General features: G+C 38.7%; 1 protein-coding gene across 2 annotated transcripts; it reads right to left on the reverse strand.

Annotated features, from left to right (window-relative positions):
• Positions 1-3,004: 3,004 nt before the first annotated feature.
• On the reverse strand, positions 3,005-64,362 carry SEC22A (SEC22 homolog A, vesicle trafficking protein). 2 transcript variants are annotated; one of them, XM_070583752.1, is made up of 7 exons: positions 64,246-64,362; positions 55,871-56,071; positions 46,123-46,286; positions 44,774-44,968; positions 27,931-28,046; positions 14,939-15,004; positions 3,005-7,277 (listed from the first exon to the last, which is right to left on the reverse strand). In XM_070583752.1, the coding sequence occupies exons 2-7, from the start codon at positions 56,050-56,052 to the stop codon at positions 7,077-7,079; spliced, it is 924 nt and encodes a 307-aa protein (XP_070439853.1). In that variant the 5' UTR covers positions 56,053-56,071; positions 64,246-64,362; the 3' UTR covers positions 3,005-7,076. The 2 variants fall into 2 exon arrangements, with proteins under 2 accessions (XP_070439853.1, XP_070439854.1); XM_070583753.1 differs by lacking the exon at positions 64,246-64,362 and adding an exon at positions 63,961-64,226.
• Between the last annotated feature and the right edge of the window lie 40,927 nt (positions 64,363-105,289).

Consider the following 105,289-nt stretch of genomic DNA (forward strand, 5'->3'; position numbering starts at 1 on the left):
TGACTTCATCACTTAGCAAAAGTGGTACTTCCTGGCTCACATGAGTTTTGAAGTTTTCTTTTTTTTAGAGGAGTGTGTTTTGCTTCAGACTAGTCTTTTAAAAGCCATGTTGCATTTGTACTTTTTATGAGTCCCTTGAGCTCTCATATCCCCGGCATCTATATGATATTCCCATATTGCAGGTTGAAGGCTGCTGGCTGCCTTCCCCTACCCCTCACTTGCCATCAATGCACAGACCACACACACATAGACACTCATGGGGGCCCTCAGAGAGTGGTGTGCACTACGGTGGCCGCCATCCAAGAGTATCCACTAGATCAGATTAGAATGTTCAAAGTGAAGGATGATGGGGCCAAAGTGCTAGTGCCACGCTGGACAAGGCGAGGTCCCCAGAGGCACCTTCCCCATTTGACAGCACTCCAGTGCCTGGGAGACTGTGGGGTCCTGGAGAGCAGTCCACCGCCTCCAGGCTGTGTGACACTGGACAATTGGATCCTGTTTTCTTAGCTTGGGTGGGTTTTCTGAAGCTCACGTAACCTTCTGCATCTGATACAGAGCAGGCACTCGGAAAGCAAGAGTCTCTCAACTCCCCTCTCCTCTTTGACAGCATCCCCACCGCCCTGCCCAGAAGCCTGCACGCAAGAGCTTGCTGGAGACATTGCAACAGGACCCTCACTTAACTGGCGATTTCTGAAAAGCTTTGTGCAATAATTTATCATATTTGGGACATTTGCAATTTAAAAGACTCTTATTTCCTTGAAGGTAAAAGTAATGCCGAGACAGACCGCAATGCCGTGGACAGTGCTGTCCTAGCACTCCCTGTGCCAGGTTCTGCTCTAAGAGCTTTATATTTACTGACTCATTTAATACAATGCTTTGTCCAAGGTACTATTATAGTCCTCACTTTACAGATGGGGAAACTGAGGTAGCGGTCCCGTGACTTGCTGAGGTCACCATGCTAGTGGAAGAGAGCCAGGAAGTCTGACTTCAAACTCAATAGCTATTGAATATTGCATAGTTACCTTCTATTTTTTTGTTTAAATGTCTTCATTAAACAATTCTCTTCAGAGATAGGGACCACTTACAGCAGAATTTTCACGAGATTACTTCAGAGCAAAGAACCAGTCTTTCCTGGCCTTCCGCCAGAAAAAGCAAACGTAACACACGAATTGCCAGTGAGGCTGTAACATTCTAGATCCAGAATCCTGAATCCGCGAGTTAGCTTTATTACAAAGACGAAGCTGGATGCCTCCCTGCTCTAAAGTCTGAGGCACACTCAAGGGTCACCATACCTCTTTCAGCCATCTGTCCTATGTCGCTGTTAGAGATGCAGGAATTTCAGGAAACTATTTTACTCAGTCTAGGACATCTCCTTTACAGGAGTTAGCACTGACCAGGTCTCTTTTATTAAAAAAAGCAATGCAGAGGGGCCGGCCCTGTGGCCGAGTGGTTAAGTTCGCGCGCTCCGCTGCAGGCGGCCCAGTGATTCGTTGGTTCGAATCCTGGGCGCAGACATGACACTGCTCATCAAACCACGCTGAGTCAGCGTCCCACATGCCACAACTAGAAGGACCCACAACGAGGAATATACAACTATGTACCGGGGGGCTTTGGGGAGAAAAAGGAAAAAAATAAAATCTTTAAAAAAAAAAAAAAGCAATGCAGATTTCTTGTATATACATTTTCCAACATATATTCCTTAAATATTTGAACATAATTCCATGTTGTCTACCTTAATATTACACGATGGTTCAGAGATGAGTTCTCAGTAAGACTGATCTGGATTGAAATCCTGGTGCCACCAAGAGTTAGATTGTGACTGAGGTCAAGTCGCTTAACTTCTTCAGCCCTCAGGTGCTTGTCTGTGGAACAGAAAGCCTACGTAAAGGCTTTCTGTGAGGGTGACATGCTTATCACACACAGTGCCACCCCCACCCACGTCGGCTTTGTCTGTTCTCACTGCTGCTGTAACAGTATGAGCCCAGTGGCTGTCAGTAACACACACACACTCAGAATTTTCTTTCTGAGCCTCTGTGGCATAGAAAAACCTGCACCAACTTTGAGTCATTTAAACCGAATTGCAGATTTGAACGTGAGTCTGTCTCCTGACATGAAGGTGACACAGTGCCTCCCCCTGCCCCGGGGCTGCCATAGGATTAACTATGTGGGAGGGCCTAGCAGTGGCCCACAAAGGGGCTAACAAGCATTCTTATCATTAGTCCTGGGCACAGGAAGAATTCAAAGTGCAAGGGCAAAACATTGTTTGTTCACTTTTAGGCAAGGTTTTGACAACCCAGCTTCAAAGAAAGCATTGGCACAAAGCAGGCACCAAGGCAGAGCTGGGGTGGGGCTGCCAGGACCCAGTGCAAGACGGAATGTATTAGTTCTGCTTCCCACTGTGAGATGGAGACTGAATGTGCTTCTGCTGGGTGACGCTGCACTGCTGTGCTGCGGGACGCAGGAGTAAAGGGCAAATGTGAACCGTGGGCGAGGTTCGGCTGAAAATACGGTTTGTTGCCAAGGAAACAGCAAGGAACAATTCGCAAGGCTTGGGTACTGACTTCAGGAACTCTGAGAACTAAGCCTGTTCTCTCCTTGAGTTTCCTACAGCCTACAATTGTGCTGAGACTATTTATTATACACCGGCACTGCCACTGCAGAAGAAAACATGTGCACACGTGTCAACACCACTCACCGTTCACAAGCAAGGAGGATACAAGCCACACGGCTTCCCACACGCAGTGCTTTGACGCTGTGATCTCATTTGCTAAATAAAGTAACCCAGAAAGCCTGGCCACTGCAGGAAGCGATGTTACAGGAGTGGCAGCCGCAGACACTGCTTCTTTGAAAAGCCCAATTCTCAAACAGGAGGCTGCGAAATGCCAGCATTCAGCATAGTCCCAGAACACTGATCAACATGGCCAGACACCGCTAACCTAACCCCAATCAATCAGACCAAAAGAGTCAAATTCTCAGCTTTTATACACAAACTCATTCATAACCCTTGGGGTTGGAGGTGCTTCTTTTATTAACTTTCAGCTAGGATACACTAAAGCCAATTTAAATCAAAAATCAGGTTTGATTTTACCACAGCATTTTTAGGCAGAAAGACTCCATTTCCTTAGAGATGATGAAGCAGAAAAATACAAAGAAGGCTTGACCATAGAAAAAAGAACGCAGCCCTGAAGAGTGCCCTATAATTCGCGGTAAGGCCAAGAGTCCAATTTGGTCTGAGTGGTGACTGCTTTAGAAATAACTTATTTGTTGTTTTACCACATACTCTATGATAGTTCTAACTTGTAAACTGAACAGAGAGTCTCTTAAAATAATAACAAGAAAGGTAAAGAACACACACACACACACACACACACACACACAATATGCTGTACACTTTGTTGTGTCTCTTGGAAATCCAACAGCTCAGGGTGGGTTCTTCGGTTACTTTGTAAACCTTTTGGAATAAAGGCCCAGCAACTGCCTTTTTGGTGGGCAGCTAGCCTCAGGAGGAGGCACTTCTGTGACCAGGTAAGGTCATCTGACAAATCTGGTCTCTGTAGAGCCTTGATAAATTGGTTCTCTAATGAGTGTCCAGACATGGCCTAACAGAAATGGAGCCATGCGTTTCTCCAGACTGGATTCCACTGTGAAAAAGATCACATTTAATACAAAATAAATGTGCTAATCCAGGGACAGCACATTCACTTCATATAAGTTATAAAATTACAAAATTAGGTAAAAGTTCTCCACGTCTCTAGGCATTTGTCTCAAATGGATTTTCAAGCTTTAACACAGTACTTGTTTTTAGCTTAGGATAAGAATTCTTACTTATGGGAACAAATCCTCTATTAGCCACACCAAAAAACACCCTGAAAAGAAAGCCTTTGAAAGCTGGTTAAAGTTGAGGATCCAAGGCACAATCATCTCATGCAAATATGCATAAAACTGCTGAGGATTTGTTCATTGCAGCATTTCACAGGACCCCCAGTGCCAGCACTGCCACCAGAACCGTCTGGAAGAGGTCTGCCCTGAGGACCTGTTTGCTTTGACTTACAGACAGAGCTAGGGCGATGTGAAACTTGATTCCCTTCTTCAAGCCTTGACTTCCAGGAAGTTCAAGAGTCCAATTTTACAGCTAATAAAAGCACAGTGTTTACCCTTCCTTCCATTTCCATTGGTCTTTTCTCCCCTTTCTGTTCATATTTCATTAATGTTATTGTATACACCTTTTCTTCGTATGCTGCTTCAAATTCTTTTGTGAAAGAGGCCAGGTATAAATACATTTCAAATACAGACCAAAAAAGCAAGCAAATATGGCAATTACTTTTAGGATATAAAAGAGAGTATCTTTGCTCTCATCGCACACCTTACAAAAACCAGTATTTCAAAATTACCTTAAGTAAGACAATATACACCTAAATTTGACAATAGCAGGCCTGAGCTCATTATTTTAAGAAGTCCCCAATTCCTTGATCTTACCAAGGGCAGACAGACTCCCTGAATATAATCTTAGTTATCTTTAGGTTTCCACTCTAGTGGAGGAGCCCAGGACTGAGAGATTGGAAGACGCGTGTGCTTCGCTCCGTGGCCCCTGGGGTGAGTCATTGTGATCTGATTGCCTGAGTCCCCTCCTTCACAGCAGGAGGAGAGGCACCACTCCCACACTACAAGTCATGATTAGCTGAAGGCAGACTTGCTCCTGGAGGTAAAAGTGCGGTATAAACGCCACACACATTAGAGGCCTGAGGGATTCTCTCTCAAGAGCTGAAGGACTTCTTTACACTCAGGGCAAAAATTTTTCGTTCCAAATTCATAGTTTCTTTGGCAACAACATGATAGAGGCAGGGAAGTTATATAAATACTCAGAAATTGCAGGCACCAAATAATGAAAGAAAGCATTTCTATACATAAAACATTATTTATACCTGTTTTCATTTTTTACATTAAGATGTAAACATCCCCTTCTCCAAAACAGCTGGTGAAAAAACAAAACAAAAACAAAAAATAAGCTTTTAAAGACAGCTGGTGAGTTTTCAAGTGTCCTGCTGAATAGAACCAACTACCAAACATTTTAACTCAATAATTCAACGATAAGGAGAGCCAACTGGTAAAAGAGCTATAAAATATCAATATATAGCAAAGTCACAATTAACCAGAATGCTCCAACCTCCTGGTTAATTGACTACTTACAAGAAAACTCTTACTGTTTTAACTACTAGTTTAGCAAAACCTTTCTAAATTGAACCACTTCACTTTCCCGGCTCGGAAACAAAATGCCAAACATAAATCAATTTTATTTTGATGATTTAGGGTCCTGTGATACCTTAGGGTATCTCTCAGATAATACATAATTTCTGTGCAGTTTTGTTAGAGGCAGAAAATTGAACTGGAGTTTCTCGTTTTAAACAAATCCCTGATATCATAAGCTTATTGTCTTCCTTTTGCCTCATTCTCCTGAAAGGAGACTGGAGCACAAGGCTCCTGGTTAAGCACCGTTGTACGGCTGTAGACACACCTACGTATACTGGCTCCGGCAAACAAGGTAGTTCAGTGACTTCACCCCCTGGACTATTCCTTCTACTTACTAAAAAGGTCCAGCAACATGAATTATAAGTAATGCGCCCACTGTTTTTCCAGATATCATGCTTTAATACCTTATGAATTCCTTGTTTGGAATTTTTTTTGTTAAAAAACAAAAGAAAATCACTCATGAAGATAATTTCAAAAACCAGGAGAGTTTTAGATTTTGCTAATGGACTCAAACTGTGCTTCCTATATTATTAATTCATAACTGCTTGAACAATCTTTATAATGTTATCAAAAACCAAGTAAGTTCTCTAAGATACTAGGTGCTTAACTCCTCAAAGCCATAAAATAGTAACAGCCGCTGGCAGGAAAGTCACCTTGGATTTTCTGAGCCCAGTTCCGTGTTCCCACAGGGCAGGACCCAGACCCCTGGTGGCATATAAGATGCTTTTAGGTGGTACACAGGTGGAATTAAATACTGCTGAACCAGAGTGAGTGTCATTCCCTTCACGAGTTTCTCTTATCCTTCTGCTTTAATTCTACAGAGTGAGCCCCATTTTGGTGCTGTCTGTCTCACTGCGACAGAGAAAACAGCAGGCCTCCTGGATTCGGAGCCCTGGCAGGCATTAGCATCCAGCTAGAACTTAATAACATTTTGCTGTAATTTTATTTATTTTGTAGTTACCTTTTATTTATGGCAAACTGATGCTGGTTTTCCATTTGGAGTAGAGATTAGTTTCTTTTAAAAATATTTTAAAATTTAAAAGATAAATAAGTGAATAATAGTATATTTACTATTCAAGTGATTGAAGTTTGGGAAATGATGGATACAATCTAACGAATGGTATTTTTAAGAAGTGATTTCAAAAGAAACTACAAGCATGGTCTAAATAGGAAACACATGTCAACATATTTTCAACACTTGTGATGTTCCAGAGATGAGCTTACCACAGCCTTCTCCTATGTCAGATGATTTCCAGAGTTAAGATTCAAGTAAAAGGAAAAAAGGAAAAAGAACCAATCCTACACCAACCCGGACTTCATAAACTCAAGGTACCATAAATATGCAAATAATCTGATATTTAGCAAGTCACTTGTTTTAAACATAAACTTTCCAATTTACTGCAGCATCTTTTTATTTGGTCTATACTAATGCCTCACAAAGGCAAATCCAGGTTGTAAAGCTCCTGCTTGGTCCTCAGAACAAGTACCACACCTATTTTTGATTCAACTCTTCAGAAGGATTCAGGCCTGGGGGCTGAGTCTTCCAATGGCGTCTGACTTCCTCCATTGTCAGGGTCCCGCAGAGAGAAGTAGTCTTCTCCGACTCTGAATAACAATCTAATGGCCAACACTCTTCTGAGAGGAGTTTGCCAAGCAGGTATTGCATGCTTCCAAGCATGCCATGCTGACTTAAAACAAAAAGGACAGTTGGAGAGAAAGAAAGCAGAGCTTCTCATTTGTGGTGAACAGTTTCTTTATCACAGTGGCAGTTAAGATACGCTCCCTCCTTTTTCCCCTGGAAGCCAAGGCAATACGTCTGAAGGATGGTGTCAAACATCATAATCAGGAGCCTTGCCCTGGGCTTGCCTTAGCCAGATCTGTAGAGTAACAAATGCTCCCACAGTCACGTGAAAGAAAAGCTGCCAGAGGTTGCGCAGTTCATAGAGATACATGTTGCATAGACAGATTAAGCCAAAAGTCAAAAAAGATTTGACGTTCCGCCAGCCGGTGTAGTAGACAAGTAGATAACACTGTTCAAAATATAAAATGAAAGATGATTAGGGATACAAGAAAAGAAACAGGCTTCTACTATAAAATTGTAACAGGCCATAGACTAAAATATGAGAGTGGAATAAGGGGATTTTTAATCTACAGATAACATAACATCTTCAAGATATTCAGCTATGAAAACTCTACAGTTTGAAAGGGAAATAGATTTTTCCTTTAATGTTTTTCATTTTTTAAAAGAAAAAGCATTTTGTATCATATTTAAAATGGACGTACAATTGGATGACTCTCTTACAAATAGGCTGGACAAATTCCTCAAGATGACCAACAACTAAGAAGCATTCTCAAGGTATGAGGGGGTTCCATCTCTCATTCCCATCCCAGAAAAGTACAAAAAGCTCAAGCAAGCCATTTAGTAAAACAGACTCTTACATAACCTGAATCCGAATACTAATGAAGTCAACAAATATTTACTGATCCCCCATGAAGTGCAAGGAACTAAGCTAGGCAGAGGATCTGAGGGAACATTTGAGGGAGAATTCATTAAACAGATATTTATTGAGGGCCTGCTACAAATCAGGCAATGTTCTTTAGTTTTAAATAAAAAAAGAAAGCCCTTGTTCACATTACATTCTAGTGGAGGGAGAACGATTATAAAAATTTTATATATATAATACCCAAATAGTTATATCTTGAAAAAGATAAAAGATGAAACAGAGAAAGAAAACAGAAGGCAGTGAGTACTATTTTAGAAGAGATAGTAAAGAAAGTACTCCCCCCAAAAAGTCCGGCATTCACCTCTTCCTGCTTCATTTTTCTCCACAACGTTCTATAAACATACTTCAAAAATGTTTGTTTGTCATCTGTATTCTTCCAATAGAATCTAAGCTTCATGAAAGGGAAGATTTTTCACTATCTTGTTCATTCATTTATCTCATGTGCCCAGAAGAGTGCCTGGCACCTAAGTGCTCAATACAAATTTGCTGAATAAATGGTTTTCTAGAAGGTATCTAAAATTCACAATCTGGTAAATATAGAAATTACACGTGATTACAATGTCTTAAGAAAGAAGCACAGGTCTCTGTGTGCTCTCTGCAAATCCAGACTTCAGAATAGGAAGGACATTAGGGTGTTTGTGACAAGGAAGAAAGAATGTGGAAATGTCCTGTTAAATGTAGTTAGTTCTTATACAAATTAGGACTTTGCTTACTTAAAAGGAAGACTGCCATCCAAGCAAAAGGAATTGGAGGCACTTATTTTATCTGATTTGCATTGTGCCAAAAAAGTCGAAGAAAACTTTTTCCTTTGAAACAATTTTAGATTTAGAGAAAAGCTGCAAAAATAGCAGAGTTCCTGTATACCCTTCACCCTGCTCCCCATAATGTCATCCTCATGCCAACCATAGTATAGTCATCAAACCAGAAAATTAACATTGAAACAATACTGTTAACTAATCTACAGACTTTATTCAAATTTTGCCTGTTGTCCCACTAGGGCCCTTTTTCCGGTCCAGAATCCAATCTAGGATTCCATATTGCATTTAGTTGTCACGTCTCCTCAAATCTGTAACAGCTCCTCAAGTCTGTCTTTGTTTTTCACGACCTTGACAGTCTTAAAGAGTACTGCTCAGTTATTTTGTAGAATGTCCCTTAAATTTGTTTGTCTGATGTTTTCTCAAGATTGAAGTGAGAATATGCAATTTTGGCAAGACTACCACAGAAGGTGATGTGTAATATGTCTTATTACTGGTGATGTTAACTTTGATCTCTTGGTAAAGTGGTGTCTGACAGGTTTCTCCACTGTGAAGTTACTATTTTTCCCTTTGTAACTAGTAGGAGGGGAAATAGAGACATTATCAGGTGAAAGAAGACTAACAGAATTTGTTGCCTACAGATATACCCTAAAAGAATGGCTAAAGGGAATTCTCTAAACAGAAAGGAAACAATAAAGAAGGAACCTTGGTGCATTGAGAAAGCAAAAAGAACACAGCCAGCAAAAATACAGGTAAATATAATAGGTTCTCCTTCTCCTGAGTTTTCTAAATTATGTTTGATGGCTGAAGTAAAAATTGTAACATTGTCTAATGTGGTTTTAAGTATATGTAGAGGAAATACTTAAGACAATTATATTATAAACAGAGGAAATCAAAGGCACATAAAGGAAGGTGCAGTTTCTATGCTTCATTTGAACTGGCAAAATGACAATACCAGAAAACTGCGATAAGTATGTATAATGTAATATCTAGAGCAACCATTTAAAAAGCTATACAAAGAGATACAAAAACATTACAGATAAATCAAAATGGAGTTCTAAAAAATGTTTAAGTAAACCACAGGAAGAAAAAGAAAACATAAAAATGCAAAACAAAAAATAAGATGGCAGACTTAAGCCCTAACATATCAATAACTACATTAAATGTAAATGGTTTAAATACAACAATTAAAAGACAGAGATTGGCAGAGTGTATTAAAAAACAAATCAACTCTATGTTGTCTACCACAAACTCACTTCAAATGATATAGGCAAATTGAAAGTAAAAGTAAGGAAAAGGATATATCATACAAACATTAACCAAAAGAAAGCAGGAGAGGCTATATCAATGTCACATAAATATAAAAATATTTAAGAGGGGCTGGCCCGATGGAGTACTGATTAAGTTTACACACTCTGCTTTGATGGCCCACGGTTCATGAGTTTGGATCCCTGGTGTGGACCTACACATTTCTCATCAAGCCATGCTGTCCCACATACAAAACAGAGGAAGACTGGCAACAGATGTTAGCTCAGAGCCAATCTTCCTCACTTAAAAAAAAAATCAAAGAAAATAATCAGGGATAGACAGGGATATTATAGACTGATAAACAGATCAATCCATCCAGAAGACACAGCAATTCTAAATGTGTACGAACCAAATAACAGAGTTGCAAAATATGTGAAGCAAAAACTGACAGAACTGAAACGATAAATATACAAACCCACAATTATAGCTTAAAACTTCAATATTCCTCTCTCAACAACTGATAGAACAACTAGACAGAAAATCACCAAGAACACAGAAAAACTCAACACCACCATCAACTGATAGGACCTGATCAACATTTACAGAACACTGACTCAGTAACAGTAGAATACACATTCCGTTCAAGTACCCTCGGAACATACACCCAAGATAGACTGTATTCTGGGCCACAGAACAAACATCAACAAATTTAAAAGAATTAAATCACACAGAGTGTGTTTTCCAACCACAATGGACTCAAACTAGAAATCAATAATGGAAGAAAACTGGAAAATCTCCAAACACTTGGAAACTAAGAAACACAATTCTAAATAATCCATAGGTCAAAGAGGAAGTCACAAGGAAAAAAACTTTTAAATACACTGAATTAAATGAAAATGAAAATACAACATATCAAAATCTATAGGTCACAGTTAACAAAGTGCTAAGAGGAAAACTTATAACAACAAATGTATACATTACAAAAGAGAAAATTTTGAAACGAGTCATCTAAGCTCCCATCTCAAGAACCTAGGGAAAGAAGAGCCAAATAAACCCAAAGCAAAGTAAGCATGAGGAAGAAAATAAGAAAAGGGCAGAAATCAATAAAGTAGAAAACAGGGGGAAAACCCACAAAGAGCAGTTTCTTTGAAAAGATCAATGAAATTAAGTAAGACTGACAAAGAAAAAGAGAGAAGATACAAATTACCAATATGAGGAATAAAACAGAGACTATCGCTACAGATCCTACAGACATCAATAGGACAGTAAGTTAATACTACAACCAATTCCACACACGTAAATTTGGTAACAGCTGAAATGGACCACTTTCTTATAAAACACAAACTACCATAATTCACCCATTATAAAACAGATAATTTGAATAACCCTATAACTATTAAGAAAATTCAGCTTCAGACATATTATATAGACACAGTAATCAAAACTATGTGGGACTGGCAGAGGGATGGACACACAGATCAATGGAACAGAATATAAAACCCAAAAATCTACTCACACAAATATGCCCAATTGATTTTTGACAAAAGATGCAAAAGCGATTCAGTGGAGAAAAAAATAGCCTTTTCAACAAAAGGTGCTGAAGCAACTGGCCATCCATTCATTGGCGCGCACACACACACACTCAAAACCCCTCAATCTAATCTAAGTCTCACATCTTATACAATCTTACACAAAAAACTTACCTCAAAATGGATCATGAACTTAAATGTAAAACACAAAACTATAAAACTTCTAGAAAAAGACATAAGAGAAAATCTTCAGGATCTGGGGGTAGGCAAAGAGTTCTTAGACTTGATACCACAAACATGATCCATAAAAGGAAAAACTGCTAAAATGAACTTTATCAAAATTAAAAACTATTTTGCAAGAGACCCAGTTAAAAGAATGAAAAGACAAGCTACAGACTTGGAGACTATTTGCAAACTACTTATCTGACAAAGGACTAATGTCTAGAACGTACAAAGAACTCTCAAACTTGACAGTAAAAAAACAATCCAGTTAGAAGATAGGCAAAAGACATGAACAGACATTTCACCCAAGAGGATATATAGATGACAAGCACACAAAACGATGTTTGACATCATTAGCCACTAGGGAAACAAAAATTAAAACCACAGTGAGGTATCAGGAAACACCTATCTGAATGGCTAAAATGAAAAATAGTGATAACACCAAATGCTGGAGAAGGTGCAGAGAAACTGGATCATTCACACAATGCTAGTGGGAGTGTAAAATGGTATGCTACTCTACAACAAAACTACTATGCTACTCTCAACAAAACTAAGCATGCAACTACCATATGACCTAGCAACTGCAGTCCTGGGCATTTATCTCAGAGAAATAAGGACTTGTGTTCACACAAAAACCTGTTCATGAATGTTTAAACAGCTTTATTTCTAACAGCCAAACACTGAAAAAAACTCAGATGTTCTTCAAAAGGTGAATGATTAAACAAACTGCGGTACATCCATACCATGGAATACTATTCAGCAATAAAAAGGAACAAATCCATTGATGTATGCAACAACTTGGATGTATCTCCAGATAATCATGCTGAGTAAAAAAGTGCTGATCACAAAAGGTTACATACTATATGGTTACATTTATATAACATACATAAAATGAGAAAATTATAGAAAGGCAGAACACATTAGTGGTTGCCAGAGAGTAAGGGACAGGAGGGAAGTGGATGTGGCTATAAAAGGGCAACACAAGGGGTCTCTGTGGTGATAGGAATGTTCTATATCTTGACTGCATCAACATCAATATTCTGGTTGTGATACTGTATTACAGTTTTGCAAGATGGTACCTTTGGGGGGGGACCAGGTGAGGGTTATATAGGGTCTTTTTTACAACTCCATGTGAATCTATAATCATCTAAAAATTATAAATTTAATAAGAAAAACAACTTTACACATACATATTTGTCTGCAACTTACTTTATAGGCTAACATACACACTATATGCACACACAGGGAGTAAGATAAAGCACGTGTTGGTGACTCTAGGTATACTAGTCTTTCAACTTTTCTGTAAGTTTTCAAAATAAAATGTTGAAGGAAAAGGAACAGTCTTGAGTTTCTTCACAGATCCTTTGATTTCCTATTTGAAATGTTCCATATCAAGATTACCCTTCTCTGGCTGAGCTCTGTGCTTCCATTAGCACTCACAGCCTGGAGAAACAGGCAACAAACCATGTAGTAGTGGCCTTTGAGGTCTGATGTAAAAGGGATTAGAAAATATCCTGACAACTGGAGACAGAGCATGCTATATGGTAAAATGTAATCATCTAAGTTTTACTGCAGAAACAAGCAGCATTGTTATCACTCTGCTCAGCATATTTGGAAAGTATGCAGTTTCATGCCTGTCAATATGAAGGAAACTGGTTTCTTGCTTTCCTTTTTTAAAGCATGAATTTGTTTACTTCTCTCAAGTAAAAGAACACCTGAGTGACGCTCCACCGTAAGGCAACTCTTAGAACTCTTTTCAGCTGTTGAATGTAACAGAAGTGTGTATCTGTAGGCAAGAGCACTGGTTCTGGAGTCACACAGACCTGCGTTCAAGTCAGACTGGCTATAAGAACTGTCTAGGCCTCAGTGAAAAACAGCGTATCAGGATAACAGGATTCGTGTGGGGCTTTCTGTGAGGATGTAACAGTACAAGGAATGTAAAGGGCTTCACACATAGTAAGCTCAATACATTTTGCTATTGTTATTAGCATTTAAAATTATTTCATTAAGACAAAACAACCAAAAGCATATTTTATAAGCATAATTGTTCATGAAATTATTTTAAAGTTAATGTTTACCTCACATTGTTAAAATGCACAGAAAAGTTATAAAATTATAATTTTATAGCGTTATAAAAATTATACAAATATAGAGACAGCATGATATAGTGGAAAGAACATGATATTTAAAATCAGAAGACTCAGGGTTAAGTCCTGACACCACCCCTTACTGGCTGTGTGATCCCCTGCTAGTGCTGAAACTGGATTTCTCATTTTCAAAAAGGAGATTATATCCTCTGTATGACAGGACTGTAGAAATTAAAGTAGAAAATCTACACAAGAATACCTCATAAAGCAAATCACTTGTGACATTAAAAAATACAAGTTTTCAAATTTCCTGCATAAAATATTATAATTAAATCTATCAAATCTGACAAAAAATTTCTGGAAATAACATAAATGATTAAGAAAAATTAGGGGATTCTAAAAAATGGGGCCAGTGAAACTAAAATTTCTTATATGTCTTTACATAAGAGTCAAATGCACATATTCAAACTATTTCCCTAAAGTCTTCTACTGAGTTTTAGGTAGCCTTTTATTTGCAGGCGTGAATCTTTCGAACGTTTTTTCTATGCAAACCAGAGAAATGTGTGACTTATAAAAGTTAGGTCAAAAGAGCTTGCTTGCTCTAATGTGTTTTAGCCAAGACATTCATGAGTTTGGCTAACTGGCATGGTTACCTTTCCCTTCCCTAGGAATCTGTGCCTCCTCTGGTCCTGGAAATGCAAGTACCCATCTCCCTATCACCCAGGTGCAAAACCTCCTCCTTCGAGTCTGGAGTCTCGTATCTATTCTGTCTCCAAGTCCTAGAGTCTTCCTTCTCAGCAGACTCTCTGAGAGTCTCTCCTTTTGTTCTCTATTCCTATCATTGCCATGGTTTATGCTTTCATTACCCTCTGCCTGAAGTAATGTAATCACCTCCCAACTAATTTCCTTGCTTCTGATCTCTCTGCTCTGACAATGCATCCTAGGCATCACTGCTACACTAAATATCCTAAAATCCTGCTTTTTCTGTTTCCTATTCAAAGACTTTCCCCAAAGTACAAAATCCTCAGCCTGGAGTATAAGCAGAGCCTGGAAGCTGAATAATCAGTCACCAGGAAATCTAGGAGTAGCCTTTACTGCCACAGGCAGATGACATACTGCCACTGACGCCCAGCACAGGATGGGGCGAACGCTGAGTTCGCTAGGATCTATACCCACTCAAAATACAGATCTACGTCACGAAGCTAAGAGAGGCTCCAATGAAAAGGGAGGCAAAGAACCCAGACACTATTTTTATTTATTTAAAGTACCCAAGCAATTATTGGAATTGATAACCTGAAACAAACAATAATGGAAAAGTGTTTCTTAAAAGATGGAAGAGAACCTACCTGATAAAGGCAGGCTGCAGTTCCGAGGAAAAATGCAACAATGTAATTAAAATCCTCACCATCACTCTGCAAAAACAAAACAAAAATTACTTTTTTTTCTGGTGGAAGCCCACCTCAAGAAACAATCCATAGTGATAGGACACAACAACGTTTATGCACAAACGGTCAAATTTTTCACAAAGTAGAATACTAAAATTCTCAAAAGTCCTAAAATGGAAACATAAAATATATCATAAGAACCAAGGAGTGTAAGGTAGAGAAAGACTACCAGAGCTCCTCCACGTCTTGGCCTCCCAATCAATTTCATTTTACCCAAGAGAAGACGAAAGCCAATGGGAAAAAGTTTCTATATAATGTAAAAAGCCTCTCTTCTCTATACTAAAGAAACCATACAAAAATGCACAACACCCCAGTGGCCTATAAAGGTAGTCCTGCTCACTAGGTCACTATTTGACTCAAATAAATATTGACAAACTTTACTATCTAGTAAGCACATCACGGAATTGTCCAATAAAGTAATTTGACATGATTTTTAAAAAAAACTGAAAAGCTACTGTCCACTAGAGTGTGCTAAATCCCAATGAGAAAAGTTAGTCATACACGCTATGCTAGAAAAATAGCCACCCAGAGGAAAAACAGACAGATAATGCATAGAGTATTTCTTTTAAAAGAAAACTAATGGAGACATGTAACAATCCATATTTTCCTATTCCTTTTTGATTCCCCTTAAATATCCACATTTATCGCTTCCTTCAATGTTTTTATGAAGTAGAACATAAAGACCAGACAGGAGCATTAAATTTCTTTCTTCCAAGCAGGAGCATTAAATTCATCCCTTATTTCAGAGAAAATATCTTTATACAATGAAAACTTCCATAAGACATGGAAGTGTCTCTCATGACCATGTCTTCATGAAACAATATAAAGAGAAAATTCCTTTTCCACTTGTTATTGGGCAACAGAACTGACTGCAAGGCAGAGGAAGAGTGGCTTATCCTAGTGAGATGATCTTGAAATAGGAAACATTAATCTGTCTGAGATGCTTAGGTCAGTTCCACCCGAGAGGCAGAGAAGGTCAACACGAAACCTTTCCTCTTTTAACAATTTTAAGACTTTAAATAAGTTCTGATTGATTATTTTCTTCTTTAGTCCTTTATTTTTTGAATGATCTTCTTTCTGATTATAAAAGTTCATGTTCATTGCAGAGAATATGGAAACGGGATTTTTACAAAGGAGAAATTCATACAGTCTATAACGCCACAACTATGGGAGAATTACTGCTAACCATGTCATGCATTTCCTTCAAACCTTTTATGTACAAAAATATATGTATGTTTAAAAAGTGGAATCATACTTTTATATACTGTCTTTCAGTACTTCATATTATAAACACTTTCTCAAGATACTAAATACTCCTTAACCACATGATTTGTAACGAATATGTAACCTTTCATTGTGGGAATATACCATAATTTAATTATTGTCCTACAATTGGATATTATTTTTCCTCTACACTATCACTTTATAACTCTCTTAATGGCCTTTGGAACACTTAAGAGCGTGTTTTTGGAGTCAAATCTGGGTTCAAACTTTTACTACTAGCTGTACGATCTTAGATTATTTATTTAACTTCAATTTCCTTTTTGAAAAATCAAAGTTGTAGAGGTTAAATAACATTTGCAAACACATAGAACAATAACTGGCACACAGTAAGAACTAAAAACATTCATTAACTTCCCTCTCCCTGAGGTTACTGTCTACATCATTCATCAGATGATTAGATTAGCTTTCAGGATTGCTTAAACCTCTAGGCTACTGGCCTTATCTTCTCAATTAGACCCTAACCTTTCTTCAAGACAGAAAATAAATCTTACTACTTGCAAGAAACTGTACACATAGTAGGAATTCAACAAGTGCATGCTAAATTGAGTTGAGCTTGAAAAATTTTTATTTCTCCTTGCTAAAGAGAAGATTATTGATAAACACACGCTTCCATTCAATAAATATTTATTAAGCACTTATGGGACAGGTACAGTGTTACTAGATCCAGGACAGAACCAATTAAGTCCACACTAACTCAGGGAACACAGGCTCTACTCAAGAAAGCAGATGCATAAACCAACAGTTCCCACCCAAAGTGACAGCTGACAAGAGAGGTGTGTGTACAGGGTACTAAGGGAGCCTACTGGAGACATATCTAACACTGCCTGGATTAAAAAGGGTCAGGCAAGGTTTGCCAGAGGAAGTAAAGCTTACTCTGGGTATTGATGGATGAACTGACAAGGCAGACAGGGTGGGAAGAGAATTCCAGGCAAAGCACGTGCAGTCTCAACAAGGGAAGAGACTAAGATGACTCGAAGGTTTGTTGTTTAGGTGACATTTGAATGACACCATTCATTAAACTGGGAGTATTGAAGGAAAAGTAGATTTGAGAGCAGGAAAAATTGAGTTCATTTTGGACATGTTATTTTGGAGCTGCTAGTGGGACATCCAAATAATTATATTTAGTAGATATTTAAGTCAGCTTCAGGAAAGAGTTTGACCTAGAGATCTAGCTTAGTAGTTATCTATTTCAATAGCAGTTAAATGAAAGAAACCAACTGCAAGTCTTAATTCTTGACTGGCTCCTAGAATGGAGAGAGAAAAAAGCACTATAAAGGATATTTGGGGTCAATTATGGAAATCCAAATATAGATTTTATGTTAGATAATACTGCACTGATCTTAAATTTCTTTGGTGTAATAAAGGTATTGTGATTATGTAGGAGAATGTCTCAGTCCTTAAGACATACATATCTAATATTTTTGGAACAAACTGTCAGGATACCCATAATGTTACTTTCAAATGATTCAGCAAAAAAAGGAAATAGAGAAAGGAAGAAAGAGAGGTAGCTAGGTAGGTATACAGGTCAATGTTAATTGTTCTGTTTTCTAAACCTTTTTATAAGTTTGAATTCTTTCAAAATAAAATGTTGTGCAGTGGGGGGAAAAGATACAAATGAAAAAATGCTATGCATCCACTAAAAAGAATGTAATAGATGTCTATATCCTGATATGAAATGATCTCCTACATACTGTTAGGTAGAAAAAGATGCAAATCGGTATGAAGAATAAATAGAAATAATTTTAAAATAATAATTACATAAGTAAATATATAAAATACATGTACCAGGATATGCACATAATCTCTCTAGAAGCATACACCAGGGGTTGATTCTGCAGAGGAAAAATGGCAAGAAATTACTTATTGTGAAAATTACAGGCTTTGAAATTTAACATGTACCCTTTTTACTGTGTGTATGCAAATATGTGGATGTATGTATATGCACATGTATTAACTTTACTTTAAAAAGGCCATTATAAAAATAGCAAAGAAGAAGGTATAGTTAGAAGAATATAAAGCCAAGGACAGAACACTGGAGAACACCACTATTTAAAGGACAGGTGGAGGAAGAAAGTTTACCAAATAAACTGAGGAACAGCAAGAGAAAGGAAAAAAAATATAACAGGAGAAAATTGTTTCATGGAAATGAAGGGATGAGAGCATGCCAAGAAGAATAATCTAACACATCAAACTATTAATAGTGATTTATTTACTTTTAAATTTTCTAAAATAAACATTATTTTTGAAACTAAACAGTGAATTATTTTTAAAAGGAAGACTGAACAGTATGTGAGAGGAGGCAGAGAGAGCACATAGGACAAGGTCTCAAGAGTGGCTGCAATATTTGGCAATCAGGATACTGGTGAGCTTACTGGTCAGTGTTTGAAAGAATTATGAGGGCAAAAAAGAGATCGCAGTAGACTGAGAGGAGAGGTAAGAGAGTGGGGACAACAAATATAGTCTACTCTTTCAAAAAATTAGAGGAGAACATACACCAAGAGGTATTTTGGGTTTTCTGTTTGTTTTTTTTAAAGATTGGCAGCCTACAGCACGTTTATGGGCTGAGAAAAAAGAGCCAGTGGAGAGAAAGCAGATGAAATGTAGGTGAAGAAATAGCTAGAGGTTGGGGGCAGGTGAGGCAGAGGTTCACAGAGGGGAAAGAAGTAGGAGCAGGAGGAAAGACAGAGGCAAAGATGGAGGCATGTGCAGGCAGAGGTAAGGAGTACAAATAAAAATTTTAAAAACCTCACATTCACCTCTGGGGGATGCTAAGATACCAACATACTGCTTTGAAAACTAACAAATAAAGGGAAAGAAAAAAATATATATATTTTGGTGAGAAAGAATGTCCCTGAGCTAACATCTATCGCCAATCTTCCTCTTTTTGCATGAGGAAGATCATCCCCGAGCTAATATCTGTGACAATCTTCCTGCATTATTGTATGTGGGACGCTGCCACAGCATGGCTTGATGAGCGGTGTGCAGGTCTGCACCCAGGATCTGAACCTGCAAGCTGGGGCAGCCAAAGTGGAGTGCATGAACTTAACCACTATGCCACCAGGCCAGCCCAAGAATATGTTTTTTAAAAGGCAAAGATGAAGAGGTAAACAGAGGCTCCATATAATAGCCACACAATATAATAAGATGATACTATTAAAAATGGTCGTAATAATTGGGAAATACTCACTTTTTAATCTTAAGTGGAAAAAGGACACAAAATTATATAATGGATATGTATAGAAGATATATGTGCATGTATATATATACATATATAAAACAAAGAAAATTTGGGGATGATTTTTTTTTCCTTATAGATTTTCCCCCAATTCGTTAACAATGAGCACAGAATCAGGAAAAACACTTTTCTTTTGAAAGAAAGCAAGCCTTGCATCTTAGCAAAGATATCATGCCATTAAACAAATACTTCCACTGAGTTTAACAGGTATCTAATTTCTTTAAAAGGTATTAACAAATCGATGGAAAACAAAGAATTCAAGGAATAAAAGCAAGTTGATGACTTCTGCTTTGTAGTGGCCACCATAAACAGTTTTAGAATCAGAGAGGCTTAGAACATTACTACTGAAGTGGTCTTTGAACTATGTAGTCTAAAACCTTCACCTTGCATAATAGGAAAATGAGATTCAAGAAGGTAAAGTAACCCATCCAAGGTCACAAAGTTAGTTACTGGCAGATGGGAACCAGGTATCTTGACTTCTAGGCCAGCATATCTACTGCTATCTCAGAATACTCAATTTTTTTCTATTGCACCACATGCAAATTATTTCTAGGTTGGCATCAGCCTAATTAATACCATTGTTTCAAGGCTGATCCTTAAAGGAACACAGGCAATGTAAACCCAATGTGATAAAAGCTTATGCATTCATGAGGTGCCAACTGACAATAAACTTACTAACATCTCTAAACTCAGAACAAAGTTAGGAAATGAGTGAAAATCATCTAATTTACACATTACTGTGAACACCAAATCAAATTTATCAACTTAAAAAAAACTATACTCATCCTAAACCTCCCCATTCTGAACTTAGACACCAAAGAAAAACTTCGGTGCTATATATTTTAATGAATCCCTCATTATCACTCTAAGAGGCAGCTTTTTAATCTAGGAGAAACAAACTTGTGCTGAATCTTCAAACAACATTAATAGTATACAGGAATGTTGATTCATGTGGGTTTTCAAATTTAAAAGTGCCTCAGGCATCAAATTACATACTAGAAGATAAATGTGGGAATCATTTTTAGCATTCAAAAAGAGTATTTAGAATTCACAGCCTTAAAAAAGTAAACTTTAATATCGATATATTGCTCACACTCAGGAAATACACTACATATTTTCAGCTAGATCTAAAAATACGATCCCCAAATAAATCCTTTGCTCTTAAATCAAGTTTTAGAGAAAGGTGGAGGCCACTTAATCTGGGTACGGCCTTTCCACCTCCTCTATCACCACCATGATCTGAATAACACCACTGCAAATAACTTCAAAATAGATAAAGGTTTAAGTCCCATGTCCTGGAATTTGCACTCAAATCTACATAACAGACCACTTCAAAAAGATCTACTTTTACTGACCAAATATTGTCTACAGCAACTCTAGAGATTATTCCTAACACAAAATACAACGATGAACCAGAGAGAAGGCTAAGAGTATATCTTAAATTCAATGGCTTTAGTGAGAATAAAAAGGACTTTTACCCAATACAAGTCAAAGACAATGACAAAATAGACCCTAATGAGGGGAAATTAAAAGTGAAAGACCTCAGGTCACCAATTTTGTATATATTTTCTTTCAGGTTAATCCGGGCTATAAAGAATGCACTTGTTGAAATTAACCTAGTGTGCACCCCTAAACCTACCCGGCTTAAAACTCTAGTTTATCACAGTGCCCCTCTGCATTCTGACATTTAATTTTCTCCTTTGTTTGCCTATCGTCCATTCCATCTTCTAGGACATGGAGTCCTTAGAAGGCAGATACGTCCAACACTGCACAGTGCTCTGCATTTCTCCTCATAACAAAACAAAGAAAAATATTTCCAAGCACTGGTCACTTACCAGAACATTTTTCTCTACAAAGATGTAAAATCCCCAATGACTGGAGCAACATGAATCTCTATTTTTGGTCCAGTAAATTTCCCAAAACAGTGATTCTCATTTACGTGAGGGAATCAGAATCTGCTGGAAAATCTTTTAAAGGTACCAATGGGTGACAAACTACCTATGGACTACATTGCCCCCAACTCTGTACTCTGTTGTCCCCTTGCTCCTCTCTCTGAGCATCAATGTTTTAGGAACCTCAACTACTGATGAGTATATGCGGAATACGTCAGGTGGTTATCGCAGAACAAAGATTTAGAACAATGGTAAGGGAACAACATAACCAGGTTCCCCTAGTTTCCAGATAGCTAGGAATCCCACATGGACCAATTTAGTTTTCTGGATCAAGTGACAAAGAAATATTGTTGGAATAAATTTACTCTAGGACAACTGTGAAAAAGAAAGGACTCCATATCAACATAAAGACACATCTTTAAAGATACAACTATCCAGAGAGTCCCCAAATTATAAATGCTCTACTAATAAAAAAGACCACTCTAACTTTTTCCCTATTCATAATTTACCCCATGCCTCTTCCACACCCTACCACCGCAGTTTAAAGGAACTGCTTAAAACAAACAAAAAACTTTGAAGCTTCTAGGGAAACCGTGGACTCTAAGATAGAGGCAGGAAGAAGCTAGAAAAACCTGGGGAACATGTTCAGGTTCCGCTTACGCCCCCACAGAAATATTTACTTTGCTCTGCCTAAAACTTTTGTTACTTGAAAATCTATCTATTAAGTTGGGTTAACAAAAGCTGTCTTTTTTTTTTCTGCTTACATAACAGGTGCTAATAACTATTCACTTTTATTATTTAAAATCTGAATAACTAATATATTCAAATGGTTCAAAGAGTAAAAATAATATGCAAAGAGATATACATTGTGAAGAGTCTCAATCCCACTCTGCTTCCCATCTGTCCAGTTTCTACCACGTTTATTTCCTTCTTATCTTTCCAGAGTTTCTTTAAGCAAATTTATGTAACTAAAATATATTGTTATTTTTCCAAGCCATCTTTGGCGGGGGTAGTTGGGGCTGAGCTGAGAGGGAATGGTGGGAGCAAGGTCAGAAGACCTGGTCTGTCCGTCTCTCACTGGCTTTCTCAAAAAGGCCACTGTTCTCAGAGGGCACAAAATTGTACATCCGACCTTGAAACATGAATCGAATTCCCAAACCCATGCTCTATACTGGCTGGGGCTCTAAGGTCCGCGCCAACCTGTGTGAAGGGGAAGACTAAGCCCCCGCACGAGAAGAGAAGGCCTGATCCACCGTTTCCTAAGGGCAGGCTGGGTGCGACAGGCTGTACTTTAACTGCTAAGTGGAGCCACACCTATCAAAAGAACATCCAAGCCCAGAGAACATGCCTCCCTTTCCCGTCTTTGTCTTAATGCTGGTGTGTGGTGGTTTTTTTTTTTTTTAATTAACAGACTTTTATCTTTAGAGCAGTTTCAGGTTTACGGAAAATTAAACAGATAGTACAGAGAGTTCCCGTATAACTGCTCTTTCCTCGGTCCACAGTTTCCTCTATTACTAACATCTTGCATTAATGTGGTACATTTTTTACACTGATGAACCCAGAGTGACACATGATTATTAACTAAAGTCCATAGTTTATGTTAGGGTTCACTCTTTGTGTTGTACATTCTACGGGTTTCGACAAATGTATAATGACATGTATCCACCATTACAGTTACGGAGCAGTTACACTGTCCTAAAAATCTCATGCTCCAACTATTTATCCCTTCCTCCCCCTAACCCCCCGCAAGCACTAATCCTTTTACTTACTGTCTCCATAGTTTTGCCTTTTCCAGAATGTCATATAGTTGGAAACACAGACTATGTAGTTTTTTCAGGCTGGCTTCTTTCATTAAGCAATATGCATTTAAGGTTTAGTCACGTCGTTTTGTGGTTTGATGGCTTCTTTCTTTTTATTACTGAATAATAATCCATTGCATGGATTGTCAGTTTGTTTATCCATTCACCTTTTGAAAGACATCTTTGTTGCTTCCAATTTTCCAAAATTATGAATAAAGCTGATACAGACATTCACATGCAGGTTTCTGTGTGGACCTAAGTTTTCTACTCATTTGGATAAATATTCCTAGGAACATGATTGCTAGATCACATGGTAAGGCTATGTTTAACTTTGTGAGAAACAGCTAAACTGTCTTCCAAAGTGACTGTTATCATTTTGCATACCCATAAACAATGAATGAGAGTTCCTATTGCTCCACATCCTCATCAGCATTTGGTATTGTCAGTTTTTTGGATTTTGTCATTTTATAGATGTTTAGCGGTATCTTGTTGTTTTAATTTGCAATTTCTTAATGACATATGATGCTTAGCATCTTTTCGTATGCTTATTTGCCACCTGCATATTTACTTCAGTGAGGTGTTTGTTCAGTTCTTTTGCCCATTTTTTAACTGGGTTGTTTGCTTTCTTGAGTTTTAAGAGTTCTTTGTATGTTTTAGATACAAGCCCTTTGTCAGAACTGTTTTTGCAAATATTTTTCCCCTAGTCTCTGGCTTACCTTTTCATTCTCTTAACAATGTCCTTCAAAGAACAGAATTTTTAAAATTAAGTCCAATTTACCAATTTTTTCTTTCACAGATCACGATTTTGGTGTTGCACCAAAAATTCATCGTCAAACCCAAGGTCACCTAGGTTTTCTCTGGTTACCTTTTATAAGTTTTATAGTTTTGTGTTTTACATTTAGGCCTGTGACCCTTTGAGTTAACTTTTTTGTGAAAGGTGTAAGATCTGTGTCTAAATTCATTCTTTTGCATGTGGATGTCCAGCTGTTCCAGCACCATTTGTTAGAAAGAAATCCTTTCTCCACTGAATTGTTTTTGCTCCTTTTTCAAAGATCAATTGATTATATTTGCGTGGGTATATTTCTGGGCTCTCTATTCTGTTCTACTGATCTCTCTATTCTTTTTCCAATACCACACTGTCTTAATTATTGTAGCTTAACAGTAAGTGGAAGTTGGGTACTTTCAGTCCTCTGATTTTCTTCTTTTTTCTTCTGAATTGTGCTGGCTATTCTGGGGCTTTTGCCTTTCCATATAAACTTTAGAATCACTTTGTCAGTATCCACAAAATAACTTGCTGAGATTTTGATTAGGATTGTGTTGAATCCACAGATCAAGTAGGGAAGAACCAACATCTTTACAATAATTGAGTCTTCCTATCCATGAACATGGAATATCTATTTATTTAGATCTTCTTTGATTTCTTTTATCAGAGTTTTATAGTTTTTCTCATAGAGATCTTATATATATATTGTTAGATTTATTCTTAAGTGCTTCATTTTTAGGGGTACCAATATAAATAGCATTGTGATTTTAATTTCAAATTTCAATTGTTCCTTGCTGATATATAGGAAAGCAATTGACTTTTGTGTATTAACTTTGGATCCTGTGACCTTGTTATAATCACTTATTACTTCCAGGAGTTTGTTCATTCTTTGAGATTTTCTACATAGAAAATCATGTCATCTGTGAATAAAGACAGTTGTATTTCTTCCTTCCCAATCTGTATACTCTTTTTTTTCTTTTCTTGTTTTAGTGCATTAAAACTAAGTCTTCAGGTATGATGTTGAATAGGAGTGGTGAGAGGAGAGACATCCTTACCTTGTTCCCACTCTTAAGGAGAAAGCATAGTTTCTCATCTGGTATGATGTCAGCTGTAGGGTTTCTGTTCTTTATCAAGCGGAGGAAGTTCCCCTTTATTCCTAGTTTGCTGTGAGTTTTATCATGAATGGGTATTGGATTTTGTCAAATGCTTTTTCTGCATCTGCTGATATGATATGATTTTTCTTCTTTAGACTCTTGTGTAATGGATTACACTAACTGATTTTCAAATGTTGAACCAGCTTTGCATACCTGGAATAAATCCCATTTGGTTGTGGTGTATAATTCTTTTTATACAATGTTGGATTCAATTTGCTAATATTTTGTTGAGGATTTCTGCATCTATGTTCATGAGAGAGATTCTTCTGTAATGTTGTCTTTTTAAGATGTAAATAGGCTGAGAATCAGAGCTATCAGTTAGTTACACATAGCGGTAATTAGTTTAGTAAGATTATTGTTTTTCTGAAACCTAAAAGACCTCAAATGCAACGAGGCAGAGGGAGAACATGAAACACTTAGGAATCAAGGCAGGCATTAGCGAGGTGTAGCAGCTCAAAAGCATGAAAAGCTGTAGTTTATACTACTTTCTTTAGTTTTGAAGTTGTGAATCAGAGGAGGGAAAAGGGAAGCAGTGCAGGAAGAGGACAGGATAGGATAGCATATGATAGGATATCTGAGTGCCTGAAAGAAATTATTTCCTTTAACAGGTTTTGTGAGGTACGACAGTCTTGTCTGAATTTTATCTTAAAAGCAATGTGGTCTAAGCCCCAGGTTTCACAATTTATGCGCTGTCTTCTGAGTCAGGGATGCTAAGACTCTGTGGTATAAAAGCTTTTCTCTATCCAGTCCATCTCTCCCACCTTGTTTATTAATTTGCTAATTTGAAACAACCAGAGAATTTAACCATAGAATTTTAACCTTAGAGTACCACCTTCACAATTTTTGCCAACTCTAAATACTAATTATACCATTACTAATGTAACAAATTTCATAAAGTTGAGTTTTTATTAAAGTTTATTTTAAAAGGGAAATTTTATATCTCTACCATTAATAGAAACTAGTATCCTTTACCAAACATAGATTCTACACATTAATATACATTAAATACATAATTCTTAAAATTAAAAATGTGTACCTGTCTACCACCTAAAGTCATCTATTGTGTAACCGGTGGTAAATGCGTCCTATACTTTCAGAAATACTCATCAAACGCACCCTTCTCCTTCATTTTATAAGGAATGAAACTGAGGACCAGAAACTAAGGTGAGCTATTCAAGGTCATAGAGTTAATCAGCAGCTGAGCTACAGCCAATCCTCTCTCTCTCTTACACAAACAAAAATCAACTCTTCACACACCTACACTACTGTTCTTTCCACTACATCAAGTTAAAAAAAAAATAAAGTATCTTATTTATTAGCTTTTTTCAGGCAGCAGTCTCCAAATTGCCTTTGTTTCTTTTTGGCCGGGTTGTCTAACTGGCTCAAAATTGAACTCATGATGGAATAAAGCTAACCCGGCTAGGGAACAGGGGCAAGAATACCAAGGGACAATAGCCAGCTGTCCTGTGTCTGAAAGGGAAGAGGGGCTTTACTTGAGGGCCCAGGATGTTTGGAGGAAGAACTGGGGAGTCACGAGAAACCCCCCACTCCCTCGAGGGACAGCTCAGCTGCCTGGAACCTGTGATGTCTTCTGCTCTGGGCTTCAAACAGCTGAGGACATTCAGAGGATATTCAGAATGGTGCTCTCTGCATGTTCCCCAAACTACAGTAATTTTAAAACAGAATAGAGGGGCTGGCCCTGTGGTGCAGCAGTTTAGTGCACACGTTCCCCTTTGGCGGTCCGGGGTTCGCCGGTTCAGATCCTGGGTGCGGACATGGCACGGATTGGCAAGCCATGCTGTGGTAGGCATTCCTGCGTATAAAGTAGAGGAGGATGGGCACAGATGTGAGCTCAGGGCCAGTCCTCCTCAGCAAAAAGAGGAGGATTGGCAGCAGATGTTAGCTCAGGGCTAATCTTGCCAAAAAAAAACAGAATAGAAGGTGTGTTGAGTAGATTTTTGCAAATGGTATTCTGAGCTTAATGCTGAACGGCAACAAAAATAACTAATTTACAATGTGGAAGTGTCAAAAAATCTTCCGAGAAAGTAAGCAGAAACAAGGGAAAGGAAAGCTGTGCAGTTTGAAATATGCTAAACTTGAAGAAAGGAAGTTTCAAAAAGTTTACAAAAAGAATAAGAGGAGAAGTTAGTATATTCTGGTAAGCCACAGTCTCTGGAAGATCTCCACTGGAAAACAAAACAGTCGGCAATCCATGAAATAATCAGTGGTTTCACAGGTAGCCACCACCAAAAAAGGAAAAGAGCAGGTAAGTTGGAATACCCAGAGGTGGCACAAACACCTGCCCATGAATGCTCCCTTCTTTCTTCCACTCTCTGTGTCCACTCAGATCCTTCCGGGCCCAGCTTACCCTCCTCCACTAAGCCTCATCTCCTATCCGGACTCATGCCGACTGCTCCTCTTCCAAACTCTGTGCACTTGGCTATTATTCGAGGACTTCTTTGCTTCCCCAATTCAACTCTAGGCCCTGAGACTGCAGTGCCCATGTCACACATATCTTGGCGTCCCAAGAGTACCTATAAACAGTGCCTCCTGCAGAACAGATAATAAATATGAGCTAATTGGGTCAAAGAAGCCCACTAGAAACCAGTGTTTTTAGTGGAAGGGGAGACTAGGGCAGGTATAAAGAACACAGAATCTCAGCATGCACTGTAAGTTGTACTGATACCCAAATCAATTCAAATCAACTGTGTAACAAGTAGAATCAATAGGCACAGTCACCTGAAATTGCAAAAACAGCACAGTTACCTGCAGGAGACTTTCTATGGCATGAAAGCCTCGAATTAAATTCAGAGCTCCACATAAAAGACTAAGGATAAATGCCACAATCCCTGACAGAGTTGCTGGCTCCAGTCGCTGGTGAGCTAGAAAATAAAAGAAATGGTTAGAAATAAGCATCAATATCTCATGTCAATACCTAATGTAAAATGGAATTCACTGCTTAGTTTAAACAGGTCAAATATAATCTTCATAAAATTATTTAATATATCTTAGTAATTAAATATTTTTTAAAAAGCAAAAAGTCTGACAACATGACAGCTTCATCCCCCTGAATTCAAGTTACATTAATTTATTTTTCTCTACATTTTTAACAAAGACATCTAACTTGCATGTGGGGTATATAGCGCTAAGACATACTCACATCTGGCAGTCAATCATGTAGAAAAAACCCTTACTGACTAAATAGGTCTACTATTTGCAAGTAGTTGCAAATATTTGCAAAGGTGACTTTGCTGACAATTCATTGCATAATTCCTACTTTTTTGAAAATGCTTAGAAAACGTTTTTGAGGACAAACATAGCTTGCTTTTTAAGCAAAGTTCTCCTTTATTTGGGTTCCAGGGCTATAAATACCATGAGATAGATGTGACAGCTCATATATAATCACTGATCTGAACTCCACAATAGAATGGAGTCTTATAGCTATCAAGTTCCTAGTCTCCGAAGACCACTGGAAGGTAAAAATGATAAAACACCAGTTGAAGAAGTGGCCAGTTTATCTTTACAAACACATTCCCTTATCTGTCAGCGATGTGGCAGCAGAAGACATTTAGTTATACAATAGCTTCCCTTCATCATCATCTTGTGCTTAATAGAATTAACAAGAGTCTAAATGAAAACAGAAAACTAAATACATAATCATCTAGACCTCAAAAGGGAGACAGAGGGAAAGAGAGGACAACAGGACTACATTTAGATCATCTTGTTTAAATCACTGAAGTGTAAAAGCCGTAACAATGAAGTTAATGAGGTGGAACATTAATATAAGGAAGGGCTTAAATCTCTGCAACTTAGATTCAGCCGTTACAGCAGAAAAGCTTCCCTAAACAGTTCATAAAAAACACAAAAATCCACATAGCACAAAAAAATATTTACTCCTCAAGTCGAGCAGAAAATGCTAATACGGGATAACATTTTCTTAAATTTCTTCTGGGCCCAAGCTAACTACAAGGTCTCTCAATAAAGTTCCTTGAGATTTTGATATGAAAATAAAATATTAAATGTCTTTGTAAAGTATTATACCAAGTTTTATATCAGTAGAGGAAAAAAACTCACAATTTAAAAATATATGCAATTGGTCTACCAATTAGTCATGTTTTGTATCCCTCTTCCTTCCCTCCCAGCCCCTCAGCAGTAAGTAAGGGAGAACTAGCTTTGGATGAAAAAAAGAAATCCTTAATATGGGCCCTAAGCATTAAACCACCTAACAACTAAACAGATTATATAAATCATACCTCTAAAGTATACAAGTTTACCTTACCAAAAAACCCAAATAATACTCTGTATTATAACTAGAAAACCTTAGCTTTTTATGGCCAAGTAAGCTATGGCCATTCTTGAATGGAAAAATATTACCATTTTAATGTGTTGATCAATATCTATTTAAGAAATAAATGTATATATAAATTAAATATTTATTAGGTTTCTAACACTTGCCTCTTGGATAGTATACAATTTATAAATTAATTCAAAATGACCAGAAATATTTTTAAAGGCATGAAAGCAAATGACGAGCCTCTTTTAACAAGGACAAGGCATGTGTCAAGTTGAAGGAGAGGCTGGAGCTGAGCCAAGTCACGGTGGGAAGGAAATTCTCAAGTGGAGGTTCCCCTACTCCCACGCCATCCCCTCCCCAGACCTGTGGGAATGGTCGCCAAGAGAAAACTCCATCTGCACACAATATGAGGGTGATACCCCTAAGGGACAATTTCTCATTTTAACAAACTGAATGAGACATTTAATCATATTTTAATGTATTATGTTACATATGCTATTTTTTATTTCAGTAAAACAGATTTTAGACCCATTGTTATCCACAAATGCTTATTACTTCACACTTCAATTTGGCAGCATGATAGGCACTATTAGGTATAGAGTGGACTTGGAACAACAACAAACTAGGAAAATAACAATAATTTTGCTGACCAAAGCAACGTCACCTAGTCGGTTTTTGTTTTGGTTTTTGCTACTGTCTTCCGATACAATGACTTTTCTTTAGTCTCCTTGAGCCCAATAAAGGCATTTTTGTGACAAAATTAAATTTTCCCCAAAATGTACCACCAATTAATGGAGAGCTTACAAAAAGTTCCTAAGGAGAAGGAGCAAATCCCTCAGAATCAAATGACTATTGGTTACAGGGAATAAATATATTTATCAAGCAAATACTTTTTGGCATGATTCTGTGTAAGATGACACTCTTTAGGAAGATACAAAAAATGAGTTATACAATCTGCTCTCAAGGCACTTCTAGTCTTTTAAAGATAAATGGACAGACAGATCAGCATATGAAGGTAATAAGCATTCTAAACCAAAGAGCTAAGGAATTCTGAAGAGGAAAGATAACTAGGGGGAAGGTGGTGACACAGGAGCAGTAAGAGAACCAGGGAAGCTCTTTAAAGATGGATAAAATTTAGACAGGTAAAAATGTGAAGAACTGCATGCCATGCAGAGAAAAGAGCACGCGCGTGGAGACAGAAATGAGAGAAGCAAATACTAACAGCATCAACAAGAATTACTACTACCACCTCTACTCCTCCCACTAATCAAGGCTGCTCTCAATGTGCCCGGCAATGTTCAGGCACCAAGTGCTGTACAGACACGTTCTTACTTTATCCTTCCAAGAACCCAACGCAGTAGGCACTATAATAATCCCAGTTTTTCCAACAGGAAACTAAGGTTTAAGGAGATTAAGTAATTTGCCCAAAGTAAGTAAATGAACTGGGATCTAAATCCAGGCAGCCTGACTCTAGAACTCACGCTCTTAACAACTTTGCTATTGCACACTGGTAGTGGTTTTGGTCAGCTCAAACGATGTTTATGAAGAGTAGGAAGAAATAAGGTCAAAAAGATTGAAGCAAATTAATCATCTGATACAGTGGCTAAAAATTATAGGCAAATTAGGCAATGGGGAAACACTGAAGAGCAAGAGACTGATACGATTAAAGCTATGCTTAAATAATATTAATCTATTAATGTATTGTAAAGAGATTAAAAGTAGGGAGAGAGAAATAATATTTTCTCAGTGCTTTCTCATTAGGCACACATTGTCCCATTTATCCTTCAAAATGGGGTATTTCACGAGGTAGGAACGACTAACTTCTGTGTCTGAATTCTCTCATCTGTAAAGTGAGTTTAAATAATTTCCTATAAATCAGAGAGTCAGTGCCATGTTCACAATTATCACCTGGGTCCATCTGACTGCAAAACCCATGCTCTTTCTATAATTCTATATTAGGGAGTTCAGGAGGGAGTCACTGTAAAAGAGTGACTGAAATGAGGCCTGAATTTGGACAGTGACAGGAGAAACGGAGAAGATAGAGGTGAGAGATATTACAGAAGCTAAAACTGTTAGACTTGGCAACTAGTTAGATATGGGAAACAAAAAGGAAAAAAGATCAAAGAAAATGCCAAGGTTTTAAGTGTAAGTGATTGCAAAGATAAGGGTGCTGTCAACAGACCCCCTGGAAGAATCTCAGGTTTGACTGAAAATTGGGACATTTTAAAATATCAAACTCGAGATGATCGTGAGGCATGTTTAACAAGCAACTGAAGAATGGAAGAGCAGTAGGGCTGGAGAAACAGATGAGGTCTGCATCTGAAGAAGGGTTAAAGGAGATCACCAAGGAAAGAAGTGGGCCAAGGGCGAACTCTTGGTAAAGACTACCTTTACAGGTGAAAGAGGAATCAGGGAAGATAGATGTAGGAGAACCAGAAGAGGAAAACCACAGAAGTCTAGGAAGGAGAGACCATCAAGAAGAAAGACATGGCTAACAGTGCCTGTCAACAGGCCAAAGACAAACTGAACTGAAAAAGAAAGAGTATTAGATTTATTGACTAGAAGATGGTTGTTGACTCTTTCAAAAACAGTTTCAGAAGAGTGGTTGAAGGCAAAATTCAGACTGCCAGAGGTTAAATAAGTGGTGATAGAATATCAGCATTATTCACAATAGCCAAGACATGGAAGCAACCCAAGTACCCATCAACAGATGAATGGATAAGGAAGATGGAAAATATGTAATATACAACTGACTACTACTCAGGAATGAAGAAAGATGAAATCTCATGACTCACGAAAACATGGATGAACCTTGAGGGTATTATGCTAAGCAAAATAAGTCAGACAGAGAAAGCCAAATACCATATGATTTCACTCATATATGGAAGATAAAAAAACAAAAATAGGGGCCAGCCCCATGGCCAATTGGTTAAGTTCGAGCACTCTGCTTTGGCAGCCCAGGGTTTCATGAGTTCGGATCCTGGGCATGGACATGGCACCGCTTGTCAGGCCACGTTGAGGCAGTGTCCCATATGCCACAACTAGAAGGACCCACAACTAAAAAAATATATATATACAACTATGTACTGGGGAAATTTGGGGAGAAAATGCAGGAGAGGAAAAAAAAGAAGATTGGCAACAGTTGTTAGCTCAGGTGCCAATTTTTTTAAAAAATGAAAATAAAAATAAAAATAACACATAGACACAGAATAGACTGGTGGTTATCTTCAGGTGACAGAAGCCAATAGAATAGACTGGTGGTTACAAAGTGGGAGGGGGGACAGTGAAAGGGGTAAAAGGGCACATTTGTATGGTGACAGACGGTAATTAGACTTTTGGTAATGAACACGGTGCAATCTATATAGAAGTTGAAATATAATCATGTACATCTGAAATTTATATAATGTTATAAAGCAATGTGACCTCAATAAATAAATTTTTTTAAAATGCACCTAACCTTTGACTTAGCAATTCCATTCCTAATATTTACTGAAGAGAAATGAAAACTTATGCCAACAAAAGACGAATGCTTGTAGTAGCTTTATTTACAATAACCAAAAACTGGAAACAAGCTAATGTCCATCAGCAAGAGAATGAATAAACAAATCGTGGTATGTTCATAAAATGACTACTACTCAGCAATAAAAAAGAACAAACTATGGAGACATGCAACAAAAATGTATGATATTGTACTAAGCAAAAGAAGCTCAACACAAGAGTCACACTACATAATCTTGTTACATAAAGTTCTAGAACTAATTTAAAGTGAAAAAATCAGAAACTGGTTGTCTGGAGGAGGGCAGAGATTGACTGGGAAGAGACATAAAAGAACCTTCTGGGGAGATGGAAATGTTCTATATTGTAATGGAGTATGTATTAATCATGTTTTTTTATTCTGCATTTTTGATGTTTTGACATCCGGGGGTCTTGCTGACCCTAGAGGACTACCTCCCCCAGGGCTATCTAGTTCCTAAAGACAGCAAACAGCTTGCTTGCAAGACTTCCTTTTTTAAGCAAACCCCTAACCCAGATCCCACGCTCCTATCTATCTCCTCTAAGGGGCTCTCACACTCAGGGCCACTATTCCCCTGCTCAAATCATCCCAGGGTCAAGTATCAAACAACTCATGGCTATGTCCTGGAGCCTGCTAAAAGTATTCAAACCAGCCAATCCTAAACCTCCTTACCCTGCCTCTCCAGTTCCTTCCTGGGGAAATCACAATAAAGGCTCTTGTCCGCATTTTCCTCCCACTCCCTGCCTCCTGACTGACACTGGTGCTTCCCCATGTGGCCCCTGGTGGCATATGTGCTCCCTTCTCTTGGGATCTGTGAGTATAACAAACTATCTTTTCAACGGCAGTCATCTCCTGATCTGTTGGCCTTGTCATACCTGAATAATAATAAAATCTATATTTTAAAACAGAGTGTGGTTTACATAAACGTATTCATTTGTTGAATCCGTATAGCAAAGATTTGTGCATTTCAACATGTGCAAATTTCTTTTTGAAAAGAATGAACCATAGACATAAAATATCAAGTGGATGAGAAAGGAGTGGTGGAGGTATAGATGAAACAAGAATGGCAAAATGTTGACAAACTTATTATAGTTGGGTGATGGGTACATAAGGGTTGTTACACTATTTTGTTTACTTTGCATATGTTTAGAATTCTCCATAATAAAATGTCTAAAAAAGAAAACAAAAAAAGTAAAAGTAGGACATAGTATTTAACATATTGACCTCATGATGGACAGCATAACATTTGTAGATTTCAGAAAATAATATGGCAAAGAAAACATTCATGCCAGATTGCAGAGAGAGAAAGCAAAAGGTTAGAAGGAGAAAAAAATCAAGAAATACAAGAAACAGAAATCAAAAGTAAGATACTGCAATGGAGAAAAAGGCCTGAAATAGAATGTTTATCAAATAACTATTAACCAGATTCCAAAATAAAGTAAATCATTTTATTTATTAAAAAAAAAACAGGAAAAAATTTTTTTATAGACTACAGAACTATGCAGGCTTGGTCTGGATTAAAAGCAAATTTAAAGTTAATATTAAAATAAGTTCTAGTTGTGAATTATTTTAAAAACTTCTCTTTCTTAAAACTTTTCTTTCTCTCTTTCTTGAAACAATAACAAATCCCAGGTTCTCCCCATTTTCTAAGTGTCTGCTGTTTGGTGATATGGAATACCACCACAGTCTACAGGTCAGAGTGGGGACTTATGGAAGGCAAGTAATACATGGAGTTTCTAACAGAGTCTGCCTCCTAGTAGGTCAAGTTGGACCCCCACCCCAAATTAAGATTATTCTCCTAGATCTTGAGTGTGTATATTAGGGGACAGATATTCTCAGCAACATTGACTGCCAGATCTATGCAATTAGAACTATAAGAGAAGGAAAGGCCAATAGAAGTCTTGGAGCTCCCCCAACCGAAATATCATCAAAATGTTAATCCCTAGGGTAACTGCAGAGATCAGAACCACCACCCAAGGCTTAAACGATGCATGGACGGTGATTTCTATTACATGCCCATTTAACTCTCCAGTTTAAGTCTCCAAAATGGGTGCCTCTTGGAGGATGACAATAGATTACTGTAGGTTTCAACTTCGCATGCTTTTCCAGATGCGGTCTCCTTATGGAACAAATCAATTCATTCCCTGACATGTAGGTACCAATTTGCTAACACTTTTTTCTATATCCTAATAAACAGAAAAAATCAGAAGCACTTTGCTTTTACCTGACAGAGACATCATTACATTTACCATACTGCCACTAGGTTACATCAACTCTGCAGCAGAGATTAGTCTATAGCAGGGGTTGGCAAACTATGACTCATAGGCCAAATCTGGCCCATCACTATTTTTGCAAATAAAGTTTTACTGCAACATGGCCTCGCCTATTCTTTTACATATTGTCTATGGTTGTTTTCATGCTACACCAGCAGAAATGAGTAGTTCCAACAGAAACCATATGGCCTGTAAAACCTAAATATTTACTATCTGGCCCTTTACAGGAAAAGTTTGCTGACTCTTGGCCTACAAGGACCTAATATCTTCACACTCCAGAGAACATTATATTGATCCACTTTATTGATGACCTCATGCTGACAGGACCTGAAGAAAAGATAGTATATGCCTTAGGTTAGATGTCTTGGGATGATACATGTATGCCAGAGAGTGGAAAATAATTACAAAATTATAGGAACCTACCACCTCAGTCAAGTTTATGGTGGTTAAATGTCTAGAGTATGTTGAGAGTAAAGATCAAGTTGATGCACATTTCAAGCCATACCACTAAGAAAAGATACACTGCTTAGTATGCCTTTCCTTTCTAGACCTCAAAAGCAGCATTGCTAGATTCGAGTATGCTGCTCCAACATACACACAATTTGAAGCTTATGAGACTATTTCTTCTAGGAAAGATATTTGTTTGCTTCTGCCAGGATCTTTGGAGCACAGCACTGTAGAATCAGCTCAATTCAATTTTAGAAGCCAATGATTCAAAACTAAGCTGCAGTCCCAGTGAAAGCCTGTCTGCTTCGGATTTCTATCTGCCCATATTCCTAGAGTGCAGACACTGAAGGTCCTGACCCAAAGCTGAGGGGTTGCTCATGAGGTTCGCTACTTTGGTGGGCCCTGCTCTCTAATCCTTGTCTCCCTAGGGCTGTCAGCTGTTCCCTCCAGAATTGGGAAAAGCCCAAAGGGAAAAAGTAGCTCCAAACATTGGGCTCATCTCCCCGGGCCTCCATCCTCCTCTGTTTCCTGGTAATTCTTAATACTCTTGTTGGATCTTCAAAGACTTCAGGAAGATTACATCTTAGGTTAAATTCCATATTATATTAGATCTATATATTCTCTAGAAAATATACATTCCCTCCAGCTTTTCTACTTAGTTAGACTAGTGGTCTGGATTACCTACTCCATCACTATTGGAAGTGGAAGTCTTCAAAGTAAAAACCCTCTTGATTTATTACTAATTTTACAAATTGAAATATAATCCACATACTTTTAAAGTGTACAACTCAGAAGTTTTTATTATATTCACAGGGTTGTGCAACCATCATCATTATCTAATTCTATAACATTTGCATCACCCCAAAAAGAAACCTCATCACCACTAGTCACAGTCACTGCTTATTTCCCTCTAATCCCTCCAACTCCTGTTAACCACTGATCTACTTTCTATCTCTAGGATTTGCCTATTCTGGACATTTGAACAAACGAAATTATAAATACACGGCCTTTTGTATCTGGCTTCTTTCACTTAGCATAATGTTTTAAGGTTGTTCCATGTTGTACTATGTATCAATACTTCATTCCTTTTTTATTGCTTAACAATATTCCATTGCACGGATATACCATTTTCGTGTATTCATTCATCAGTTAAGGATCATCTGGATTATTGCCACTTCTTAGCTGTTATGAACAATGCTACTATGAACATTTTTGGACACATTTTTGTTTAAACATACATTTTCAATTCTCTGAGGTATGTACCTACGAGTAAGATTGCTGAGTCATATGGTAACTCTATGCTTACCTTTTCAGAAAATCTTCCAAACTTTTGTCCAAAGCAGCTGCACCATTTTACAACCCCACCAGCAATACATGAGGGTTTCAGTTTCTCTACGTCCTCACTAACACTTGCTTTTGTCTGTATTTTTCATTATAGCCATCTTAGTGGGTGTGAAGTGGCATTTCCTTATAATCTTGCTTTTTATTTAGCTAATGAATAAGAATGTTGAGAATCTTTTTATGTGCTAATAAGCCAGCTGCACATTTTCTTTGTAGAAACGCCTATTCAAATCCTTTTCCCATTTTTAAATTGGATTACTGTCTTTTATTTTTGAGTTGTGCTACTTATATATTCTGGATACAAATCTGTTAGAAGATAAATGATTTGCAAAAAATTTTCCCATGTCTATGCATTGTGTTGCAAATTTTTTGACAGTGGTTTTTTGGGGGGTTTTTGGTGAGGAAGATTGGCCCTGAGCTAACATCAGTGCCCATCTTCCTCTATTTTGTATATGGGATGCCACTACAGCAGGCTTGATGAGCAGTCCATAGGTCCGCGCCCAGGATCCAAACCTGCGAACCCCAGGCCACTGAAGCAGAGCACATGAAGTTAACCACTATGCCACCAGGCTGGCCCTGACAGTGTCTTTTAAGAATAAAAGTTTTTAGGGGCCGGCTCCGTGGCCGAGTGGTTAAGTTTGCGCGCTCCGCTGCAGTGGCCCAGGGTTCGGATCCTGGGTGCAGACATGGCACCGCTCGTCAGGCCACATTGAGGCGGCGTCCCACATCCCACAACTCGAAGGACCTGCAACTAAGATATACAACTGTGTACCAGGGGGGTTTGGGAAATAAAGCAGAAAAAAAAAAAAAAAAGATTGGCAACAGTTGTTAGCTCAGGTGCCAATCCTTAAAAAGAAAAAGAATAAAATTTTTTAATTTTAATGAAGTCCACTTTACCTTTTTTTTTGAGGAAGATTAGCCCTGAGCTAACATCTGCTGCCAATCCTCCTCTTTTTGCTGAGGAAGACTGGCCCTAAGCTAACGTCTGTGCCCATCTTCCTCTACTTTATATGTGGGATGCCTGTCACAGCATGGCTTGACAAGCGGTGCATAGGTCCACACCCAGGATCTGAACTGGCAAACCCTCGGCCACCAAAGCAGAACATGTGAACTTAACCACTGTGCCACCAGGCCAGCCCCTATTTTATCTATTTTTTTCTTTTTTCACTGTGCTTTTGGTGTCAAATCTAAAAACCTTTGCTTGAACAAAGTTACAAAGATTTACACTTATGTTTTCTTCTAAGAGCTTTACAGTGTTAGCTGTTAAATTTAGATCTTTGATCTACTTTTAGTTTTTACATATTTTGTAAGATATAGGTCCAACTTCATTTTTTTTTTTTTTTTTTTTTTTTGCTGAGGAAGATTAGCCCTGAGCTAACATCTGTTGCCAATCTTCTTCTTTTTTTGCTTGAGGCAGATTAGCCCTAAGCTTACATTTGTGCCAATCTTCCTCCACCTTATATGTGGGCTGCTGCCACAGCATGACTGATGAATGTGTAGGCCCATGCCTGGGATCTGAACTTGGGAACCCAGGCTGCCTAAGCAGAGTACGCCGAACTTAGCCACTAGGCCACAGGGCCAGCCCCCAACTTCATTCTTTTGCTTGTTGATATCCACTAGTCCCAGTATCATTTGTTGACAAGACTATTCTTTCACCATTGTCTTGGCATCCTTGTTAAAAATGAGTTGACCACAATGTAAGGGTTTATTTCTGTATTCTCAATTATTCTACTGATCTATATGTCCATCCTTGAACTAGAACTACAGAGTCTTGATTATGATTACCTAGCTTGGTAGTAAGTTTGGAAGTGTGAATCCTCCAACTTTGTTCTTTCTCAAGTTTATTTTGGCTATTCTTGGTCCCTTGCATTTCCATATGAATTTCAGGACCAGCTTGTCAATTTCTGGAAACAAAGACAGCTGGAATTTTCATAGAGATTGCATTGAATCTGTATAGTCATTTGAGGAGTATAGCCATCTTAACAATATTGTCTTCTAGTCCATGAACATGGGACTACTTTCTATTAATTTACATCTTCTTTAATTTCCGTCTATGTTTTATAGTTTGCAGTGCATGGGATTTTTTCTTTCCTTCTTTTTAATTGCAAACAACACAAAGTATAATCTTTCCTGTTTTGGCCAGCAGTTGCTAGGATTTTCTTAATTTTCAGACTGTTCACTGCTGGAGTACAAAACAGCTGATTTATGTATATTAATCTTGTATTCTACAACTCTGTTAAACTCATTCATTAGTTCTAATAGTTTTTAGTATTTTTCTTAGGATTTTCTATACACAAAATCATGTCATGTGAACAGTTATTTTATTTCTTCCATTGCAATCTGAATGTCCTTTTTTCTTTTCCTTGCTTAACTGCCCTATGCCATGTCCAGTACAATGTTGAACAGAAGCAGCAAGAACAGACATCCTTATCTTGTTCCTCATCTTAGGGGAAAGCATCCAGGCTTTCACCATTAACTATGATGTTAGCTGTAGTTTTTCTGTAGATGCTTTTTATCAGGTTGAGGAAACTCCTTTCTATTTCTAGTTTGTTGAGTGTTCTTATCATGAAAGGCTGTTGGATTTTGTCAACTGCTTTTTCTTCATCTATTGAGGTGGTTTTAAATTTTTATTCTATTGATATTGTCTATTACATTAATTGATATTCAGATATTAAACCAACCTTGCATTCCTAGAATGAATCCCAATTGGTCATGGTGTATAATTATTTTTACATGTGGCTGGATTTGGCTTGCTAGCATTTTGTTGAGGATTTTAGTGTCCATACTCATAAGAGATATTGGTTTGTCATTTTCTTTTCTTGTGATGTCTTTATCTGGTTTTGCTATCAGGATAACACTGGCCTCAGAGAATGAGTTGAGAAGTGTTCCCTCTCTTCTATTTTTGGAACAGTTTGTAAAGAACTGGCTAATTCTTTAACGTTTGATAAAATTCACCAGTGAAGCCATTTGGGCCTGGGATTTTCTTTGTGAGTGTTTTTTTAAATCACTAATTCAGTCTCTACACTTGTTATAGATCTATTCAGATTATCTATTTTTTTCTTGAGTCAGTTTCAGTAGTTTGTGTCTTTCTAGGAATTTATCCATTTCACCAAAGTTGTCTAATTCATTGACATACAATTGTCCATAGTATTACTTTAGAATCTTTTTTATTCTGTAAGGTCAGTAAAAACATCCCCTCTTTCACTTCCGATTCTAGTAATTCCTCTTTGTTTCTTGGTCAGTCTAGCTGAAGTCTTGTCAATTCTGCTAATCTGTTTAGCTTGAGCGATTTTTCTCTCATGGTTTTCTATTTTATGTTTCATTTTCATTTATGTCTGCTCTAATGTTTATTATTTCCTTTCTTCTGCTTATTTAGGTTTAATGTGCTTTTCTTTTTACAGCATCTTTAGGTGGAGGAAAGTTAAGTTATTCATCTGAGACCTTTCTTTTTTCTAAATATAGGTATTTTTACCTATAAATTTTCCTCTAAGCACAGCTTTAGCTGCATCTCATAAGTTTTGATATATTGTGTCTTCATCTTCATTCATCTCAAAGTATAAATTCCCCTTTTGACTTTTTCTTTGACATTCATTATTTAGGACTGTACTGTTTAATTTCCACATATTTGTGAGTTTCCCAAATTTCTTCTTGTTATTAGTTTCTAATTTCATTTCCTTGTGGTTGTAGAACTTACTTTGTGTTATTTCTATTCTTTTAAACTTACAAAGTGGATTTTGTTTATGACTTAGCATAAGATCTATCTTGGACAATGTCCCATGTGCACTTTTCTGTTGTTGGATGGAGTGTTCTACAGATGTTTGTTAGATCTAGTTGGTTTATGGTGTTGTTCAAATTTTCTATTTCCTTGTTTATCTTCTGCTTAGGTCTATCCATTATTGCAAGTTAGGTATTTAAGTCTTCAACTATTACTGTTTAATTGTCTATTTCTTGCTTCATTTCTGGAAGGTTTTGCTTCATGTATTTCAGGGCTCTGTTGTTAAATGTGTATATTTTTATAATTGTTATACCTTAATGGATTGCCTCTTTTATTATTATAAATGTCCTTCTTTGTCTCTAATAGCAATTTTTGTCTTGAAGTCCATTTCATCTGATATCAGAATAGCCATTCCAGCTCTCTTGGTTGCTGTTTGCATTACATATCTTTTTTATTTCTTTTACTCTCAATCTATTTGTATCTTTGGTGTTTTTTTTTTAGTCCACTCTTACAATCTCTGACTTTTGACTGGAATGTTTCAACTATTCAGATTTTTTAAATCCATCCATATATAGTGTTATTATTGATATAGTGGATTTACATCTGCCATTTTATTTATTTCTATATGTCTCATGCCTTTTTTTGCTCTATTCCTCCTTTATTACTGTCATTTGCATTAAGTGAATATTTTATAGTGCAGCATTTTAATTTCTTTAAGATTTTCACTATTTTTTGAGTTTTTTGCTTAGTGGTTGCTCTAGGACTTACCAAATATATCTTATCAGAAACAGCTTCAGATTTATACGAACTTAATTCCAGTGAGCTACAGAAACATTGCTCCTATATGGCTCTATTCCCTGTCTCCCCTTTTTATGGCATTGTCGTTACACATACTACATTTACAAATGTTAGAAACCCAAAAATACATTGTTATAATTCTTACTTTACATAATTTCATGTCTTTTAAAGAAGCTAAGAGATGAAAGGACAGCAATTATATTTTTATTGCTTTTGTTGATATTAATTCGTATCATTTCTGGCTTTCCTCATTTGCTTCTGTGGATTCAAATTACCATCTGGAGTCACTTCCCCAGCCCAGTGCAGCTTTGCTCCCAACCACCTCCTGTGTGATATTATTAGAAAATATATTACATTTCTAGATGTTATAGGCCCAACAGTACATTATTTTCTACAACTGCTTTTAAAATCAGTTAACAGAAAAGAGATGAAGAGAAATGCATTTTTTCTGTCTTTCACAATTACTTTTACCATTGTTCTTTGATTTTTTTGGTGTGGATTCAAATTACTGTCTGGGTCACTTGCTTTCAACCTAAAGAACTTCCGTTAGTATTTCTTGTAAGGTGAGTCTTCCAGCAACAAATTCTCTCATTTTATGCTTATCTGCATATGTCTTTTTTTTAAAAAAAAGCAAAGCCTTTCTTTTTTTTCTCCCTATAGCCCCAGTACAGAGTTGTACGTCGTAGTTCTGAGTCCTTCTAGTTCTTTTATGTGAGATACTACCACAGCATGGTTTGATAAGTAGTGTGTAGGTCTGCCCCCAGGATCCAAACTGGTGAAACCCAGGCCACCGAATCAGAGCATACAAACTTAACCACTATGCCACTGGGCTGGCCCCTGCATATGTCTTTATTTCACCTTCATTTTTGAAACACAGCATTGCTGGATGTAGGATTCTTTTTTTTTTTTTTTTTTTGAGAAAGATTAGCCCTGAACTAACGGCTGCCAATCCTCCTCTTTTTGCTGAGGAAGACTGGCCCTGAGCTCACATCCATGCCCATCTTCCTCTATTTTATACATGGGACGCCTACCACAGCATGGATTGCCAAGCGGTACCATATCTGCACCCAGGATCCAAACCAGCGAACCCCAGGCCGCCAAAGTGGAGCATGCGCACTTAACCGCTGTGCCACCGGGCTGGCCCCTGGATATAGGATTCTTCATTGACCGTTTTTTTCCCTTGAGCATTTTGAACGTGCTATCCCACTGTCTTCTGTCCCCATTGTTCCTATCGAGAAGTCAGCTGTTAATCTTATTGGTGGTCCCTTGTAAGCGATGAGTTGTTTTTCTCTTGCTGCTTTTAAGACTTTTTTCCCATCTTAGTCTTTCAGCATTTTTAATATGTATTTTTGGATCTCTCGTATGTATCCTATTTGGAGTTCACTGAGCTTACTGGAGGAGCAGATTAATGTTTTTGAGTAAACCTGGGAACTTTTCAGCCATTATTTCTTCAAATACTTTTTCTGTTCCTTTCTCTCTTCTCCTCCATTTCTCCCGTCATGTGTATGTTGATATGTTTAATGGTATCCCACATTCTTTTGAGGTTCTGTTCATTTTTCTTCGTTCTTTTTTCTCTCTTTTCTCTGGACTGCATCATCTCTATTGATTTATCTTCAAATTTGCTAACTCTTTTTCCTGCTAATTCAAATATACTGTTGAGCACAACCAGTAAATTTTTCATTTCAGTTGTATTTTCCAATTCCAGAATTTCCATTTGGTTTTCTTTATAATTTCTATCTCTTTATTGATATTATCTATTTCATGTGACATCATCATCATACCTTTCTTACTTCTTTAATCATAGTTTCCTTTAGTTCTCTGAACATAATTATAATGTCTCTTTCGAAGTCTTTGTCTGTTAAATTTGACATCTGGTTACTCTCATAGGCAATTTCTATTGCCTGCTTTTATTCCCCTAGTATATGGATTATACTTTCCTTTTCCTCTGCATATCTTGTAATTTTTAGTTGGAAACTGGACATTTTAAATAACATACTGTAACAACTCTGGGTGCTGGTCCACCTCCCCTCCCCCAAGTCTTGTTATTGTTATTTGATTTTTACTTGTTTCCTGACTGGCTGGATTACTTCAGTGACATCTGCTTCCTCCTTTCTCCCATAATTTGTATTAATGAAACCAAATCTAAAGTGTGGTATTCAGGCCTGAATACCTATGTGAAGAACACTAACAAACTAAAGCATACACAGAGGAAGCTTCCCAGATAGGCAGGGTTTCAAAATGCCATAGACAAGAAGGCTAAGGGAACTATGGATATTTTATATAAAGCCAATCAGGCTGGGGCCAACCCGGTGGCACAGTGACTAAGTTCACACATTGCACTTCAGTGGCCCAGGGTTCACCAGTTCAGATCCTGGGTGCAGACCTATGCACCGCTTGGAAAGCCATGCTGTGGTAGGTGTCCCATATATAAAGTAGAGGAAGACGGGCATAGATGTGAGCTCAGGGCCAGTCTTGCTCAGCAAAATGAGGAGGATGGGTGACAGATGTTAGCTCTGGGCTAATCTTCCGGAAACAAAAAAGACTCCGAAAAAAAAAAAAGTCAATCAGGCTAATAAGATAGAAAAGATACAGAGTTTCTGGCTTCAAAGTCTGAAATGCTATTCTGGTACAGTTAAAGAAGGGGAGGGTGAAGTCACAGAACTGAGACAAACAAGTAGGCATTATAGGAAACAGATTTTAACTCAAAATATAAAGAAGAACTTTATAAACAAGCAATTCAACAATGATATATGCTACCTTATAAAATAATGAGGTTTCTACTTTTAAGCAGAAGTTTTCAACCCGTCACAACTGTTGAGGATGGGATTCCTTGTTTGGGAGGAGAGCTGTGATTAGATGATCACATTTTCCATGACACTCAAGAATGTTGGCCTTGAATGTAGACATTCTGACATAATGCAAAACCCTTTACATGCCTATAAACATATTACAAACTATTATTCATTTCTAGAAAAATGTTTACAAAACAATGTTTCTTAAATGTTTCACTAGAAAGAGTTGCTCTGAGATCGCCATTTAAAAGATTTTCCTGATTAGTCACATATCTGGTACATTACTATATAAACACTGGGAGAAAGGATTGTTACTTTGAACTTTTTCCCTCATGTACTTCCTTTACAATATTAAAATAAAGTAATTCACTTTCAAGAGTCCCTCAGTTCTTACAAAAGCTTTTTTTTAATGAAATAATTGAGATCAAAACTCACCAGAAGAAATCTTACCAGCACCTTTATAGTCAACAGAAAATGCAGATGTGACTCCATTGGCTGACCCCAGTTCACACATGGAAATTTGATAAGGTGGCCTCAGCTTGATTTCTGTCTGCATGTCAGACAGACTTATTTTTGTTGAAAGAGATCTGGGATTATTATATCGTTGCTTGGTCCTCTGAATGAAGTTATCTACATAAAATAAAATAAAACTTCCTTGCAGTCATTTGTTAATTAAATCATTTGGAAGTGTGATGTTTATGGACAGGAAATTTTTCAGATAAACAGTTTGTTATCCAAAACTGTTCCAAGTCATGGAATGTTCTAATATTATTTGTGTTTAATGCTTAATATATCATGGAGTCATCAGTTTTTCACTCTAGAAATTATACTCCAGAAATTCATAATTGTAAATAAAGATTTAACACTACATGACTGTGAAAATATTTCTATAACTATATCCATTTCAAGGAATTGCTTTGAACTTCTACAAAAAACAAAAACAGTTTTCTTTAACTTTAAACCAAAGTCTTCATTTTTATGGGGATTCATATCTCATAAAATATTAAGTCTGTCTTATTACCAGGTGCAATTACATAAGAACATACACTGTAAACTGCATGTTCTTATAAACTTTGCTTTCTGATTTACTGCTTACACTACTAGAATGTATATTTACTTTAAAGAATTTAATGAAATCAATAAAAGACATTTCCTAAATATCTCCCAAGATATCTCCTAAATAGCTTCCAATTTAATTTTCACTATTTATAATTTGGTTTTACTTTTTTTTTCCCTTCTAAAACAGGGGTCAAGCAAACTAATGCCTACAGGCCAAATCTAGCCTTCTGTTTTTGTAAATAAAGGTTTATTAGAATATAACTACACTCATTCATTTATGTATTGCCTAAGCCTGCTTTCAAGCTACAATGGCAGGACTGAGTAGTTGTGACAGAGACCATATGGTCCTTAAAGCCTAAAATATCTATTATCTAGTCCTTCCTAGTAAATGCTTGCCAATCTCTATTCTACATTAAACAGACTATAAAAGATTATCAGAAACACAAAATTCTGAATCTGGCTTATAAATTTCTCTTGAAATTGTCTTCCAGGATTAATTCTTTGGGCCAATAATCACATGCCCCCTGCAGCTCAAACACAATTTTTTCTAATAGGTATGTAAATGAAGAAGTTATAATTTATAGGCCATTTGTCAAATTATTTTATCAAAAGCAAGATAGCAGACTTTTCTGAGTTTTCCCCCTGCCCACTAGTAGTAGACAAAAAATTGCTTATGACTAGATGGAGACATAATAATGAAAAGGAAAAAAAACTCAGGGCCTTACCAAACTCAATGAAACAGTATGGTCTGACAGCAGTATTTGTCTTCATCATGTTATAAGTAGTAATGAACTCCTTCTGAAGCTCATCCAGGAAAGAGAAGGCCAGAACATTTGGGTAATTTTCAGTGCACAACATCATGTAGCTCACTCCCAGAGAGCTAATAAAACTACAGTGTAAAAAACATTGGTTTTAAAATTTCAAATTAAATCAAGGTAATTTGTTACTTCACAAGATTGGTTCTATACACCATAAACTGCTGCTATCGTGGCAATGAAGATATTAACATTTATTATATATTCCAGCAAAAAATTAAAGAAAACAAAATATAATACTATTTTCAGTTGCAGTTTAAAAACAGTAGACAAAAAATGGAATGGTACACACACTATGGTTCTAACACTTAAGTTATTTATCAGTTGGGGTAGAAAGCAGGGGAAAGAATACAGAAAAATACAAGGGTAACAGCTTAAGGTTTAACCCTGTTTGAATCAAGAATGCTTTAGAGATTCTGATGAAAGTTACGGACACTCGCCCTAGAAAGATGTCTAGACAACACAGAACTTGGCGCACAATTTCAGGGTGGTTACTGACTTCTTGAAGTCATCCACTGACCCCAAACTCAAATCCTCTACTTCACACAGTAATGAATTATGAACCATTAGGGGAAAAAAGAGGAATTTATGAGTTCAAACAAAAACAAACAAAATAAAAGGGGAAGAAAAGAAGACTCTTGCTCATAGCAGGATGCTGAGTGCCAAGTGATAAATGTGGAGGTAGTGCTAGAATTGGGAAAATCAGCATTTTGCAACCAACATAGTAAAGATTGGATCAAGCAAGGACCATCAATGGGTGTTAAATCTAAGTGGAAATTTTGATAGGAGCAGGAATTTTGCATGCTTTTAAAACGTCTTCCCATGGATTGCTTATTGGTTACAAGGGAAAAATATTTATTATACAGTAGAAACTAGACAACACCTTTAGCAAGTACTCTAACACCAGTAATGAGGGGCAGATGGACTTCCTGTGCCTCCAGTTGTGATAGCCTCAGAAAGACTTATCAGCTATGTAGCATTCTGGGCGAGAATGCATAATCTGAAGCTAATCATGAAGGAACACCAGAATGAGCAGCATTCTATTTAAAAAAAGAGGAGAGGGGCTGTATTCTTTAAAAATCTCAATGTTGTAAAAAAGGAAATAAAAGCTGTGGAAATGTTTCCCATCAAAAGAGGCTAAAGAGACACAACTAAATGCAATACCTAACCCTAGACTTGATCCTGTGCCAGAGAGGGGGAAAAAATGCTATGAAGGACATTCCTGGGTCAATTGACAAAAATGGGAAACAGGCAGATTAGACGAAAGTATGTTATCAATATTAAATTTACTAGAGCTGATAACTGTACCATAGTTAAGTAAAGGAGTATCTCTAATCTTAGAAAATACCCTTTGAAGTAGCTATGAACAAAGGGGTCTGTTATTTGTAAGTTTCTCTCAAATGGTTCAGAAAAAACAAATCAGACAAAAAGATAGGTAGATGGATAAAAAGATAAAGCAAATGGTGTTATATGTCAACAAAAGGTGAATCTAGGAACAGATATTATCTGAACTCTTCTGTAAGTTTGAAATTATTTCGAAATAAGTTAAAAATTAAAAACAAAAAACTTCTACTTGAAGCACTGAAATGTTTCAATTAATTATGTTCTATTGAAACAAAAAACCCTCTAGAATAAAGTATATACCCCCCTATAATAAGCAGAGCATGGGACACACAGTAACCGTTTCCAGTGAGCCCTGTAAACATCCTTTTATTGTACTATCAGCGCAGCTGGTCCAGGGCAAGGGCAGCACACAGAGCACACAGGCTGTGACTCCCACTCCTGTGTCAGACACTATGTATCACAGCCATCTTGAGCACCAAACCTGAATCCACACGGTAGTTCCCCGCCCCCCTTTTTTCTCTAATAACGTCAAAGCATAATTTATTATTTTTAATTTAATGTTTAGAAAGATACACTCACAATTCAAATTTTAAAAGAATGAAAAATGAAAGGAAATATTGTACTTCAAGTGTCTCATCTCCACCTCTGCCCAGAGACACCCAGTTCTCTGTCCCTCAAGCAACTCATGTTATTAATTTCTTACGTATTCTTCCAGTAAGAGAAGAATATTTACACACATGCAAGTAAATCTCTTTCTCTCTCTCTCTCTCTATATATATCTTTCTTTCTTAAAAGATCATCCCAGGCAGCCAAATGATGTGGGGTTGGCACTTGTTAATCATCTATTATTAATGGTGTGGGATATACCACTGGTGCTACTGTGCTAATCTTATACTTCTGGAATAATCTGGAATTCCCTTCTGAAGTTCCACTTAATACACACCATTTGATGCACTATTTTTCAATCTGCAAGTTGTAACCCATTAGTATGTCATAAAATTAGTGAATTACACACAGCATTTTCCTAAAAATTGAAATAAACAGAAAATATCAGAATGCATATTGTTTCATAAAACTTTGTTTGAGTTTCCTATTTGTATAGGTAGTGTTCACAAAATAAAATGTCTCTCTTCTTTGGGGTCAAAAAAGTTGAGCCATTAATATTGCATTTTTCTACAAAATTAATAACTAAATCAAAGGCCAAAGTATGTTTTTCCCAAGTAATTTTCTCTTTCCAAAATAATCCTCACTGTCATTATCAAAATTCCTTGACATGTCATTAGCATTCAAATACACCCCACAATAACCTGAATTGAGACAGAATACAATTGGCAATCGGCTTCCACACACTTGGAACTCCAAAGTAGCTAGCTAGGAGTTATTATCATCATCCTCAAATAATATGACTGAAGCTTTTGGACCCCCTTTTTTGTTATGGCAGGGTTTTGCTGTATTTCCATATTAATAATAGAGTGAACCACAGACACCTACATGACAGTTTATCCCAAATGGTTTCTTTTGCTTGCACGAAATTGATCTAGAGAATTAGATATGAAATAAAGGAAACCTTATGTTTTTAAGATTATATGTTAGCATTTTCAGGGAGTCTGTATTCCAAAGTCTTTATTTTACTATAAGTGCATGATACTTTCTGAAAAGGCTATAACACGTTCTATTATATCATGGCTTTTCATAGTGAATTTAGACTTAAAATGCTGTCTTTCTGTGGCCACAAAGCCAGTTTTCCAAAAGCACATATAGCTCAATTTACCTTTGTTACCAAAAGACTTCTGCTTTTTCAACTATCACTGGGACAGACTGAAAGACTCCCACCATTTCACTACTCATATGCAATAGTCTGAAGTCATTACAGGCACACCACGTTGTGCATGCTTTAGCCTGTCCATCAGGTTCATTTAGCTCACATTTTATAGACAATCTGGCCACTGTCCTTCTGCCTTGAGGAGGAGGAGGAAGAGAAGTAGTAGGAATAGTAACAGCAGTAGGTACAGTTTACTGACCACTTAGTATGAATCTGGCCCCTCACTAAGTGCTTTCCATCTTTAATCTCTTTCCAATAAAAGAGCACTACTATCTCCGTTTTACAGATGAAGAAACAGAGGCTCAGGGAGGCTTAGTAACTTACCCAAGGCCACACACCATTAAGAAGCAGAGTGCGTACAAACTTAATTCTAATTCTAAAGCCCACATTCTTTCCACAATACCAACCTCGTAATAGTACAAACCAAATATGTCCTAATGACCAAAATTTTTTCACTTTTTCCAAGCCATAAATCAATCTCTATTTTTCCCCCTAATTAAGAGAAATGAAACTTGAGGATTTTGGAACTTGTATCAGAAAGATATTCTGGAAGCCCTGCCAATTCCTCCACTTCATCTTGTGCAACTCTACTCCTCCTTCTCTGCATTCCAGCCACACTAGTCTTGTTTCAGATCTTCAAGGATACAAACCCACTCCCAGTCCTCCAACTCCCAATCTGAGAAGCTTCACGAATTCAGTCTAACCCACTTGTAATGCTCCCAACCCCACCTCTGCCATGCTCCAATTCTGACCAGGTTAACTCCTACTCATGCTTCAGTTCTCTGACTTAAAGTCCCTCCCAGAGCACACAATCTAAATTGATCCCACCTGCAATGGTTATATTAGAGCAGCTGCTATTTTTCTCCATGTAACTAACCCAATTTGTAATCGTATATTTATGTGCTCATTTGTTGTAATGTCTCTATGCTCTATGAGAGCAGGGATGATTTATATAATGTTCACCATTGTATTCTTAGCACCGAGAAATATTTTGTTGTCTAGTACACAGTAAGTGCTTAACGAATTAGTGAATAAATTAGTGCAAAGACAGCATCATTCATTCACTCATTTATACACTAATTTGTTGACTATATTGCACACAGATAATTGTACAGGCCAGCACTATCTACACAAAGTATCTACACAGAGTAAAAGCTCCATAAATACTCGATAAAATGACAGAAGAGAGAACTTCACCCTGCCCTTCCAGTCAGTGTTCCCAGAAAGCTGCAGGCTCAGGCCAGTGAGTGCTTAACAACTCCCTACTTTAAAGAGAGGGACGTTCTCAGGGACCATGTAGAACTACCCACCTCTGCAGTGAGTACCTCAAGATGGCTGTACAGGTCCAACCAGCTATGTCTGCTCTCCTTTTATCACAATCATAACTAATCCTCACACACACACAAAAGTCCTCCTTTCTCCACAATGAGCACAATTTTTAAATTGCCATTGTTTTCTTCCTACTTTGCTCTCATTTCCTTTTTCTTTTTCATTTCTCTTCCACTTCTGGGCTTTGGTACCATACGGTTTGGTCTTTACAGCTGCCTTTGTTCTGGCCAAAGAATTTATCCAACCTCATTACACCTCTGGTTCCTTTCCACGGTACACACACTAGGAACTTCTTTTGGTCCTTCCAGGATCAAATGCGTCTTGAACAGGTAAGGCTGGCAGAAGTTCAAACTCCAGATAAGGGGGATTTACTTTAATCACTTCATTAAAAAACTATTTCTGTCATGTATCCAAGGAGGTCACACTTCAAGTGATTGTTAAATTCCAACAAAATAAATAAGTGATTTTAGATATTAAACTTTTCCTGGTGTCTAATTTTATTTATGAACTGTCAAAGAAATTTTACACATCACCAATTAAACACTGACATTATTAGGACAATTCTGGCATGCTGCACCAAACTAAATAATTAGTGAAAGCAATCATCTTCCCTACAGCAAATAACAGAGAACCTAGCATATGTCTAGCATTCTACTCTATAGGCTCTGATGTCAAAGACAAGTACCTGCTTGCCAGGCTCATGCAATACAGAACTGAGAATGTACTTAAAACAATGATATGCAAAACAAGACAAAGAAACAGAACTGCATTTGATAGCATGCTAAATGATACAGTATACAGGAAACTATTAGTTGAGACAGTAATAATTAATATTTGTATTACATATAATTTTCATCTGGAATTGTACCATTACACATAGAAATCTGCTTATCCTTTGCAGCCACACTTGCCCAGTGAATAGCTTTCCTGGGTGAAGAAAAGTTCTCCAGTAGGACACGTCCTCTCTAATCTACTGTTAAAATTGCTAAGTTTAAGAAAAATGCTATTTTCAAAATAGAACCTTCTACACTGAATTCCATTCTCTAAAATAAAGTATTTAAACTTTTAAATATAATAAAAAGGTTGACATTATGAAAGTGAATATACCTTATGGATTTTGTTGTCACCAAATACTTCTAATAGGAAAGAAAGTGAAAACAAGACTTTGTCATCAGTGAGACAGTAAAGAAATAAGAACCAGAAAGAGAATTCAGTAACAGTGAGTGTCCACCATGTGCAGCATTCTACCAGAAACTTTCTATTTTCTTACTTATGCCTCTCTTATGTGGCCAACTTTCAATTACCCTCCAAGGGTGAAGAGCTAAACCATGAATAAATTATCTCATGAATAGAAGACCCATTTAGTCACTAATTTTAACCTTATTAAATATGAAAATATTTACTAATATGCAATATGCCAGATGATAGGAACTTATAACAGTAAGCTAAAGGAGAATCTGAGATGATTTTAAGTGGCCAAAGGTGATTACACCATCAGAGCCTTGTATAAAACACAGAGCCAGCAAAATTTGCCTTTGACATCCTTCATTTCCTTTTGTGCAGAGTTCATCTAGCTCCTGATTCACCCTTTCCCACAAACTCTAACACCTTCCACACGCCAGAGAATGAAGATCTTGACTTTTTATATAACCAATCATAGGTAATCCCTACTTTACCTACTGGTTGTATTCCAGTCTATTGCACCCAGAACTCATTTCCCCACAGACACTGTATTGTTAGAGTAATTAGGTTCCTAGGCTAGTTCACAAGAGCCTATTTAACATACATGGTGATGAAAAGTTGTAGATTTTTACCATAACAAACATCAGAAAAGTACAATGATGCTAGTAATGAGACAAAACAGGAAGGCAGGATACACACTTTATCTTCCTCCCCCAAGTGATCATGTAGCTACTGGTGGGTTGCAATCCCTTGCCATACCCCCTCCCCACCAAACACCTCGCCTCCAACAAGACAATGCTGTCTCATCAATTTTAGACTTCACACATACTCTGTCCCTCATTATTTCTCAAACAAAAGGGGGTGGGGGTAGTTTCACTTAATTCTCTTCCCTGGTTAATTTCTCTCCCCATAAAAAGAGAAAAGAATTAGGAGAACTAGGAATGCACCCTGTCAACAAAGAAGTTAAGGGTAAAGGGAGCCAACTCCCTCTTTTATTAGAGGGCAACGTGAACACTGAAGCCAAAGGACTGTGGCTCAATATACCATTTATTACCTTTGTGACTTGGAAAGAGTTCTTTACAGCCCTAAGTCTCAGTTTCCTCATCTGTAAAATAGGGATGGTGGTACTATAAGGACTATCTGCCCAGCATTCCTTCTCTCCTTCCCTTTGGGGAATTACCTCCAGCCCCACTACCTATTCTATACAGCTTTGGTAAAGATGTCTGTCAAAAGGCCTGGCCAACTAAGAGTACCCTAGCCCTCTGACCACAACGTTAGTGCAGAAATGGGCCAACACACAGCAAGGCCAATTAAAGTCCTTTTCTTGAAACATGAAGGGAGAGGGGTTGCTCAGCTGGAATGAAGTAAGCTGAGAGCTGCCTGAACAGTGTTTTCCATTAAGTGAAGAATGCCTATCTGCAAAAGGAGAGAGACTAGAGAAATGAGAGGAAGACTCCTGCTAACAACATCTGAGTCCCTGGGTTCAGCCAACTCGGAAGCAGGCCTATCCCTCACAATACCATTTTTTTTGTTGCTTAAGCTAGTGTGAGTTGTGTTTCTGCCTTCGGCAATGGGAAAGAGGTCTATTTATTAGCCATTTACAGGGCTGTTGCAAAATTTAATGAAGTGTAAGTAAAGTGCCTGGGAATTGCAGGTACTTAATAACTGGGTCATTGTTGAAACTGTTACTCCTACAATCAGAAAACATCACCAAAGGGTGAAAGGAAAGCACTGCCAGAAACTAAACCAAAAGGTAGCTAAGCCTAAAATAGCATTCCTGGCTAGAGGTAGCAGTTTGGGGACAAATATGGAGAAAGTGAATCCTTAGGTAAGGAGAGAAACTATGAGGCTCACAGCCATTATCTGACTTCAAATAAATTTACAGTGAAAGAACTAAGAATTTTACTTCTTGCACTAAAATTCACAATAGAGTATGAGTGACCTCCCACAGGGGTTTGTCTTTTCATAAGATCAGTGTCTCAATGTTTAGACATCTCAAAATATACAACTATGATTTTTAAATCCCAGAAACCAACCTCAAAGTTTTAAGATCTCATAGGACACAACTTAATTTTCATATGGTTCATAATTATTGCTTTAATCCTTGTTGTTTCCTAATTAGTGACATAAGTTTATATATTAAACATTTACGACAATTTAAGGAAAGTATCCGTCAACCTACAAAACAGACGAATTCCTTAAAATTTTATACATTTTCTTTTTCATTTGCACTTGTATTTTACTAGTTCAGGCTCTAATTATAAGTTGACCTCTCTCCTCTCAGACTTTCCATTTCACCCTATATTCTACTGTCTCAGCAGTGTTTTTTTATCAAGTCACTTCCCTCAAACCTGCATTAACAGCCTATAACCTATTATATCAAAGTGACATCCCTCAATCTGAATTTTCAGGAAAATCCAGGATCTGGTCCCACACTAATTATCCCACATTTTGCATAATTATCCCTAAACCACCATTTACTACACCAGGCTAAGCAGATTAATGCACCTAGCATGCTAAGACACATTCTTTATTATTCTGCCTCTCCTCCCTACACCTGGAATGCCCTCCTCTCTGCCTTAGACTGCCTCTCTTACTAATTCTTCAGGATACGGCTCATGTCTCAATAAGGAAGCCCTCTCCTTATTATATCCCATATGGACTTTGTCCTTATTTGATTTCCTACTGTATGCACAGTCAGTATCAAACTGCTCTGGAGTTAATTGTTCTCTAATTGTTTCCCACGCATGCTCTCCAAGGTGGTCTTACCTATTCCCCATGGTTTTAATTACAAACTGTAAGCAGATCCCCAAATCTAAATCTCTATACTTGTCCTTCTTCACTAAACTTCAGACTTATACATCCAGCTACCTACCTGACAGTGCCTCTTGGATATCTAATGGGCATCTCAGACTTAACATATCCAAACAGAACACCTAATTTTTAGCAGTGAAATACTACATCCTCTAGTCTTGCTCACTTTGGCCCCATTATCATCCAGTTCCTCAGGCCAAAAATCTAGAGGTGACTCTTGACTCTTCTCTTTCCCTCACATCCCACTTCAATCCATTAGGAAGATTTGTTGGTGTAATTCCCAAATACAACCACTTTTCACACTATCATCCTTGTTCAAGTTATAAGCATCACCTCTACCTGAACTTCTCTAAGAGTCTCCTCAATGATCTCTTCCATTCTTCCTCCCTTAGAGAGCTTCTTCATAGAGCAGCCAGGATGATTTACTCAAAGCCAAAACTCTCCAATGGCTTCCTATTGCATTAGACTCAATCCAAACTCCTTATCACAGCCTAGAAGGCCTACATAACCTGTCCCATTCCTACCTTTCCAACCTCACTTTTTGCCACTTTATTATTTGTCCACATTGCTTCAGCATCTCTGGCTTTCTTTCCATCCTTGATCTGTATCGAAGGCCTTCTGCACTGGTTGTTACCTCTGCCTTGCTCTTTATCCACAGCATCCTTCATATGACCGTCTTTTTTCTTATCTTTTAGGTCTCTGCTCAAATGTCACTCTCTCAAAGGGCCCTTGACCATCATAAAGTCACTCTCTATCCCATCACCTCGTTCCACTTTCTTTATACACAATAAATAGTGATGAATGCTATCCCCTCTCACCAGAATGTAAACCTAAGTTCTCTGAGGGCAGGTATCATGTAAGATTTTTTATATTTTCCCTCACAGCTTTCCTGGCCATATAAGAACACCAATAAACACCTAGTGATGGAATATCTGTGATCCGCAAAACTATAAAATTTTTTAAAGCCAGGTATAAACACAGAGAAACTGCAAAAAAGGTGATGACATGATGACTATTATTTCAGTATAAGTTCAGAACCACATGATTCTTGACTTAACAAGTTTTCCTAAACTAATCAAACACTAATTTCTATTGAAACCACTTAAATTTCATTAAAATGACAACCCACTAAGCAAGTGCTTCTAATGGAGCAAACTAAAGTCTTACTTAATGTTATAATGTCCAGTTTTCAGTGTACATCTATCAGGAAGCTGAGCAAGTTTCTTCGAGAGCATTTTAAAATACTTTCTGCATTCCTGCATGCCTGTGCCTTGTTCATAGTCAGTAGAAGCAGAAAGTGGCAATCCATCTCTGACACGAATGACTGAGGCAGATAAAATCATAGACATTTCAATCAACAGAGGAGACCTAAAATAAAACGAACAATTTGGGTTAGACAAAAAAATTAAAGCCAAAGCTGATAAACATAGGCAAAAATGTTCAACTCATTAATAATCAAAGACATACTAACTAAAACAGTGAAATACTATGCATTCCTTAACAAATTAGTTTTTAAAAAAATAATACTTGTTTCTTTCTGGCATTCTCATAAATATACATGGAAGCAAATATTGGAATAAACACCATTCTCGAAAAAATTTGGAAATATTCAACAAGAGTTTAAAAATATTTATGCCCTTTGACAAGAATAAATTTAAATATATAATCCTATCCTAAGGAAAGTAATCAGATTTACACAAAATTTTAAACAGAAAGACATTCTTTCACAGAAATAACTGAGAACAACCTAAATGTCCAACAATAGGGGGATTGTTAAGTAAATTATACAACACCCATATGACAGAATATAATGCAGAAATTAAAAGTTATGTTTGTGAAAAACAGTTTAATGAGGTGGTAAAATACTTATATATTAGGTAGAAAAAAAGCAGGATAAAAACTGCAAATGTTGTTTTCCATAAAGACAAAAAGAAGAAAGAAGGGAGGGATAAATGGAGAAACAGATACTGGAAGGAAGCATGCCAGAATAAGAATAATGCCAATCTCCAGGAAATAGTATGATGGATGACCATTATCTAATTTCCTAAACGTTTATAATATTCCACAAAGGGCATACATTACTTTTATAATCAGAAAAAATATTTCTATTTAAAATAAATCTTAAAGTAAAGGAACATTTGTTTTAAAAGTGTTCTCAATCTTTTTACCAGAAAGTAAATCATAATGGCCTTTTTTATTATATTCTGATCGTACTTTATAAAAAGATAAAAGGACTACAGAGCCCTGGGTCTAAAAAAAATCAGGTAAACAGTCAAACTTTGATTTTGAAAAAAAAAATGCAGTTCTCAGAGTTTAGCTTGTATAAAAACCTCTGGAAGTTTGGTTGAGAAATGCAGATTTCCAGGCCCACCACCAAAAAATTCTGATCCACTAACTGTCGGATGAGGCTTGAGAATCTCCCATGTTAATAAATTCCCCAGGTAATTACTATGCTTATTGCCTAAGTACCATTCTTTGAAAAAACACTGAATTAAAACAAGTTCACAGTCTGAAATTAAGTGGTAAGTCTTTTGTGCCAGGCCATCAGAGCACAACGTCACTAAATGCTTCTCCTTCACTAGCAGTAGAGGCAACTGGTGAAAAATGAAAATTTCATAGGTTTTTTTTTCAAGATATTGTATTTCACAGGCTAAATTAATCCTTACCTGCCCAATTTGACCAGGTCAATATTACCTCATTCCAAAAATGAAAAACTGAATTAGTAATATTTCAAAAAATGCCACAGAAAACTAGTTGGTACCAAATTTGGAAATCAGCAGTCCCTAGTTTTCATTGCTGTGTGAAGTCGAAATCTGACTGCCCATTCATGACAGAAACTGATTGTCAATAAAAATTAACCCAAATAATAAGGCTAATACATTAAAATCACTCCCCCCTTTTCCTCTTTTCATGAGAAAATGAGAGGAATAGCTAGTACTAATATGTCATTACCCTTTAATACTTTTCTCCTCCATTTTTTAAAAGGAAAAAACCCAGCAGGAATTAAATTAGCCTTCACCATAATAGAATCTTCGAACGAAAGTTCCAGCATGACATATCCACATCATCTTCCTTTCTATTCAACCAGTTTCTTTTCTCTTCTAAAAGCAGTAGCCAGAGAAAGCTAGGATCCCTCAAAGTATAATATCCATACTATAAACCCTTGTAAAAATCGTTGCCATGTTTTATTTATTAAACCACAATTGTAACATTTAGTCTAACTGTAAGAAAGAAAATGTCTTACTTCATACCCTTAAGCACTTATTATTTACATATAAGATTTTTGCCTTTCCAGAAGTATACTGCAACACAGTGACCACTCTGGGAATTAATATGAGGGCAGGGTTGTGACTTATAGTTTCCAAAATCCATATTCCTAGTATTTAAAAGCAGATTGCATTCTTTTATGCCTGATATTCTTAGGATTCCACCAGAAATATTAAGAATCATCTTACTTAGAGAGTGCCAACTTTCATGTAATCTTTGAAGTTGCTCTTTTTTATGACTTGAAAGAAAGAAGGATATGATTCACACTTCCTAAAACATATACTAGAAAAGAATACCAACTTGTAAGTTCCATTTGTTTACCGAACATTTAACATACTGTATGCCAGTGACTATGCCAGACATTAGGAATACACAGTTCCTACCATCAAGAAGCATCAGATCAGAATTCAAGAAATTCAAATGAAAAGAGCAAATAATGCAAGCTGTGTAGCCCACCACTTTACTAATTGGAAAACTACAGTTAGACAAACTTGCATTTCAGATATGTCTAATACACACTGTTAGGCTTGTAACCAAAAGCACAACACAGCAGTGATGATCCCTGTCAAAATTCTTAAAAGGCTGTCAGAGAACTGTTTCTATTTATCAGTAGATAAGATTTTTCTGAGGAGAAAGAGTTAAATGTCTTCCTCACAGAGTCATTTAACCTAGCATCCAACAGTAAATTAGCAAAAGAAACTGGGAAGACCTTTGTCCAATGAACAATACCAGGCCTAACTAATTTGCAGACAGACTTCAGTCACCTCAGAATAAGCAACCTCTCCTCTATCAACTCAATAAACATGCCCCTCCTTTTTTTTCTTTTTACCTTGGATTCTTAATGTCCATTCCTTAAAAAAACACATTCTGATCTTATCGGGACTGTGCTAGTAGAAAAAGGAATCTACATCAAGGCCAAGCTAGGGTTAGAGCACTCCTAGAATGTAGGCAAGGGTGGTAGTTGTGAAAAACAAGGAAAAGTCAGTGGGAAACAAGGGGTTAAAACACTTGCATGGGAAGATTTAGGAGAAGTAGTAGTTTTATCAGGGCTAGAGATACATTTTTAGGCCACTGGTCCATTTTTCCTCACCTTTAACACTGAAAAAATATTACATACACCTTTAGACAGCAGCAGCAAACTCATAGGGAATCTTAACAGGCCTGATATCCTTTCCCCAATAGCAACTGATAAAGGAAAAGGCCCAAATTAGAATCTAGGTAGGTCTGGGAAAACAATTATACAAAGGCTGAGGAAAATAAACTTCCACAATGCCAAACTACCATAGCAGCACTTAGAAATCTTTTAGACCCAAGATAACTACATACTGACCTCTCTTCTTCAGAACCTTGTGGGGTAATCTCGTTAGCCCAAGGTACCAGGAAGGCACTCTCTCAAAAATAAACAAAATCCAACATACAAGTACATTTTATATCTACTTTCCAGCAAGATGGTTTCATAAATGTCTCTTTTAAGATAAAAACACTTTATATTGAAATGGGTATAGGAGGAAAGTACCTCAACATAATAAAGGCCACATATGACAAACCCACAGCCAACATCATACTCAATGGGCAAAAACTGAAAGCCATCCCTCTGAGAACAGGAACAAGACAAGGGTGTCCACTCTCACCACTCTTATTCAACATAGTACTGGAGGTTTTGGCCAGAGCAATTAAGCAGGAAAAAGAAATAAAAGGAATCCAAACAGGCAATGAAGAAGTGAAACTCTCACTGTTTGCAGACGACATGATCTTACATATAGAAAACCCCAAAGAATCCATTGGAAAACTATTAGAAATAATCAACAACTACAGCAAAGTTGTAGGGTATAAAATTAACTTACATAAATCAGTAGCATTTCTATACTCTAATAATGAACTAACAGAAAAAGAACTCAAGAACACAATCCCATTCACAATCGCAACAAAAAGAATAAAATACCTTGGGGTAAATTTAACCAAGGAAGTGAAGGACCTATACAACGAAAACTACAAGACTTTCGTGAAAGAAACTGATGACGACATAAAGACATGGAAAGACATTCCATGCACATGGGTTGGAAGAATAAACATCGCTAAAATGTCCATTCTACCTAAAGCAATCTATAGATTCAACGCAATCCCAATCAGAATCCCAATGACATTCTTTACAGAAACAGAATAAAGAATCCTAAAATTCATATGGGGCAACAAAAGACCCCAAATTGCTAAAGCAATCCTGAGAAAAAAGAACAAAGCTGGAGGCATCACAATCCCTCATTTCAAAGCATACTACAAAGCTACAGTAATCAAAACAGCATGGTACTGGTACAAAAACAGGCACACAGATTAATAGAACAGAATTGAAAGCCCAGAAATAAAACCACACATCTATGGACAGCCAATATTCGACAAAGGAGCTGAGGGCATACAATGGAGAAAAGAAAGTCTCTTCAACAAATGGTGCTGGGAAAACTGGACAGCCACATGTAAAAGAATGAAAATTGACCATTCTTTTTCACCATTCACAAAAATAAACTCAAAATAGATCAAAGACCTAAAGGTAAGACCTGAAACCATAAGGCTTCTGGAAGAAAACATATGCAGTACACTCTTTGACATCAGTATTAAAAGGATCTTTTCCGACAACATGTCTTCTCAGACAAGGGAAACAACAGAAAGAATAAAGAACTGGAACTTCATAGACTAAAGAGCTTCTTCAAGGCAAAGGAAAACAAGATTGAAACAAAAATACAACCCACCAAGTGGGAAAAAATATTTGCAAATCATATATCTGACAAACGGTTAATCTCCATACTATACAAAGAACTTACACAACTCAACAACAAAAAATCAAACAACCTGATCAAAAAATGGGCAGGAGATATGAACAGACATTTCTCCAAAGAAGATATACGGATGGCCAATAGGCACATGAAAAGATGCTCATCATCACTGATCATCAGGGAAATGCAAATCAAAACTACACTAAGATATTACTTCACACCCGTTAGAACGGCAAAAATAACCAAAACAAAAAGTGACGAATGTTGGAGAGGTTGTGGAGAAAAAGGAACCCTCATACACTGCTGGTGGGAATGCAAACTGGTGCAGCCACTATGGAAAACAATATGGAGATTCTTCAAAAAATTAAAAATAGAAATACCATATGACCCAGCCATCCCACTACTGGGTATCTATCCAGAGAGCTTGAAGTCAGCAATTCCAAAAGTCCCATGCACCCCTATGTTCACTGCAGCATTATTTACAATAGCCAAGAGTGGAAGCAACCTAAGTGCCCATCAACTGATGATTGGATAAAGAAGATATAGTATATATATACAATGGAATACTACTCAGCCTTAGAAAAGGATAAAATCATCCCATTCACAACAACATGGATGGATCTTGAGGGTGTTATGTTAAGTGAAATAAGCCAGATAGAGAAAGACAATCTCTGTATGACTCCACTCACATGTGGAAGTTAAACATGTAGACAAAGAGAACAAATTAATGGTTACCAGAGGAAAGGGGGAGTGGAGGGTGGGCACAAAGGGTGTGAAGTGGTACACCTACAACACGACTGACAAACAATAATGTACATCTGAAATTTCACAAGGTTGTAAACTATCATAATCTCAATAAAAAGTTAAAAAAGAAAAACTTCATATTGGGTTAATCACCGATATTTTATTTCAGTTCATTATTTCCCAAACTTTAGTCATCCAAGCAACATGTTCAGAAGTCTTAGCAGAACTGCATCCCACCTGTACTATTATTTACCTAATTTAGGTCTTTCAACTGACTTATTTTTTGCCCTATCCTTAGCAATAGTATCTGTGAAATCAGTTTTGAGATGTTAAGTTGTTCTCATAATTTAAATTAAAATAAATAGAAGACTTTTTTTGTTTCATTCAAATGCATATTTGTGAAAAATTTTGGAGAAGTATTTTTTTAAAGGTTCATCTGCTTATCACTCAAACTGTCTCACATATCTGATGGTACTGAAGTTTGGGAAACACTAGCTTGGTACACATGACTTTATTTAAATTGCCAGCTGAGATCTGTGGGAATGGGGGCGAGTATTTGGGGAGAAAGCTACACTAACTGTGATGCAAGAGTGAACGAAAGGGAAGGACTTTACACAGCACAGGTTAGCAAGAAGGCACTTGGGAGACAGAGCTTGAAGAGGAGAAGGGGAAAGGGCACCAAGGGCAACCAGAGTTTATTCTGTAGCTTTGCCTGTGCCCCCACCTCACCAGCAGCCTTTGGTACTCCCATTATAGGTGCTTGTACCACACGGTATGTGTAAGACCCCTGGCTCCAGAGTAGATTATACCCATGTCTAGGAACAGGGCCCCCAACACATGCACAAATGCGTGCAGCACCTCATAGTTTACAAACAGTGAGGTAGCCATAACCTCCATTTTACAGATGAGGAGACTGAGGCTCCCTTTCTCAAAGCCACCCTGCTAATATAAAGCAGAACTGGTGCTTAAACCTAACTCTCTTGTCTCTCTACATCACTGTGCTACATCAGTCTCCTAAAACCAACAAGGGGCAAGAACCCAGTGATACAGAAACTATCTAGCTCCTCATTCTGAAATAATGATAAAAGACCAGCTTACATTTTTTTTTAAAGACAGTACAGTGTAGTAGTTAACGGGATGGACTCTGGAGCCAGAGTTCAAAAACTGGCTCCATGAGGCACTAATTTTGTCAGTTGGGCAAGCTTTGCCTTTCTGTACTCAATTTCCTCACATGTAAAGTGTGGCTACCAACAGTATCTATCTCACAGGGTTAGAAAGACACTAATAGTATCTTTCTCACAGGGACGTGGAAAGAACCTGAAACACTGCCTTGCAGGCTAAAAGTGCAATATTAAGTGTTTGCTATTATTTATTGATTGCCCTCTATTTACCAGGCACTTTCTACACATTATCCCATTTAAGCCTTCCAATAACCTGTGAGGTGGGTATTATCAGTTCCACTTTACCCTTGAAGAAATTCAAGCTCAGAAAGTTTAAGCAATTGATTCAATCCCTAAGCTAGCAAGTGACAGATTTAAACTCAGGCCTAATTTACCCTATGAGAACACTGCCTCTCGACACATCCAAGCTTCTTATTCACTACATGGAGAAGGTCACACGCACCCCTTTCATAACACCTGGGCTACTTTCACACCCCAATATAAAATATACTTGGATTTCTAAAAGTCCTACACCAAAAAAAAAGCACTAAACTGATATCATGGTTCTCAACACAGTAAATGCCCAGATGTCCCATCAACGTAGGGCATGGTCACAGATGTTAGATTCAAGTACTGAACTAAAAGCTTTCATATGCCAGAAGTTGTAGGTACTGTTTAAGGTACTGCCTGATTCCTTACAATCTCAGCACTAATCAAATGCCAGTACCGGGGAATGGGATTCAGAGTTTTTACAAGTGGCTGTTCCACCTGCTAGATCGGATTCCAACACCTCCCTCAAGTGGCTGACACTATAGCGCCGGGCACTGCCTCAGCTGAAAAGGCATAAGAGGGGCTAGTTCTGAAGCTTCCCAACTGCCCTAGGTCAGGATCCAGGAAACTAAGGAGCAGGAGAAAAGTCCAAAGCTGTTCCCACTGGCAGAGAGATTCAAGCTGGCTGGGGGTGGGCCTCCTATTTCGGAGCCTTCTTCCACCTTCCACGCCAGGTGCTCAAGTCTCCTTGATGCCACATCGTTCCCAAAGCGCCATTAACAGGGCCTCAAGAGGTTCGGTGAGCCAACGCGGGCAAATCTCGGCTCCGTGCTCATTCCATCCCCAAAAAACGCAAACTAAGCCACTGGTTCAAATCCCACCCTGCCTAAAAGAAACAGGAAACGCCACTCTCTGGGCCGCCTAAGTGGCCTCGGTGGTCCCCGCGTTCCTGACACCTAGGGGCCAGGGAATTCCCGCCCCCACCCCCCCAGCTGGCAGCCTAGAACGTCTGTCCCTCCCCCTCAGGCCCCCTGCCCGGGCTGCCCCATACCCAGGGCAGGTCAGCCGAGGGGCAACGGCCGCCCGCGCGGCCCCACAGCCCCTCAGGTCGGGGGAGACGAGGTCCCCGCAACCCTGCCCTCCAGGGCTCCGCGGCTCCAACGACACCCTGCTCCCGCCCCCACGGCACGGGCTTGGCTCCCGCTCGGGGTGGGTCTGTAGTCCCTAGGGCGAGGGCCGAGCGTGGCAGGAAGCGAGGAGAGCGAGCGGAGCAGCCGGCCAGGGTTCGAGCGACCCCGAGAGGGAGCAGCCAGGACTGGGAGGGGCCGGGCCGTACCTGCCGAGCCGGGACCCGCCGCTCCGAGTGACGCGACCCGCGGTGCATTGTGGGCCGGGGGAGTGGCCTTTCCGCGGGGCAGCTCGCGTCCAACGTGGCTGGCGCCCGGCGGAATCAGGCCCCGCCCCCGTCTCTCGGCTGGCCCAGGCCAATTAGGTTCCGTGGGAAGGACACACTGACCCGCCCCCTCCAGGAGACATGGGCCCTGTCAATAACACCTGCGCCAAGAGATTGCAAAATACCCTGGCGACAGACTCTATGCTGTCCCTCAGAAAGAAAGCTAAACTCTGCTGCCTGTCACCTGTGTCTGAAGGCAGTTTGTCTCTCACATGCAGCCCTACAGCACCCGCTTATCCAAGGAGCAGGAGGCAAAAGCCCCCTCTGAGTAGAGCAAGAAAAGGACCTGCCCCATCTACCACCACACACCGGGAGGCGCCTAACCTTGGCAGAGAAGTGCCAGAGGCTGGCCCTGCAGCCCTTACCAGCCTTTGCATTAGTCATGCATTAGAGTCATGCATTATTAAACGAGCACTTACTGACTGTCTACCATGTGCCAAGCACCGGGTTTAGGCATTGGGTTACAGGGGTGAACATAACACTGGATGCAATTCTAAGGTGTAAGAGTAGCAAGAGACATTAAAGCATAAATCATTACATAATTATAAATTGTGATCAGTACTATGAAGGAAAATTAGTGGGTGTGATGATGGATTAATTTTGGACTATCAAGGAAGAACTCTTTGAAGAAGTGCCTTTTAAGCTCCAGGCATATGAAAGAGTCTTAAAGAATGTTCCAGGCCAAGGGAACATTATGTGTGAGGTTGTTGGGTCATGAAAAAATTTGGTGTGTTCTAGGAATTGAAAGAAAGTCAGCGTGGTTGGAGTTCAGAGAGCAAGCTTGCGCTGTGCTGAGGCAGAGGCCAGACCATGCAGACTATTATTGGCCACACTGTAGATTTTAGACTGTATTTCAGAATGTATCCTAAGGTCAATGGGAAGCTAATAGAGTGTTAAGTAGGATCTGATTTACATATTTAAAAACTCACTCAGGCTGTTTGTGGGGAGTAGTTTGGAAGAGGGCAGGAGGGGTTGCCAGAAGGCCAGTTTGGAGGCAGTTGCATTAGTCAAGGCCAGAGATGATGGTGGCTTGAACTTGGATAATGGCACTAGAGACAGAAAAATTTGGATAATTTTGAGACATATAAATTGGAGGTGGAATTCAAGGGACTGAATAATAGCTTGATTTTCCAGGAAGGGTAAAGAAAAGAGGAGCATTAAGAATGACTCCTTAAGTGATTAGATGGACTAAGAAGCCATTTACTGATTCAGGGAACATAGAAGGAGGAGCACAGGGTTTTGGATATGTTAAATTTGAGATACTTATAAATGGAGATGTCAAACAGATTTGGATATGTAAGTCTGGAGTTCAAAAGAAAGGTCAGGACTAACTATGTAAGTCTGACGGTTGTTGGAGTGGGTGAACCCAGTGATTCCATTCCTAGGTATTTACACAACAGAAATGTATTCATATGTTCACCAAAAAACATATACAAGAATGTTCACAGGATGAATAAATTTTAGAATATTAATATAGTGGAATAATATAGAGGAAACAGAATGAACATTCTACAACTACACACAAAACATGGATGAATCTCACAATCATAAAATTGAGTAAAAGAAGCCAGACACAACAATTGTATACTACATGATTCCATTTATATAATGTTCAAAAACAGACAAAAATAATTACAGTAGAAGACACAAGGATATTGGTTCCCCTTAGGTACTAATGTTTGGAAAAGGGCTGTAGGGGGCTTCTGGAGTTCTAAGAAAGTTCTTCTTCTTGATGTGAATGTTGGTTACACCAATGTGTTAAATTAATAAAAATTCATCAAGCTGTACATTTAAGGTTTATGCAATTTTTCAGTATGTATTTTATTAAACAATAGAAAGGTTACATTTTACAAATGTTAAAGGTGATCCAGCCATGAATAAGTAACTGGTACCAGACTAACCCTCCCACCACAAACAGTAGAAAACTGGACCAAATCTATGAAACAAGTATTTTCAGACATTGGACAATAGGCACAATAGTAAAACTATGATCCTGGAAAGAAGGATAATACACAAGACTAGCCCAAAGAGTTCCCCAGATTTCTTTCTGGAGGTACTTACCTAACCACAGGATGGAAGAAAGCCAAGGAGAATATAGTACTCTTGCTAACTGAGGACAGAGAAATTGGAATTAGGAGAGAGTGGGCAACTAAAATTTGCAAGGCAGAGTACCAGGGACAGAGTTCTCCAAATATGCATAAGAGTCTCCTTGAATCTTTGGTATAGGTTTAAGGACAGACTCTATGAGGCTGACTAAAGAACAACTACTGGGGAAAGAAAATTACTGGGCACCTGTAAGCTGAACAACTACTAGAGCTTGAATAGAATTTGGAAACATCCAAGTTCTGACCACTTGGAATAAATAAACTTTGTTCAACACCTAGGATACTTGGTAGACAGACCTCAGAAAGGCCACAGTTTAGAAATAAAGCCAAACTAGCCAAGAGGGAAGGCTATTCTAGACCCAACCAACCAAAGCTGAAAAAGCTTATCTGCAAGCAAATTAACTGCCTGCTTGAGTGAAACTTAACAGTTTTTAAAGAAAGACAATAAAATCCGGGCACTAAAACATCTAGCACCCACAATGTCCAGTATCCAATAAAAATTACTGTATACTGAAGAAGTAGGAAAAGGTAAACCATAAAAAGGAGAAAAATTAGTCAACAGAAACAGACTCAGAAATGACAAAGATGATGAAATTAGCAGATAAGGATTTTAAAGTATCTATTATAAGTATGACCAAGAATTTAAAGGAAAACATAAATATACTAGAGACATGGGAACTATAAAAAGAACCAAATAGAACTAACAGAACAGAAAAATACAATATCTGAAGTAAAAATTTTATTGGATGGGCTTAAAAGCAGTTTAGACACTGCAGAATAAAACATCCAGGGACAAGGAAACAGTGCAAAAGAATTATCTACACCAAAACACAGAGAGAAGAAAAGTTGAAAAGAAAATGAACAGAAGCTTGCTGACCTGTGGGACAATACCAAGTTGCCTAAAACGTGTAATCAGAGGCAAAGAGAGGAGAGGAGTTAAAAAATATTCAAAGAAATCATGGCCAAAATTTTTCTAAATTTAATGAGAAATATAAACCCACAGATCCAAGAAAGCAAGCAAATCCCAAACAGGATAAATACAAAGAAAGCCACACCAAGGCACATTACATTCAAACTGCTGAAAACCAATAACTGAAAGAAAATATTAGAAACAACCAGAGAAAAAGCCACATTGTATACAGGGAACAAAGACAGGAAGTACTACTGACTTCACATCAGAAAGAATGCAAGCCTGGAGATAATGGAATAAAATCTTTAAAGTCCTCAAGAAAAAGCTGTCAACCTAGAATTTTATATCCAGCAAAAATTCTTTCAAATACTGAAAGTGAAATAGATCCATTTTCAGGCAAATGAAAGATGAGACAATTTGTTCCCAGCATACCTGAATTATAATATATGCTAAAGAAAGTTCTTCAGATTAAACACAAATGATTCCAGACAGAAATTTGAATTCGCATAAAAGGAGCAAAAAGTGCCAGAAATGGTGCATATATAAGTTAATACAAAGATTTCTTCCTCTTTTGAAAAATTTCTTGAAATTATAATTAACCATTTAAACAAAAAATAGTAAAAATGTTTTGTGAGGTTTATAACAAAAGAAGAGGCAAAATATACATTAACAACATAAAGGAAGGGTAACTGGATATATATATTGTAAAGTTCTTATACCATACATAAAGTGGTATAATTTGAAAGTATACTATGATAAGTTAAAAATACATATTGTAAGAGGAATGACTAAAAGAAAATAAAAGGTACCCAAAAGCTAATAAGCCAATAGAGGAATTACAATTAGAATACTATAAAATACTCAATCCAAAAGAAGGCAAGAAAAATGGAACAAAGAACAGATAAGCAAACAAAAACAAAATAACCAATATGATAGATTTAAACCCAATCATATTGATAATCACATTAAATGTAAATAGTCTAAACATTGCAATTAAAAGGCAAAGATTGTCCTAGTGGATTAAAAGAAAAGGACAAGACCCAATTATATGCCATCTACAAGAAACTCACTTTAAATATAAAGACACAGATCAGTTGAAAGTAAAAGAATGGAAAAAGAAAAACTCAATTGCTAATCAAAAGAAAGGTGAAGTAATTATATTAATATCAGACAGAGTGAGCTTGAGAACAAGAAACATTGTCAAGTTTAAAGAGAGATGTTTTATAATGATAAAGGAGTTATTTCATCAAAAAGGCATAATATTTTAAATAGGTATGCATTTAATAACAGAGTTTCAAAATACATAAAGCAAGAACTGAGGGGAGAAATAGACAAGTCCACAATTGTAGTTGGAGATTTCAACACTTTTCTCTCAGTAAATGATAGAACAAGTAGACAAAACATCAATAAGGATGTAGAAGACATGAAAAAAAATAACAAACAACTGACATTTATAGAACACTTCACCAAACAACAGCAGAATACACATTCTTTTTAAGTGCACATGCAAAATATTCACCAAGCTAGACCCTTTTCTGGATCATAAAATAATTTGAAAAAACATTATTTGGAGTAAAAGAAAGTAGACACTAAAAAGTACATTCTGTATTTTTCCATTTAAACGAAATTCTAAACCAGTAAAACTAATCGTTTGTAAAAAGAAAATCATAAAAATAGTCACTTCTAGTGGTTGGGTTGACTAGAAAGGGGCATGAGGGAAATTTCTGGGGTGGTGATAATGTTCTGTATCTTGATAGGGTTTGAGTTGCACAGGTATATGCATTTTCCAGAACTCATTAAATGATATACTTAAGATTTTTGCATTTCATTGTGTGTAAATTTTACCTCCAAAGGAAAAATATAGCATACAAATATTGAAGTCTAATTGGCAATTCTGAGACTATTTTCTGTGTTTTCTAGGCTTGAGCAAATGAGTAAATACATTGAGGATAATGGAAACCAGGTTTCTCATGTCAGGGAAGAGAGCTAAAAACAAGAGAGTTATCCAAAAATAAGGGAGTTACTTAAATATAAGGGAGTTACCTAAAAATAAGAGAGTAAAATGCTATTTCCACTAAAAGGAACCAAATATCTTTGGCAAAAAGGCTGATGTCAGGCCTGGACCATCTTGTGTCAGAAAGCAAAGTGCCAAAGAATGACAGAAGTATACCCAAAGGACATAGGAGCCAGCTTGAAGGAATTCCTGCTGATCCAGTCTGGGACGATATGAGCATCAAACTAAACAATAATTTTAATGTCTTATAACCCACTGAATGGAATAAAAATAATGACTTAAAGAAATAATCCATGAGTCCCTGATATAAATTTAAATAAATAAATAAAAGAGGAAGGGAAGCTTCTCCTTACAGTAAAATTGCCAAGTAATAAATACAGAAGGAAAAATGGAATTAGAAAATCATTAATGGGTGCCAATATAGACAAAAGTTTAATGAAAGATAGGATATTTATATATTCTCAAAACATCTCCAAAATTACCTATTAAACAAAGGGAAAACCAGGAACTTTACAATGGAGAAGTGTTACAGACATCACCAAGTCACCAAGGTTATTGTTAATTTTGGAGCAAACTGCCCTTATGTGCTTCCTAATATTATGCACTGTTATCACAGTTTCAATTTAATATTTCAGTTCAGTTTCAGTTTAATATTATCACAGTTTCAGTTCTCAGGAGGCAGACACTAAGAGGGTTTGAAGCGCAAGATGTTTATTAAGGATTAACACCTATGAAGGGAAATACAGAGGAAGAAGGATTGAGAAGAGTTCGAATTACAATTCACACCTGACAAAGCCTCACCGGACCCAATGGGGAGCTCTGGAGTGAGTATTGCCTGCCACGACTAAGCTCTTATAGCTCAACCTCATTCAGTGACCAGATGTAGGCTGCCCTGGGAAGGCATGACCTCAGATGAGGCAGTTCTCTGCACCCTGATAAGGATATACACTCCTTGAAGCTGGGCAGCAATTTCTTCATTGAAGGGGGGTCTAGGCAGCTTAGCTCCATACCTACCACAGCCTGTGCCTTGTGTTACTTGAACATACTTCTCCAGGAATCTGGTGGGTCTCTTGTCCTGAAGGGAAACTTAAAGGAGGGAAGGAAGTAAGACGAGCTATGGCTGATGCTGTTGGTCTCAAGGCTACAATTGATGCATATTATCATTCCCCTCCTTCACTATCCATCCTAGATGCCCTCATTTTAATTACCAACTCTCCTAGTTTCACTGCCTTCCCAGTGGCATGACCCAGACTCTCACCCCCTGGGCATCATCCTCTGGCCATGGTTACTGTTCTTGACTTTTTACAGTCACAATTGGGCAAAGGAGTACAATGAGGCTCCCAAGTGGGTCACCTCATTCCACACATGTTCCTCTCTGCTCCCATTGTATAAAAGCAGCTTCGCCCTCTCCTGATGATCAATAACCCCTGCCAAGACAGTGACCTTCTTCTTGCCTGGTCCCTGGACATAAAGAACCCAAAATGCTTAGGCAGCAGCAGTGCCTTATAATCCAATGGGGCTCTTGTATCTTCTGGCAAAGATGTGCCACTTTGGGAGACCAGGAACTCAAACCCCTCAGACCCCAGAGTTGTGGAGACAAGAAATGCAAATTCCCTCCATGAGTCATTAAGAGTCATAATAAGGGATTCCACTCTACTTCCACCCCTTGGTACCCAGACCCATGTATTGTTCCTGTTGGGGATATGAGGAATCATGAGTTTTTTGTTGTGTGAGTGCCCTCAGCCTCTCAGTCATCTATCTTTGATTTCTTCTGATAAGTGAAAGCTGAATAATATTCTTGTGAGCTGCCCATCTCTTTTCCCTGATAGAGGCCATGTCCTAACAACCATTTCCATAATTATTTGCGATCAGACCCACTGGCTGCCACTCTGACTTTGCCAGTCATTTCAATAATCATGGCCTCACCTTGGCTTCTGGTAGTTAAGCGTTAACACTTGGCCTCAATTTGTTCAGGGTCCTATAACATCAGGGAGCCAAATTCTGTAACAGCCTCTGCTGCCATCAGTCCCAGCTTACAGAGAGAGCCCCCAGTGAACCACATAGTGATGCCCCTTTTATCATAGCTCATGCTTCTGGGCCCTCCCATGAACGTATCACCTGGCAAGCCTTCCAGCCATACACAGTATAACCATACCAGGATGCCCACATCTACTTTTAATCCCTTCCTCTACTGCCTGCCAGGGCAAATCCGGCATTTCAGCTTCACTGTGTAGGCCCCATCATTTTTCCGTGCTTGAAGGAGCCATCCTAGGAATGAATTCACATCACCTCCTGGGGTCCTGGGTAAGAACCTAGGTAGGAAATCCTGCGTCTCTGGAAAGTGCTCCCAAGTCAATAAACTCTTCCCTATCCAGTCTTATGCTCTGGCTCCTTAGATTCAGCATTCTTAAAATCCAGTCATACATGTACTGCCCCAACTCCTGCTGGTACATTGGCTAGATCTTGCAGCTTCTTTGGTGTGTTAGTGCCTTTCCTTCCTTATAAGGCCTACCATGTCCTCAGCTGGATTATGCTTTCACTTAGCCCTCATCATAGACCTGGTAGCCAAAAGGGGAGATAAAGACAGGGCACACGTGGCCTTGTGAGGGACAGGTACCAGTTCATAATATGGAGGACTGGGCCACAGCCACTTCTGCAGGCTCAGAAGGTTCAGGGGAGACTGGAGTGGGATGGGGGTACCAAAACTTACAAGTTTTGGTACATCAGGGTCATCCACCTGAATGACTCCTTCCCATGTGTCCTATTTCCCAGCCAGTGCTTCTAACCAGGAATCTGACCTTGGCATAACTGTCCTGCCTTGATTGGCTCTTAATGTAAGTCTTCAGCTTTGTCCTGGGCTTTCTCTGCCCTCTCACTAGAGATGAGATTTTCTCTTTTTTATATATGCAATCGAAGTGGTCCTTTAGCTTTCATTCTTGGTTTTCAATTGCCGGTGACTGACCTTTAGTTGTTTATCATATTTCTATGTAGAACCTCAATGGCAGTCAGCAATAACCATCCAGTGCATTATCCTCATAGGCACTCTTTCTCCATACATCTGAAATGCCTGATACATTGTACCTGCTTATATATTCCCTTTCACCTGTGTAGCTCCCAACTTACCACTGCTGAAGATTTTAACAAGTGGGGCTCTCTATGCTGCATCTACCCCCAAGCAGGTGGTGAATGATTCAGTTCCAAACACCCACATTATTGCCTGTTTTTTGACATCATCCCATTTCTGGTACCATCAGGTTGGGTTCTTTGAAGGTAGATGCTAAGATGGAGTTGCTTATTAGGGACCAACACCTGTAAAGGGAAAGAGGAGACACAGTATTGGATGGAGGAAGAAGTTGAACTGTGATGCAGACCTGATAAAGAGTTGCTTCGAGCAACCCAGAAGGAGTTCTGGAGCAGGTATTGCCCATTTGAGTGTCCCATGTCGGCCAAATGGCCAGGCTTTTATATCCTTGCATCACAAGTCACCAGATGTGGACTTCCCTGAGACAGGCATGACATCATACAAGGTGGCTCTCTGGAACTGAGGCTGACAATAAAGGAATTGTTGGCTAGAGGCTACCTGCTGACCTCTCTTCCTCAGCTGGGTGACAAGTCCTCCTTTCTTTGCCGGCTTGAGCTGCTATAACAAAATACCACATTCTGGGTGGCTTAAACAATGAATATTTGTTTCTCACAGTTCTGGAGACTAGGAAGTCCAAGATCAAGGTGCTGGCAGACTGGTTCTTGATGAGACACTTCTTCCTGGATTGCAGATGGCTGGCTGCCTTCTTGCTATATCCTCACGTGGAGAGAGAGCAAGCTCTGGTGTGGTGTGTGTTGTTTTGTTTTGTTTTGTGAGTAAGATTAGCCCTTAGCTAACATCTGTACCAGTCTTTCTCCACTTATGTATATGTGGGTCACCACCACAGCATGGCTGATGAGTGGTGTAGGTCCACACTAGGATCTGAAACCACAAATCCAGGCTACAGAAGTGGAACCTGTCGAACTTAACCACTACGCCATGGGACCAGCCCCCAAGCTCTGGTGTTTTTCGCTCTTCTTATAAGGGCATTAACCTTATCATGAGGGATCCACCATCATGACCCCATCTCAACCTAATTACCTCAGCACGTTGGGAGTTAGTGTGTCAACATGAATTTAGGGGGACACAAACATTCGATCCAGAACATTCAACAAGTCATCCCTTGAAGGAGGATATGGTCAGGGCATCCGTGTCTACCATAGACACACAGGTTTTCTGCGGGATTCTAGCCAAAAAATGCAAAACTTGAAAATAATCATGTGGAAACATCAGACAAACCCAAATTGAAGGACATTCTTCAGTACAACTGGTGCATATGCTTCAAGAATGTCAATGTCAAGAAAGATAAAGAAAGAATGAGAATGTTTTCCAGATTAAAGGAGACTAAAGAGATATAATGACTGAATGCAGTGAATGATTCTCAGTTAGATCCTGGACTGTGGGAAGGAATAGCCGTAGAGAACATTACTTGGGCAACTGGTGACATTTGAATGTGGACAGTAGATTAGATGGTAATATTATATCGACACTAAATGTCCTGATTTTGATCATTTTAATTTTACTTAACTTTAAGTTTAAATTTTAAGATTGAAGCAATGTGAAATTTTAAGACATTATGTGTGTTGAAACAATATGTTAATGAGTTAAAATATATTATCATAATTAATTTTACCTGTTTCCTTTTACTTTGTTAGGGTGGCTACCTAAAATTTTAATTTAGAAAATTTTAAATTACACATGACTTGCCTTCTATTTCTATTGGACAGCACTCTTTTTATACCACTACCTTTCCATAATATAGAAATCGAGAGTATTTCTAGCACTCTCATCACCCCCATTTTAAAAAAATTTTGCACAGCCTACTTTGAGATTGCATTATTGGTTTGTGAGCCAGTTCTGTGGAAAGCCTGGGATTTTAAACTGTAATGAGGGATAAATAGACGGGATTGACTCTCGGTGCGGCCAGCCATCCAAGGGAGCCGCTTACCCGGCGAGGCTCCAGGTGCACCTGGTGGTGGAGGGAGGTGCAGATTTGCCTTAAAAGTGAGGAATATGTCTGAGTCTTGGAGCGCAGTGCTGCAGAAGTGGGCAGAGAGGCTGGTGAGGCCGGAAAGCATTTCGCAGCACGGCATTCGCATCCACAGCTTTGCCGCTGTGGTGTTGTTTTTTGTCACTAACCTTGTACCTCAAAAGCCATCCTTAACTCATAGGTGCCATATTTATAGGATGCTATTTTTCTTTCAGGTCAGGGCTGTCTTTGACAGTCATATTTCTAAAAAACAGAGGAAGAAAAGTTTTTCATCTGTATCTTGGAAATTCTGAAATAACATTTCCACCACTCTGCAAAAGCTTTTGCAAACTGTTATCTTGGTTTACCATCCAAAACAGTATTTTAATTAACCTTTCACACATTCGGCAAATTGAGTGTCCTCTGTGTGCTGGCAGTGACCATGGAAAATATGATGTGGCCCTCTCCTTTAAGGTGCTCAGTCAGGATGGGGAAAGAAATGTATAAAGACAACGGTAATCCAGTAAGATAGATGTCACTGAAAGTCTGACTGAAAGGCTCTGGGAGGATTCCAAAGGAGTGAGCACCTGAGCTGGAGAGAAACATGGAAACCTTTTTACAGAAAGAGGTGATGCTTGAGTAGAGTTACAGGAAGAAGAAAAGTTTATCAGGCAAACTGTGGCCGGGCATGGAGAAGGAGATCCATATTCATAAAGGCATAGATACGTGGAACAGCATTAACAATTCAGGGAACTGCAAGTGGTGTCCTATTGCTAGAGTGTAGATGGGAAATGAAGCCTAAAGAAAGGCCAGACTCCAAAGAGCTGATGAGCCGAGCTACAAGTGTCACTTTTATCCTGCAGGCAATGGGGAGACACTGAAGGATTTTAAGCAGAGGAATAGTAAAGCAGGTTGGTGTTTTTAAAATAAGCATAGTCTAAAATTATTTTAAAAATTCAACTATAAAACAGTTATAAGAAAATAAAGGTGGTGGCCAGCCTGGGAGCTTAGTGGTCAAGTTCACATGCTCCACTTTGGCAACCTGGGGTTTGCCAATTCAGATCCCGGGCACCGACCTACACACTGCTCATCAGGCCATGCTGTGGTGGCATCCCACACAGAAGAACTAGAATGACTTGCAACTAGGATATATGACTATCTACTGGGGCTTTAGCAGGTTGGGGACAAGAGGAAGATTGGTAACAGATGTTAGCTCAGGGCCAATCTTAAAAAAATAAAAAAGCTATAAGAAAATAAAAGTGAATCTGGCTTTGGGATACAGAAGAATTTCTAAGCATGAAAGCAATGAAGAAACCGTAAAGAAAAAGATTATTAAACTGGATTAAATAAAAGTGTAAAATGTATGTACATGAAAACAAATAAGCAAAATTAAAAGTCAGATGACAAACCGAAGGAAATACACACCACATATGACAAAAATGCCAACGTATCAACAAGAGAATTAGGAACATTCCCACTGCAAATAGGCAGGGGACCTGAAAAGCTGATTCACAAAAGAACTAAGTGGACAACCAACGTTTAAATGTTAATTAAAGGGAAAAAATTAAATATCTTGCCTTTCTAGTAGAAGCTGCATTTCAGAGTAAACATGTGGTCCCAGTTGATGATGGAAAGCTCTACTTAATAGAATAATAGAAAATAAATATAAGAGAAGGAATGATAGCATTAAAAAATCATCATTTTCAATCCCAAATGAAAATATTGATTTAGGCAGAAATTAACTACTGGTGGTAAAGTCAGTATGTGAATGGTGGACGGACAAAGGACATTCTCCTGGAGCCAAAGCACACCACACGGGTTACTCTTCAGTCGCAAAGGGGAAAACCCACCTGTACAAGGAGGGAAAAGTTGCCGCCATTGTAATCCAAGGGTCAATCTTAACATCCCTGACGACTGACCTTAAGATGTTATGGATATAATGATGTGCACCAGAAATTTATATAGCGTTATAAACCACTGTTACTGCAATTTAAAAAAGAGATGTTAGGTGTCAGTCCCCTGATGCGATGCAGTAAGAAGTGCACGTCACCTGTGATGTACCCTTTCCAAACATGTTTAATTTGAATGCATCGTGCTTTAAAGCCAGCTCCACATTGACAAATAATACAGGGAATAGAGGGTCCAGGCAAACGGCACTACAGGAAAGCAACCAGAAAAATCCTGAAAAATAAAACATTCTGTACGTACTGGCCCAATCTCTTCAATAAGTTAGTGCATGAAAACAAAAGAAAGAAAGGAACGGTAGATTAAGAGAATCTTAAAAGACATAACGACCAGGTGCAATGCATGGTCTTGAGTCAGATTTTTTTTTAAACAAACCAGGAAAGACATTTTTAAGATAATTGGTGCAATTTAACTATAAAGTAGGTATTAGATAATAAATTACTAATTATTAATTTGTTAACTATGATAATTTTTTTGACGAGAGGGAAATGTTCTTTTCTAAACTACAAACTGGGAGCCGGCCCCATGGCCGAGTGGTTAAGTTTGAGTGTTCTGCTTGGGCAGCCCACGGTTTCGCCGGTTCAGATCCTGGACACGGACATGGCACTGCTCATCAGGCCACGCTGAGGCAGTGTCCCACATGCCACAACTAGAAGGACCCCCAACTAAAATATACAGCTATGTCCTGGGGTGATTTGGGGAGAAAAAGCAGGGGGAAAAAGAAGATGGCAACAGTTGTTAACTCAGGTGCCAATTTTTAAAAACAAAAAAAACAACAAACTGAAGTAAAAATATATTTAAATTTTTTCAACTATACCAATAAATATAAATTTTAAAAAGAAAAAAACATTTTTACCTATTAAATAGGCCAAAGTTTCTTGTTATCATTTATTTAAGTTAAAAATTAAGCCACTGGCCAGAGCGGGAGGGTTGAAGCTTCATTTGCTCTGATCCCCTTCTGGTAAGAGTATGAATTAATTCAGCCTTTTTGGAAGCCAATCTGGCAAAATGTTTTGAGTCTTTAAAATATCACACTTCCTTTTCTAGAAATTTATCCTGAAGAAATAATCAAAGATATAATGGATTTATATATTTCTGTGTACATATATACATATTCTTTACAATAACAAAAAATTAGAAACTACAAAAATGTTCAATATTAAATAACTGATGGTATATCCATACTATCGTATGTTCTGTAACCATTAAAATTGTGTCAAAAAATGGTTAATAACATGGGGAAGCACTCATAATAAAACATTAAGTTAAAAATCAGTATACGGTACAGTATCTATAATTCTTATTTTTTAGAATTTATAAAAAAAAGACCAGAAGACAATCCAGCAAAATATACGCACAGTTTACTTCTAGAGAGTGGGATTAGAGTTGTTTTTATTTTCTTTGACAGACCTTTCTGAGTTTTGCAAATTTTCTCCAATAAATAGATACTCTTTGATAATTAGAGGGAAAAGTTGTTTATATAAAAATGCCTCCCAAAACAAGAAGAGAAAATCCGGATGAAAAGCTTGGCCTGGTGCAATGTGGGGGAGGGTGGAAGAGATTGTTGTAAGAGCCTGTCTATATAAAATTCGGTGCTGTTTTAAACTATTTTAACAAAAAAGTAATTTAACTTGTTAAAAAAATTATAACGTAGAAGTATGTGAAAGAAAAGCGATCCCGTAACATTTTTACAGTCTTCCTCTTCCTATCTCAGTGCATGTCTTCCACACAAAGCTTTTTCAAAAATGAGATCATATTCTACATATTGTTCTGCAACTTGTTTTTATGACAATATTTCTTGGACATTCCCCCTTCCTACCCCATCTGTCAGTATGTGTGGATTTACTTCCTTCTTTTTCACAGTGGCAGATGGTCATATGGATGTACCATGAGTTACTGAATCACCTTCTATTAATGGATGTTTGGGTTCCCTTTCCATGCCATTACGAACATTGCTGTCGCAAACACCATCATTATGTGCATCTTTGCATAAGGTGAGTATGTAGGTAGGACAGATTCCTTGAAGTGAAATTTCTTGGTCGAAGGGCATGCAGATTTAAAACATTTAGAGTTACTACCGGATTGCTCTCAAAAATCCTGTAGTGACTTCTCTCTATACCAACAATGTGTGCATTTCTCCACACCCTCACCAAAACTCAACTTGAATCGTCCGATTGTTTAATTTTTTTCTGATTTCAAAAATGAAAAAACAAGTTACCTCATTGATTAGCTTGCAATTTTTATATTATTAGTGAGGATAGTAATTTCCTTATGTGCCTTGGCCAAATGTGTTTCATCTTTTGTAAATTGCCCATTCATCTGTCTCTTTGCTTAGACAATGATGAGTACTATTCATTTGATGAAACCCCAGACTGAAAGCAGCTTCTTCAAATATTGCAAATTCTGTTAACGAAGGATAAAATGTTTCAGGCTTAACAAGGACTCTTAAGTTCCCAGGCTCTTATTTTGAATGTTGGCCTGTTTGGATCCAAAAGTCCAAAAGTCTTTTTGATGTTCTCCCTTTTTTAAAAACAGAATCTCATGCCATACCTTCCAGATAGTTATATTATCATAATCTTCCAGGTGGAGAATCGGAGCACGAAGTGTTACACTTAGTTAGAGTCACAAAATGATTCAGTGTCAGACATGCATCTCAAATCTGTCTTTCCATCTTATTTTTCAATTATGTGCCCCACACTTTCCACCTCCAATTCACTCCCAACCAGTCTCATTTACTGGAATAAAGAGCCAGTTAGTATTCATAGGTTTTATCCAAACACATAAATATGTAAGTTCATGAAAGAACAAAACAATTGCACATAAGCTATAAATTATTTCTTGTTCCTGTTTACAAATAATGTTTTAATTATTCTATACTTCTTGGCTATAGGAAAAAATGACTAGAAATAATCTTTCCTCCAACCAAAATTCAGTAAGAAATACGTTTTAGTACAGTGGCGCTTGCACAGAGAGAGAAACCTCAATGTGACATTGCTGCTGTGGTTTCAGAAAAAAAATAAGTGAAGCTGCAAGGAAAGGACCTTAAACTTTTATTACAGGAGAGGGTTTTAGGTGGTGGAAGTTCTCTAAATCCAAAATGTGTTTCCCTGACTGCTAGAAATACATCCGTCATTTCTTCACCGCCCCCACATGCAGTGACCTTGTAGGACAGATGGAGGCGAGAGAAAAGCTTATTTCTCAGAAATGAGGAGTTGACTGTGGGTATAGAATACTTCCTCTTTAACTGTTTTCTGCGGACTGAGAAATGTTGTTATTAACACTGATAAGACACTGATAAAAGTGATTAAAAATAACTATTACCATTTGTTTATTATGTGCTAATTATTTGGCACTCCTTTCATTACTTTAGCAACTCTGCATCTTAAGTATTATAATTATTATTATTTTATAGGACTAAGCCTCGGAAAACTTGGCCAAGGTCCCACAGTGAGTGGATGTAAAAGCCGGGATTCAAACCCAGGCCTCTGACTCACACGCTGGTTCTTCTCACTGGCATGTTTGCTGCCACTTCCAGGCGGTGGTTCTGCAGCAGTGAAGGCAGACTGGCTCTTTTAGGCTTGTCCTCTCAGGGTACTTCACATACCTCAGGGATCCAGCCATGTCTGGGTTTGCCTCTCAGCTTTGTAAGTTCAGAAAGCCAATGTGATGAGGTGGTTCCTCAGGGAGTGTAATAAAGCACTGGGCCGTGAGCATCCCCAGGGAGAAGATCTAGCTGGGCGCTAAGGGAGTGTGAGGATAGACAAAATCCACAGGTCTGTGGAGGGAGGAGAAGGCAAAGACCAGGGAAGCCGCTGAGATTGGAGACAAAGATACAAGAGCAAGACAAGAGATGTCCGGTCCATGCCAGAGATCAGAGTGGCCTATTGGAAGCCACATAAAGGAGTGGTCAAGGTTCTCCAGTGGCCAGACAATTGGCAAGCAGGGACAGAAAGGCCTGTAGGAGCCTGGACTTCTCTGACTTGGGGAGAAGCCAGCCTGTGCAAGTCTGGAGGCTAGCTGTGAGATAAAGGCAAACTGGGGGCTGGGGGTGCAGGGGCAGAGGGCAGGCATAGCTCTTTGAGGAGTATTTACTGCTCCAGCTAGGCAATCATATTAGAGATGAACTTGTAGGTTACTCTGCCTGCCACAGCCAACTTACCCTTATGGCTTACGTTTTTGAGTCATATTCCTGGAAGGATCAGACTAGCAGTTACATGACCCCTTCCCACTTAGCCACAGCTGATGGGACTGTCTGGCCAAAGGAGCTGGCCAGCAACCAGTCAGACTCTCTCAAGAATTTGACCTAAGAAACATAAAGAGTGAGTGGGTGAGGTGCCACCTGCATGGAGCTGCAAGGTCATGTAGAGGATAGGCCAGAGAGTCCATGGAGTGTCACATGGGCCCAAATTACAGGTGAGCAGATATTTATAACATGGCAAAGAAAGCCCAAGAGAAATGAACAGGACTATCTGTCCTCAGAAAGAGGTGGAGACAGATAACTCATTTTATGATTTCCAATGGGGATAGGCTATTTCCTACAATTGGGTCTCTGTGAGGTTCCCCTCAGTCTTGATAACAAGCTCTCTTTTTATATGAGTTTTATAGAGTGGATTTCTTTTCTTGCCAACAAGACAGTGATTTATGAATAAGAATGCCACTGTATTCATGAACAACAGGATAGTCCTTTCCAATGAGTTTTTTTTGGTTTTCTTTGGGGTTTTTTTGGTGAGGAAGATGGGCCCTGGGCTAACATCTGTTGCCAATCTGCCTCTTTTTGCTTTAGGAAGATTATCCTTGAGTTAACATCTTTGCTAATCTTCCCCTGTTTTGTATGTGGGATGCTGCCACAGCGTAGCTTGAGGAACGGTGTGTAGGTCTGCGCCCAAAATCTAAGACTGCGAACCCCAGGCTGCTGAAGTGGAGTGCGCAAACTTAATCACTATACCACCAGGCCAGCCCCCTAGATGAGAATTCTTATGTGCACATAAGTGGAAAATGGAATTAGTAATCAGAATATGGCTTTGTGAGCAGTGTCAGAGCCTAGGGTGTTGGGTTGCCTCATAAGAAGTTCGGCTCAGGCTGAGGCAGCAGCTGGAAAATGCTCTTTCCTAGGGAGGCAGAGGGAAATGAACAAGTTTTGAGCACCTCCAAAGGGACCCTTGGATGTTATATATGGATTATATCATTTAATTCTCACAACCCTATTATTTAGTCATAGAAAGAATCTGAAGCTCCAAGAGGTTAACTAAACTGATCAAGGTTACAAAACTAAGAAGCAACCCACAGTTGCTTCTTTGATTTACAGTTGGGAACCAAAATCTACCCACTTGTTTTTTCAGGGCACCCCAACTGCCAGAGACTAATGTACTAGCAGCCACTCATTACAGCCCCTATTCTCCTCGGGCAGTGTAATGGTTAATGATATGTGTCAACTTGGCTGGGCCAGGGTGTTTGGTCAAACATTGTGGATGTTTCTGTGACAGTGTTTTTTGGATGAAATTTACATTTAGATTGGAGGACTTTGAGAAAAGCAGGTTGCCCTCCATACTGTGGGTGGGCCTCATCCAGTCAGTGGAAGGCCTAAATAGATCAAAGACTGACCTTCCCAAGCAAGAGGGAGTTCTGCTAGCACACGCCTTTCAACTTCAACTGCAGCATTGGCTCTTCAATGGGTCTCCAGCCTGGCAGCTCACCCTGCACATTTTGACTTGCCAGCCTCCATAATCATGTGAGCCAGTTCCTCAAAATAAATCTCTCTCTATATATACACATCCTATTGGTTACATATCGCTGGAGAACTCTGACTAACACAGCTAGTGACGGATAACTACTACTAGATTCTCTTTTCAGTCTGTATGAGTTAGGGCAGTTACTTCTAAAATCTCGGGCTCATAGGAAAGAGCGCTTGAAACCACAAAATAGGATATGTTACAAAAACTCTCTTCCCCTGTATATTAAATCTCATTAGATTCCATTTTAGAGAGTGACTTTCCTGACCTTGTCGTCAGATTCCAGCTTAGCTCAGTGTTTCAAATAGCAGGAATATATAAATTCACCAGGATATTACTTGTCATGCTTTAACACCAGCAATAATAAGTACTGATTCTGGACCTATCTTCTTCAGCACAATCACAAATCTCCATAACCTCCATCCACACGCAAATGTCACTGATACCTGAAAGTGCCAGAGATGCTAATTTGAAAACTTTTATTGGCTGTAATTTGTTTGAAGATGGTGAACTGAATTACAAATCAAGCTGCAGGTGTGCTTCGATACTCTCCCTCAGTATATAAAGCGGTTGGAAAGCTGTGGGACAGTGAGCCAAAGCCGAAGCCTCAGATCATTCAGTCAATTATGCATATTCCATTTGGAACCATTTTCCTCCTTTCAGGCAACCAGTAACTCTCTTGGAGGGAAGAGGGAAGAACAGATGGACAGTATTTATTAAAATTATATTGTGAACCTTGTGCCAAATGACAATGATATTATTTAAACTATAAGAAGGCCCATGTTTTAACAAAATAAAATGTGATAAGAATAAAATTTTAGCTAGCCCCATATATTTTGAAATAAAAGGTATACTTATAAATAATCCACGGGTTAAAGGAAAAATTATAACAGAATTATGAGCATTAAAATTGTACAACAAGGAAAATACTACCTACAAAAACTTGAGTGATTCAGTGAAATAGAAGTAGAAGAAATAATTATACCCTTACGAGTACTTACAGTAGAAAACAAGGAAAATGGTCAACTAATGAACAAAGCATTCAACTCAAGAAGTTAGAAAAAGGATAATAGAAGGAACTTAAAAAAAGGGAGGAAAAATGACGATAAAGCCAGAAATTACTGAAAGTAGAAAACAAATGATAGAATGATTAACAAAACCAAAACACACCCTTTGAAAGACTAATAAAAAAAGACAGACCTCTCACAGTCCTGATCAGAGGGGAAAACAGAGGAGGAAAAAGCACAAATGAACAATATTATTAATGAAAAAGGTGACGTAACTATAAATTCAGTAGAGATTTTAAAATGTATTAGAGATTAATATAAATGAGTATCATGCCAATAATTCTGAAAACAATTGAAATGGAAAAGTTTTGAGAAAAATTACCAAAATTGTCTAGAGGAGGAATAGAAAATCTAGATAGAACAATAATTAAGAAAGAAATTAAATCAATGATTAAAAATTGACCCCCCCCCCAAAAAAGGCAACAGGTCTAGATTTTTTTTTAACATTTTATTTTGAAATAATCTTAGACTTACAGAAAAGTTGCAAAAATAGTATCAAGAATTCTTATATAATCTTCACCCGGGATCCCCTACTGTTAACAATTTATATCAATATAGTACAATAATAAAACCCCAGAAATTAATATTGATGCAATAACTAAAATTACAGAATTTTACTAGTTTTCCCATGACTTCTGTCTTAGGATTCAGTCCAGAATCCCACATTGCATTTAGTTATCAAATCTCCTCCATCTGTGACATTTCCTCAGCCTTCTCCTGATTTTCACAACCTTGATACTTTTGAAAAGTACTGGTAAGTTATTTTGTAAAGTATCCCTCAATTTGGGTTTGACTGGTGTTTTCTTTTTTTTTTTTTAAAGATTTTATTTTTCCTTTTTCTCCCCAAAGCTCCCTGGTACATAGTTTTGTGTTTTTAGTTGTGAGTCCTTCCAGTTGTGGTGTGTGGGAACGCCTCCTCAGCATAGCTTGACGAGCAGTGCCATGTCCGTGCCCAGGATTCGAACCCGCGAAACCCCGGGCAGCTGAAGCGGAGCTCGAGAACTTGACCACTCGGCCATGGGGCCGGCCCCTGGTGTTTTCTTGATTAGAGTGCGCTTGTGCATTTTGGATCCCAGAAGTCACGCTGAGTCCTTCTCAGGGCATCACACCCCGAGAAGAATGTGATGTCAATATGTCTGGTTACTGGTGACTTATCACTTATTACTGCTGGGACAGTTCTGGCCTTTGAGATCTAGTTGATGGCTGCAGGATGTGGCACGCATCACTCTCCTTTGCTCTGGGAAGAAGGGAACCTTGTGGTTACAGGAATGCCCATCTCCAGGCTCTGCCAGGACCACATTCCTCCTTGTTCTGGCTTTCCTCCCATGTGTGAAGCCCATGTCCAAGCCCCAGCTTCTTCTCAGAATCAGACCCACGACTCTCATGCACTCCTGAACTTCAGCATCCCCACTGCCCATAAAGAAACCTCCAGTTTCTGCTGGGTCTGGCTCTGTGCAGAAGCTGACACTGAGTTGGATTTTTGAAAGGCATCTTCTGGCCCCTTGCCTTTTTTCCTGGAATAAAACCACTATAGAAAGTGCCTCATCCTTTTCCCCAGTTTTCTTTCTGCACGAGGCTGTTGATTCTGTGCCAGAAGCTGCAGGGTCTTGCTTACAAGAGTCTCTCTTCTGACCTGGGCAGGTTTGGCTCTTCCCTCGGGCTTGGGAGGTCCCCAGCTCTGCCTGCCTTCCTCCTTGCTCTCCTGTATTAGATCTCTTAGTATCCTCTCTCTCTTCCACTAGGGATAAATGCTTGTCCTGGCTCTTCACTGGGGCCAGCAGCTCAGAGACAGTGTTCCCACTGTTCCAAGCAACTCCCTCTTGCCTCCATATGGACACCCAGCACCTGGGAAGCTGCCGTGTCCTCACTGGTCACACTCTGAGGATGGGCCAGTGAGACCTGAGACATGTCTGAGCAAGGAGCAGGCCTGGGACTGGTTCTGTGGCTTTATTTCAAATCTGAGCTTCAAACAGCAGGCAAGCCACTCTGTAAGGCACGGCAATCAGCATTCCTTGTCAGGAGGGCCTTCCTGGGTCACTGGAAGCTCGAGACTGCATAGATCCCCATTTTACTTTGGGGAGTTTCCCAGTTCATTGGACGTAGGGGCATCTCCTGAGTGCAGCTGAGGAGCTCAGCCTTATTTCCCTGAACTCTATGACCCTTGGAGGGATTCCTAAATTCTCCTCCCACATCCTTTTCCTAACATAGAAACTCAGCATAGAGGAGCCCACCTTCTCAGGCAGGCTTGGGGGATCAATGCCTGAGATTGTTGGGGCAGAAGAGGCCAACCAACAGGGGTCTATGGAGACAAGCTCTGTGGGACCATATTCAGTGGGATTGGAACTGAGTCGGATTGAGTCAGAGTTAAAGTGATGTATATTGGGGTGGAGAAGAGAGGGTTGGTGGCTGCTGATGACAGGTAAATGAACCAGTGATATTCACGGAGTGGGGCAAGCCTGGATAGAGGTCTATGTCCTCAGAGAGGGTGGGCTCAGATGACAGGGAAGGGCCCAGTGACAGAAAGTGAGGTCTAGTTGGTGAAGAAGATTTAGGATCTGAATGTGCTCCAGGGGGAGAGAAGAAAACGCAAATGATAGGGGGAAAGACTGTCCACTAAGAATGTGGGATCCAATGGAATAAAATGATTTTATTTTATTGTGTGGAGAGGTGCCCAGTGGTGAGGATGAAAGAAAACAAAGAAAGGGTGGTTGGGATTGGTGGCAAAGGAGCTGTGGTGACAGGGAGAGAGGCCTGTATGGAGTGGGAGAGAAGGAGAAAGTCAGGGGTGGGGGGTGTGTCTAGCAGTAGAAAGGATCTTGGTGCAAAGATAAGAAAGCTGGTGATAGAGGTAAGAAAAAGATAAGTAAAAGATAAGATGAGTCCAGGGGCAAGGAGGGCTTTGGGGCAGAGGAAATAAGGACACTGGTAGGAGTGGAAAAAAGGTAGGTGAGGATAGGGGACCAATGGCAGAGTCGGGGCAGAGAGAAGGCAGTGACAGGTGAAAGGAGTGAATGGAGCGTGAAGTTGAGGTGCGGCAAGAGGGAGGGAGACATGATGGTGAAGAGGTCCCAGCCGAGATGGGGCGCAATGCTGAGATACCCATGATAGGTCAGTGTCCCGGGGGCTCACAGAGAGGGGCTGCTAACCGGTCTTCCAGAGGGTATGATGAGAGCCTGGGTGCCAGAGTTAGACTGGGCACAGTCGGAGGAACGGTGGAAGCTAAGGGGCACCAAAGGGAGCATCATCTTCCACACACTCAGCCTCACGGCAGTGATGGTAACATGGTGGCTGCCCTCCTCAGGTGCTCGTCCAGGCGGCTGCAAAAGAAAGAAGAGTGAGCCGCACCAGAAGGAGGATGAGCAAGGACGGCCAGGGAAGGAGCACCTGAAGCTGCAAGCCCCTCACTCTCAAGCACCCCCACCCTCAGGAGAACACACGACGACATGCATAAGAATGGTCGCTCAGGCATTGTTTGTCACTGCCAAACCAAACCTCACTCCTGCAATGAAACAGACAGCAGTGGGAGGTGAACGACTTAGAACCTCACATATTAACACGAAAAAACATCTCCAAAAAAATTAAATAAGAAAGTAAGTTACAAAAGGAAACTAAGAGTATGTTGTCATTTATATAAAGTTTAAAATCTGCTAAACAATGCTGTTGGTTTGGATGCATATATGAGCAGTAAAATCATAAAGACTGATGTGGGAATGATGAACATGAAATTCAGGATAAAGGTCATTTTGCGGATGGAAGAATGGAGGGGAATGGGGTCAGGGAGCTGCCTTCAACAGTATTTGTAAGATCCTAAGCTGAGGAATGGATACAGTGATGCTTTGTATATTATTTTCATACCTTTTTATATCTGAAATGAATTATTATTATTTTTTTTTGGTAAGGAAGATTGGCCCCGAGCTAACATCTTTTGCCAATCTTCCTCTTTTTGCTTGAGGAAGATTGTCCCTGAGCTAACATCTGTGCCAGTCTTCCTCTACTTTGTATGTGGACAGCACCACAGCATGGCTTGATGAGCAGTGTATAACTCTGCTCCTGGGACCCAAACCGGCGAAAACTGGGAATGTACAAGTGTAACCACTGCACTACCAGGCCAGTCCCTGAAATAAATTATTTTTTAAAGAAGGCATGTAGCTTATTGTATCGTTCCATTTTTCTGGATTTTGAAGTTTTTTCAAATTGATAAAATACCGCATTTTAATATAAACTCTACATGCATGACTTCCCCTCTTTTGTTACTTGTATTTTAGCACCCAAATGAATCGAAGAGAAGACGGAATGAGGTAGTGATATTATTCAACAGTAGTGAAACAAGGTCTCCTCTGCTGAGAACCAGAACTTGAAATAAATGAGGTTTGGTTCAGTCTGGAGTATTAATTTGATTTAATTATTTATGAGCTAAGTGTCATAAAGTGTCCACGAGCCTTAAAAGAACTAATCACATTTCAAAGGGCATCGAAAACCATATAAATGTAATAAAGTTGCATAATGTAATCATCAGCATGTTATCTGAAAGTTTGCAGAGGAAGTGATCTATCTAACATCCTAGAAACTAGCCCAGGGGCCGGCTCTGTAGCCGAGTGGTTAAGCTTGTGAGCTCCACTTCAGCAGCCCGGGGTTTCACTGGTTCAGATCCTGGGCACGGACATGGCACTGCTCATCAGGCCACGCTGAGGCAGTGGCCCACATGCCACAACTAGAAGGACCCACAACTGAAATATACAACTATGTACTGGGGGGACTTGAGGAGAAAAAGCAGAAAAAAAGAAAAAAAGAGAGATTGGCAACAGTTGTTAGCTCAGGTGCCAATCTTAAAAAAAAAAAACTAGCCCAGGCCTTTGCATCAGACTTTGTACAACGTCATTTAATACCCATGGAGAAGAGACAAAGATTTTACACACATATACCACAACATGACACACATTTCATATGGATACATGCATATTGAACAACACGGATAAGATAGATTGGTGGATGACTGCCTGGGGGGGCAGGGACAAATGGGTAAAAATAAAACAAAATGATGTAAAACTAGAAATGGGCCTTATATGGACTGATAATGATAATTTGCTACAAATCAAGGAGTAAGATTAACCCAACTTGCAGCACTTGAGATTAAAAACAAAACAAATCAAAAAACCTGGTCCCTTGACCTTAAGGAGCTTATACGTTAGAAGGGAAAAAGAGATTTTGTAAGATAAACGTGATAGCTTGTAAGATGCTAAGAACTTCTGGATTCTTAGCAAAAGAAACAGTACGATAATCTCTCACCTCATGAGTTGATTTGCCCTAAAGTATTAGTCATTCGGTTACCAAATAATGTTTTTCTAAAAGGGGAGAGACTATCATAACATGTTCAGTGGAAGGTAGTTCATAGAGTAAACCATTTCTCATGCATTCATCGCTTTTGAACCATCTCTTTTGGCTACAAGTGAAGAACCAAGGCATGCAGGTTGCAGAGAGAAGCCATAGGGAGAAAAGTGGGCTCAGGTGAAGGATGTCACATCCCTGGCATGGACAGACAGGAGCCCTCTGTCACGTTGGAGTGAAAAAAACGTAAAGGCAAATATCCACGTGATGCCATCTGTAACAGGTAAGATACAGGCTGCGTGAACATCTGATCCTAGTTACGCTACTAAAAGCAGAATATACAGTACACACCAAAATTATTCAGTTAACGTGATGTGATCCCAACTCTCTCATTGGGAGCATTTGGGAGTTTCTGTGTTAAAATGCAGTTTGTTTTAGACAAGACAGGACAGGCTTCAGACAACGAAGATTTATTTATCGCTCATGTCGGGTGTCTCCGGCTACTCCCTCATCAGCTCCTCTCCAGAGGGGACTCAGGGATCTTGATTCCTTCCTCTAGAACACATGGCATCCAAGGGAAGAGAGAGCTGGAGGATCACACAGGATGTTTTAAGAAGCAAACTAAAGGTGGCTTACATCGTTCCCCCCTACATTTCACTGGATAGAAGCCAGTCACAGACTCCACAACATAACTGCAAGGAAGGCTGGGAAATGTCACTTTCCTGAGTGCCCACGAAGGGCAAAGAGGATGAGGAACGCACCGTGCTGCCTCCACCAGGCAACTAGTATCATGAAAATTATTGAAGAAATCAAAGATTGCTATCCTTTTTTTTCTTTTTCTTTTTTTTTTGAGGAAGATCAGCCCTGAGCTAACATCTGCCGCCAATCCTCCTCTTTTTGCTGAGGAAGACCGGCCCTGAGCTAACATCCGTGCCCATCTTCCTCTACGTTATATGTGGGACGCCTACCACAGCATGGCGTGCCAAGCGGTGCCATGTCTGCCCCCGGGATCCAAACCAGTGAACCTTGGGCCGCCGAAGCAGAACGTGAGCACTTGACCGCTGCGCCACCGGGCCGGCCCCAGGTTGCTATCTTTTGTTGCTTGTGACAATAGACAATATGTGACCACTGTTTTATAGACACAAAATGCAAACCACCAAGACAACTAATCCTGATTTTCAGATGGACCTTGACAGTAAAGCTAAGTATAAAAAGAGCAAAAATCTAGCCTGATTTTTTCCTAGTCGTGCGAAAGCTCAGCAAAATCGTTTGTAGAATTTATACTGTTCCTGCTGGCACAGCTCTGATAGTGATAAATACACCTCATACTCCAATAAGGTCCATTACTCTGTCTCTCTCAAAGTGTAGTTGTTGAACCCAAGATAATTTCATTTAGTTGAAAAAAAAAATTCAAAATTCAGCCATTTATTTGAATCTGAATTTGAAAAGGAACAAAGGAAAGAAACAAATTAATTGTACATAGTAGAAAATCTGGAAAAATACTCTACTGCTGACTGGCCTCCCTCTGACCTCTACAAAGTTCAGAGAAAAAATAACCAGTACGAGGAATTCAAAATGCCCAGAAAACCAAATGAATGTTTCTCTCTCCATTTTCTCCAAAAGCCCTGTGAGCTGGGGAGGTGCCCTGCTTGCCCTCCTCACTTACAACAACTGACCAACTTGCAAACACAGGGCTTTGCATCCAGGACGCGGGCTGAGAGTAGAGGTTCTTAACCATCTTTTGCACTGTGGATCCCTGATTACTCCTATCACTAGTGCTAACATACTACTATTGCGATTCCTGTCACTAGCTGGCATTTATTGAGTTTGCCATATGCCAGGCAATGTGCTCTGCACTTACACAAACTTTCTACATTAATGCTCGAAACAACACAGTGTGGAGAAATCATCATGATGTCCTTTGTGCAGAAGAAGAAACTAAGGCACAGAGAGGTCAGATGACTTGCCCAAGATCACACAACTAGTTAACAGCAGCCTGGAGCCAAGACTGTGATCCAGGTTTGTCTGCTCCAGAGTGCGCTGAAGTGCTCGGCGGCTCTGCATCAGTGGCCCTCTGATAATACGTAACAGCAACTATCGACACACTGTATTAGACAACACCCATTACGAATACTGGTTAACACCAAAAAATAGGAAGAAAATGAAAATCACCTGTCATTCTAGTATTGAGAAGCAACCACTATTAATTTATTGCAGTATTTCTGTCAACTCTTTTTTTCACCCTGTTGGGTCAAAATAGAGGTGATGTTCTTTTTTTTTTAAACTGCTTTGTTGAAATATAATTCACATAACATAATTGACCCATTTAAAGCACATGGATTCAATGGTTTTTAGTACCACACAGAGTAGTGCAATCGTCATTACTATCTAATTTTAGATTGTTTTCATCACTCTAAAAAGAAGCTCCATATCCATTCCTCCACTTTCATACCGCCCAGCTCTAGGTAAACAATAATCTATTTCCTGTCATTATACATTTTCCTATTCTGGACATTTCATATAAATAGAATCATATAATATGTGGCCTTTGTAACTGGCTTCTTTCACTTAGCATGATGTTTTCAAAGCTCACCCACCTTGTGGCATGTATCAGAACTTCTTTGCATTGAATAATATTCCATGGTATGTATATGACACATTTTGTTTATCTATTCATCTGTTGATGGACATTTGGGCTGTTTCCACTTTGGGGCTATTATATAGAATTCTGCTTTAAACTTCATGTACAAGTTTTTGTGTGGACATACATTTTCATTTCTCCTAGGAGTGGGGTTGGTGGCTCATATAGTAACTCAGTGTTTAATTTTTAGTAACTTTCAAACTGTTTTCCAAAGCAGGTGCATCATTTTACATTTCCACTGCAATGAATGAGTTCCGATTATTCCACATCCTTGCCAACACTAGTTGTTGTCTGTCTTTTTTGAGTCTAGCCAACCTAGTGGGTGTGAAGTGTTATCTCATTGTGGTTTTGATTTGCGTTTCCCTAATGACTAGTAAAGTTGAGCACCTTTTCACATGCTTGTTGGCCACTTGTATATCTACTTTTTGGAGAAATGCCTATTTAAATCCTTTGTCTATTTAAAAAATTGGGTTATTTGCCTTTTTATTGTTATTAGGAGTTCCTTATATATTCTGGATACAAGTCCTTTTATCAGATATCTGATCTGTAAATGTTTTCTCCCATTCTGCAGGTTATCTTTTCATTTTCTCAGTGCTGTCCTTCAAATACCAAAACTTTTTAATTTTGATGAAGTTCAATTTATCTATTTTTTATTTTGTTGCTTATGCTTTTGATATCATATATAAGGTAAAGCCTTATTTTTAATCAAAATATTTTAAACAATATTTTAAAATTAGAATCATATTAGACAAAACATTTTGCATCCAGAATTTTTTTCACATCATATTTCATCATGAGCATTTTCATCTGTAATTTACCTAAAATTTTTCCCCAAAATTTAAGTTTATGCTATCTAGTTTTATCAAGCCTTCAGCGATATAGTGGGACTGGAGAAGATGCCGGAAAAAACATTGCAAAAAAAAAAAAACACCTCAGGGGTCAGCCTGGTGGCACGGCGGTTAAGTTCACACGTTCCGCTTTGTCGGCTCGGGGTTCACTGGTTCGGATCCCGGGTGTGGACATGGCACCGTTTGGCAAGCCATGTTGTGGTAGGCGTCCCACATATAAAGTAGAGGAAGATGGGCACGTATGTTAGCTCAGGGCCAGTCTTCCTCAGCAAAAAGAGGAGGATTGGCGGCAGATGTTAGCTCAGGGCTAATCTTCCTCAAAAAAAAAAAAAAAAAAACCCTCAAACTAGCAAATCCTCACGACAAAAATTTAATAATATGTTCATTTTGAAAGTAATATAACCACAACACAAAAATGTAGAAAGTAGAGAAAAGAAACAAAAGTATCCACACTTTCATCACGCTAATAGCCCCATCATTATCATTTTAATGTATTTTCTTCTGGTACTTTTTCTAGCATATCTTTGAAGAATTTCAATCATACAGTATATATATCTGCCTTCTGCTGTTAAAATTTAACCCACCATAAGATTTCTTCCATGTTTCTCCTTAGTTTTCATAACTAGCATTTTTACCAGCTGCAGAATACATCAAATGAATGTCTTGTAATTTACGTAACTATCCTTTTATTAGATATTCGGCATTTTTTCAGGGACCTCTCTCTCCTCCTTAATTTTTTTCTATTTTGAGCAATGCATAGATGAATATTTTCTTGCTTATAGCTATTTCTATGCTTGAGATCATTTCCTTAAGATACATTCCTAGAACTAGATGCTAAATTGAAAGTTATATTTTTGTGCCTCTCAGTATACATGGCCAGATCTATAAAAGGTTTGACTATATATATATATAAGGTTTGAATCACTTTAAAATGCTATTGGTGATGATTGATGATGATGGTTTGGGTAGCATCATCTAAAAAAATACTTTGTTAATTAAAAAAAAACTCCTTGCCTTAATTTGCATTTCATTTTATTACTATTTAAACATTCTTTGTACGTGGGACCTTCTAGTTTTATTTCCTTCTAAGTTAATTATTAATATGAGGAACACAGTCAGACCCGTCATATATTAAATATGTAGCTATCTATATCTATAGATATATGAATACGAATATATATTTCATGGGATCCACTACTTTCAAGTTTTATGTCAATGATAAATTTATGTTTAGAACTTTGTCACAGATACAACTCCAGTAAATTTCTTCTATACCTGCTGAATCAGGGTCTGTATATTAGTGAGTTTTTTTTGTTTTCGTTTTTTCCCCAGGCAGAAGGGCAAGTGGGGTGAAAAGACAGATTAATTAAAAAAAAACACATTCATTTACATAAGTTATTATTCTGTCTTGATATTGCTCATGTTAACATTTTATAGCCAAGCTCCCATCATTTTGTAGACATCTTTTCATATGTAATTATTTTAAATATAGCCTATTATTTTAATTATCTCTAATTAAAAGCACTTTTACATATCAATGTGTATTCTAGTAAAAAGAGACTTTGAATTCCTTCCATTTTATAATACAGTCTCTATTTCTCTCTTTAATTTTATATGTAGGCAATAAGTCCCAGGGAGTTCCTTTAGATAAGCCATGAATTTTAAAACTAACGCACATTTTTCTTTTATTGTGCTACAAAAATAAAAGTTAAAGGACTTTTCAAGAAGTATTTTTGTGCCTCCACTAAGTATTTTTATTTTATCTGATTATTCACATGCTGCTTTCAATGAATACTAACTACTTCTATTTGGCATTCTATTTCATAGTGAGAAGGTGGATTGACTATGTCCTAATTGTCATTATTATTCCATTACCCAGGGAGTCCTCGGAGACCACAGGAGTGTGTCCTGTTATTTGCAGTTACGGTCAATCATCACCGCCTGGAATTAATGCACAATTAAGTCAAGTCATGAATATCTTGATTCAATGCCTCTCGAAAAACTGGAGTTAAGAAAGCATTTGGGGCGATTTCAGGGTATATTTCTTCCTCACTGCTTTTTAAAAGAGCCCATCAGAAGTTCACAAAATGATGTCTATTTCCTTACCACTCGACTTTGGACTTTTCTTCCCCATGCCCATTCTTATTAACTATTATTGTAAGACTGATTTAGGCAGCTCTGAGGGTGGCCACTTATTTGAATCAAAATGAAAGTTCCACCTACTGAATTTGGAGGTCTTTCTCTGTCCCACTTCTCCTCGCTCCGTTATTCCATTCCTCCCTCCCTGTGGTTGGTTCTTCTTTCTTTCCCTATTACACTTTTATCTTAATCTCATCAAGGCCCCCATTCCCACCTTATTATCTCCTTCTTTTTATCTCCTCCTGTCTGTTCTTTGAACACCACCAAATATCTAGGTGTATCTCTAGTTAAGGGGACCTCACTTTTCATAACCCCTGTTCTTTGTTTATATTAATATTTGTTGTTTTAATTTTCATGGATTGTCAAAGTAATTCATGTCCATTATAAAAACTGCAAAAACACAAAAAAGTACCAAGAAATGAAAACCATCTGTTATTCCAACTTGCAGAGGTAACTAATATTAATTTATTGCTTTATTTCCTTTGCTTTTTTTTTTTTTTTTTTTTTGCTGAGTAAGATTCCCTCTGAGCTAACATCTGTGCCAATCTTCCTCTATTTTTTAGTACGTGGACCACCAGCACAGCATGGCCGCTAACAGAGCAGTGTAGGTCCGTGCCTGGGAACCAGACCCAAGCTGTGGAAGTGGAGCACACTGAACTTAATGACTAGGCCACCAGAGCTGGCCTTCAAGTCTTTTTTTAGTAACAAAAAAAACCCTTAAACAGGGGTTGGCCCAGTGGCATAGTGGTTAGGTTCATGTGCTCCACTTCGGTAGCCCAGGGTTCTCTGGTTTGGATCCCAGGGGTGGACCTACACACCACTTGTCAAGCCATACTGTGGCGGTGTCCCACACACAAAATAGAGGAAGATTGGTACAGAGGTTAGCTCAGGGCCAATCTTCCTCACCAAAAAAAACCCCCAAATCGAAATCTTATTGGATACATTCTGTATCTAGCTTTTCTCATTTCACATTTCATCATGAGTATTTCACTTCTAATTTGTCTAAAATTTTAAATACATTATTGAAAAAAATTGGAATACCTAGAAAAGCAGGATGAGGAAAATGAAAATCACCCATAATTTTATCATCCAGAGATAATCACTTTTAATATTTTAATCTATTTATTTCTAGTCTTTTTTTCCTATGCATATTATTATAAAAACTGGATCAAACTCTACACATATTTTGTAAAATATTGAATTCCATGTGAAAATTTTCAACATTCACTCAACAGGCATTCATTGAGCACTTACCACGTTCTGGGTGTCGGGGCAATACAGAGAAGGAGACAGAAAATGTCTTCACCCTCATAGAGGGCCAGTGAGGAAGAAAGATAATCAGCAAATAAATAAGAATAGAGAAGTGATTACGATTCGATGCTCTCACTGCCATGGCCTGGGTTCGTTTCCCAGTCAGGGAACCACAGCTTCCATCTCTTGGTTGTCATACTGTGGCAGCTGTGTGCTGCTGTGACACTGAAAGCTATGCCACCAGGATTTCAAATACCAGCAGGGTCACCCATGGTGGACAGGTTTCAGCAGAGCTTCCACACTAAGACAAACTAGGAAGAAGGAGCTGGCCACCCATTTACAAAACATTGGCCACGAAAACCCTACGAATAACAGCAGAGTGTTGTCTGATAGAGTGCCAGGAGGTGAGAGGATGGCACAAAAAAGACCACGCAGGGTTCCGCTCTGCTGTACACAGAGTGCTAGGAGTCAGAATCGACTCCTCGGCACTAAAAATAGATATGACATTCCCAGAGACAAGTGCTATGGAATAAAAGAAAGCAGGGCACGGGGATGGAAACTGATGAAAAGGGTCCTGGCTCCTTCATATGGGGTGGTGAGAGAAAGAGGGCTCCCCAAGGAGATGATATCTGAGCAGACTCCTAAAGAAAAACAGAAGCAGACAAAAAGACAGTATTATTTTTCTGGATTGTGTGGTATTTTTGGTATATTTCAGCTTTCTAAGTGTTTAACTTGTGATTTCTCCTTTTCAGTCTAAATAAATATTTGCCTTCGTCCCTAACCTTGTACTCTTTTTCTTAAAGAGGTCCCTAAATTGTACAAGCCTCACAAATCGCTGATCTACGGGTGGCAGCACTCTCTGAGAGGGAGGCTGGGAGACTTAGCTCTTAAGGAAAGAAAGGTGTTGGGCATCAGTCCTTCGACTCTGTTGTGCTGGTGGGTGGCCACTGGCTCGGCGGATCAGAAGCCCAACCTGGCAGTGGAAAAGCCCAGAAGCAGATTCCTATTACACACAGAACTCTGGGCAGACTTAGAATTTGGAGGCCCCAAGTACATCTGAAAGTGAGGCTGAAGACAGCAGGATGAACTGAATACACGAATAGCAAAAAGTTGTATCCCCAGATTGCAGCTGAACAACCTCGCTTCCCGCCCCTGCCGCTGGAGCTTGGTTTGCTCCATTCTATTCCATGAGCTATCACTATCAGCAATTTCTCTTTTTCAGACACCTCTACCACTTTTCAACACGTCAAAGACTTCTGAAAACCCGGTGTCTGCTTGCATTCAGATAAGCCCCTCAATGCTCTCACGTGTTTATTTCTTGATAGAAGAATTTTGAAACCCAGACTAATTTCTTTCCGTGCTGCAGAAAGCAGAAGGTTTGAAAGCAGTCAGGAGATGACAGGAATTAAAGTCTGAGTCTGCTGAGGCTTTAACATTCTGTTAGAAGAGACGTTCACTTGGCAGACTCGCAGCCTAGACGCCAGGCTGAACCCCGAGTGATGCGGCGCCATTCAAAACGTCATGTTCGGCACGTGCTGCTCAGTCTACCATCCAGACAAACATGGTGGTGTTTCTGTCACTTACTTTGCTGCCTTTCAGTCTTAGAGCCAAGATATTTTTAGCTGCATGGATCCTGTGTTGCACTGATAATGTGGGTAGATTTACATATGTCGCTTCCTTTGAATGTTTTTTAGAAACAATTTTCAGGAGAGTTAAAGGGAGGAATAGATCGTGAGCAACTTAGTTACTTAATCATAATGAAAAATTTCCAATGTTTTGGAGAATAACATTGTTGGAAAAATTGCTTTCCCTTGGTTTTTCCAAGTTTTCCTAGCCTCACTTCCATATATGTAAGGTCAGTATTGCACATGAGTTAAGCCTGCAGGACCCACCCCTCCTGGTTCTGAACCGAGGATGCACGTTGAAACAATCTGAATATCTTTCAAAACACAATGTCAGGGCTCCATTCCCAGAGATTCTGGTTCAGCTGTTTTGGGTTGGGGCCCTGGCCCAGAGGGTTTTTAAAGCTCCCCATGATTAACCATGCAGCCAGGATTGAGAACCATTGCACCTGGGAAAAGATGGGCAAGGATGTTGATCTATCCTCTTTGCAGAGAACCAAGTAGCAGAAAATCCTGGTTACTGCAAGGAATTCAGCCCCTGGGGTTCCCAGTTTCCAATGACGAGATGCTGGTGGCATCTCTTCCTTCCTTTTCCTCATCATGAGGGGCTTCCGGCTTGAGATTGGAGGGCAGCTGGGGTCCGTGGGGCCATAACTCTCAGCTCAGGCTGTGAAGGTGACTGTCATAGAAATGATGTCCTCCCTCTAAGCTAAAATACTCAGAGTAGGAGATGTGACCCAAGAGGATGAGGAAGTTCTCAAAAACGTGGTTTTTGCCTTTATGATTAAAAGGGATCTCAATGGAAAGAAAAGGAGGACATATATAAAAGAATCCAGTGGGGGTTGCACTGGGAGGTGAGCCCAGATCATAAAGGACAAGGAACAAGGAGGGCGTGTGTGAGAGACCTCGCAGGAGGTCCTGGAAAGCCCAGCGGACTGAGGCTTGCAACAAAAAGGTACAGACAAGAAAAAGGGCTGTTTCAATCAAGTCCCAGTAAGCGGTTCCAGGAAGGAGGTCTGGGCACCCTGCTTGGAACCAACGACATAACAGTGATGGATGAGAAAAGGAATGAAACACCACAGCTTTTATTTCTGTTTACTCTGGCACAGAGAAGGATCACCATACTGAAAAGGTTGAAAGGATCATTGGTTAGAAGAAACTAAAATCCAAGACAGAAAGTTTAACTGAAAAAATACACAAAAACAGCCAGGCCAATTCCAAAAATAAAAAATAAGTAATTAAAATGAGAATAAAAAATAAAATAAAATGGGAATAGATAGATTAGTGGAACAGGCCTTAAAGGCCAGCATCTGAACACATTTTGAAATGTGCTGGCTGGTAAAAGTGGCTTTTCAGTGGAGAAAAGAGGAATTATTCAAAATGGCGTTGGGGCAAGTGGCTAACCATTTTGAAAAATAAAAACCTGGATGGCTATGTCATTCCTTAAATCAAAACAAATATGAGATGTATTTTAACACACTAGGAAAAATGTATATATGATCTTGGAGTGGGAGAGTTTTCTGAATCTGTATAACTATATATGCACACACATACACATGTAGACACACACATATGCACACACACAAAGCATATTACACATTTGTTTATGAACAAAAAAATCCCTGAAACAAATGCTTAGAAGGATACACACCAAACTTGACAGTAGTTATGTCTGGGGTGTGAAACCGGAGGGTAATAAATTGAGAAATTTCTTTCTCTCTCTCTTTTTCCAGGTATCTAAATATACACACAAATACACTAAGTTAATAACTAAATATATATTTTACACAATATATATATTTGTTCTTTTGTGTCTGGCATATATATATTATATAGTGTATAAAATATATATTTATATATTGATTAGGTATTAGTTGATTTTTTTTTTACAGAGAAGATATATAAAATAAAAACAAATTTTTAAAAAAATCAACACTGGGGGCTGGCCCCGTGGCCGAGTGGTTAAGTTCGCGCGCTCCGCTGCAGGCGGCCCAGTGTTTCATCAGTTCGAATCCTGGGCGCAGACATGGCACTGCTCATCAGACCACGCTGAGGCAGCGTCCCACATGCCACAACTAGAAGAACCCACAACGAAGAATACACAACTATGTACCGGGGGGGCTTTGGGGAGAAAAAGGAAAAAATAAAATCTTTAAAAAAAAAAAAAAATCAACACTGGTTAAAAGTTGGAAGGAAAGCCTCTGCTTGCTCTAAATAATTCCACAGTTTTTGATTTAGACAAATCTCCCCCCAGGGTCCTGAAAGAATCTGAGACACAGCTAAGTTATAGCTCAGGAAAGGGAAGGCTTACTGAGCAGGCATTATGCTGGTTAGTTCAGTAAGGATTAGCGGGTCTTGGAAAGGAAGCGATAATCACTAGGAGGAAGCATTACCAACTACAAGTTTTGTTGGTCATGAGAGAGAGGAGGGAACCCTGTGTTACATCTGAGCTCTGCCTCTTCCCACCTCCGTGACCTTCGACAAGTCACCTCGCCTCCTGGAGCCCCTCGCCTCCTGGAGCCCCAGCCTCCTCACAGCAACATCCTGGAGTCGTGGGAAAATGGAATGAAATGAGGCGAAAAATACTTCCAACCTGTAATGTGCTGTGCACAGGTAAAGGATTATTATTCTTTCACAGGATTATTAGATTGATTCATCAGAGTCATGTGGTAGACACAGAACAACCAGAGGTCAACAAAACATTTGACAACATCTTTCATTGTACCTTTTAGGAAAGATTGGAAGATACAAGTTGGATGTTGGACAGTTGAGTGTGTTAGGGACTTGCTGAATGAGTGTGTCTAGGAATGAGAGGAAATTTCCATTGGCCTACTATTCTAGGCTACACACTATCTTGTACAACGTTTTAATTCTTATCAAATTTGCAAGTGACATGAAGTTAAAGATAGAAAACTTCTCAGAGACAGAAACAGATCTAAAACATCCTGGCAGGCTAAACAAAGATGGCTTTTCAAGAAAAAATGTAATTGGAATAATTGTCTCATAATTATATCAAAAATAAAATTTGCAAAGATCTTTAAAAATTGTAATTCCCAGAGCTTGCAAGAGTTTAGGAAAATAGGTAATTTCATATACTCTTGGTAAGAGTATAAATAGGTACATTGCTGAAGGGAAATGGACAATATATATCACAGGCCTTAAAAAAAGGCATATTCTGGGGGCTGGCCCCGTGACCGAGGGGTTAAAGTTCCGTGCACTCCGCTTCGGCAGCCCAGGTTTGTGGTTTGTATCCTGTGTGTGGACATACTCTGCTCATCAGCCATTCTGTGGCGGCATCACACATACAAAATAGAGGAAGACTGGCACAGATGTTAGCTCAGGGACAATCTTCCTCAAGCGAAAAAAGAGGAGGATTGGCAATGGATGTCAGCTCAGGGCAAATCTTCCTCTCTCACACACACACACACACACACACATACATGTGTGTGTGTGTGTGTGTGTGTGTCTTCCTAGTAATTGATTTAGTAGAAGTGGTGACCTCAGCCTGACGCAATAAACTGACAGTTCTTTTTAGGCAACTCTACGATGACTTCCTATGTAAATGCCCAGTATTTCAGAGTTCCCCTCCACATGAGGTGTAGACAAAGGTTCACTTTGTCCCCGAGACACCCAGGGAGAAGGGACCTAGATCTATACCAGGTCCTGCAGACCATCCCTCCCCATGCTGGCCAATGCTGCACCTGGAGTAGTGGCTGCTGAGGAGCAGCTGGTCCTGTTCTGGGGCATTCTGTGGCTCTTGCTGCTGGAGCCTGGGGCTCCTTCTCTAGTTCTGGCTGGGCAGCACCTCATTCCCACTGGTGCTGTGGATCCCTGAGGTTGGCCTGAGATCTCACTGCGGTGACACCCTCTGGCAAGCTCATCAGCCAGACTCTTGGCCAACTTCTGCTGCCCTCTGTGGGTGGACAGGAGAACTCTGGGGCCTAGCCACACAGGAAACAGGGCTGCCAAGAGAGTTAACTTTAGGCGCTCCCTGATAAACTGGGTCACTAAGTTTATATATTTGGGGTGTGCTTTTTTTTTTTTTTGCATGGGTAATTTTTAGGGCGAGAAAAGGGAAGCACTTTTTATTTCGATGTAATTTCAAACTCATAAAAAGTTGTATATACCTTTAGCCCAGATTCATCAGTTATTTACATTTTGTCTCTTTTATGTGTGTATTTGTATGTGTATCTATCTATCTATCTATCTATATATGTCTTTCTCTCTATATATACATATACACACATATATATGTATATATTTTTCTGAATTATTTGAAATGATATTAAAATCCCAGAAAAATGTTTTTTATAGACAAGATTATTCTAAAATTTATATGGAAAGGTAAAGGAACTATAATAGCTAAAGCAATTTTGAAAGAAGAAAAGTAGTGGGAGAAATCAGTCTGCTTGATTTCAAGACATTCTACAGATACAGTAATTAAGACTGCGGTAGCGGTGAAGAGAGAAACGCACGGATCAACGGAACAGAACAGAGAACCCAGAAACAGACCTCTGCAAGTCGAGCCAACTGATTTTTGACAAAGATGCAAAAACAATACAGTAGAGGAAAGACAGTCTTCGACAAATAGAGCTGGAACAGTTGGACATCACAGGTGAAAAAAATGAACCCGACCTAAGTCTCACACCGTATACAAAAATTAACTCAAAATGGATCATGTATTTAAATATAAAACTTTAGGAAAAAACAGAAGAAAATCTTTGGGACCTAGGATTTAGTGATGAGTTCTTAGACATGACATCAAAAGAAAGTTCCATGAAAGAAAAAAATGCATGTATCGGACTTCACCAAAATTAAAAACTTTTGTTCTGTGAAAGATCCTGTTAAGAAGTGGGAAAAATAAGCTGCAGACTAGGAGGAAATATTTACAAGCCACATAGCTGACAAAGGACTACTATCTAGAGTGTATAAAAAAAACTCTCAAAACTCAACAGTAAAAAAAGAATGCTCCAGTTCGAAAATGGGCAAAAGACATGAACAGACATTTCACTGATGAGGATATACAGATGGCAAATAAGCACGTGAAAAAATAGCCAACATCACTAATCATTAGGGAAATGTACATTAAGACCATAATGAGATATTACTACACGTGTTAAAATAGCTAAAATTTAAAAAACAATAATGACATTATCAAATGTTGGTGAGGATGCGGAGAAACCAGAGCTCTTATACATTACTGATGAGAAAGTAAATGATACAGCCACTCTGGAGAAGTTTGACAGTTCCTTAAAGGCTAAACATACACTTAACATACGACCCAGCAATCGTACTCCTGGGTATTTATCCCAGAGAAGTAAAAATTTACATCTAAACTGAAGGCAGCTTTATTTGTAATGGCCCCAAACTGGAAACAACCAAAATGTTCCTTAATAGGTAAATGGTTAAATAAACTGTGGCACATCTATTCCATGGAAGACTACTCAGTAATAAACAGGAATGAAATATTGATACATGCAACAATTTGGATGGATCTTAAGGGCATTATGCAGTGAGAAAAGCCAACTCAAGAGACCCCATTTATATAGCATTGCCCAAATGACAAAATTATAGACAGAGACAAGTTAGTGGTTGCCAGTGCTTAGTGATGAGAGGGAGGGGAAATAGGTGTGAACATAAAGGGATGTGAGAAAGATCTTTATGGTGATGGAATAGTTCTGCATTTTGATTGCAGTCTTGGTTATGCAAATCTACACATGTGATAAGTGGCATAGACACATGGAATTTCAAGGGACCCCGAATAGCCGAAACAATCTTGAAAAAGAACAAAGTTGGAGGACTCACAGGTTTTTGTTTTTCATAGTTTACTACAAATCTACAGTAATCAAAACAGTGTGGTACTGGCATAAAGACAGACAGAGACTAACGGAATAGAAGAGAAAGCCCAGAAATAAACACTCACATATATGGTCAAATGATTTTTACCTAGGGTGCCAAGACTATTCAATGAGGAAAGGAGAGTCTTTTCCACAAATGGTTTTGGGAAAACTGGATATCCACATGCAAAACAATGAAGCTGGACCCTTACCTTACACTTAACTCAAAAGGGCTCAAAGTCGTAAATGGATGACCTCAGGATATAAAACTCTTAAAAGAGAACATAAAAGAAAAGCTTTGGACAATGGATTTGGCAATGGTTTCTTGAATATTTCACCAAAAACACAGGGAACAAAACAAAAAATAGATGAATTGGACTTCATCAAAATTAAAAACTTTTGTGCATCAAAGGACACTATCAAGGAAGTGAAAAGACAGCCCAGGGAATGGCAGAAAATATTTGAATATCATCTATCTGATAAGGGATCAATATCCAGAATATATAAAGAACTCCTCCAAGGGACCAACGAAAAACCAAACAACCCATTTCAAAAATGGGCAAAGGCCTTGAATAGACATTTCTCCAAAGAAGACATACAAATGGTCAAAAGCACAGGAAAAGATGCTCAACATCACTAATCATTAAGGAAGTGCAAATCAAAACCACAATGAGGCATCACTTAACATCCACTAGGATGGCTACTACTAAAATGCACACATACACAAAACAACCATTGGCAAGGATGTGGAGAACTCTTGTGCATTGCTGGTAGGAATGTAAAATGGTGCAGACACTGTTGAAAATAGAACAATGATTCCTCAAAAAAGTAAACATAGAATTACCGCCAGCAATTCTACTTTCAAAAGAATTGAAAGCAGGGACTCAGATGATTTGTACACCTTTGCTCACAGCAGCATTATTCACAATAGCCAAAAGTTGGAAACAACCCAAACGTCCATTGATGGATGAATGGGTAAACAAAATATGCTATATACATACAATGGACTATTATTCAGCCTTAGAAAGAAATGAAATTCCGACACACGCTATAACATGGATGAACCTTGAAAACATTATGTTAAGTGAAATAAGGCAGTCACAAAAGGACAAACACTGTATGATTCCACTTATATGAGCTATCTAGAATAGTCAAATTCATGGAGAAAGTAGAATGATGGCTCCCAGGGGCTGGGAGGAGGGAGGAACGGGGAGTTATTGTTTATGAATACAGAGTTTCTGTTTGAGATGATGAAAATGTTCTGGAGACGGATAGCAATGATGGTTGACAACAGTGTGAATGTACTTAGTGCCACTAAACTGTAGACTTGGAAATGGGAAATTTTATGTTGTGTGTATTTTACAACAATAAAGAAAAATAAATAACACAATAAATAAAACACACACATCCAGACACACACGCATACTCACTCCTCAGTTGCGGTTGCCACACTTCAAGCACCCAATAGCCATATGTGGCTAATGGTTACTGTATTGGATGCACAGACCTAAAATAAAGGATTTTAGGGGTGGCATATATTTGGTGGGATCACAAAAGTAATTTAGTTTTCACATGTAGCTTAAGGATATCAGTTTCACAGGCCTGGCCCGGTGGCGCAGCAGTTAAGTTCACATGCTCTGCTTTGGCAGCCCAGGGTTTGCCAGTTTGGCCTAGCACTGCTTGGCAAGCCATGCTGTGGCAGGCGTCCCACATATAAAGTAGAGGAAGATGGGCACCAATGTTGGCTCAGGGCCAGTCTTCCTCAGCAAAAAGAGGAGGATTGGCAGCAGATGTTAGCTCAGGGCTAATCTTCCTCAAAAAGAAAAAAATTTTTTAAATTTTAAAAAAGGATATCAGTTTCATTCTTTGAGCCTGAAGATAACAAAATAATGGTAAACAGTAAGAGCATGTGTGCAGGGAGCTCAGTTCTGACCAGCAATCTCAGTCACTCTCAGACTGGGAGCTCCCTGAGAGCAGGCCTGGCACCTATTTCATTCTGTGCCATTTGGGCAGGTCATGTGACCCCTCTGAACCATAGGCTTCATTGTCAATACACAAGAGGGCCCGGTGCTTTCCAGATGAGATTCCACATCTTCTTACGTTGGTGGAGCAAACCAGTTCCTGAACCCGGAGCATCACCTTCCTGTGTCCGGCACAGAACAGTTTCTGGAAGCCAAACGCCTCTAAAGGGAGGAGGCAGCATGTGGAAGATGAGAAGAGTTGGGGGCCCGCTCTGAAAGCTCCAGTTAAGTGGTGATGGGCAATCACTGGTGGGAGAGAGGCATGGTGGATGCAGAGCAAGCCTGGCCACTAAGGCAGACCAGTAGGGAATGGAAACAGAAGCAGTGCCCCAAGGGAGAGAAACTGACGCAAAGGTTATGCCAAAGTCACTTGAATGAAGACTGGGATTTAGTTCTCTCCTG

The sequence above is a fragment of the Equus przewalskii genome, chromosome 18, assembly GCF_037783145.1.
Source record: "Equus przewalskii isolate Varuska chromosome 18, EquPr2, whole genome shotgun sequence".
Classification (NCBI taxonomy): domain Eukaryota; kingdom Metazoa; phylum Chordata; class Mammalia; order Perissodactyla; family Equidae; genus Equus; species Equus przewalskii.

Excerpts from the sequence above, each read along its gene's own strand:
- SEC22A (XM_070583752.1), bottom strand. The coding sequence starts at position 56,052 with ATGTCTATGATTTTATCTGCCTCAGTCATTCGTGTCAGAGATGGATTG. Across the intron at positions 46,287-55,870 it reads ACTGGACATTATAACATTAA|TTTTATTAGCTCTCTGGGAG; the intron begins GTAAGACTTTAG and ends TTTACACTGTAG. Across the intron at positions 7,278-14,938 it reads CTGCAGCCTGCCTTTATCAG|TGTTATCTACTTGTCTACTA; the intron begins GTAGGTTCTCTT and ends TATTTTGAACAG.